Source organism: Equus asinus, chromosome 20 (genome assembly GCF_041296235.1).
Source record: "Equus asinus isolate D_3611 breed Donkey chromosome 20, EquAss-T2T_v2, whole genome shotgun sequence".
In the NCBI taxonomy this organism is placed as follows: Eukaryota; Metazoa; Chordata; class Mammalia; order Perissodactyla; family Equidae; genus Equus; species Equus asinus.
In genome coordinates this window covers 70,435,382-70,579,560 of record NC_091809.1, presented here as the reverse complement: position 1 = coordinate 70,579,560, position 144,179 = coordinate 70,435,382, and the positions used below count along the sequence as shown (strand labels likewise).

At 38.2% G+C, this 144,179-nt stretch overlaps 2 protein-coding genes across 3 annotated transcripts; both read left to right on the top strand.

Annotated features, from left to right (window-relative positions):
• The first annotated feature begins 74,577 nt into the window (after nucleotides 1-74,577).
• FOLH1 (folate hydrolase 1) lies at nucleotides 74,578-127,205 on the top strand. 2 transcript variants are annotated; one of them, XM_014827956.3, is made up of 19 exons: nucleotides 74,578-74,909; nucleotides 77,182-77,290; nucleotides 81,562-81,748; nucleotides 86,731-86,832; nucleotides 93,452-93,577; nucleotides 94,364-94,550; nucleotides 98,523-98,616; nucleotides 101,403-101,501; nucleotides 102,363-102,448; nucleotides 103,996-104,115; nucleotides 106,265-106,347; nucleotides 107,761-107,824; nucleotides 111,553-111,620; nucleotides 114,735-114,826; nucleotides 116,740-116,830; nucleotides 119,696-119,960; nucleotides 120,232-120,313; nucleotides 124,079-124,171; nucleotides 125,725-127,205. In XM_014827956.3, the coding sequence occupies exons 1-19, from the start codon at nucleotides 74,792-74,794 to the stop codon at nucleotides 125,912-125,914; spliced, it is 2,256 nt and encodes a 751-aa protein (XP_014683442.3). In that variant the 5' UTR covers nucleotides 74,578-74,791; the 3' UTR covers nucleotides 125,915-127,205. The 2 variants fall into 2 exon arrangements, with proteins under 2 accessions (XP_014683442.3, XP_070346566.1); XM_070490465.1 differs by lacking the exon at nucleotides 74,578-74,909 and adding an exon at nucleotides 74,970-74,988.
• A 5,393-nt stretch (nucleotides 127,206-132,598) lies between these two features.
• LOC106822675 (tripartite motif-containing protein 64-like) lies at nucleotides 132,599-137,949 on the top strand. Its single transcript, XM_044753817.2, has 6 exons — nucleotides 132,599-133,009; nucleotides 133,583-133,678; nucleotides 134,364-134,594; nucleotides 135,358-135,380; nucleotides 136,328-136,425; nucleotides 137,468-137,949. Exons 1-6 carry the CDS (start codon nucleotides 132,599-132,601, stop codon nucleotides 137,947-137,949), a joined length of 1,341 nt encoding a protein of 446 aa, XP_044609752.1.
• Nucleotides 137,950-144,179: the final 6,230 nt, after the last annotated feature.

The following is a 144,179-nucleotide window of genomic DNA, read 5'->3' as shown; positions in this document are numbered from 1 at the left end:
ACAATCTTTGGGACTCAATAAATAGTTTGCATGCTAGAAACCTTTGTGGAGGTAACTGCCATGCACTAAATACACAGACTATTTGATCAAGAACGGAATAGTCCACAAACATCTATGCCTCTTATCAACTAATCATTGCCTTGCGTACCTGAGACCCAGCATAGTAAACATACCATAAACAAATATCAACTGAATAAACAAAATGATCAAGTGAATGAATAAGAATGATCATAGCCCTAAGCCAAAAGAGGTCTTGGAAGAAGGCATAGGAAAGGAGGGCAGAGAGGGGACAGAAAAGAAAAGAAAGCTACATTTTCAACAACAATAGCAGCATTACAAGTTCAGGGGGCTTTGAAAGATGACATCCTAGTATGGAGGGAAGCAAGATAAAGAAGCTAATTAAAACCATTCACTAGAAAAAATTGGGTTCAGGGAGAGAGTAATTGGTAGGATTAACAGTATGGATATATAGTCAGCTCTCAATCCATATGCTGAGCTTTGAATACAGCTCAACTTCCATCTGAGACAGATCAATAACAAATGCAGTGAACTCTAACAAGCTTGGCTCTGAAATATGAAATCCCTTGGCATTATTATGGGACAGTGGGGGTGGGGTGAGAACCAAACCCAGTACAGTGCTCTGGGCAGAAGTTCATGCAAATGTGCATGATATTTTAATAAAGATGTGAGGTTCCCAATGCTAACTTCACACGTGCAGTCATATTACCATGACAACCGGTAGCTCTTGAGAGTTCAGATATGGAGTAATGACTTGCTTATGCCTGAACATTTAACTTAACAGTTTTTCATGCTGCTAACAAAGATTAAATTGAAAAAGAACCCTGAGCCAAATCTGACAGATAAGGGAAAAATTCATTTCTGAAAACAAATGTTTAAAATAATTGCTGGCTACATGTGCTTCCTAATTCGGATGATAAATCCCAAGATCCCAAGGTGTGTGGCAATACAAGAGCCTAGCCTGTGAATTTTTCGGTGGTGAATGCTAGAATTCTTAAGTGAAGATGACTTTGCACCATGAACTTGAATAACAATTACAGCCAGGGCAGTGCAGGAAGCACTTCACTGACAACTACTTCTCTGGGAAAGGAGAGACCAAGCCAGGTCAATTAATTACATCTCTAAAGAAATCTTTTCTCCTGGAAGACTTCTTGTTTTTAATTCATGCCACATCACTGGCACATCGCTGAGTAGTAAATCATATCCTTTAAACACTTATCATGTTCTCTGGTCCCCTGCCTGCCTTCTGTTGACTCTTCAAACATAAACAACTGCCAGGTACTGACAATTTAAGGAACAGAGAAAAACAGGTTTTACTCATTTGTTTTTTACAGCTGGGACTGATCAGGTCTATTGGCATGTGAAGAAAGGTAGCTGTATTTTGTGCTCCTTGAAGTTGGTGTCCCTCAGCATCTATCCACGATACCCTTGAAAGGAAAATACACTTTGGGAGTAATTACTTGGGGGAGTCCTACATGAGAGCAGGATATATGGCTCTCAATTAGCCAATTCAGGTTCTGAAGCAGAGACTCCTGTAGGGGAAGAGGGTTGACCTTTCTGTCTCTAAGGGTAAGGAAATCCTACTGGATAATGGCCTGGGGGAGAGAGGAGAGGGACAAAAGGGAGGAGAGACTGTCAGGGGTGGGAACTGATATTTGTGACAGCTTTTTATGTTTCAGACAGAGCTGGGTGTTTTCATATATGATCTTGTTTAATCTTTACCTCAACCCCAGGACCATAATGAATGGTTGTGCAGTTTACTCCCTGTATTTGGGGGCAAGTGGTCTTGTACCCTGACTATGACCGTTAGAAGAAGAGATACATTTTTGTTTACACAAAAGGGCCACCTCCTTGCCAAGCCACTAGCTAGAGGAGCTGCATCAGCTCAGAGAAAGCACCCTTTACCAATTCACACAAAACTTCCTTAAGGGTTAGCAGTGGCTCTGCTACCTCATGAGATTTGTCCTGTTATTCTCATTTAAGAGATAAGGAAGCCAAATTGTAGAGAGATTGAGTAAATTGCTGAAGGTCACGTAGTAAACGGAGAGTTAATTTTAATATCTTAGGGTTTCTACTTTCAACACCCTGCTCTTTCCATTCTATCATGCCTTCTGTCTGAGTCTTGCCCTTTGGTAACTAAGTGTGGGTTGGAATGAATTGCTCTCTAACTACAGGTGATACTGCCTACAAGTAGGTACTTAGTTATAGCCCGGGAGCCAGCAATAATGCCTACTTGCCCTTCTGTCTCTACATTATCACCTAGGTTCAATAGTACCCCAGAGCACCTCAGGTATGTTGACCTATCCTTTCAGAGTAGGCATTTATTGTTCGAATGCGTATGGCGAGCCCATCTTCATTACATGCAGCTCTTTACATTGAGGTCACCCAAGGATTCCCTGGGATGCATGGCAAATACTTATTGATGCCATAGTCTAATTTGCGTTCCTTTCTTCAATTTCTGGATTCTAATGATTAGAATAAATTTACTGCATTCTAGGAACATCTCCCTAGGTATACATCATAAACATCTCTCTTTACTTCAGTTGTCCCATGCCTCTGATTGGAATATGCATGCTTACCATCACAAAGGACAAGCAGTGCAAGGTAACAGACGACAGAGATACCAGGGGATTTACTCTTTCGGTTTTGACATAAACTTTATTAAATTAAACATCTTAGCAAATAACATGAAATTCAATACCTTGTGGTCATGCCTTAACTTTTCCTCATCACCAAACCCAATCTATTATCTCATCATTTTGGTCTTCCAGTCATTCCTGAGATGCATCATAAATATTTAACAAATGTCTGTTAAGTGCCTGTTAAATGCCAAATGCTGTATTTCTGTGCTGGAGATAAGCAACAACAAAAAAGTCATAGTTCCTGCACTCAAGAAACAAAATTTTGCAAGAGAAACAGACATTCAACATATATATGTGTGTATGTGTGTGTACATATGCACATACAAATATATGCATATGTATATATACTCCCAACACCCACAATTACAAAAATTACAAAGTATCAGTCCTATGAGGAATAGAAAAGGAACCAAGAGAAAGAGACTAAGAAAGAGAGAATAATGGGAGGAAGTGGTCTTATTTAAATGAGTGCTGTGGAAAGCCAGTCTAAGGAAATAAAGATGAGTCCCAGAATAAGTAAAGGACTTAACCAGTGGTATCTGGTAAGTGTTTAACAGCTGGTTTTCCATGGGAAAAAAAGCCCTGATTTGTAGTGTTAACTGCTTTCTGTGGTGTGAACACCACCACTGTAGCTGGTTTCAAACTACCAAGTTTATGTCACTGAATATGGACTTAGGAAGAGATATGAAACCATTATTTTGTATTTCCACTATGCAGATATAATAGATGTAAATAATGTAAAGAACACATACACAGATCATAGTCAAATGTAGCAAAATCATTAGGAAATGATCAGTTTTGAGAATTTATTAGCTCTGTTTTAAATTTAGTTTTAAGTTTATATAATTTAATTTTTAATAATCGCTGTTTTGAGCAACTGGCTCCTGAAAATGCAGCAAGTGGTTCTCACGAGCCGGTGAGAACTGGCTGCAGCACAGCACTGGAACACGGGCAAAGAGTGGGCAGAAAAACAATGCAGACAAAGGAGACAGCACATGGGAAGGCTCTGAATTGAGAAAGAACTGGATGATTTAAACCCATTATTAGCAATTCTATCATGCTGATGTTTTCCATCTGTTATGGGTTGAATCGTGTCCCCTAAAAATATGTTGAAGTCCCAACTCCTGGTATCAGTGCATATGACCTTATTCGGGAGTAGCATCTTTGCATGTAATCAAATTAAGACAGGGTCTATTAGGGAGGGCCCTAATCCAATACGACTATTGTCCTTATAAAATAAGGGAAATTTGGACACAGGCACACACCGAGAGAAGACAGCAGCCTCATGAGAAGACGACAGCCACATGAAGACAAAAACACACAGTGAGAGTGTCATGTGATGACAGAGATAGAAACTCGAATAACACAGTTGCCAGCTAAGAAACGTCAAGGACAATCCTTGACCATCATCAGTATTGAAGCTAGGAAGAGACAAAGAAGGACTCTCTCCTACAGGTTTAGAGGAGAACAGCCTTCCCGACACCTTGATTTTGGACCTTTGATTTAGACTATGTGATTTCTATCCTCCAGAACTGTGAGGCGATAGACTTCCGTTGTTTTCAGCCACCCAGTTTGTGGTACTTTGTTTCAGTAGCCCTAGGAAATGAATACCCTACCTGTCTTTCAAAGTTTTTTTTAGTGTACTCTCAATATCTCTTATGGCCATTTCATAAAGGATTAAAAAGCGTCTAATCAACAGGCAAAGATGCAATGATATTCTGCGCTTCTTCAGTATGCACACAGAAGGTGGAAGAAAGCAACAGGACACAGGCAGACAGAGGGCAACCCAGCAGGTAAATAGCTAGGAAATATGGATTCTGTCCAAATATAACAAATCACTATTTTGTCAGAAAGCCGTTCTTCCAGCCATTAGCTCGCGGAGCTTGAGCAATCTATGTAACTTTCCAGGATATTAATCTTGCAGTGTTACTGTGATGGTTGGAGCTAACATAGATGTTAAAACGTAGATTCTTAAAAATAGAATTAAAATAATGACAGCAATAACAATACTTGTTAATGTTAGCTGTGTTATATTCATCAAGTTGATTAATTTCTCTAGACTTCAGTTTCTTCATATGGAATTCTTTTCTCTATAATTTATAGGAATATTCTTTATTCATTCACTCGATAAATACCTACCAAGCATCTACGTTGTACCAGACACTGTCCTTGCCGCTAGGGACACACAGCAGTGAACAAAACAAATTCTTGTCCTGATGGTGCTTACATTCTAGTGGGAGAGACTGATCACAAACAGATAAGTAAATATATAGAATGTGAAATGGTGATAAGTGCTATGTAGAAAAACAGAGTAGGTCAAAGCTGGATTGGCAGTGAGCAGTGGCCTTTGCTATTTTATATGGAGTGGTCAGGAGGAAAGTGATTTTGAAGATTGTGAAGGAATGAAGCATGTGGATGTTTGAGGGAAGCACATTCCAGGCAGAAAGAACAAATACTCTGAACTGAGGCAGTGCCTGTTTTGTTAGAGAAAAAACAACAGGATGAGTGTGATTGAGATAAAAGAGTTACTTCCAAAAATATCTAGGCATTGGGACACCCTCATCCAAGTCATTAATTAATAAGCGCTATATTCCCTTGGTCCATGCTAAGTATTCTTAATATTTAAATATTCCTCTTTATAAGGTCTGATGAAAATGGTAGCAATGCAGATGTAAGTGCACGTGAGACAAATAACTGAAAAATGAGAAAACAATTGCAGCTTGGGGGACGTGAAAAAGAGTCAAAGGAAAGGATAGGACCCTAGGAAAAATTTCCTCTTGTCTAAATTCCGCAGAAGCTTTCACGTAGGAAATAAAACATAAAATTCCATTGGCTGAAGAGGAGAACTTGGAAAGTTGTCTATAGGAATAGTCCAACAAGATCTTGGAGTAATGAAAGGCTGTCACAGGCTGTCAACCCCTCTTCCCCAGCCTTCTCCTTCTCTACCCATGCCAGCACTCACCAATATCAACCAACAAATCCTAAGAGTTTCAATGAAACTCTTGAATCCATCCATCCTTTCCTCTCCTCCCCTCCCCTTCTCCCTTTCCCTTTTTCATTATCACTAGCCAAGTTCAGGAGCTTATGATTTTACTGACCTCACACCTAAATCATTAAAATCAATAAAACCATGACCTCATAAATCATTAACAGCCTCATTTCCTTCTCTCCGAACTCTCCCTTACTCCACCACTGTCTACACTGTCCCGGGCATTCATCATTTGTAGAAATGAGCAATGCAAAGTGATAGCATGCAGGACATTTAATCTCCCGAAAAGAAGTAGTAGTGTGGTAGAAAGCAGTGTGCTTTTACGGAAGCAGGAATGGAGCTTCTCCAGCCTCCAGCATCACAAGTGCTAAGTGACAGTGGCAGCAGGGTTTGGTTAAAGAAACCCCTGGATGAGAATGAGCACTGTTTCTTCCTCTTCCACAAACATGTTCTGTATTTTCTTTCCTGTGCCATTTCTCAGTGAATTCCCCTATTGATAAAAGAGTAGATAAGAAAAAGGATTCGGGCCAGTGATCTTCAATTTGTTTTAGTTCTTTGGGGCTAATAAAGATATCTCAAGACAGCTTTGGAGCCAGGAGTATGCTGGCTTTGGTAGACGATTGTTTGATATTTAGTAAAGACTCTTTGAAAGTTCCAGATTCTCTCAGCTGTTGTAAAGGAAACTAATGGAAAGGGTTTTTGTCTGTGTCTGGGCCAAGGAATTAACAACAGAGAAGCCAGCATGGTGGTAGCAGCATAACCGAAGTAAGACAATTCCAAGTAGAAGATGATCCTTCTATCTAGTACTCACCTGCAGGGATTCTGATTACTTTCCTTTACAGCTAACCTTCCGTCCATGGAGGGCAAGGAGAGACCGAAGAAAGAGGCAGACCGCTCCAGATTGGTAGGTGGCAGGTTTAGTAAGCAAGAGAACTTACATACAAGGCTTGTCCTGGGTGGCGGCAAAACAAAGAAATGTCTACACTCACCCACCAGAATCTTAAAGTTTACATAGTGGCCTCAACTGGGTTCAGGCACCTATACAGTCCAGATGGTCTCAATCACACATTGCTCTCTCAAGGCTGTGTCCTTGAAAATGGCGGCTCCCACTGCGGGAATGGTGGGCAGAACATACATTCCAAAGACAGAGCAGGGGGTGACAAGTCTCAGATTGTCTGGATTCAGCTCCAAGGTCACGTCCTCTTGATTGCCTCCCTCACCAGCTTCACCAATGGGTTTCGGTACCACAGTTTGTGAGGCTCCTATATCAAGGAGTCCTAAAAATTTCTCTTTTCCAGCCCCTGACCATTTTACCCACTCTCGCATTAGATCCCCAGTCAATCTTGACCTTGATTAGTCAGCCTACTACTGCTTAGGACTGCTGGTCAGGTTTCTCATTATAATCTCTGCCTTTTGGCTTTTCACACTTCACTAAAGTGGGGTAAATAAAACAACTTGTTTGGGTCCCTTTAATGTTGGGGGACCAGCAGGGGGCCCCTTTGGTCCACCCAACTTCTAGTAGTGCTGTATTAAAACCTTTGTTTTAACCCCACCAATGTCCATTTTATTCATCCCATTTCTTAATAATACCCTAAAGATCTCCACCCAGGGGAGATGAGCCTCATGACTCACCCCTTTCTGTTTCCTCTTTGCTTCATTGCTATCGAAATTTACTTTATTCCCTTTATTTCTTAATAACCGTATAAAAATTTCCACCTTGTTAGGCAGAGTCCCTTGACTCTCCCCTTCGTCTCTCCCCATTCTCTTGTTAATTAACCTGTTTTTATTAGCATTTTTAAGACTCATGAGGGGAGGCTGAGATAGCAAATTCCATAAGGCTTCCGGAACTATTTTTAGGTTTTACAACAAGGTTATATGGGGTGCCCGTGTGAAGGGGGCCCTTTTAACCACAACATTTACCACGACCTGAGTAAGTGGCATTTTCAGTGGGTGAATATCTCAGTTATCATTTTTAAAACCAGTCCAACGTGGCTTGCACACGAAGCATCTGAGCTGCTTCATCGGGGGTGCTCCCCCTGGCATTCACGGGGGAGATGGACAGTCCCCCTTCTCAGGGTAAACAGATCCTGAGAAACAGACTGTATTTTCATCCTCCATTTTCTTTGACCATTTTTTGGAGCCAAAAGCAGTATAATTAAGAATCAGTCTACCAGTTTCCACAAAAAAAGGCATGCTGGGGCATTTTGAATGAGACCTGTCCAGCGAACCTAAAGATCAATTTGAGGAGAATTGATGTCTTATAATATTGAATCTCCCTATCCATGAACATACATACTATTACTTTTATTTAAGTCGTCTTTAACTGTAAAATCGTAAAAAAGATCTCTCTCAATAATGGTTTGTAGTATTCTGTGTTGAGATTCTTAAAGGCTATTTTTAGACTTTTTTGGGTATGTGATATATCAATGCCTTTATTAATATTATATTTAAAATTTTTATCTTTAATTGTGTATTGCTGATTTATAGAAATAAAACCAATTTTGGTATATTACCTTGTGGCAATATCCTTCCTAACTTTTTAATAATCCTGATAATTAATCTATAGACTCATTGGCTATTTCAGACATGTAATCAAATCATCTACAACTAATGAGGGGCTTTATTTCTTCCTTTGCAATCCTTGTAACATATTTTTTTCCTTGCCTTAATGTTTTAGCTAGGATGTGTAGTAAAATTTGGAAGAGAAATAAATAACAATGGGCGTTTGTTGTGTGTTCCTTATCTCAATGGAAAATATTTTAACATTTTATAACAATGTTTGCTATAAGTTTTTTGCTAAAGCTTCTATTAGAATAAAAGAGTTTCCACCTATTTGTACTAATATAAGAGTACTTTTCATAAATGGTTGTTGAATTTTATCAAGACTTTCTCTGTATCTGATTTTCCTGCTTTATTCTGATAAGGAAGTAAATTACATTAATTGATTTTCTATTGTTAAACCTCCATTTCTAGAATAGACGCAATATAGTTGATTGCACTTTTTATATATTGCTGGATTTGTGTATTAATAATTTAAGATAGTTGCTTCTCTCTGTACGAAGGAAATTAACCTATTATTTTCCTTCCATCTGATGTTCTTCATTGGTTTTGGCATTAAGTTTATGCTGGCCTCTTAAAATAAGTTGGAAGGTATTTACAATTTTTCTATTCTCTAGAAGAGTTTGTATAAGATTTCTCTTATTTCTTACTTAAGTATTTGGTGGGTTTTATCAGTGAAGTCATCTGAATTTCTTTCTTTCTTTCTTTGTGGGAAGATATACACAAAAAGAATACACATACAGTGTTTCTGGTTTGGCACGTAAGGCGCTTGGAAGTCACCATTCCATCCTAATCACGACTAAAAAGCTGAACAGATTGAAAAATCAATAACTCTTGTTGGATCCATAAGGGAGGATAGGACACAGGGCAAGTTGCTGCCTCTAAGATTAGAGAGACAGACAGGCGAATACAGGGAGTAATAATGGCTTTGTGGAGCAGACTCAGCAGAAACCACAGTGGGAACCAGTGCTGGAGTAGGAAAACTTGGACTGTTACTGATGAATTGTGAGAGGCTTACTGTGGACAAGTCTGAGAGTTAAAAATTCCAGGGAGCCTTCTCCTGGGGAGAGAGAGGCACAATATTGTAAGATTTACCTACAGGAGTTTGGCCAGATTCCCACAGTAAATATGGCAGAAGAATCCCCTTGTGCTTCCAGCAGGGGGTGGAGGAGAGGAATTATTTTGAAATATGCCAGAGCACTTTGATCTTAACAAGGCCTGCTCTCAGGAGAAATTAAATAAACAGAGCCTAACCAGCCAGGTAGTATCAGAGCCTAACTGACCTGGGGAAGGGAAATACCCACCTCCCGTCAACTCTAGCCTTGCATATGAGAGAAGGGAAGTATCTAAGTGCAATCCACTCTGGCTATCCTGTCCCATTGAAGAGGGGAGAAAAACAGTGAGAAACACTTGTGAAGTTTCAGTCCAGAGGCACAGGCTCACCAGAAGACTGAGACCTAATCATAGGACTACTGTATGTTTCCCCATCACACACACCCCTCACCACCATGTTACAAAAGACCTATCTATAGCAGTTCCTTTCACCCTGTGCACCACGTCTGACTATCAAGAAAAAATTACAAGGCATATGAAAAAGTGGCAAACCCGATTTGAAGAAAGAAATCAAGCATCAGAACCAGACATAGCAAGGATGTTGGAATTATCAGGCTTGGAATTTAAAACAACTATGACTAATATGCTAAGAGCTCTAAAGGATGAAGTAGGCAACATGCAAGAACAAATGACAATGTAAGTAGAGAGATGGGAACTCTAGGACAATAACTACAAAAAGTGAAAAAGAAAGAAGTATAACCGTTATGCTATGAAATCATGAAATGTTGAATTAAAACCATGAAAAGCAGAAAAAGAGTGGAAGACAAAAGAGTGGAATAAAGAAATAGGAACAAAGAAGAAGAGCAACAAATAAAAAACAGCAACAAACATTCCTAGATAAGATAGGAGAAATCCAGATGACCTTGGGTATGGTGATGACTTTTTAGATACAACAAAGTTGCCAAAGGCAAGATCCATGAAAGCAATAATTCATAAGCCGGACTTCATTAAACTGAAAAACTTCTGCTCTGAAAAAGACAATGTCAGGAGAACCAAAAGTCAAGCCACAAACAGGGGAAGAAATTTGCAGAAGACACATCTGATAAAGGACTGTTATCAAAATATACAAAGAACTCTTAAAACTCAACAGTGAGAAAAAAAACCACCTGATTAAAACATGGGCCAAACACCTTAACAGATAACTAACCGAAGAAGACATGCAAATGTCAAATAAGCATATAAACAGATGCTCGACATCATAGGTCATCAAGGAAATGCAAATTAAAACAATAATGAGATACCACAACACACTTCTTACAATGGCCAAAATCTGGAGCGCTGTCAGCACCAAATGCTCACCAGGATGTGGAGCAACAGGAACTCTCATTCATTGTTGGTGGGAAGGCAAAATTATACAGTCACTTTTCAAGACAGTTTGGTAGTTTCTTACAAAATTAAACATACTCTTATCATAAGATCCAGCAATCATGCTCCTTGTTATTTAACCAAAAGAACTGAAATTTTATGTCTACACAAAAACCTGTGCATGGATATTCATAGTACCTTTATTCATAATTGCAAACCTTGGAAGCAACTAAGATGTCCTTCAGTAGGTGAATGGACAAACAAACTATGGAACATCCAGACAATGGAATATCAGTACTAAAGTGAAATGAGCTATCAAGTCAAGAAAAGACATGGAGGAAACTTAAATGCATATTACTAAGTGAAAGAAGGCAATCTGAAAAGGCTACGTACTGTATGATTCCAACTATGACATTCTTGAAAAGGCAAGACTATGGGGACGGTAGAAAGATCAGTGGCTGCCAGGGGTTGGAGAGGAGAGAGGAGGAGGGATGAGAACAGAGGATTTTTAGGGCAGTGAAATATTCTGCATGATGCTATTCATGATGGATATATGTCATTATACAATTGTCCAAACCCATCAAACGCACCACACCAACGGTGAACTGTAACGTAAACTGTGGACTTTGGATGATTATGATGCGTCAATGTGGGTTCATCAGTTGTCACAAATGTACCAATGTATCTGATGGGGGATGTTGATAATGGGGGAGGCAATGCACCTGTGGGGGTAGGAGGTATATGGGAAGTCACTGTATCTTCCTCTTAATTTTGCTGTGAACCTAAAACTATTTTAAAAATTATGTAAAGTATTAGAAAATATACAAGTACAAAAAGTTCAGCTCCGTGTGTGTAGCTCGATACTCCGTCCAGGCAAAACCTCACGTGAGAGGGGATGGGTGTGGAGAGTTAATCCCTGTCCTGACCTCTAAAACCATAGATTAAATTTGCTTAATTTTAGACTCATACACTTTAGTCACAGATTTTGTACTCTTTTTTTTTGTCCAGCATCGTTGCTTAGTTATGCTCGTGAGATGAATCCAGATTTTTGAATGTTTATTCTCACTGCTGAAGAGTATTCAGTTTAGCCATTCTGGTAGGTGTGGAGTATTATCTCCTGGTGGTTTTAATTTCATTTCTGTAGTGACTAAGGAGATTAAGCATCTTTTCATATTTTTCATATTTTCATATTTGAAAAGTTCATTTTTTCACATTTTTAAATTGCCATTTGGATCTTGTCTTAGTCTCCTTCGGCTGCTATAACAAAATACATAGCTTATAAACAATAGAAATTTGTTTCTCACTTTCTGGAAGCCAGAAGTCCAAGATCAGGGTGCCGGCACGGTCAGGCGTAGGCTTTCTTCTGGGTCGCAGACGTCTGGTTGTATCCTCACGTGTTGGAAGGGCCTGGGGATCTCTGTGGAATCTCTTTTATACAAGCTCTAATCGCGTTCACAAGGGATCCACTTTTACGACCTAATTGGCTCCCAAATGCCCCACTTCATAATATCATCACATAAAGCATTAGGATTTCAACATGAATTTTGGGGGGACGCAAAAATTAAGACCATAGCTATCGCCTCTTTTGTAAAATGTTTCAGTCTTTTGCCTATTTTTCTGTTGGGCTGCCTATCTTTTTCTTGTTTATTCTAGGAGTTCCTTATGTATTCTTGGTATAAGTAATTGGATATTCTCCCATTCTATGGGGTGCTTTTTCACTTGATCTTTTTTTTGAGGAAGATTAGCCCTAAGCTAACATCTATAGCCAATCCTCCTCTTTTCTGCTGAGGAAGACTGGCCCTGAGCTATCATCTGTGCCCACCTTCCTCTATTTTATATGTGGGACACCTGCCACAGCATGGCTTGCCAAGCAGTACGTAGGTCCACCCCAGGATCCAAACCAGCAAACCTTGGGCCACCAAAGCAGAATGCATGAACTTAACCACTGGGCCACCAGGCCAGCCCCTCACTTGACGTACTTTTGATAAACAGTAGTTGTAAGGTTTTTTGTTTGGTTTGTTTCATTTTGTTTGTGAGGAAGATTGGCCCTGAGCTAACATCTGTGGCAATCTTCCTCTATTTTATGTGGGATGCCTCCACAGTGTGGCTTGACAAGTGGTGCTATGTCTGTGCCTGGGGTCCAAACCTGCAAACCCCAGGCTGCCGAAGCGGAGTGCAGGAACTTAACCGCTATGTCACCGGGCGGCCCCAATTCTAAGTTTTAATATAGTCAAATTTATTGTTTTTGTCTTTTGTGATTAATACTTTTTAAAACAGAAATTCCTGCCTACTCCAGTGTCAGTCAGATGTTCCCGTATGTTTTCCTTCAAAAGATATATGGTTTACCTTCACATTTAGGTCTTTGATCTACCTGGAAATAATCTTTTCATACGGCATGAGATAGGCCCAAGATAAATGTATTTTGTCCAAACTGCTATCCAACTGATCCAGGATCATTTATTTTAAAGACTGTCTTTTCCCATTACAATGCAGTGTTAATTTTTTCAAAATCCAGGTGACACTATATTTCTGGACTCCCTGTTCTGTTCCACTTTCAGTTTGCCCTCACACTGAGATATGGGAAGGTAATTTAATTATGGATTGGATTGCTTTAATAAATATAAAACCATGAGGATTTTCTCATTTTTTTCTTGTGTCAGTTTGCTATGCTGTATCTTTTAAAAAAATTTTGTCATTTCATCTAAATTTTGAAATATATTTCCATAAAGTAGTTCAAAAATCTTCCTTTATCTTTTTAGGCCTGCAAAATAGTATTAATGTCCACTTTTCATTCTTAATTTCGAATATTTGGGCTTTTTATTTTTTCCTTGATCAGTCTTACTTAGAGTTTATCAATGTAAATATTGTTTGTAAAGAACTATGTTTTAGTTTCATTTTCTCTCTTACATATTTTTCTTCCATGTCATTAATTTCTGATCTTGTCTTTATTATTATCTACTTTTCTTTTTCATCTTTTGTTTTATTTTTTGGATCCTTTTCTAACTTAATCAGGAGGAATGATCACCTCATTGACTTATGTGTTTTCTATTTCTAACATATGCTCTTAAAGCTATAAAATTGTCTATAGGCACTGCTTTAGCTATGTGCCACAACTCCAATTTATTGTAGTTTCATTGTAATGCAATTCAAAAATATTTTTTTGTTTCTATTGTGGTTTATTTTCAGTGCCATGAGTTACTTAGAAGCATATTGCTTAATTTCTGTATATATGGGGATTTCTTTCGGATTTTTTTTCTTTTTTTTGCCTATTTTGGATTTTTTTTGCTATGCATCTGTAGCTCAAGTGCGTTGTGGCCAGAAAACATATTCTGTCTGATTTCAGTCCTTTGAATTTGATGAGTATGCTTTATGACCAGTATGTGGTTAATTGCTATTACACGTTCCTTGTGGGAATAAAAATAATGTGCCTTCTGCACAACTGCATTCTGCAAGTGTTATTTTTTGTTATGTTCTGTATATGTCAGTTAAGTCAAGCATTTTCATATCTTTTCCCCATCTTTTCCATTCAACATTTACAGGGTTTTTTTGTGTGTGTTTTTGTTTTTACATATATCTCTTTTAAACAGCGTAAAATTGAGTTTGGTTTTTTGTCCAGGCACATAACAATTCTCTCTTATTTAGAGTACTTAGTCTATTTACATGCAATAATTTTCATATTTGGGTTAGATCTATGATCTTGGTCTGCATTTTCTAATCGTCCTATCCAGTCTTATACCTTTTTGTCTCTTTTCTTGCCTTCTTCTGGATTAAGATTATTTTTATTTTCTATTTTCCCCCAAATTAACTCTAGTTATACCTCTTTTACTATACTTTAGTAGTTTTCCTGATATTATAACATGAACTTGAGTTAATTGATTGTTTCTTCTCAGACAATGCAAGCACCTTAGAACACCTCTCCCTTCAATTTATATGCATTTTTTCATTTACTTTAATTATGTACATACTTTTAAGCCCCATGAGACAATATATTATTGTTTTATACAGGCAATATTCACTTAGATTAACCTGCATATTTTACCACTTCTGTTGCTTTAATCCAATTTCAGGAGCTGAAATTTTCTTGGCCACCCAAACAAACTAAGCTAATTTACTCCCGATGCATCCTTATACCTTAAGTACATCCCCTCTGGTTCCAACCCCAGTCACAGGGGATTTGCCACGGCCACCCTATGTAGTAACACTGGCTTCCAAATTCTCCATAGACCCAGCAAACTTCCCAAAGCAAAAGGAAAATACAATATATAAATAGCACTATCTCGAAGGTCCATGTGTTTAGAGGTAAGCCAGAACTTAGTGTTTCTATGGTGATGTCTTAATAATTCAAGTAATTACCTGGTATATTAAGGAGTCACTAAAGATATTACCAGCAAGAGCTGAAATTTACATTTCCAATGAAGCTTACTGCCTGTTAAGAAATTGAGATGCATTATAATGGTGTTAAATTTCACATTGACTTTCAAACTAGGAAGAACCAAATAATAGTTTCCTTTTTGTGATGGCACCAAAAATCTGGTCCACTCAAGAACCAGTTTTATGAACAGCAGCCTACAGGTCTGTATCAAGATAAAAGGGAAGATGAGTGAAAGTTAAAATGGAAAAGCACATCTATTGAAAAACTAAGAAAAATTGAGTTAAAAAATGACAATTTAAACCAAATGGAAACATTTATTGATTCTACTTGTTATACATACCACATAAGGCATTCTTCATTGCCTGTAGGTGCAGGTGGGTATAAATGGCAAGTATGGCATTTCTTCCCAACACCCAGCCACTTATAATACAATCGCTTCTCCATCTCCTTCCATCAATATGACTACAGTGGCAGCTGCTCTTTCCTTTCCCCATTTCAACCTTCCTTCCACTTTTCCTTCCTTCCTTCCTTCTTTCCCTTCTCATCCTCCTCCCCTCCTTGTCTTCTTTTCCATTTCCTTCCTCTTCAACTATTTTCATTGTCGCTTTAATACTTTTAAGTATCAGAAAACTGCTGGATCCTTATTCCAATCTGGGTTTTGTCACTTGGGCAAATCTCTGAACATTTGTTGCCACAACTGACTAATCTATAAAATAAAGTCATTAGAAAGGTAATATTTAATATATCTTGTAGTTGCAACAGTCTATAAGCCTATGAATTCTCCATGTTCCTACACAGCTCTCTCTCTCTGGCCACAATTGTTGGTCCAGTTTTGGTTGCATGACCCAAGCTGAACAAATTCCCATTACTGAAACATTCCCTTTACCGAAATGTTTGGACTTAGAACCAGACATAGCAGCCGTTAGTAACTCTTTCTAGAAGTCATATCATAAGATGTAAAGCTTAGCAACTACTTTTAGTAAACTTTGCTGCCAAGAGCAGAAACTTTGACTGAAGAGAAAGGGAAACAGAAATAATTTAAATTTAAATAATATAAATTTAAATAATATAAAAACAATTATGCACATCTCACAACTAGAAGGACCTGCAACTAAGATATACGCTGTGTACAGGAGGGATTTGGGGAGATAAAGCAGAAAAAAAAATTATGCAGTTTTGACAATCAATTCTTATTTATGTCATTCATGTTGATGCTATTTAAGATATATTTAGATTTAGAAGATTAAGTCACAAGATATACAAGAAAACTTGACTTTTAAAAGATCTATTGTATGAGCCAATTTTCTTAAGTCACTTACATATCTTGCTGAAAAATAGAATGCTAGAAAGGGCTCAGATAAAGGATTTAGATAGAGAGATCCAAACAAGTGTTACCATTTGAAGATCATTTATTACAAAACAGGAACTTTACAAATATTACTTGCTATTCATAAAATAACTCAGAAAGATAAGAATTATTATCTCAATTTTACAGAGGAGGAAATTGAGACTCGGAAAGATTAAATCAGTTGCCAAATTTATAAGCTCAGTAAATCACTGAGCTGAGATTCAGCTCCAGCTCGTTATGAATACAGAGCTCAGAGTTTTCCATTCTGTAACACAGAACTGCCTCTCAAGATGTCACTACGTAAGTCTTAACCTCTGCAATTAGCTTATGATCTGTTTGCAAGGTCAGGAATGAAATAATTTAGAAATATATTAACAAAATACTTAAAAACAAATCCAGGAAAATTTACTTCTCTAAGCATTATGCAATGCTCTGAGGAGTGTGTATGATTTTGTAATCTGTAAATTGCACATTTCTGGTGGAAACTGAGTTTGAAATTATGTATTAATGCACATCCGTCAATTTTGTGGGAGTTTGCTTGGTGATATTTGGTTGTCTTAATTACACAATCCCATATGTTTTCTTGGGGGTCTGGGGATGAGTTTTTATGGCCCACATTGATTTTTAGCGTTGGATGGCCCAAGCCTGCTCTTTTTGAAGAATATGCTAGGAATTTTTATATGTGCCTCATATTCCAGGTTATTACTTAAATTATCACCAATAAATATAGCCACCATTTACTACCATTAGTACTCTCAACAACCCTGAAATATAGGTAGTGTTATTGGCATTTTACACATAGGTAAACTAACATGGAAAAGTTATCTTACACAAGATCATACAGCTTGTAAATGGTACACTCAACTAACAAACCCAAAGCTGTCTGACTCTCAGGCGAAGACGCCACAGCTTCAAATAACCTCAGTCAATGTTGGATCCATAGACTTATTGAGGTCAACAGAGAAAAATTTTTAAAAAGGTGTAAACACATTAAATCAAATTCAATAATTATTTCTGGGAGTATGATCTCAAAATTGTATATATTACATGTTGATGTAAATGTGTATTTCAAAGATTCCTTTAAAAACAATGCAGTGAAAACTTATGTCCACACAAAAACCTGCACAAAAGTGTTTCTAGCAGCTTTATTTACAGTTGCCAAAACTTGGAAGCAACCAAAATGTCCTTCATAGGTGAATAAACGAACTGTCGTACTTACATGCCATGGAATATTATTCAGCAATAAAAAGAAATGAGCTGTTAAGCCGTGAAAAAAACTATAGAAGAAGGTTACATGCATATTTCTAAGTGAAATAAGCCAATCTGAAAAGGCTATACACTCTATGATTCCAACTATGTGACATTCTGGAAAAGACAAAATTATGGAGAGAGGAAAAAAGATCAGAGGTTGCCAGGGGTTCAGGGATGGGAGGAGAAGAAGGGAGGGCTGAATAAATGGACCACAGGGGATTTTTAGGGCAGTGGAACTATTCTGAATGATACTATAATTGTACGCCCATGTCGTTATACATTTGTCAAAAATCCACAGTATGTACAAGATTAGAGTGAACCCAAAGATAAACTATGGACTTTAGATAATAATAGCTCATCAATAGTAGCTCATCAACTGTAACAAATGTAACCCCCGAATGCCACATATTAATAATAGGGGAAACTGGAGGGAGTGAGCGGGGGATATGGGAACTCTGCACTTTCTGCTCAATTTTTCTATTAATGTGAAACTATTCAAAAAATAGGCTACTAATTTTAAAATTATAGTAAATGTTTATGTTGTGGAGATTATGAGTATATACACACAGATTAAATGGAAAAAAGTTTGGAATATATGCAAATGCATTCTGCTGTTTGAAATAAAATTCCTAGAGACTATAAGAATCACATACTCAAAAAGTTCCTAGATTGCGGTTAAGTTGATATATCCTGGAATGTGATGATGATGATTGTAAATGTAAAAGATGAAGATGTCCACGACGGGGTTTCATGTAATACTTTGAGTAATTTTTTTCATGTAATATGAAAGGGAAAATGTGCTATTTCTTATTTATTATATTGTTTGAAAAAATATGTGATTTAAATATGTAAGTGTAACTAGTTTCATATATGAAGTAAAACAACTAGCTATTAGACTACCTCATACACATATCACTGATAAGTACATGTATATTCTTCTAGAGTAAATCCTTTTATTGGGAACATAGAGGCTTACTCTATTTGGGGGATTACATTATATTCAGGAAAAAATAGGTGATTTAAATGCGTAAGTGTATGCATAATTTCATATATGAAGTATTTTTGAGTGCTTAACTTACATTAGGCTGTGGGTTAGGCACTGTGACGCAGATAAAAAATAATCGAGACACCAAGATATGGTTCCCTCTCTGTCTCCCTAAATACGGTCCAACGAAAAGGTTGAATGGAGATAATGCGAGTATAACTCTAGTCAGTGCTCAATGTTTATAAGGAGTAAGTGTGAAACATGGAATTTATTATGCTAGTCTAAATAAAGGAAAAATTGCCTTTGTCTGGAGAATTCAGAGAAATCCCCATGGAGAAGGCAACATTTTTGATGGACTTAAATGAATTTGAAAGATGGAAAAGGAAACAGTGGAAATTCCAGGTGGAAAGAGTTTCCACACAAAGGGGGGTCCAAAAACTAGTGAATCATCTCTAAGGGCTGACAGTTATTTCAGTTTGGTTAGATCACAAGAATCTGAATACAAAGTGGAGAGGAGAATTTCTATGGAAATTGTGGATAAAGGTTAGTCGTGTGGTTGCAAAGACTAGCAAGGTAAATGTTAGTCTTTCATTTAGTTAGAAATTGATGGGGGACATGTTGAAGATATTGAGAGTTTCTGAGAAAGAAGGTATGCTTTAGAAAATGCATCTGTTCTGTGATAATAAAATTTCTTACTGCATTCTGCTTTTTCATGTTTATTTGCCCTCTAGACTGTGAGATCCTCAGGGGCAGATGTCGTATTTATTTGTATTCTTATTTCCAGCACTTGATACATAACAAGTACACAGTATAAGCTTTATAAATGCTGACTAAGGAATAATTGGAACTGTACTTTTCTTAAACAATTTTAAGAATCCTAGAAGTATTGGTTTTAGAATACTCAAATCTGAGCTAATGGGACTAACCCTTGATTTACCTCCGACTGGGCTCTTCCTCTAACCCCCTCTGTGGGACAGCAGGAATTGATAGGAAATGGCAACAGAAGGGATGAAAAGCTCATGGTCCAAAGACAGACTAACCCTCTAATAAATTAACTGCTGCTTTTCTTTAAATGCAGTGTCCTCCCGATATACTGGACCTGGCAACCATACACTTGGATTGTTCCTTGCGCCTGAAAAGTCTTTGTCATTTGTCTCAGAGCCCAGCTCCTCTGAGCCTGTGGGCTGACTTGCTCCTCCAGGGTCCCTCTTGGAAGTTAGAGTTCAACCTTGAAACTCAGACCAATACCTGGAATCCAGCAAGCTTCCTGCCGACAGATGTTCCTCAGGCGGTTCTCCTGGACATCAAAATATTGCAACTTAAAGATTTTGCTCCTGTGTTCTCCCCACCCCACTGTCAGGGCACTTTGCTGAATGCTACATTCTGTCCTCTAGGCTGCCCTTCCTCTCAGCACCTGTCACTCAGTTTCCGTACTCAGGGCCTGTGCCTCCTCTATAGGAAGATTTCATTCTAGGTCTGGTCCCAGACGCCTATAAATAACTGAGCCATACACAAGCAGGTCGCAGTATGCCAAGAATGCAACATTAAAATAATCTATATTTTTAAATGTAAAAATATACAAGGAATACAACACTCCTTTTTATTCTGCCTTCTCAAGCTAGCATAGCAATAGGATTTATCTTTTTAAATTAGAAGTTAATTGGCTTAAAAATGATCAGAAAATGTGTACTTAAGCTAATTTCTTTTTAAAATATGATAAAAGATCTTAGGGAGGTCAGAGATATTTCTCATACTACATATTCTGACGTCTGAGAAAAGTTATCCTCAGCATTGCACAAACTCAGGTGAAACTTAATATTGTTTATTTTTAACATTTCCAATGGTTACTAACTAACAGACTGTCCGTGTTGGAAGAGACTTCAGAGGTCAGCAGGAATTTCCTTTTTGACTGGGATAAGCGCAGTAACCTTTAACCTTTTAAAAAGAAAACTGATTAGCTAAACTAATTCCTTTTCCACACTAAGCTACCATCAATGTATTTGCAAATCTTTAGTGCCTCTATGCCTGTTGCAGCAAACAAAGTTTTTCTTGCCATCATTTTCTGGTAGCCTTTTTTACTACCGAAGCTTTCTCTTAAAAGGAACATCTAATATTTTCCAATAAATAATACTATTGTAATGAATTTCCTATAATAAATTGTCTCTTCCGCAGTGAAGACTGTCCTCTGAGTAATCCTGATGACTTTTATATCAACACTCTGTTCTGACAATACCCCAGGAATTGTTTTGGTCCCTATGTCATCTGTCTCTCCCCCTGAGCGAGCATTCTGACAGTTGTATTTTTGTTTACCCGGAATCTGCTACTCTGCTTTGCACACAACAGTATTTCAATAAGTACTAAAAAAAGAAAAAATATGATAAAGGAATGAATGACAAATAGATGAATAAACAACTACTTGTATCAATACACAACTGAACGTATATCTGAAATTGAGTATAAGTTCAAAATCAGCAAGGCCTTTGCAAAATACCCTGACTTTCCTAGTCTTCCTTTCCTTCTGGTATTTTTAGTAGAAGCAATGTCAGCCAAACACTGCCTCTCCTCTTGGATAGTAAATTCCTACTCATTCTCCTTAGGACAAAGAGGTGACATTTTTTGTGAGGCCTCTCTCTCATTCCTTCAGACAGCACTTTATTCCTCTTCCTATTATTACTTATCACATTGTATTGTCATTTTCTCCTCTGGCATTATCTAGGCCCTAGGTGAAAATTAAATATGAATCTTTATGCATCATTCCAAGGTTATTCACTATGTTTTTATAACTTTGGATTTAAATTTGCTGCCATTGACACATTCTTTAAGCCCATAGATATATTTGATGGCTATACATTTATTTTTCAGTATTATCAGTTTCACAGCATAGGTAATTAAACTTTTAAACTGACATGTTACTTTTTACTCCACCACATCAACAAATACTATTACAATGTAATAACAGAGGTCTGAAGCCTGTGGTAAATAAGTATATTTGGAAGTATATAGCACGGATAATAAATATACTGCTGATTTTTGATAATCGAGTTTACATGAGGTCCAATGGTTTGAATACCAGTTAACAACGGACAGTCTTAAGCCAACTGAGGCAACCATTTATAGGGAAGCAATGAGTATTTTATATTTGAAAGAGTGCATTTGTGTTTTCATTTGTTCTTCGTAGCACTGCCAATAAACTCAGCAGTTTAAATGTCCAAAACAAAGTTGTTTACCTAAAAATACATGACTAAAGGTAGATACATAGAGACAAAGATAACGTATATAAATAGATATACAATTCTATCTACCTATCTATCTCTAGAATACTATACTGTGAAATGAAGTGGAATCTTATTCGTATCCAATGAGTTTTTTCACTTTTGGTTTGCGCTCTAGTAATCCTTGGGACACTCATGACCTTGTGGCCTAATAGTTTTTAAGTTCTATTTGGTAGAAACACTTCTATTTATCTTCTCATGTCCCCAGGGTAGTGATCTCAACCAGACCTTCTGCATTATTGGTCAGCCAAATATTGCACTGTCAAGTTTCTGGCATCACCTGACGCTTCAGCCTACACTAGCAGTGATGGAAACTCACACCAACATTTCTTTTCAGAATCTCAAGGCCATAAAATCCCATTAGGCCTCTTTAGCCATGTTTAGAAATCCTGAGTCATTATCCCAAAGATAAGCCTCTCAGTTTGACCATCTTCCGGGGGACCTTCATGGTCATGTTGCTTAGTGTTTCTTCTCCATGACCCACCCAGTTTCTCTGCTTCCCATCTTCCTTCTCAAAATGGTTATGATGCCTTTTGAAACTTGCTATCTGAGGCAAGCATTCTCCACTCCTTACTCTCAACTACACACCAAACGGTTCTGCAATTCCTTGCATAAATTGAATCCCTGCCTACATTAGAAGATGCTACTTTGCCTGCCTCCTTCTAGAGTAAAGGATGGCAAACTTTCTCTGTAAAGGGCCACACAGTAAACATGTTAAGCTTTGTGGGCCATACAGTTTCTGTTACAATTACTCAACTCTGCTGTTGTAACACAAAAACAGCCATAAACAATATATAAATGAATGAGTATAGCTGTGTTTCAGTGAAGCCTTATTTACAAAAACAGGTGGCAGATCAGATTTGGGGGCTATAGTATATCAACTGCTACTCCAGTATAGATGGTTCTCCTCCCACACCCCTTGCTTCACAAAATCAAACAGCTGAGTCAGGAATTTTCTAACTTTCCACTTCATTGATCTCCCATCCTTGTGTCAATAATCTTTTACCCCATCCTTATCACTATCCTCTACCAATTTCTTGGTCATTCCTGAACATATTTGAAGAATCTGGCAATTAATTCACACTATTCCTTTTAACCAAAGGCCTATCTGATGTCTGAAATTTTCCTGGCAACAATTTAATATCCAAATTTCCAAAGGCAACAATTTAATATTGTAACACTTAATTCTTTATCTCAACTCTGATTATTTTTGCTTACAATCCAGTTCATCTACCCTTACTTGTGACCACATCTTGGATGTTTTCATCACATTGAAATGCTCTATGGCAGACTATTAAACTATGACATTCCACTCTCACTTCAACTTCCTTTTCTTCCAATTCCCTCCCTCTTTGATTGCTACCAAAACTTCCATTCAATCCCAAAGCATTACATTTCATTGGTCTTTCTTTCCTATTCATCTTAAATCCTATAATAGTAGCTAGGCACCATTTATTGAGTACTTATTAAGTGTCAGACACTGCACTGAATATTTTACATGCGTTATTTATTGTCAGTTGTCACAATTCTGATCATTATCTTCAGGTGAGGGAAATGTGATTGTGAGAAATTAAATAATTGACGTCACACAACTAAGTGTCAGAGGAGATTTGAACATAGCCCTTTCAAATTCCAAAGCACATTATGCAAGAGAATGCAATTAACTCATTTAAGATAAGTCTAGTCAGAGCTCTTTCACCAGGCTTGCACCGGGCATTATTTTTGGCCCTGGGAATACAAAGTTTAATAAAAAGTGGACTCTTTCCTCAAGAAACTAAAGTTTAGTGGTTGAGGACTGCATGCAATCAAATAAATACAGTGCAACATAGTGTAATAATAAAGGAACGTGCAAGGTAATATGGCAGCAAATGGGAGAGAATTATTAACTTTCTTAAAAGGAATCCTTATAGTTGGATATTAAAGAAAAATTTGAAATTGTCTAGGTGGAAAAAAATTTTAAAGGACGTTCCGGGAAGAAGATACACCATGTGGAAAGGTGTGGAGACACACCTCAGCCCGCAAGGAAGCTGGAAGATGACACTGTCAATTAGGGAGGGGGCAGATCTTCAAGAATCTTGAATGACTTCTATGTAATTTGGATATTTTTCTGTAGGAAATGGAGATACGTTATAGGGTTTAATGATTTGGTATGCATTTTAGAAAGAGAAAGCTCCTAGGATGCTGGAAATGGCAAAGTTTGGGAGCAAGGAGACAAAGGAGGCATCAGAATAGTTGAGGAAAGAGACTGAATGAATGCCTGAACTCATATGGAGTCAGAGAAGAAAGAATGAATTCAAGAAAAATATTCGAGGTTGAATTATGAGAATTTAGAAATATACGCAGGAGTGTGGAAAAGAAAGGAAGAGAAGCATCTTGATGACTCGGATTCCTGTCTGACAAGACTGTTACTGTGGTGATGCCTCCATAGAGGTAAAGGAATTAAGGAGAAGGAACCCATTTTTGTGAGAATTTTGTGCTCAATTTTGGAATGATTAGTTCCAGATAGTAAAGAGAGGGTTTCGAGAGATGGAAGATTCTGAGACTTGAGAGTTAAAATGAGTTTACTGGTGGGAATGAGTGGTCTGAAGACAGATGCCTGGAGCACAAATTGGGAAGAGAAAGCAACAGCAAAAGAGACTGTAAAGGATCCAGATAGAGGAGATCAAAGAGTTGGAAAACAAACGTCACAGAGGTGTCCTCTAAGTCTGGGGAGGAGAACATTTTAAGAGGGATGGAAAAGGAAAAGAAAAAGTTTCAAAAAGAGGAAGAACCAATCGAGCCATTGGATTTGTGGCTTAGGAACAACTTCACTGGAGTTTTGGAGACAGAAATCAATTAACGATTTAGTTGAACAGTTAAAACTATTTTTATTTGTACAACTTTGATAATCAAGTATTAAAATATGTTTATATTGATTTATATCAAAATATCTCTATATATGTAGATCAATGTAAATAATTCTCCTTTTGAGTTTTTTTTTTGGATGTGCACTATTTTTAGACTTTGAAGACACTCAAGAACAGATGGTTGCATGTTTAATATGTATTATGATGATTTTTGGTATCAAAATATAATCGAGTGGCTTTATTTTTCTCATTGCAACACTTGTCTTCCAATTTATGAAAAAACAAACAAATGCTTTCCTTATTATTTCTTGTATCTTCTCTCATGCTTCCTATTCCTCTCATATGATTCTACACGCTTATAATTAGTTATTTTCTCAGTAGTGATTAAATACTCATTTGCTCTTACTTTACTCTGCCAAACATATGTCACTAAATTTAGCAAAAAAATCCCATATTTAAAATCTTGTTAAAATTCAAAGAACTGAGTTTAAACTTTTATTGCTTGACTTTTCTGCTTCAAATATATTTATGTTCATAGCAAAAACTAAGAAATGTTAATTAAGGAGTAAATGCTACTTAATTGTCAATTATTAGGGAAAAGTAGTAATTTTACGCTAATAGTAGCCCAAAGTTTTTATTTTTTTAACTTGGCTTTCAGAAAATGGTATAAAAAACCAGAAGCATCTAGAAATACATTTCAGAAATCATGCACTTTATACTAAAATTGTTTCCAATTCGAAAATGGTGGAAACATTGATGATTATGCCCATTTTAAGTCTCAACAGGTCATAAGGTTCCTTTGCAACCATGCAATAATAAATTACTAATTAATAATGAGAACTTGCTTCTTCAGCAAGTGCTTGCCTGTCTCTGAGATAGGTCAATGCGGAATGAAACTTTTCACCTGGTGTATGGAGCAGGTTTCTGCATTGAGAATACTAACTAAAAGGTTGTTACTTGAAATGACTAAACAGTGATCTCTGGGAAATAAAATGGTTGGCTGATTTCATGCTGTTTCCTTTTGCTTAGGAGGTCACCTAAGGGTGAGAGAGAGATCTCTCTTGAGCAGCATTTATTTTTACAAAAGTCTGAACAAGTTGAATCTGTGGGCAAGTCAACAACATTTATTGAGAATGAAGAATAAACACAGTGCTGTGGAAAAAAGAGGGAGGATTCCTACCTACATAGAATAAAAATTATAGTACCAACGGCAAAATATATACCCATGAAATTAACTAAAAAGATTTAGTTGCAGAAGGGTCCTGTATCAGTAATATTAGGAATATCATTACATCTCAACACTCTAGTGAAATCTGATCGACCAATAAATGGTTAAGGAACAAGTTTAATTAACGGACAATATGTTAAACTAATTTTGTAGCTGCAGCCTGAGAATGGAACCTATGAGAAACTCTCTGTAAATGTCCACCTATCTTATTCCCAGTCACTAGAGAATTTTCTTTTCCTATCTCCATCTGGAGTCTCAGTCTTGGAATCCAAGTACACACTTTCAGCATTCTAAGGTCTCTGGGGAGAGCTTTGCTTTTGATACTCACCTCTTCACCCTTCTCATCCTCCACCTCCATTTCACCACAGCAAGTAAGTGGCAGTTGATTAAAAATGGCCCAAATCCCTGCCAGTTCTTCTTTGAGAGGTGGAGTTTCTTCCTCTACCCCTTTAGTTTGGGCTGGTCCAAAACAGACCAATAGAATATGCAGTAGAAACCCTGTGTAAACATTGACTGAATCTTACAAGATCTTCAGCTTATATTTTTGAGCACTTGGACACTCCCTCTTAGAATCCAGCTACCATGCTGTGAGAAGCCCAACCCATGTGGAGAGGCTATGTGAAAGAGAAGCATGACACTCTGGTCAGCAGCCCCATCTCCAGCTGAGTTACAAGACGACAGCCAGCACCAACTGCAGCCATTTGAGTGAACTGTCTTGGAAATTCTAGTTCAGCAGAGCCTCCAGGTGACTGCAGAACCAGCTAACATCTGGTCTAGTGTGGCAGAAGAACCATCCAGCTGAGCCCATTTCAGAATAATGGAAAGCAATGAAAAGTCATTATTTTAAGCCACTAAGTATTGGGTGGTGTGTAACACAGCAATACGTAACTGAAACACTAATTGAATTATTATCTGAATATTTTGCTTATTAAATTTCCTAAGGATGCTTGTTCACTAAAATTTTGAATTGTTGTTTATTTATTTACAAGATTCATTTGATGAGAACGGATGGACTTAGAAATCAATGAGATCTACTTTAAATGAAGACTTTATTCCTTTGGAACTGTATGACTTTGGGCCAGGTATTAAACTTCCCTAAACCTCAGCTTCCCCTCTGCAAAAAAATGATAAATAATATCTCCTTCTTATAGTTGTTGTAAGGACTAAGTACAATGTGTACAAAAAAAAAAATCTTATCATAGTGCATGATCCACAGTAGGCACTTAAAAATATCAGTTTTCTTCTCATTTACCCCATCCACATTATAGCCATACATTTATTTATTTTTCTTACTCCTACTCCTAGCTGTACATATGCCCACCTTCTTACCTCTCAAAAGACTGCAAAAGGCAAACATCAAAAACAAACTAATAGCCAAACTAATAAACAAATGATTCTGCTTGATATTTGGAAGTTGCCAGGCTATTCTTCCAAGTTCTAGTTCAGACTGTGGCTCTTGCAACAATTAGTGCAGGTATGCATGAATTCCACTAGAATAAACCTGAACTGCCAATCTTTTCTTAGCACCAAGTGGCTCCCAGAAGGAAGGGATAGTGTGGCTGCCAACTACACTTTTCACCTTCCTCAATGCTAAGAGCTATTCGTTCCTTATTTTCCCCTGTGCTCCATGCCCAATTCATGACTTCACTAGCTATTGAAAATTTCCTTGGTCATTTGATAATCCAAATTATGGTTCTTGATAGTTTCTCCTTTCAAGACTGTATTGATCCTCTGTTCGCCACAATTCCTCTCCTCACAAAACATTCTGCCATACTGCATTTTTTGAAATCCAGTGTAATTATTCATCTCCTTTAGGAAGCTTTCTAAATAAAGTCCATTTCATCATCATCTCTTCCTTTTTTGAATTAAAAAAATTTAGATTTCACAAACTGGGTAGGGGCAGTTAATAAAGGACTGTCTTGTGACATGTCTTCTGTTCTCATGTTATTTATGTAACTATTTCATGAATACTGTTATTTATTTATTTATTTTTGGGGGAAGATTAGCCCTGAGCTAACATCCGCCACTAATCCTCCTCTTTTTGCTGAGGAAGCCTGGCCCTGAGCTAACATCCATGCCCATCTTCCTCTACTTTATATGTGGGACGCCTGCCACAGCATGGCTTGATAAATGGTGTGTAGGTCTGCATCGGTACTTGAACTGGCAAACCCCAGGCCGCTGAAGCAGAGCACATGAATTTAACTGCTATGCCAAGCCAGCCCCCAAATAGTGTTATTCATTCAGCCAGATTGAAAGCTTCCTGAGAGCAAAGTCTAACACTTACCGAATGTGTGATATTGAGCAAGTTACTTAATTTCTTAAACCCTGGAAACTGGGGATTATAAATCCTTTCTCTCCAGGTTATTGAAATGAGACAAACATCTAAAATATGTAATTTAGCACATAATTATGTTCATATAAGCCAGTTAATTTTTATGTGAGGTTTTTGAATATGATGTCTCACAAATGTCTGCCAGGGAATGCATTGAAAGACATGATGTTTGACCGAGTCTTCGATGTGCTCATAATGTGAATTAGAAAATACTGTTACACAGGGCTGACCTGATGCATAGGAAAAGTAAGCAACTGCTATATAGATGATACATGGAATAACAACATCCATCCTTGGTTCAGTGATTGTTTCTTTCAGGAATTTCCTGAAAAAATCACATGCCCCTTGGAGCTGTAAGCTTCAGGTATTAAAAACTTAATTCTGGGGGCTGACCCCGTGGCCAAGTGTTTATGTTCGTGCACTCTGCTTCAGTTTCACTGGTTCGGATCCTGGGCACGGACGTGACACCATTCATCAGGCCATGTTGAGGCAGTGTCCCGCATAGCACAGCCAGAAGGACCCACAACTAGAATATGCAACTATGTACTGGGGTGCTTTGGGGAGAAGAAGGAAAAAAGATTGGCAACAGATGTTAGCTCAGGTGCCAATCTTTAAAAAAAAAAATTCTGATTGTTTCAGTGCTAGCACGGGAAATAAAATGACATGAATGAGAATGATGTTTAGTTCTTGGATACAGGCTTACAATAAGGAGCCCAGGAAAATGAGGACAACATGCATGCACTAAAAACATCAACGAGCAGTGGTAAAGAGTAGCAATATAGAACCAATGTGAGAAGAGCGGCAAAATGATGGGCTGACTAGTCATTAAAGTCAAAGTTTACCTACTTCACAATTTTTATGACCTCAAGTAGATTTGAGTTTGGAAAGGACCTGACAGTCATGTGGTCCAATCACCCAGTTCATGACGGAGGAGATGTTATTTATATGGAAAAGGATAGATATTCACAGCAAGAGTGTTTTATGTGCTGGTCAAAGCAACTTGTCAGCTGCTCGCATAGCTACTCAGAGCCCCCCTTTATGTAGCCTCTCCACATTTGTGCTCAGTTCCAACCTTGGGAGCACACTATAAGAAAAAGGAAACCAGAATCTAGTGCTTGCTTGTTGAGAGCACATGAGCACATAATTCTCTTTTATGACTCTGTTTTATAGTTTCTGTAGAACCAGGACCATTACTCAAAAATAAAGGAGTTGGCCACCACCTGGTTTTGATTGGACTCACTCAAAAATATGGAGTTCGAACAAGAATAAGTCCCTGGTCTTTACCTCTTTTCGGTTACCTTTCCCTTAACTAATAGGGTGGGACTAAATGTTATATCCCTAGTTACAAAGATTTAAATTCTAGGAGCAAAGAGCACAGTGTGGGTACCATGATGCCATGATGGTTGATGAGGAAAGCAATGCCACTGTGTGTGAGTGATCCAAGGCCCATGTAAAGATCACCAGGGATACCTGTGGATCACACAAGCTAAGTTTACTAAACTTGCTGAGCAAGGGACAGCACAACGTTGACAAGAATATTCACAGGTCTCAAAAGGGAAAATTTAGGGGAAGGTACTTGTAGGATTTTGGGCAGGAAGGATGTAGACACAGTGGTTTTAGAGCAGTTAGTAAGGATGGTCTGGGGCAGAATTTCTAAACAAGTGGGACAGTCAGTGGTCTTCCTTTTGAAACAGATGTAGCAAAAACACCACAATACCAGGGAATCTCCTAATTCTCTAACAAAGAACTAAGCAGGAAACACAGGGATTCAATTTGCAATCAAACCATTATAAATCTCTCTGAGGAAACTTGGCTGTGAAAATGTTCCCAGCTTTGTTATCACAATTGAGTTAAAGAAAAATAACGTCCCAGTCTATTCAAAAAACATTGCTCAGGTAGAAGTGAATTTTTTTCCTAATTAAGTACATTTGGCCATAGGCACTTGAATAAACATAATACTTGCTGATTTCATAAACTAGTAAAAAAAAAGAACAGTGGTTAGAACTAAGCCCAACACAGACGTAACTGAAATCAGTTACAATTCCAATTCATAGCAGAGGCAAAAATCTATAGTTTATTTCATGAAGATCATAACTTCCCACCATTTGGAGAGAATAATTATTTTTTTTCTCCACGGCCAAATGAACTTGTGTTAAAAGTGCAATAATGACTCAGGTACTCTTTAGGGTTTACAATTCATTCTTGCATGTATTTTTAAAGAGTTGATTCTCACAATAGCCCTGTGGGAAGATGAGATGACCTCTGTGTTAATCAGGAATATTTTAATTTAAAAAAAGTGAACTCAAGCTACTTTAAGAAAAAGAAAAGATAGTTGGTTCACATAACTAGGAAGTTCAGGAGTGGTAGTTGCTTCAGGCATGGCTGAATCCAGGAACTTATAGGGATATAACTCTCTTTCCTTCCCTGCACAGTGCTTTTTTTTTGTGTTTTGCCTTCATGTTTACTCTCCACTGGGTAAGAGTGGCCACTGCAGCAGCCCTTAGCCTATATTGCTGTTTGCATCCAAAAGGTAGAGAACCATTTTTCTCCGACACACACATATCAAATTTCATAGTAAGTCTCTGAGTGGCCTTGCTTGGGTCAGGTTCTCAACTCTGAATCAGTCACTATGGCCAAAGACATGAGACAGTTTGCTTGTCATGTGGTTATGCCTGTAGCTGGGGGGAGGGAGTGGTGGTAACTAACACTGCTGCTGCATAGGGAAGGACTGATTTTCCAAAGAAAGACGTACTGAGCAAACAAATAATGTGTGTCCAATACAACCTCCAATGTACAAATGAGGAAATTTAGCGCCAGGGAAATTAAGGAAACTAGCAACACACAACTAGACACCCACAGCCTAAAATTTAATCTCCTTTAGTTGAATTAGAAGGTTCTTCAGAATCTAGCTCCAGATGGTCCCTCCAAGTTACCTGCTTTACTCCATTAGACACACCCTTCAAACAATGAATGTCTTTCAGTTTCTTAAGACCCCACAACTTCCCTCATCTCCAGGCTTTCCACCTCTTTCCTCTTGGTGTACCCTTCTTCATCTCAATTTTAACTTCAACAGGAAGCCTTTATGCCTTTCCTCTAACGTCTTTCACTGTTAGCTGCTACTGCCACAGGTTCTTGGAGTTTCTTTTACTTCCAGAAACATAGCTTTTATGCTATATGTGTTAATTATGAGTCTATCTGGTTGTTAGCCTGGTAGACCGTAAGCTCCATGAGGGTAGGTGTTTTCCGTCACTATACCCTATGATCAGCAGTTCCTGGCACACAGTAAGTGCCCCATAAATATCTATTTCACAAGACAGTCATGAGAAGCCAGGTTTTTATTCCTGTACCAGAACTCATTAAATCACACCACACAATTTTACTAAAGTGCAGCAGAGATGAAAAGAATTAAAAGACACAATTGTCAAGATAAATTCACAACCACAGACAGTGCAGGGGTAGCAAAATTCAGCAGTTTCACCCTTGCTATGGATCTCAGTTCCTGGCTGTGCAATGCCCCTACTAAACCTTTGATGATCTCAAGTGTTTCCTTCACATTCCCTAGTAACAAATGACATTCCCCAAGAATAGAGAGAAAAGAAGTGTTTGAGTTCATTGTTGGAATATTTGTAATGCTAAGAAATTCTCTGCTACTCTCTGAGTTTTAAGGAAGCCCAAACTTAAGCAAATGAGGTAGAACCCAATAGTAACCATTTTATGCTGACTGTTATGAAAATCGTGGGTACAGTCCAAGTTAGAAGGAAATAACTTTCCTTTCCTGTAAGAAACTATTTTGTAGCTTTGGAGTCTCCTCTGCTGTAACTCTGCCTCCCATTTTCTTGTCTTCTTTTATAGAAGGGAAAAGGATCCTTCATTCCTTATTGCCTGGGAATGCTCAGTCTTTCTTCCTCTTCGTGGGACAGAAATTCTCTCTCATTCAGGTCATTCTATCTTCTTCCCCTCTGTCTTTCTCAACATATTTCCACTCCTCCAATATGTCCTAAATACACATTTTTTTTTCTATTTCTTCTTTTTAACTAATTACATTCTTTAAAATATGTATTTTGCTGAACTTCACAAATATCTAGGAATCTTCATGGAAACAGCTTCTTTCTACCCTTGTTCTCAATGACAGATAAAGCAAACATTTGACACCTTCTCACTTATATGTAAATCAATACCCTCCCTCAATGCTCCCTGCCACCTCCCCTTACAGCTCTTTTCTTCGTCATTGGTGCACCCCTTACCAAACTGTATTTGTGGTGGACATTGTTGGTGTTTTCTGAGTAGCGTCTCTCTTGCAACTGCTTGTCACCCATCTACATGTTTTTATTGCTTTTTAAAAAGTCAGCTTTACAGGGATATAATTTATATACAATAAAATTTACTAATTTTAAGAGTATAATTCAAAGCGTTTTGAAAAATCTGTAAAATTGTGTAACCACCACCCAAATCACAATATTGAACATTTCCATCACTCCAAAAAGTTAATTCATGCTCCTTTGCATTCAATCTCCTCCTTCCATCTCTGGCAACCATTTATTTTCTTTTTCTCATTACAGTTTTGTCTTTTTAAAAATTTCATATAAAGGAAATGATATAATATATAGTTTCTTTGGTCTAGCTTCTTTCACTTACCATAATCTTTTTGAGATTCATGTGTGTCGGAATTCCTTCCTTTCACATGGTTTTAATAGCCTTGATTTTACATGACTTTGTGACCTAAAAACTGATTGATTGGTCCAGGTATGGGTGGGTCACTGGGCCAAGACCAACCAGAAAGAGTTTCAGTACAGTCTCTCTGATGCCTAAAGTCAGGAAACGTAGAACTCATAAACTGAAGACAGCAATATATCCTTCCGCAGAGAAAGCTTTCCTAAAATGAAAGAACAGGTACAAGGGACAAGAAGACTCCTGGCAACATCTGAGTCTCTAGTTCTAGGTCTTTCCAAAGACTAGCTATATCCCTGTCCTTCTTGCAGCTTGGTTGTTTAACATTTGTTTGGATTCCATAAGTCAAGAAAGCAATTTCCCTTTTTTTCATAAGTCAGTTGGAGTTGGCCTTTTTGTCACATAGAATTCAATTATGGCTGATGGTTTTTCGATTATGATAGCCTCTAACATATGCACTCCTTGAAGATAAGGGCCATGACTTATTCATGTTTGCAATTCCCTCACCTGGCCACAGGCATCTAGTTCATTTGTTAAAAAGTTTAGCTAACCTGAGTCAAGCCATATATGGTCATCATTATTTGTTGAGCACATACAAAGTGTGTGACACTGAGTTTAGTGTTAGGGTAGAGATGCCATGTCTGTCTCTCATCTACCTCTCCAATCTCGTCTGAAAACAGTTATACTCTTCTCCAGTCACATTGGCTACTTCTATCAGTGGGTTGTTCAGAGGCTGGGCTATTCTTCCCAACCTTTCTGCCTCTTAACTCACTCTTTCAGAGAAGGCTTCCCTTGCCTTGGAATTGAGACTCAGTCAAATCTCCTATATATAGATCCTCAGAGGACCACGCACTGGTATCTTTAAATAGCATTGGGTACAACTATAGTCGGACATTTATGACTGTGATTGTTTAACTTCTCTCCCCTCCAGTAGTTTAAAAGCTTGAAGAGTGTAGCACTCCTGTTTATTTTCACACATCATTGTATCTCCAAAGCCTAATAAAGTGCCAGGGACAATAGAGACGCAATATATATCGCTGAATGTATGAGTGTTTGAATAAAGTTGGGACTTGCTTTAAGGAGCTTATAATCAAGTTAGGCTATAGACATTTTTTAAATGCATTAAGTACTCTAATTTTATTTGCTAAATCTGGAAAGTATAGATGAGTCATGGAGACACTTAGCAAATGAGACAATAGAAGAACTGAATCTTATTTGAAAGGTATCAACAAGAATATTAATCTACTTTTGTTGTAGTAGCAAATGTTCTCATTATCTCAGTGGTTTAGAATAGCTAATATTTATTTCGTACTCACATTACGTGAGGACTATGATACAACCGTAATTCTAATGAACTGCGTGCAGCTTGTCTTGGCTCAGCTCTGTTCAGCACCACCTGTTTTCTCATTCTGGAATGCAGGTAAAAGGAGTAACCACTATCTGGGATATACTATTTTAATGGTGGAGGGGTGAAGCTAGAGACACTGAACATATTGTGCATAGACATTCTACTCAATTCCATTTGCCAAGGCAAGTCACGTGGTCAAAACCAAAGTCCATGAGAAAGATAACAGATACGTACTCTCCTACCATAAGCATGGGAAGGGGAATTGTAAGAACTAGTAAGAAAAAAAGGATAAATGTGAGAATGCTCTTGTCAACAAATGTTTTGGGGGACTTCAACTTATTTTTTATTAAACTTTCCATTTTGGAATAGTTTTAGATTTATAAAAAAGTAATGAAAATGGTACAAAGAGTTCTTCTACTTCCACATCCAGGATCCCCTACTGTTAACATCTTACATTCACGTGGTACATGTGTCATAACTCATTAGTTATGACCAATATTACATCATTATTAGCTAAAGCCCATACTTTATTCAGATTTCTTTAGATTTTACCCATTATTCATTTTATGTTCCAGCATCTCACCCAGGACGTCATGTAACATTTAGTCATTGTGTCTCCCTAGGCTCATTTAGGCTGTGACAGTTTCTCAGACTTTTCTTGTTTGTGATGACCTTGACAACTTTGAGGAATACCGGTCAGGTATTTTTTATATAACGTCAGTCGATATTTTACTGATGTTTTCATCGTGAGTAGAATAGAGTTATGGGTTTTGAAGAAGAAGATCACAGAAGTGAAGTGCCATTTTCATCACATCACATCAAGGATACATACTATAAATATAACTAATCACTGTTGATGTTGACCTTGATCACCTGTCTGAGGCAGTATTCGTCATATTTTCTCTTTGTAAAGTTCCTCTTTTTTTTCCCTTTTCCATACTGTACTTTTTGAAAAAATATCACTATGCATAGCCCATACCTAAGAAATAGGGAGTTTTGCTCTATCTCCTTGAGAGTGGAGTATCTACATAAATTATTTGGAATTCTTCATGAGAAATTTGTCTATTTTCCCCCACTTATTTATTTGTTTAATCGTTTATCTGTATCACTATGAACTCATGGATATTTATTTTATAAACAGAGTTTTATGAAGAAGCTAGACTCTTAGCTTATTTAGACCAAATGATTCAATCAATATATCAATCAATAAATAAAATGATATTTCTGGATGTACTAATCTTTTGTTTGTTTTATTTTCCTCTTTGTTTGTAAGGAAGGCTGCCTAATAGCATATGAACTTTGAAAGGCCACTGAGTGCTATCCAGGTAGATAGAAAGAACTTAACTAACAATGATTTTTAAAATGCAGGTATATATTTTTCACCTGGTGATGCAGATTTAGCGGCTGGATGTAGGAACCAGTTGTGACTGACTGGAGCAGCAAGAAATAGGAAGATCCTTCTCTCCAACTCTTGCCTTCCAATCTTTCTCTGGTGCTGGAACATGAGTCTCTGAAATGTGGTTTGTGGAGTCTCTTCTCCACCCCAGCATCACAGAGTTGAGTATAGAAGCAAGGATTTGGAGCTGAGAATCCACAGACGAACGACTGACACTTCTCTCTCCTGAGCCCCTCTATCCTCCTGCTCTCTGGGCCTGCTGCACAGATGCCATCTTGGAACTTCCCTTTGCACTTCCATGGTTGCACTCCTTGTTTCTTGGGTCAAAAATTTTCCCCCTTTGGAATTAGTCCCTCTTTTTTTGCCAGAACACATCATTCTATAGTTTAGGAGACTATTCCAAAATACCAGATGTTATTACTAGAACGCCAACCTCCAAAGTTCCCTTTCTTCTCTGAGCTCACATGACACCTTGCAGTCTTGGGTCTAGGGCTTCTCTCTTAGGCCTTTGCTACCTCTTCTTCCACATTCATATTACCTCCCATAATCTACCACAGAAAAAAGACCTTAGGAACAACAATTTAAAAAAAGAGGAAAAAAAAAAAAGGAAGATAGTTATTTTCAAATGTTCAAAGAATTGTCATATGAAAAGGGCCTTAAAACCATGATATATTGCTTCAGAGACCAGTGGATAAAATTATGAGGTCAAATTGGCTCAACATAAAGAAAACCTTTAAACAATTTGCTCAATGCATTCATTCAATAAACAAATATTTATTGAACAACTATTATGTGGTAAGCATTCTTCCTGAATTAGAGATACAACACTGAACAATATGGAAAAGGTTCCTTTCCTTATAGATGTTACATTTCAGATGGAAAAACTAAACAATTAACTAAAGGAAGATAATTTCAGAGACTATTAAGTGCTCTGAAAAGAATAAACAGGTTTCTATGGTCAAGGAAATTGGTAGAGAAGGTGGAAAGGCCATTAGGGAAAGCAAAATTTCTAAAAAATAATAAAAACCACCTTATCAAGTAGTGAGCACTCTGCCATCATAAACAGTCACACTGTGTAATATCATTAACGTTAATTGAGAACTTTCTACCTGCCCAGCATTCTCCTAAGTATTTTACTCATTTAATCCTCAAACAGCAACAATAAAAACAATAAACACAACAATAAACAATAAAACAATAAACAATAAAAACAACAATGAAAAAATAGTATCTTGTGGATACAACTATTGTCCTGATTTCACAGATGAAGAATAAAAGAACAGAAAAGTTAATGAACTTGTCTAAGTTTGCAAGCTAAGAAGCAACAGAGCCAAACTTTGAACTTAGATGGTCAGACTCTAGAGTATGTCTTAATCATGACACTCAGTGGCCACTAAGTCTGTTGACCATAAGTCTGCATGCTGTTCATTCGTTCAACATTCAACATCCTTATCCAACGCCCACTTTGAACCAGCCACAGTGCAAGGCACTGGAAGTAGAGTCCCAAACAAAGCAGCCAAGAGTCCTAGCTCTCACAGAGCTTACAGTCTAAGCTTTAAGGGATGCTACTGGCTGAGTCTTCTGCGAAGCAGACATTGAGATAGAGGTATAAGTTAAAGTTTCATAGAGGTGTAGCACCTGTGCAAGGAAAAAGGCGAAAGCAGGGAGAGCCCAATGCAATGCCAAACTAACAAAACCTCTACCATCCCCACAGGGAATTGTGGAGCAACTATTCCCTATCAGAAGTGTTCTGTGTTCAACAGAAACTTCTAGGTTCTTGTATCACAGCCCATTCACTGACCAAGGGCCACCCTAAGAATGGCGTGACTTACACTCAAAGCTGAGGCTACCCTGATAATGCTAGCAATAGAAGTTGTCAGTTAATCTCACTTTCTGCAAATTCATTCTGGAAGGGAAATTTAAGCTGCACATCTGCATGTCTGCACAGAGGCCTCTCCTGTATTAGGCAAACACCAACCAGATCAGTGTGTCCTAAATGGCAGGAAGTACACTCACTCTCTCCACCAGCTGACGCTTGAGTCTTCTTCCTAAGGGACATTGGTGGCAGCACAGCAGCTCCTCTCTTCCCTTGCGTCTTCCTCCTCTCCCTCACTCCTGGAGTGAGAGTACAGAATTTCAGATCGTGGTCACTTCTGTCTTATAATTTGAATTAAAAACATAAGCGATCTGCAAAGTTCTTTCCAATATTTCTCTGATTCTACGTTAGTAAAAGTTTCTTAATTGATCTTATCTCTATAAAATATCTTAAGATATAAACCCAGAGGAAGTTTCCCTGGACAAAATAAAAGAGTAAAAAGAGCTTCTTTTTTAAAATGAAGTCCAAACTGTGATCTCACTGTCTCAGCCTAGCTCCTGAAAAGATTGATTTATAACTGTTGATTTCTTAGTGTGTGCATGCATCCGGAGTCTACTGAAATAACAGAGATGCGGTCTTATACCTTTTGTGGACATCTGAATGACACACGTTCTAGAAAATCAATGACTGAGTTACTAAGGGACTAGATCTAAAGAGAAATGCTGAATATACATATCCTCTTCCACTCCTATATTAATGACATATACATGAAAAACTGCAGATAAAAATAAAGAAGTCTTGGAAGTATAAGAAAAAAACGCAAAAGATTAGCTTAGTGAGGGGCTGTCACATTTTACATGTCATGCTACAGAGTAAATATGAGGTACTGTAGCTGTCAGATTTTTGTCCAAGGAAGAGATCTTGGGTTTCCAACTGATTGTAGAGAAAGTAAATGGGCTTAGGATAAAATGTAAGGAGAAAAGTCTAAAGTAAACATACAGAGAAACTATAGTACTCTCATTTTCTAAACGAAAATTGGGATGGGGATTCTTATGTGGTTTGAAAACAGGACAGATTATTAGAAATTTGTCTGGTTTGTGAAGATGCAGATTGTTGATATAGCCAATATTTACTGAATAGACTAAGTGTTAGGTGTGGTTATAAATATTCATTTACTATCACAACAGCCTATACGATAGCTTTTATCATCTCCATTTCTCACATAAGGGAGAGAGACAAAAAAAATTAAGTAATTTGCACAGTAAGCAACAGAGCCAGGTCTCTAAATCTGGTGCGGGAGTCAATGCTATAATCCCTACTTTGTATTGCCTCTCCTATAGGACACTGTTAGCACATGCATGATGGACACAGAGATGAACCATCCAGACCTCCTTCAAGGAAGGACGTGTGCCCTTCTTTCCGGAAGTGCTGTCTGCAGACAGTCTCCTACAAAGGGGCTGTCAGCACAGTCATATCCTTCTAACTCCCTAGCACAGTCATACAGTCATATCCTTTCTGGGGCAACCCACATCCAATGACTATCCGAGGTGGGGCTGTAACGGCACAACTGTTTTGGCCCAGTAGGGAGCAACTTTGATAGGTCATTTTAGCTCTTGGGCTGCCTGTGGGTTTTGTCAGGGATGTTACCACGTCTGCATCGCAGTTGGACTCCCCGGTGCAGTCCTGCTTCCTCTTCTTTCCTACCCCAGGACTTGATCATAAGGGCACTTCCTAATAAAATGCTATCCGCTAAACTCTGTCTCAAAGTCAGCTTCCTGGATACCAACCTATGACAATACGCCTACATGTGAAAGGCTATGGAAAATGAAGGAAATTTTCTCTATTTCCAGATGCCCCATCTACATTAATAGAAAGGAAATAATAATGATTAACATGTCAATAGCTATATGTGCCAGACATTATTCTAAACACTTCCTATATTTTAAATAAGGGTATTTTCCCAGAAAATATGTGAGAGTGGTACTAACAGTATCCCCATTTTACAAAGAGGAAACCAGGTCACACAGAAATTGAGTAACTTGGCTATGGTGGCAGGAACAGATGTAGTCTGGTGAATGGAGATAGGTCTGCTCTATTCTACACAGAACTATGATTTGCTCCCAAAGCTAATTAGAGACAGAGCTGAGGCCAGCCTGGCCCAGAGCTTTTTCCCTTTTCCCAGACTCTTTCAGATCCACAATGCAATGCCATGGGGGTTGTTGAGATGCCCTAGCTCACACATAAAAATGCACTTTGAAGAACAAATTTCAACATCATTTCCCCTTTCTTTTGCCTTCTTAGATTGAAAGATACAAATATTTCATATAAATATACATGTGAAATATACATATATATATAAATGTTACCAACTTTTAAGTTAATAACCAACAGACCTACAACCAAAAGAGAGATAAACTCATCTTCTAACCTGACAATTATCTACACCCTCAAATAAATTCTCAAATGAGAAGTCAGTAAGTTTAAAAGAAAAGAATAAAGACAGTCTTTCCCTATCTGCTCCTGAGTAATGCTCTCATACTGAGGCGTTTACTGAAGGTGGCAAATAAGGCCAGAAATTACCATTTGGGAGATGGTACTGACAGGGCAAAGGAAAATTTCACCAAAGTTCTAAGAAACAGTCTGAGAGCGACCTGAACATACTAATTATCACAGGGTTGGGATGTATGGTGATAAATGATATCAACCAAATGTTTTCATAACATTAAAATCATTTATTTAATCATGTAACAAGCATTTATTTAGTAACTACTATAAAGCCACTAAAGCCATCTTCTCCGGATTGTGCAGACATAGCCTCTTACTGGCTATGTCTCTAGCTCCCATTAGACTATAAGCCCTTTGATGCCAAAATCTGTGCTTTATTCACTGTGTATCCTCAGCGCCTTTTGCAAAGTGTCATGCAAAGTAGGCAACAAAATCAATATTCGTATAGTAAATGAATTAACGGATGAGCCTTCCTGAGGATATTGAAAACAAGCAAATATTTTCATTGAAGTACTCTACATTTCAGGCCAACAAGGACCAGAGTGATGACCATAATTAGGCTCAAGGGTACCACTTGCATTGTCCCACAGGCAGCCATATCTTTAAAAAAGAAAGAAAAAAAGAAAATCTTTCCCATAAAAAACAACTGGAAAGCCTTAGGTTAAGTTTTAAAATGCAGACTGCAACTCTCCAGAGAGAAACTATTGCCAAGAAATTAAATTTTAATAAAAACTTAGTTTGCCTTATATTGTATTTGATGTGCCATACACTTTGATTTCTTACACATTGACACTTTAATCAGCTAATCACAAAGATGCTGCACTTCCTTTTATAGTCATATTTTCCGTTTTTCAGTGAGGGTAAGTTTGAAAGAAGCACCACTTCAGATTCAAACAAGATTAAAGACAACGCCTAAATTATCAGTTCAAATAGAACATGATGCACGTTGGTGAGAACAAATCTAATTCCTTCAAAGTCAAAACAGAAATATAATGCTCCTGGTGGGTTCAGGAAGAGTCAGAATTGGTAATTAATATTTGCGCAGTGGACTTCATTTTAATTACGGTCTTATTCTACCCAAATGCAGGTGCTGAGAGTGAAGTGGGAATTCCTTCTAGACTCCTACTGGGCGAGGACACTATCCTCTGTTTTCAGGGCCTAGCAATGTCCTGGAAAGCTAAGAGAGGAATAACCACAGCTACACACAGGTATACTCCGCAAATCTCCTGGCACAGCTGATCAGCATTTCTGCTAGAAGGTTCTCACACATAGAACAGGTAGGTGACGGTGGGCTGCCCTGCCCAACAGTGCTGAGAAAAGCTAACATGGAACCTCAGAGAGATGAAGTGCAGTATCTTTGCAAATGGCCACAAGTCTAGGGCTGCAGCCTTCCTCTGGCTCCACACAGCTTCCTAGCATTGGTAACACATATGTCCTTGGCAGTCTCTTGATAATTCTGCTTCTCTCCTCATACTTCTCCTCTGTAAGTCCTTCTTTGGCCCCTATGACCTTCTCCAAGGTCACTTTCCATCCGGATCTCCTCCCTGCTCTACCCTACCTTTCAGTTTGTGAATTTCATCTAGTCTCTCCCAAGAGTCGTGCTAGACTGAGACTTAACGTAAAGGAGAGACTTTAGCAAACAGGTTTTTCCCACTATCAATCAGAATTTGACTCCATGAAGAAACTTTTTGAGTGTTAGCTATCTACACTTGGATTAGTTTCACTCTCAGACTGGTCTCCTATTTGATGTCCTATGGACTCATATTTTTACTAGGAAGTGGTGAGGAAGTAGGAAGTGTAAGTAAAAAACTAAAAGAGCTGTTTCACTATAAACTTTGTAAATTATTGATGCAAACATAAATGTTTTATACTCATGTGGAGTAGAGCCATACTAAAATTGGGAGAGAGATCGTCTCTCCACTGTGCCACGAAGAAATGCAGCCCAGCTTCAAGTCATTGGCTTTGAAGATTCTAGTGAGTGCCAATTTTGTGTCTCCAGGATGCCAGCATATCGGCAGCACCTGTCCTCAATAGTGAGCGCCTGTTGCCTCCAATTTATCCATGGAAAGGGAGCTGGAGCATAAAGAGTTGGGGTAGAATTTGATGGAAGCAATAAGGCAGCTGACCAAATTGATCCATGGCATTTTGAAGTAAAGTATTTGGATGTTATCAGGAGATGGGCTGAGAGCAGGTAAGAATAACATATATTAGGCCACATAAAGGTGACTAGGAGAGATGAGCAAAAAACAATTTAAAGAATCTTAAGTTTGCAGATAACTGAGAGAATAGCAAACAAACAGAATGCAAGCAGGCATTAAATCACAGTGCAAGTCTGGCCAAAGTGGCTGTGTCCAGGGGTGAAGTGGGATTAAGAACACAAGCCTGAGTCTGATTGCTTGCGCTTGGCTGCTGTTGAGATACGTCTTTTGTAGAATGGACTTGCCAAAGATAAGATGAAATGACAGATAAAATTTAGTCGCCTGGGATATGCTGCCAACAGGAAGAAACAGAGGTACCTTTAGGATGCTCTCCTGATGACTTATGGTCCCACCTGTGCTTGGACATTGGAAATACAGAGGCAACAACTCTGCCCGTGAAGATGGACCTTTTGTAGAAGTATAGGACAAGACATTAGAAGGTTAGCAGGCAACTTCAATTCTCCAGGAAATGTGCATTCACTGCAAAACAACTATTATGGGATGTATTCTGTTCAAAGGGCAAGACGTCTGCATGCATCATAGGAAGCTGAGTGTTGAGGATTTAAATGTGGACTTTGACTTGAGGTCTGAGGATTCTATCTCCTGATTGTACAAAGGGACAAGTGCTCATGGCTGCATCAAAGACATATTATGTTAAGTTCCTCTTCACCGACTCTAAGCCTATCACCTCCTCCAATGCTAGCTTGGAGTTCTTAGAGTTAAAAATATTACTATGCTTAGTGCTTCTAATTTTTGTGGCATAAAACCGTGGTAAAAGTAGATAAGACGAATACCAGCAGAAACTGAATGTAATAAAAACCTAATGCTGAACTGTAATACTCCTGGGGAAAACTTATATAAATATCTAATAAAGTTGTACTATAGGAAAGAGAGGCTCCTAAGAGTTAGTGAGAAGAAATGTTCCAAAGAAAATTGAAGGAGACTCCCTCGGTTAAAAATAAAAAGCAGTAGAGGGAAAAGGAAAGGAGATTACAACAACGAGCATAAAAGAAGCCATTTTCTCAAGCTGTGACACTTGAGAGGGTTTTGTCTCTGGACCATAAATTTTGAGAGTGCATAAGGTTAGTGGAAAATAGCTGAAGGCTACCTAGTGGCCAGTGAATTCCCACAAGGCGGGAGGTACAGAGATGATAGAACAAGCCCACGAAGCCAGGAGGGGAGAGAGCTCAGTATGAGTACCAGGAAGATTTCAGTGAGTCCAACAAGATGGATGGGGGCATGGGGGGGAGGGGTTGGGGAAGAACCTCTGAAGGGCCTCCCTTTGTTCCAGCAGTCCTGACTAAGTTACTCCCTCACAGGCCAGGAACATGGCGGCAGGGCTGCCGAGGCAGGGAGAAAAACAGGCGGAGGGTATTTATCACCTTTCTATGTAATCCTCTCAGTTAATCATACAATTTGTGGGTTTTGTTTCAACGTGCTGATGTACCTCTACCATGCAGGGCCTGATACATGCATTGTATGAGGGTACTGCCTAGTTTATTCTATTACACCCTACTTTATTATATTACACACTCACTATTAAAACACTAACCAAAGGGAGATTATTTACAAAATTTGCCATCTACATCCCTCAAATTCTTAAAATGAGGGATAGAAACTACAAGCACAATTCAAATAGTCTCTCTGTGCACTTTAGAAATTTGTGACAAGGAGCTAATATTTTACCCAAATTAATAGGTAAAAGAAACTTCATGCAGTACTGTATTCAGATACGATAACCAACCAAAGATATTGGCAGGATGTCACAGGTTGGGTTCTCTGGGAAGCAGATTCTGAGGAAAAGGTTAGTTTCCAAACACCTATTAGGAAGTGCCCTTGGGATCCACACCTGTGCATCTGTGGAAGGAAGGAGATGGAAATGGGGTGGGGTAGGGAGAAGTGGATCTGCAAAGTAAACTCAACAGCAGCCTCAGTTGACCCCATGGGGAGCTCTGTAGCTACAAGAACCCTTCAGCGTTGACCCAACTTAGGTCAACATAGCCAGGCCTTTATAGCCCGATGAGGATTAATCATTTCACGTGGGCCATTCTGGGAAGAGCGTGTGTTTGGGCAAGGTGTGTATGTGGCTGGGACGATCTCCGAAGGGGCTGAGAGTTGAAGGTTGTGACTGACGGCACTCTCAGCTGTGGGGGCGTTGAGTCCTTCACTGATGGGGGATCTGCAAAGCACGTCAAATGTCCATGCCCTGGGATGTTTATGTTTATCCAACACTATGCCAGATAATACGGAGAAGACAGATAAAAAAATATTTAAGATATGGTTCTCTCCCTTCAGTAAAAGCGACTATGTAATGCGCACATTCAAATGGAAGTAGAGCATATTTGGGAGTCAGTTCTAACACCTGCAAGTTGTGTGAGCTCAACTCTTCTATGGCTCAAATTTTTATTTGGAAATTATAGATAACAACCGTATTAGTTTTCCATAGCTGCTGTAACAAATTGCTACAAACTTAGCAACAGAAAAGAATACAAATTTACGATCCCACACTTTTGTAGGTCAAAAATCTGGGTGAGCTTGGCTGGTTTCTGGGCTTTGGATCCCGCCAGCTGGAAATCAAAGTGTCAGCAGGGCTGCATTTCTTTCTGGATGTTCTAGGGAAGAATCCATTTCCTTGCTTATTCAGGCTATTGGCAGAATTCAGTTTCTTAAGTTGTAGGACTGGGGTCCCCATTTCTTTGCTGACTGTCAGCTGAGAACCACTCCCATCTTCTAGAAGCCTTCTATGTTCCTTGGCTTGTGGCCCCCTCTTTCTCCATCTTCAAAGCCAATAATGTTGGGTGAAGATGCTTTCAGGCTTTGGATCTCTCCTGTGTCTTCTTCTCTCACATCTCTGACTGACTTTCCTGTCTTCCTCTTCCACTTTTAAGGGCTCATGTGTTTAGATTGGACCCACCCAAATAATCCAGGATAATACCCCTATTTTAAGGTCCAGAACTTTAATTTGAAAAATTCCTTTTGCCATATAACTTCTTCACAGATTCCAGGGATCAGGGTGTAAACATCTTTGGGTGCCACTACTCTGTCTATCACAACAACTCCTAGTGTTGTGTGAGGAGATAATGTTAAATTCCTATTTATCAGACACAGAGTAAACTCTCAATAAACAAAGCCCACACCAGGAGTTTAGAAAAGGCACTGACTAATAAGCACTGGAGTCATCTGTAAAGGCTTCTTGGAGAAGAGGGACTGAGTCTTGAAGGATAGAACTAATTTGGATAAAGGAAAGGACAGAAGAAAAGGCTATCATGCCATGAGAATAATATGAGCAAAAGAATAAATGCATCAAGTTCTCATAGCCAGACGCAGGCTCTGAAATGAATAGACCTGAATACAAAGGCTTACTGTGCTTGTAATGAAGTCCGTTATCCTAAGTAATTGAATAAACCTCTCTGGACCTCAGTTTTCCTTTTTTCTTTTTGATTATCTATTGAATGTCTATTTTCTAGGAGAAAAGCAACGCAAGGCATTTTAGTATCCTTTCTTTGCACTTTCAGTTTCCCCAGTCTGGGGAAACCCACATTGTCTTTACCACATTTTCTAGCTATTCCAAGAGGCTAAGCAAATTCGTCTCTAATCTACTTGCGTCATTCCAAAATACTGGAGTGAATAACTCCACAAGGTTCATAAGCATACGAAGAGAAGGTCTAGAGCAGTTGTCTCCAACCTTCATTGATGCTTCATTGATGCTTCAACGCATAAGCGAAAATTTTGGAGTATGTACTCCCAATATATGAATAATAAGTATGTATATATGTATATGTTCATTATTCATATATAAATTCATTGTTCATATATTGGAAGTACATATTAACATATTAATGTACAGGGGCCGGCCCCATGGCCGAGTGGTTAAGTTCGCGTGCTCCACTGCTGTGGCCCAGGGTTTGGATCCTGGGCGCATACATGGCACTACTCGTTAGGTCACATTGAGGTGGCGACCCACATGCCACAACTAGAAGGACCCACAACTAAGATATACAACTATGTATGGCGGTGGGGAGGTTTGGGGAGATAAAGCAGAAAAAAAAAAAGATTGGCAACAGGTGCCAATCTTTAAAAAAAAGTACATATATGTTAATATATTATATTAAATATTAGTAAACCTAAATTACATTTTAATTATTTTAATTTTAGATAAAAACAATCATTCACAGAAGTGTTAATATATTCCTTTTACATTCCAGTTGATTGTCTTGCATATACCCTAAGGTGCCTTTGGAGCAGAGATCTTAAGTTTAGTTAGGAATGCCAGAGTGTGTACATTCTAACAAATCTGTCCCTGTCACGCTTGCACTGTGTTCATAGCCTCAGATGTCATTCCTCTCTTCTGAATAGTTCAAAGAATTATTCCAACACGTACCTAAAAAGGATATATTTAGTCTCACGGTAAAAGATTGAACTGGGATGCCTTTTACTTGACGAGGCATTAAGAAGTGTGCAGATCAAGAGAACCTTTTCAAACAGCCCAAAGCTGCCGCTCATCAAGCATTCGGTAAAACTCTGGAGATTAAGAAGTCAGGGAAAGTCTGCATTCTACCTGCGGCAATCTCATCTGACTGGAGCAGCTGGGTCCCGGTCGCGAGGAACTGCCAGGTGGCCCAGGCACTTTAGGGAGAAGAGCCCTTGGCAGTCTCCACCTGTGCCTTTTTCCTCTCAAGGAATGTTCTGATAGCTCAAGCTTCTTATCTGAGGAAAAGACTGCATCCTGCCTCCATCGCTCCTGATTCCTCTTTGTCCTCATGGGTTATACCTCTGACTTCAACATTAGTATTGGACCCCCTATGTGAACCCCCCAAGAAGTTCTTACCCTCCCCAGCTTAAAATTTAAAAATTGCCTCATACATGTCTTTCCCCTCCATCACAATACTGGGGTTAGATTTTGTAGAACGTTGTTAGAGAAGTTTAGATTTAATATTTCTTTAAAAAACAAATCATTGAGGATTTTGTTCTGAGAGCTTACAAGACTTTAGGAAGATGGTTTTGTCCGCTGGATTTCAGGAGCACAGAATATGGTGGCCAGGAGGGACTGGAAGTGGGGAGAAGGGCTCAGAACCACACTAGCCAATAATCCAGCCATGGTATGGTGAGATGCTCACATGGTCTCCCCACCCATGTCCTTGTTTGCAATGAGAATAGAGAAAGTTGTATCAGTGGTTTATTTTTATTCTACTTATTTATTTATGGTAGTTACTGCAACGCACATTGGATGAACAAACCGTTAGATGCTATTTAAAAAAGGAAGACTGAGAACCTGATCATGAATACGTTATTTCAGAACTTCTGCTTTTTTGTCATATAATCTATCTGGGGGGTTACAAAGGAGAATTTAAGGTGAAATTAAATTATTAAGTAATACATTATTAAGGAAGTCAGATATTGGCGGGGATTCTGGCACACAGTTGAAAAATAGTATATGTTCTGGTTTTGGTGCTGCTACCAATTGCTGTGTGATTTTTGGCTAAACACTTAGATCAGTAGCTTCCCCAGTTATATATAAAAGAAAGCTATTCAATGATATAAACTTCAAGAATCCTCTTAATCTAGAATTCTATATTGTAAAGAATAAATAATGCCTGAATTTTGGGAAAATTCCTTCTCTTTTTTCAAGCATCACCCATCATTCTTCAATTACTGTTGATTTCTTGTATGTACTTACATCTTATTAATGTGCTGCATGTGTGACCCCACCTCCAAGTCTTTTTAAGAGGAAGCAACATGTAATTAAATAATAGGATTTGGTGTTTTAACAGTAACTCAATACAAATAGAATCAACATTTAATAATAATGGTTATTTCTTCATAAAAACACAAAATGATTTCTTTTCCCCTGGAGTTGTAATGTTGCAGTATCATGAAGGAACTAAGAGTTTTCCAAAATAAGCAAGCAAAGTTAGGTGCCATGCCAATAATTAGAGGCAGTCCACGCACATGACACATAGAGGAGCCCTTGATCATCCGCTCTGCTGGAGAGAGGCGTTAATACAGAGAGTTTTGAACAATTATGTTATGTCTGACTCTGAACGAAGCTCACAAAATTAGGCATAAGCATGACTGTGTCTAATGTCCTAAGGATTAACAATGATTCAGATTACATAATGAAATTCCAATTCAGGAGACACAGCAAGGGGCCAGTTTCACCAAACAAACGGTGCTTTGAAGAGAATGAAAATGATCACCTCTGCTTCCAAGGAAAGAAATGGCTTAAAACTGACCAACCTATTTCTTTTCTTAAAGTTATTTTATCGAGGTCACATCGGCTTGTAACATTGCGTAAACATCAGCAGCACATTATTATATATCGGTGTCTGCATAGACTGCATCGTGTTCCCCACCAACAGTCTAGTTTGTACCGGCCACCATACGCATGTGTCCCTTCACTCCCGTCGCCCTCCCTGACTAACCTATCTCTTCAAGTTTATTTTCTCTAGGCAACTAATACTTTGACTTAAATAACGCTTTTGGTGGATTGGAGTAAGCTTGGACTTTAAATACTGGCACCTCCTTTTACTAGCTATGTGACTTTGAGCAAGGCCACAAACTCTTTGAAACTCAATGTGATCATTTGGGACGTTACACTAATAACAGAGTTATATTACCTTGTGTTCTTTTATTTTTTTTATTTTTTTTATTTTTGAGGAAGATTAGCTCTGAGCTAACTGCTGCCAGTCCTTCTCTTTTTGCTGAGGAAGCTGGCCCTGAGCTAACATCGTGCCCATCTTCCTCTACTTTAGATGTGGGATGCCTACCACAGCATGGTGTGCCAAGCGGTGCCACGTCCACACCGGAATCCGAACCGGCGAACCCCGGGCCGCCGAGAAGCGGAACACGAGAACTTAACTGCTGCACCACCAGGTTGGACCCAAACCCTGTGTTCTTCAAATGAATATGGATATGATACAATAAAATGATTATTGTGGAGTTACTTTGAAAGTATTTAAGTTTATAATGATTTGATAAATTATTACAGATAAAACAAAATTTAACAATACAAATAAACAAGTAATATTTACAGCATTGACTTCATATTTTAAGTAAATGTGAAATAAACCAAACTTTTTTAAAAAATGACTCTACTTTCAAGGATAATATGATCTATCTGAGCAGACACATAAGGAAGAAGACTTAACATTCTTCCACTAACACCATAGGAGCTTGCGTAAATTTCTAAGACTCTCTGGAGTCCAGTTTCCTCAGCCGTAAGGAGTAGATATTGGCTTAGTGGCGTCCATGTTTTCTGGAAGCCCTAAAGTATGATTTGAGAAAATGATTCGGAAAGTTGACATTTGAAAGTGAGATTAGGTATTAATAAAAGAAAACGTTGCTAGCACATCTTGCAGATACAAGAAGCAAAGTGAACAGTATCTTTAAATCATATCAGTTTCTAAGAATAGTAGATAGAATGATTGGCTAAATAATCTGCAGATAAATAACACTCATAGTGACTTGGAAGTTTATGACAATCATGACAACCAAACTCCATATCAGCAATCTAATATGATTTTCTTTTAAAATGTAAAGTACTGTGAGACACCACACAGGACTGCTAAGCTTTCAATTAGACTCTCAACTTTGGTATGTGCGCCTCCAGAAACCCATGAAATGGGCACTGTACTTTGCACGGTGCCACGTGATGCTGTTTTCAGCAACCAGAGCACTAAAATTCTGCAAGTAGATCAGTCCTAGGCTGTCAGGCAGAACAAGGCACAGGTGCTCAATCTCGGGAGCCCAGAATCCTGTGTTTTTCAAAGCAGAACTGTAATAAAAATGATTTCTTAGATGGTATATTGTTTTACAGACATTATCACATGTGATGCTGCCAAGTAGATACAGTAGGCAGAATTCTCCATTGTAGAGATGAGAAAAAGGATGTCAGCGAGGTCACATAGTAAGTGAATAATGAAGCTAGAACTAGACAGACCTCAGATTCTCTACCCTCCAGTCCAGTCTTGTTGTTTTCTCCGTTCTAGATTTGTCAATAATAATCATGGCTGTCACTTACCAAGCACTTACTAGGCGTCAAGCACCGTGCTGAGCTCTTTAGATACTCCATTTCGTTTAATCAACCCAAAACCCCCGAGAGAAGGAGCAGCTATTATCTGCATTGCCCAGGTAAGGAAACTGAAGCTTAGGGAGAAGTGGAAGACCTTGCTCAAGATCACCTAGCTACGAAGCAGTGGAGCCAAGACCCACAGCTGTCTGCCTGGCTTCAGCCTCTTCTAACCTTCCCCCAAGGCAGCTTATGGATCTCTGGCAGTTACCACTGCAGACGCTTCCCCTTCAAGGAGTGTGCCTTGAACCAAGAAGCAGTTTGACAAAAATCTTAAGGCAGCACAATGAAAAAACCTGCATTATTGCCTTTTTAGGGGTCTCTCTTGGTATCGAATAGCAGAATGTGACAGTATTTTATATGATCCACACATGCTGAGTTTACATTTCATGCCCAGTATTTTGGAGCTGAGCTCCCTCTCAGGCTGTTTTTCCCAATTTCTACTTCACAAATACACTCAAGAAGCATGTATATGGTTATATATATCTGTCCTGGGGCTTCCTCTTGTTTCATATCCTTGAGAGAGTCCTGGACAATGACAAATATTATAAAACCTTCATGCAATTCAGATTGCTCAGCTATATTATCAAGATTTATAGATGTTTTTCAGAATCTAACATACTCTTGAAAAATATTAATTCCATCTTCTACTACCAACATTCATTCTGCTCCTCCTTGCTTTTATCCTCCTTCCTACCTTCTTTCCTTCCTCCCTCTGTTCTTTTCTTCTTTCCTTCCTTCTATCCTCCATATAATAATAATTTAGTGTGAGTGCTCAGTACAAACACGACCCGGGGAACTCACTGTCCAGCTGAAGCAAGAGCTCCTATATATGTTAAACAGTTAACATATAAGTAAAGAGCAACAATGTGTCACAGACTATACATAACATAGATTTTATGTAAATTAACAAAGATCATGATGAACAATTCCCTAAAAAACACCTGAACTGACCCATGAATAGTACCAAAATACATAAAGAGGAAGGGAGAGGCTAAAGAACATTGTAAATTTCAAAGAGAAATCAATGGGTAATATTAATTCAGTCTCATTTCCCAGCAAATCACCCCTCTCACTTACTAACCAGTAAACCCAGACCATGCACGTGCGGTTCTCCAGTTTCCTCTGCAATCTTGTACCCCTGTTTCTTTGCCTCTGCTGCCCCCTCTGCCTGGAATAGTCTCCCAACGTTCCATCCAAACCTCCTGACTTTCTCTAAAAGTCAGCTCAAGGGTAAGTCTGTAAATCCTTCATGAAGCCTTCCTTGTTTCCTCCAGACAGGTTAGGCTTGCCTTGCTCTGCCCCCTCACCACACGCTGGACATAACACCATTGTAGCCATCATCACTTTGCTGTGTCAGTGCCTACTCATGCTGTGTCCACTCCACACTGTGTGCTATTTGTTGTCTAAATCCCAGAACATGAACAGCGTGGAGCGCTGACTAAATCCTCAATATATATTCCAGGAATGAATAAGTTCTGTAAGAACATTTGTGAACTTGGTCTATATAATTCGAGTACAAGAATAGTGGCTCTAAGTGTTAAGAACTCCATCTAATTCAGGTTGTTCTCAAAAATACTCTGTGGCTTAACACTGAGTAAAAGAATTACAAAGGAATGATATGAGAATGCGAGAACCCTCGCCATGGAATGAATTATATGCAATGTAAATATCTAACCGATGGGTAAATATGCACAGAAAGAGATAAACGACGCGTCCATACAGCAACAGTGTCTGAGTCTTCTACAAGTGGTTTATGAATGCAGGCCTCCGAGGAACACCATGAATAAAAGATTAAGCTGTCTGTGTTATAGGTAGGTGGATGGGTGGGCAGTACAGAGAACTGGTAACAAAGACGGAGAATATTCCGATTAGGTATTCAGAAATACCTAAGATGAATAATTCATTTCCCAGTCAGAGTGAACCCCCAAAATGACTGTTGCTAAAGGTGTCATATTTACATGGCATCTTAAACAAATTTTGTGTAATGTTTTTATAACAAAAATGGAGAATTCTCTGGATGGAAAAGGGAGCTCACACAACCTGCCAACCAGCATCTGGAGATTGTGTGGAAGTGAGAAAGAACAAAAAGGTTTTCCAGTTTCACAGTAGGTCACAATCCAGGGGAGCCTGCATTTATAAAATTGAATGTGTAATGGGTGCCCAGAATTCTCACATGAGCTGATTTTCCCAGTCTCCCCTGGAGGTGAAAAGCCTCTTGCTACTCTCTAAGGAGTTAGCAAGAAGAGGGAAAAGGATCATCAGAAGTTAGAGTTGAAGGTTTACGGGGATCATCTTCTTTTGCTGCCCTTATTTTCAGATGAAGAAACCTCTCAGAGTCCAGAAAGGTGAAGAAACTCACCAGGTAGTCAAAGAACTAGAAAATGTCAGAGTTGGAGCTAAAACTCAAGATTTCTGATGCCCAGTCAGGTGCTCTTTCTTCTACACTAGGCTATGTCCAAATCAGGTCAGAAATAAAATACTAAAGCTACAAGGCTTAACACACAGAACAGTTTCTACAAGGGAATAGATTTTGCTCCATGTGTCAATGTCAAGTCTTTGTTTCCTTCTTGTTTACGGGAAGGTAGACACGGACCACAGTCTTCTAGTGACATCTGGTGTCAAAATCAGGGTAATACAAAAATGTAGAAATTATAAAAATAAAGCTCTTTTGCATTTTTGTTTATTAACATTTTTCTAGGGTAATTAAATCCACAACTTGGAGAATATGTTATAAATGTCAGAGGTAGTCTTTCATAGTTCCCTTCCTCATTAATATGTCTACAAACAAGGCTGAGTATGATAGTAATTCTGTTTTTGTAATAACAGTGAATTATTGCCAATCTTGTGCCACCTGAGCCTAAATTACATAATTGATTCAACAAAGATTTATGAGAACCTACTATGGGACAGAAACAGTTCTAGAGACTGGGGATGCAAAGACAGATATCTACTTTCTCTTTCTTCAGGAACCTCACTGCCTACCCGGGGAAATAAACTCATTACAGGGAACTATAATACAATGGGATAAGGGCTAAAATTAAGATAGGCATAAAATACGCTGAGGGGGGAGTGACTGACTGGGAAGTCAGGAAGGTTTCAGAGAAAATGACACTTTTCTAACTTAATTTTGAAAGAGGTTTAGGAGTCCACCTGACTTAAAAAGCAAAAGATCTCAATTTGTTCTCTCAAACATAACAAAAAGCATCTAGCATCTAAATACATTTTTATTAAATTTCACTCCATGTATAGGGCTGTCACTGATATTTCTTCAGTGTTGATCAACTTGGTCCTTGTAGAGAAAAAGAGTATGCCACCGGTCCTGGTCAATAACACAGGGGTGTTCCTAACATTTTCAATATTTCTTATTTCTACATCTGGTAAGTAGGGGGGACAGACAGAGTTGTCTGACTTTGAAGTATTCGTGTTACTTTTTGAGTGCATACTATGTGTCAGATATTCTTCATGGTGCTAGAGACAAAACAGTGAACAAAGTCCACGCCCTCATTGAAATTACATTCTAGGGGACAGGACGGTCAACAAATAAATAGATAAAATGTATAGTAAGTTAGATGGCTATAGATATTATTAGGAAGAATTGATCAGGGATGGGGGATAGATAGTGCTGTGCTGCAGGAGATCATAGCAGCTTTCTTGCTAGGCTTTAAGCCCAGGGAAAAGTAAATTCCAAATGGGTGACTGAAGGGATACATGATCTGCTGATTCTCATAATCATTATATCAGCTTGCTCGTGCTTTAGACTCTCAGGCCTGAGGGGAATATATTATCGGGCATGAAGGCAAGGGGCTTAGGAATGTGGGGCCCTTGCAGGAACAGAACGCCGCCTGCATACCTTGCTGATTGTCCTTAAGCTACTCCCCAAGGGAATGACCTGGGCTGGACTCACGTGCTTTGGGGGATGAAGAATAGAACCTTTGGACTCTGGCCTGCGTGTCCCTGCAGGCATGAGTTTCTGCTATTGTAATTGCTTGTGATTCTTTACCCGCGAATAAATATGTGGCGATCCGAGGGACCTCACCTCAGTCCTTGAGGCTGGTGGTCCCCTGTCCCATTGAATGATATAGATTGTGTTCTGTCTATTAATTCTGTCTGCCCCTACTGCTGGCTGCCTAGCTAGTCTCAGCAGCAGTGCTGGGAGAGGTAGTTTTAAATATGATAGTCAAGGGGTGCCTCCCTGAGAAACTGACATTTTAGTGAAGGCCTGAAGGAAGTAATAGGGGGAGACATGGAGGTATTTGGGGAAGATTGCTCCAAGCAGAGGGAACAGTAAGAGTAAAGGCTCTGTGTTGGGAGCATGTGTGGAGTGCAAGAACAACGAGGAGGACAGTGCAACTAATGAATGAGGCCTGGGAAGCGTAGAAGAAATTAGGTCTGAAAAAAGAACAAAAGGGGGCCAGGTCATGCAGGGCATATTGGCTATTGTAAGGAGGATGGTGAGCAACAGCTGTAGAGTGTAGGGTACAGGGGTGACGTTACCCAACCTGACCTAGCTGCCAAGTTCAGAACGGACCATAGGAGGGAGGGAAGTGCTGAATCAGAGAGACCAAAAGTAGAGTATCATATTTATCTGGGAAACACATGATGGCCACCTGGAGAAGAGTTAGAAGTGGGAGAGGAATAACCAGATTACTTATACATTTTGAAGGTATTATTAACAGGATTGATCAATGGATCAAATATGTATGAAAAAAAGAAAAATGTCACTTGGGGAGTGACTTTAAGTTGCTTAAGCAATTGGTAAAAGAAGGTGACATTAAATAAGGTAAGGAAATGTGCAGGAAGATTAACTTTGGAGGAGCTGAATATCGAGTCCAACTTAACAATATATTGAATTTGAGATGTCTATTAACTGCACAAGTGAGGATGTCCAGTAGCAATTGAATAGAATCCCAAGTTCAGGGGAAAGAACGCTTGAGCAGCATCCACAGACAGATAATATTTGAAGTCATGAGATTGGCTTTTTTCCCCCTCTTTCTTATATTTAGACAAGTTCAAAGTGATATTCATAGCATCTTCTAAATTTTGGCCAAGAGTCAAAAAAACGAATTTAAACTTTGGAACCTGCCATAGACAGGAAGCTGACCCAAACAGCAATTTGGGCAAATACTCGAGAAGCAAAGGGCTGGGAAGGTCAGGAGGAGCTGAATGCATTCTTCAGCCAGTTTATGAACTTGGTACAGTGGGACCTCCAGGCTGACACATTTACAACAGAGATGCACCTGTCCCTCCCATTACTTCGTGAGACTGCTTCTGTACCATGCAGCAATATGCCACCAAGTGGAATAACTTTTCAATTTCTAGGGCACAATGAGTGAGTGTTGATAGGGAAGAGAAGAGATCGAAGGAGAACCCTAGTGAACTCTAGTGGAGAGATGAGAAGGATCAGTAAAGGGAGCTACAGGAAGCAATCAAGGGGAATAGGAGAACTGAGAGAGAAGCTTCCACAAGCCAAGTGAAGAAAGTATTTCAGAGAGTCATCCGCAGCCTTAAAGTTGCTGAGAGGTTAATGAAGACGAAGACTGAGAGTTTCCCTTTGAATTTAGCACTACAGAAGGCATGGGTAACCTTGAAAAGAGCTAGATTTTTTTTTTTAGTGTTGAGATCTTTCAGAGTAGATTCAAGTGAGAACAGAAAGAGAGAAAGGGGACAGAGTGGATACAAGAAATCTCTTTCAAGGAATTTTGATGTATAGGGAAGCAGAGACATCAGATGATAGGTGGAGAATATTTTAAAGAAGGGGGTTATTTTAAAAGAGCAGATATTACAGTATATTAGCAGGCTTATGGGAATGATCTGGTTGAGATGGAAAAATATTGTTTAAGGAAGAGAAAGTCTAATTGCTGAAGTGAAAGAGAGTAAGATCCAGTGCATAAATGTTACCAGATAGGATCATGGCCAGTTCATCCGTAGTAACACGAAGGAAGAGAGAATATACATGTACAGATTGGACAAGGCAGTGGATGTGGTGGTGGCGGGACAGAGCGGTTATCTACTAATTGCTCTGGGGTACAACCAAGGACTTGGGTAGCTGAAGTAGAATGGATGTTCTCTGAAAGAGAGGTCAAGGATTCTGGAATTTTAACCCATTGACATTTGCCTAGATTTACGACAGGAGTGTTGTAAAGACTGACATTAGTACACACATGATAAAATCTTGAAGCAATAAGGAAGAGTAATAAGCAGCATAACCTGATGATATGAACATCACGCTGGGGGAATTTTAAGGAGGACAGAGGGAAAATGATCTGGAAGTGTAACCTAGGAGAAAGAAGAACAACCTCTCTACATCTAGGTCCAGTGAGAGCAGAGGTCTGGGAAACAAACCAGCAACCCCTTGAGAGCACACGTTCCCTAACTTTGTTATTGCTCTTTTTGTTCAACAGATATTTATTGGAATGTCAACTATATTCAGGTCGATAAATGAGGACTGCTTAAATAAGATCTCCAGCATTGTTTGATGCTGACGTTTATTTTAATAGGTTTCACCCCATTCACATCTAGGCATCCGGCATGTTCTGGAGACGACGGGCGTTTACATCTCTGTGTTCTAGCCAATTTCCAATTCAGAAAACCATATTGTGCTTCCCTATGTGTCCTTCTGCTATTTCAATGGAAAAAGTTATTCTCGGCTTCCTCTCTAAGGCATTGGGCAGAAAGAACAGTGTCTGCAGGTTTCCACAGTGGGAGGCTCTAATCAAGTGCTGCTTTATATTGTCTCCTAATGGTGACACAGTCTCTTCAAAGTGCTTTCAGAGTCTATAGAGGAAAAGTACCCAACAGATATAAGACCTGCTAGGAACTTAATCATGTACCCTAAGCAGCAGATCACTCAAATATAGTTGGCTGGAGACTTCATTTTAATCTTTTCTTTTATTGGTCACATGTCCCTATCCCTGTGCCCTATGTGTTCTCTCTCCCAGACTCACAAATTGTGTTTTCTTGAATTTGTTCTCGTTTTCAACGCACACAATCCTAGCGATTCTTCTTTGAAAAGAGTCTTTCACTCTGACAGTTGAATTCAATTCATCCTCATGCTTATTATGAGAAAGATCTTGGGTCCTTGGGGGAAACAGAATGAAAAGATGAATGAATTCTGGTCCCTGCAGGCCAAAATCTGGCTGTGAAGAAGGAAGTTTGGTTCACATTGCCTCCTTAATCCTTTGGCTGGGCGAGAACAGAATATTGTGTCAAGCTTCCTCGCATTAGCAATCCCCTGGGGTGGTGCCTGGAAATAGGAATTACTAACAGCCACCTCAGATGCTTCTCATGCACACCAAGCTATCCTCATAAGACACCTATATTTCTCCTCTGGATCTCCCCTTTACTAAGTGTTACTGCATATTTCTTCCTGCTTTAGTGTTTTAGCATGCATATACTAAAACATTTCAGGGCATGCTACTACTTTGCAGAAGTTCTATTTCTCTCTTTGTTTACTATAAAGTCCATTTTACAGTCTTTAACTAGGAATATAAAGTATTCTAAAACCTGCCTGCAACCTATCTTATGACTCTGCATTTTAGGAGACAGTCCTCTTTTGTGGAAAAACAGAGCTTAAGGAGTCAGAGACCTTACTCCAAATCAAGCTATCCTGGTGACTAAGTCTTGGTGGTGTGTAGTATGGAGTAACAACATGAGTTGAAAGCAATGGTTGAACAAACTTCAGCATCTTCTTCAGTAAATTAGGACAACTACAGGCCACTTCAAAAAATGTGAAGGTAAATCTTTATTCCAGTCCCTGACGCTTAGTGAGCATTAAAAATAATAATAGCTATCATTGCTATGTCATTCTATTTATTCTATTTCTCTATGCTCCAGACAAATGGATCACTAGTGACCCAGAGGTTCTTGCTTATTCCCATCTTGACAAGTGTCAATGGGCTCTCTCCCTACCCTCTATCAAAATCAACTGCTCTTTGTAAGCTGAGCTCAAATGCCCTCCCTTGGAGGCCTTCCCAGATCATCCCACTGCCAAGGGTGATCATTGCTCGCCCTTTATACACAGCTGTTTCTTTCCTACTTGGCAATTATCAAATATTTGTATGCACTGAAATTACTGTTATAAAAATAGTGTGCCTTCTTTTCCTTCACACTATTTATCATAACATGCAATTATTTTCTCTTTGTGTATGTTCTTAATGCTCCACCCCATTGCTGTCTTTCAGACTATCTGCTCCATGAGAGTAGGGACCATCGTCTCCTGTGTTCACCACTGTATGACCCGTATCCTGACTGCCTCTTACATGATTATATCAGGCACTCAATAAATATTTGATAAATAAATTTTGGATTTTAAGGCAGGAATCATGTGTCACATTTTGTATCTGTTTCAAAACTACCACAGGGGCCGGCCCGGTGGCACAGCAGTTAAGTTTGCATGTTCCACTTCTTGGTGGCCCAGGGTTCGCTGGTTCGGATCCCAGGTACGGACATGGCACCGCTTGGCAAAAGCCGTGCTGTGGTAGGCATCCCACGTATAAAGTAGAGGAAGATGGGCATGGATATTAGCTCGGGGCCAGTCTTCCTCAGCAAAAAGAGGAGGATTGGCAGTAGTTAGCCCCGGGGCTAATCTTCCTCCAAAAAAAAAAAAAACTACCACAGAATAAAGTATGTAACAGGCAAGATTATTTTTCTTGATGAATACATACTCCAGTATGGACTACAAATGCCAAATAAAAAACTCTGCAGTTAACAACATAATTGCTTTAATAGAGGCACTGTAGTAGTTTTCTAGGGTTGTTATAACAAAATGCTATAATTGGGTGCCTTAAACAATAGAAATTTATTGTCTCACAGTTCTGGAGGCTAAAAGTCCAAAAGCAAGGTATTGGCAGTGTCAGGTCCTTCTGAGGGCTGTGAGAAAAGGATCTGTGCCATGCCCATTCTAGCTTCTGGTGGTTTGCTGGCAATCGTTGGCATTCCTTGGCATGTAGAAGCATCACCTTGATCTCCACCTTCTTTACAAGGCATTCTCCCTTGTTGAATGTCTATGTCCAAATTTCCCCTTTTTGTAAGGACACGAGTCATATTGGATTGGGATCCACTCTAATTTTAACTTGATTTTCTCTGTAAAGACTCTCTATCCAAATAAGGTCACATTTTGAGGTACTGGGGCTTAGGAGTTCAATATATAAATTTGGGGGGAACACATTGACCTATATCAGACACATATAAATTTGGCTGGAGTATAGAAGTGACACATTTCTAGACTTAGTCCAAAAAAATTTGAGGTGGCTTACAAAAATTCACAAAGTACAAAAGAATGAAAAATAAATAAGAATATAGGAAGATGTATAAAATTAGCATGTTTCCCAACATGTTATGGGGCATGAAATGTGTTACCAATAATAATTCTAAATTGTTTCAGTCAAAGGAAGATATTAAATGTAGGTATATGGGAAGTTCCAGGTCATCCTCAATTCTACCAATGGGAGGAATTTTTCGTTTAAGATCTCCATGAATAATACACTCTTCTTGTGAAGAGAACCACGTGTGAAATGGCTCAGGCAGAACAGTGATCAACACACACACAGGGAGAAACAGAGAGGGGAAACAAGTACACTGCATATGTACACCTGGGTATGTACAGTGAATTCTGAAAATTGTGGATGTACATATCTATAGGTAATTTCTTTCTAGTACAAAGAAACATCTGAATGCAGAACAGTGTGGTACAAGAACACAATATGAAGACATGCAGAAGAAGATTTGCAGAATTTAGGCCAAGCAACAAAGAATTCAACCAAACCAGAATAAAGATGAATCTCATATTGCTTACCAAAACAGAATTAAACATTTCCACTAGGCCAGGGCCCCAGGGTGAATGATGTTAGGGTGCACAATCCACATTAAATACCATGTGTGCCCCAAGGGGAGCTGAACAATGCCTGGCTGTGACAGAACCCCATTGTTTGTCACTGGTAATATATTGCCCATAATGACATTTAATTTAATGGTGTTAAAAAGTACATAGCTTTTATTCTTTGCCTTAAAGGGAAGGACTTCTTTAGTGAGTCTTTTAAAAAGTCTTCAATTGTGTTTCAAAGTTCTGAGTTATAGAACTTTTGCATATTTAGGGCTGTAACAACCTTACTTTACTTTTGCTGTCAAAAATCCAGTACCTAGAACAAACTCAAAGTAAGCTATAACAATAACAACAACAACAATAATAATAATAGGGGTGTCCCACCTGTTGAAATATGAGCTAGCACAAATATCTATCCTGCTTGCATATCAACCCCAATTCTTCTTCTGTGCAGCGTTTTAATTGAATGATAAAGTTTATCCAAGACGACACAGTCCAGAAAGGGGTCTTTCTGTCAACAACTTACTCCAGCTTTACGTAAAGTCAATAATGAAAATGGAGAGGGAAAAGAAATGTTTGTGACCCCAATTTTCTTCAGTTGAAGAGAAGTAAAAAAGTAACTTAAAAAATGGGGAAACTAGTCTGCGCTTCTAAGAACCTTGGAAGAAAATCAGTAAAGCCACAAATATGTGGAGATTAAACAAAACGCTGCCAAACAATGGTTGGATCAACAAAGAAATCAAAGGAGAAGTAAAAAGATACCTGGAGACAAATCAAAATCAAAATACTACATGCCAAAATCTATGGGATACAGCAAAAGCAGTTCTAAGAGGGAAGTTTATAGCCATACACGCCGACCCCAACAAACAAGAAAAATCTCAAATAAACAATCTAACAGTGCACCTAAAGGAACTGGAAAAAGAAGAACAAAACCGAAAACCTGCAGAAGGAAGGAAATAATAAAAATCAGAGCAGAAATAAATGAACTAGAGACTAAAAAAAAAAAAATAGAAAAAATCAATGAAACTAAGAGCCAGTTCTTTGAAAAGATAAACAAATTGGCAAAAAAAAAAAAAAAAGAGAGAGAGAGAAAGCTCAAATAAATAAAATCAGAAATGAAAAAGGAGAAATTACAATGGACACCTCAGAAATACAAAAGATCATAAGAGTACGAAAAGCTATACACCAACAAATTGGATAATTTGAAAGAAAAGGATAAAGTCTTAGAATTATACAGCCTTCCAAAACTGAATCAAGAAGAAATAGAGCATTTGAATAAACCAATCGCCAGCAAGAAATCAAAACAGTAATCAAAAACCTCCCCAAAGATAAAACTCCAGGACCAGATGGCTTCCCTGGTGAATTCTACCAAACATTCAAAGAAGACTTAATACCTATCCTTCTCAACTCTTTCAAAAAATGAAGAGGAGGGGAGGCTTCCTAACTCATTCTATGAAGCCAACATTACCCTGATACCAAAACCAGACAACGATAACACAAAAAAAAGAAAACTACAGGCCAATATGACTGATGAACATTGATGCAAAAATCCTCAAAAGAACACTAGCAAATCGAATACAGCAATACGTTTAAAAGATCATAAACCATGATCAAGTGGGATTCATTCCAGGGAAGCAGGGATGGTCCAACATCTGCAAATCAATCAACGTGATACACCACATTAACAAAATGAAGAATAAAGACCCCGGGGCTTCTGAATGAAGGACATAATGCCCAGGCTGTGGGTACTGCTTTCCAGTGGAAGTAAGATATCCAGCTACCTAGGCCTGACAAAAAATAGCAATAATAAGGGCAGGTTTCTTTTTTGTTGTGTTACTTGGCTTAACTGTAAAAATTGCAACATTTGCCTGAAATCCTCCCCACTTACGCCTAAGGACAAAGCACACTAATGGTTGCATGTACACCATAGAGAATTTTATTTTATACTTTATTCTGCAACAAAACTAAACTTTGTCATGTATATCTAGCCTCATAGTTTGTTGCTCACTTAACATTTCACTTATTTTCAACTGTCCATGTAAACCGTTTATCACAGTCCCAGATGCATAGCAAATAAGAAATGTTAGTTATTATTACATTATTACTTCTTTTAAATGTATAAAACCACAGCTCTTGATTCCTGGTCTAATGTTCTTTCCATTAAGCAACAAAAATCAGTTCAATAATACATGAGTAATATATGATCACAAGAAAATAATAAGTGCCAAATATCCAGATAGAAAACCAAATGGAATTGGGCAGCTTTCCCAAGAAACAGGAAGAAGAGTATATGAGAGAAAGGAATGCATGCTCTAAGCAGAAGCTAAGCTGTAACAGGATACCTTGGCAATCCATGGTATTTTCTTCTGGAATCTGAAACTATGTTGCAGCTCTCACTTTGTACTTGTCCAGAGACTGTATCTGTTCGCTGTAATTAGCAGTAGCTGGGAAATACTTAGAATATCTCAAGGACTAAGTCCTTTTTGTGTGTGTGTGAGGAAGATTGGCCCTGAGCGAACATCTGTTACCAATCTTCCTCTCTTTGCTTGAGGAAGATGGTCCCTGAGCTATCATTTGTGTCAATTTTCCTCTACTTTGTATACAGGATGCCACCACAGCATGGTTTGATAAGCGGTGTGTAGGTCTGCACCTGGGATCCAAATCTGCAAACCCTAGGCCGCTGAATCAGAGTGTGGAAACTTAACCACTATGCCACCAGGCCGGCCCCATAAATCCTTTTTTTAATGCACAGAAGGGGAAAGGATTATTTTGCAGAGAAACTACTGGTTTTGATTTCATATCAACTTTCTTGTTTTTGGGCTTTCCAAAGAGGGCCCTCCCCAGTGGCTTGCCTCCCGAGGGATAAGCTGTTCCCCTATTTATTTAGGTCTGAGATCTGGAAACATCATGTCCACTCAGCGAAGACAATACTGGAGTTTTTCTACCTAATTTGTACTAAAAAACATTTTTAAAGGAAAAAATTTTTTAAAATTCACACAAAAAGACACATAATAAAAAAAAAACCTAGTCTAAATTTACCCCCAAAATGTGTTTTGACTGGTTAGCATAATTTTTCAGTCTTTCTGAATGTCACCTTGAAACTCACTCTCAGGTCTTCGTCACCCTGCCCCCAACAACTCCCTCCTCTCCTTTTGCTTGCTTGCTTTGAAGGGGAGGAGCTAGAACAGAAGAATCGACCAAGTTCTTAGGAGATAGGGCAGGAAGCAGTCAACTATAGTATAAAGCCTACATCAGCGTCATCCCAAACGATCCTGTCAGAGCCACAGGTGGGTAGGCCAGTCTTGAGAAAGAGGGTGATTTTCCCACCACTTCTGAAGGGTAAAGAGGTCTTTCTCCCACAGAGCTGTCCTAACTAGTAACCTCATACCCTGAAATGAAAGGATTATTTTTTCTCCTCTACAGTTTCTGGTGACCAGGATGGGACCGGCTGGGACACCCTGCTTTTTCCAGAGCCTGCAGACGGGATCCTGGGAAAACTGGCAGAAGCCTGCAGAGGGTGAGAATTCTTACCAAAGTCAGCTTTCTGAGCTCTCTATCTGTGGTGCCTGGTCAAGAGGAGAAGGTAGTGCTTCACATTGTCCCTTCCTTTGCAAATTTAGATTGTGACAAATAGACATGGCAAGCAGTAGGATATATTGGAGTATATGAGGAAGCCATTCGGTATAAACCTAATTCGGCCTAATCTTGTTTTTCCAAAAGGGGCTGACATGGCCTTTGAGGATGCATTGTAATCTGCTTAAATATTTGCTATGTCCCAACGACAAGAACAAATGCCTTTAAAATAAAGGTACAACTTCCCCCCACACGGGCATTTCCTTAAGGATAAGTATCTTTCCTTAGGCTAGGAACTGATTTCTGTGCTCACCTGTGACCACCCAGCTCAAGACAACAGAACTGCCAGCCTGCTGTGATCACCAAGACAGCAGACCTACTACCTGCTGTGTCCATCAATTGCTGTGCCGACAGAGCAGTCTCATGACTGTTGTAAAAGAGACATTTCAATCATATGTGAAACATCCTCTTTGAGGGTGTATAACCACTCTGTATACCCCACTTCTTTGGTGCCCTTTCTTTCTTCGGGAAGAAGGGCCCCTGGCCATGGTCCTCACATTTTGGCTCAGAATAAACTCACCCAAATTTTCATTTATAGATTGGTTATGGATTATTTTCATAGACAATTGGCAGGCAAAAAAAAAAAAATAAGAATTAAGTCTTTGAATTGTGACTTGTGAATTTGCTTTTGAGTACCCATTGGTTGTCGATCCTTTCTCTCCCAGGACTATCCATTGCCTTCTTGTTTGTTTCATTTTGTGTCCTGAGAACTTGGTTTGGTAACTGTCAGGTTGGGGGAGTCCTTAAAATACGGCTAGACAGAAACGTGAGTGGCACCCCATTCATGGCTGGATATGTTTGGATGGAACTGTAGTTTGTACACCATTTGCCACTAGGGTCCTACCACTGTTGCCAGCTCTCAGGGGAATTGTCTTAGGACTTTTTTTTCTTTGGGCTATCTTTGAGAGTGACTGGATTTGGGGAACATAGTATCTTTTGCACCTCTTTGGGGATGCTTCTTGCACCCATAGGGCTGTTCACTACGGCCAGGAATATTTACTGTTTGTCCCAGCTGAAACCTGACAAGATATTTGAAAGGACTTATTTTTAAATTTTATTGAGGTCATAATAATTTATAACGTTGTGAAATTTCAGTTGTACATTATTACTCATCAGCCACCACATAAATGTGCCCCTTTACCCCTTATGCCCACCCCCAACCCCCTTCCCCTCTGGTAAGCACTAATCTGTTCCCTTTGTCCATGTGTTTATCTTCCACATATGAGTGAAATCATATGGTGTTTGTCTTTCTCTGCCTGGCTTATTTTGCTTAACATAATACCCTCAAGGTCCATCCATGTTGTTGCAAATGGGATGGTTTTGTCTTTTATCATGACTGAGAAGTATTTCATTGTATATATACACCACATCATCCATTCATCAGTCAATAGGCCCCTGGGTTGCTTCCACATCTTGGCTATTGTGAGTAATGCTACAATGAACATAGGGGTGCATAAGTTTCTTTGAATTTTTAGTCTCAAGTTCTTTGTATAAATACCCAGTAGTGGGACAGCTAGGTCATATGGTATTTCTATTTTTAACTTTTTGAGAAATCTTCCTACTGTTTTCCATAGTGGCTGCACCAGTTTGCATTCCTACCAGCAGCGTATGAGCACTCTCTTTTCTCCACAGCCTCTCCAAGACTTGTTCTGTTTTCTTTTTTTTTTTTTTTTTTGAGGAAGATCAGCCCTGAGCTAACATCCACTGCCAATCCTCCTCTTTCTTGCTGCTAGGCCACCAGGCTGGCCCCCAACACTTCTTGTTTTTTGTCTTGGCAATTATAGCGATTCTAACAAGTGTCAGGTGATACCTCACTATAATTTTGATTTGCATTTCCCTAATGATTAGAGACGTTGAACCTCTTTTCATGTGCCTATTGGCCATCCGTATATCTTCTTTGGAAAATGTCTGTTCATATCCGCTGCCCATTTTTTGATCAGGTTGTTTGCTTTTTTGTTGAGTTGTATGAGTTCTTTATATATTTTGGATATTAACCCCTTGTTGGATATATGATTTGCAAATACTTTCTCCCAGTTAGTAGGTTGTCTTTTTGTTTTGTTCCTGGTTTCCCTTGCCTTGCAGAAGCTCTTTAGTCTGACGAAGCCCCATTTGTTTATTTTTTTCTTTTGTTTCTCTTGCCTGAGTAGACGTGATATTAGAAAAATCCTTCTAAGACTGACATCAAAGAGTGTACTGCCTATATTTTCTTTTAGGAGTTTTATGGTTTCACATCTTACGTTCAAGTCTTTAATCTATTTTGGCTTAATTTTTGTGTATGGTGAAAGATAATGGTCTACTTTCATTCTTTTGCATGTGGCTGTCCAGTTTTCCCAACACCATTTATTGAAGAGACTTTCCTTTCTCCATTGTATGTTCTTAGCTCTGAAATGCCTTTTTTAAAAGTTGCTCTGTTGTCAGAAGTTGGCCAAATTGGAAACTGACATTGAGAGCCTGACAAGAACTTTTTTTAAAGCCTTCTCCACTAAGCTAAATAAAATTATGTACCCAGAGGGAAAGAAAAACATGCCGGAGACAAACAGTGCTACATCTAGAACACAGGAATCTTTGATTTCCATCTTAGTTGAAGATCTTCTCCCTGATACAAAGAAGCAAACGGAAGGTAATGTAGTTGGACGGATGGGTCAGCCTTCATAGCATCTAGGTTGCAACCCCATTCTCTGAGCAATTAAAAACAACTGCATTTGCCTTACAAACTGAGTCTTTACAAGAACAGAATTGTGGATCTAGAAACAATTCAAAGCCCACCTATCCTTTTTACCAAGCCCAAACGCTCCTCTATTCATCTCAGAAGACTTGTGGTTATTGTAAAATTCTGAATTTAGGATCAAAAGTCCTTCTCGGAGGGACTTGCTTTCTTTCCTTCTACCTGTGAGACATAAATGTTCTACCTGGTCTTCTCTAGGATCTGAGGGCCATCTTGAAATGCAGACTTCAGGGAGGTAATTCTTACCAGAAGGAAAAAGAAAAAATGGGGAAAGCCTATTTGGAAATAGCTCCAACTGTTCTTTCATAAACTAATGAGTTTTGTATTATGGTGCCTAATTTATGTCTAAAATCTTAGAACTGTACCTATAAGGTCTCTGTCTGTGTCTGTCTGTATCTTTATGTACATGTATGTATGTATGTTATAAATGTGTGATATTTTTTCCTGCCTCCAGGTGGCATTACCAAAATTAATTTATAAAGAGCTTTACTTAACTGGCTTAAGACAAAACATTTATATAAATCAAGTATACTCTTAGAAATATAGACACTAACCTAAATGTGTTTTAGAACTGCAGATAATTCCTAACCTTGAGTCAGTCTAATGTGGAAGAAAAGCTGTCAACAGTGATTTCATGCCCCTCGTGCTGTAACAGATGTATAGATGGAGTACTATGGCGACACAAAAGATGGAATGAAAACTCTTCTTGTGGAAGTCCAGAAAGAGAGAACTGCAGTGGTGATATTTGAGAGGAACCTTAACATGTGACTAGAGCACTTCCAGAAAGTTAATTGATAATGGGCACTTGAGGCACATGAGACAGATTTCACAAAAGCCTGATGCCAGAAAACAGACAGGAAGGTTCCAGAAACCATTTGAAGTTCAATGTAACAAGTTTTTGTGATCAATGATGGCAGCAGGGAATGGGGGAGTAGTGCTGAATGGGAGGTGAGTCTGGAAAGCTTAATTATTCAGGATTCTGTGTGGCAAGTATAAAAGAAACTAACTCTAATTAGTTTAAGCAAAAAGGAGGGTCGGCAAGAGAGTCAGGCATTTATTACAAAGACACAAGAGTGTCTCACAGAACCCAAAGGTAGGAATCACACTGGGTCTCAAGAAAACACTGAAACCAAGGATCTTGAAGGTCAGGAATTAAGGGAGTACATAGTCCATTTCTAACACTATCTCTGCTCCTCTCTGGACACTTGCTTTATTCTGCTTCCTGATTAATCCTACTTTCTCTGTTACTGTATCCATGTGGTAGGCAGAAACTGATGGGCTACCTATGTAACACTTCCAGCCACTTCAACCTCCAACTCAACACCTCAGCAAAAAGACTTTCCTCTGAGCTGAATCGGGTATCTATTCTGCATTAACTGTGCCCAGGGACCTTAGGTTTTCAAGGTAGACGTCCACTACAACAGTAGATTTGTATAAGGTTTTGGGAAAATGTGCACATGTTGATGAAGAATTTAAACATTATTTTGTAGGGAAAAAAAGAGTAAAGGCAAAGATTTTCAAGCAAGAGACGGATATGATTGTACTTATTTTTTAGGAAGACACTAGTGGTAGTTGGATATGAGTAAAAGAGAGAACAGAAACCAGGTCTACTTTGTTTCTATTGCATCTGCTGCAACTGGCAGAGTTCCTGATGCATAGGAGACACTCAATAAATATTTCATAAGTGAATGGATAAAGAATGACTTAGGTTTTCATCCTGAACAGCAATGGAGAATGGTGTCATTTATTCAGATAGGACAGATAGAGAAGTCTGGCAGGAGGTGGGGGTGGTGATGCAGAGATGGAGAGTAAATTTGTTGGGGGGTGATGTGTTGGCTAATCTTGTGTGTCAACTTGACTGGGCTAAGGATGCCCAGATAGCAGGTAAAACATTATTTCTGGATATGTCGGTGTCTCTGGAAGAGATTAGCATATGATTCAGTAGACTGAGTAAAGAGATCAACCCTCACCAATGTGATTGGGGCCTTAATAGAACAAAAAGATGAAGGAAAAAATGAACTCTGTCTCTCTCTTCTTGAGCTGGGACGTTCACCTTTTCCTGTCTCTGACATCGGAGCAGCTGGTTCTCTGGCCTTCTGACATGGGGACTGACACCAGAGCCATCCCTCACATGCCCCTTCTCAGGCCTTCAAACTTGGAGTGAATTATATCACCAGCTTGCCTGGTTCTCCAACTTGCAGACAGCAAATTGTGGGACTTCTTGGACTCCATTACCATGTGAATCAATTGCTATAATTAATCTCCTCTTATAGATATCTCTACATATTCTATTGGTTCTGTTTCTCTGCAGAACCTTGACTAATACAGTTGGGTATTAACCCAACTTCTCTTTGACCATGTGAAGTGGGAGCAGCCTAATAAACTTTCAGGTGGAGATCTCAATTAAGCCATTAGATATTTAATTGTGGATCTCAGAAGTGAAGTCTAGGTTGACAACAAATATGAAAAAATGGAGAATTCCATCAAGGTAAGTGATATTTGGTGACACTAGCTTGTGTAACAAATAAATCTACTGGGTTAAAAAAAATAAAAGTTCGTTTTTCACTTCTATAAAGTCCAATTGGGCATTCTTGATTGCTGGTCTCTCCACCAAGCAATGATTGAGTCAATGTTCTTTCCATCTTGAGGCTATACTATCCCCCAGGGCCTCTGATTCCTCTGCTAGAGCACGCGCATTCAGCCAAATGATTAAGGTGAAGAGAGAGAGAGTGGAGGATGGTGTAGGAGGCTTTTAAGAGCTAGGCTTGGCAATAACACACATCACTCACTCTCATATTTTATTAGCTTTTTCACAGTATTGCTCTTTCATTACTCAGCTTCAAGGGAGACTGAAATCTGTAGTCTAGCTATGTGGTAGGAAACAGGGAAATGTGTTTGGTGAGACTCTAGCCAGTTTCTGCCAGAGTATAGATGGTACTTAGAGTTTGAAATCACTTCAATAGATACTATAGAAAGAAGAGAGCACAGGGCCAAGGCAGAGCCTTGAGACACTCCAACATTTATAGGGCTGGTCAAAGAGGAACTGATAGAGGAGACTGAGGAGGAATGCCAGTCAGTTTGAGAGGAGTGGTGACGTCTAGAAGAGGAAGTGTTAATTGTAGAATTAGCAGTTAACTTTGCTGAATTCTCTGAGTATCTACACTGTGACCCCTTTTTAAAAAAATGTCCCTAAGGGCAGGTTTTACATAGAAAAGACCACTGAGATGTTTACTCTGATTTTTATAATCAATATTTGGTTGATTGAAATTAGAAATTTAAAAAAACTTCGTTCTTCCTTAGCTTAATTTCAGTATATATCTCTTATTCTATTTGTAAATCTAATAAATTTTAACAATAATTATGGGACCTTTTATAATTTTAGTTTTATTTCACGTACTTAGTTAACTAAATACTGTTAAACATTTTAAATAGAATTTATATATTTAATGTATTCTATTAACTTTTATGCACTTCATTTTTCTGTCTAACAAATCTTCTCAAGTACTTTAAATTAATTCTTCTAAGTCTAGTAAATTTAATTTATAATTATGGGGAATCAACTTTTTTTTACATATTCCAGTAAAACTGCATATAACTATAGAAAGTAATTTCAATTTAAAATCCAAAAGATGAACTCAATTACTCAATTATACAGCTTATATTAGAATCAAGGCTAATCAAATAGGCCAAATTCTCTCAAATATTACACATGAGATTTTTGAAATACTAAATATGCCTGAATTTCTTATAATTAATGGGTTCAATTGCCTATACATTTCTATGTTTAAATCTAAACACTCTAGAGGTAAAAATATACTTCTCACAAAGGAAATATTGGTGTCATCACAAAGTCTTCAAGGATATTCTCTTAGAGGTTTGGAATTTACATATTTAAATGAGATACTGACTAGGGATACTGACATCTGCACCTATGAGGTCCTATTTACAGTCACTATAACAGCCCACTAAATGGACTTGTGAACATCTTAACCTACATAGGTTACATGTTTGGGTTTGGATTTTACCTAATTCTTCTCACAAGATTCTGCAATGCCACTCAGGTGGTTATATCACCAAATTTAATTTTCTTTCGTTCTTATGTTATTTAAGATATCTTCCTACATAGGTTTAAATATCTCTGATCTCACTGGAAATCTACAATTTTGTCACGTTTTTCCTATTTCGTAGAAACAAATGTCCTTGGAAAACTTAACTGACAGCAGTGTTCTATTTGAGCTCTCAAGTTTTCTTCCATCTGAGTTAACGGAAATTCCAAGATTTCTTGGTGAAGACTGTTTTAAATCATTTCAGCCTAACAAGTTGAGATTACATACACTCTCTCCAATGCTGGTTAGCCAACAGAATAAATATTTTTTCTGATTTAGATATAGTCAATTCTAGCCAGGCACAGGTGAGGATCATAATGGCTATTATCTAGTAAGCATCTGCTTTGTACCATGACATTACAGTTCCAAGAGTCAGAAATCTCAGTTTAAGCAAAAAAAGATATTATTTTGGTGTTTCTGTGACCCAGCCCAGTACCTGGTCCGTGGTGATAATTTTAAGAAATGCTTTTCAAACTGCATGAAAAACTTAGATGAATACGTATTCGTAAAGGACAAAAGTGCTTTCTCCCATTACTGAATTAAAGTTAAATACTTTTGTACCTTATTGTTCTATTGTTTAAAAGTTTTGGAGCTAGGTCATAATTATTCATCACCTAATAGTTGCTATGAAATTTGTTCATTTAAAAGTAATTATTATATAACTCTTATGTGCCAAGTGCTCTGTGAGGCGCAACCCTTCCTCTCTGGGAGCATTTAGTCTAGTGATTCTTTAAGAGCTGATGGCCAGTGGCGGTGTATTACCTCTCCTTGATTTAATATTTCTATTCTGAATCTATTATTTCCTGCACTGAGAGAGGAAGTGGAAAGTCATGTCACACTTTAACTAATCTACTGACCCACAAAGTAGTGCTACCCATTTTTTGTGTATGGATGGGCATATGGCACTGTGAAATATTTCAGGGTGCTCTCCAAACAAGAGCTACTGAGGTTAATGTGAATCATTAGATATGGACAAGGGGCCCACAATGCTCTCCTGAACACAAGCTGTTGTATTCTTTTGCGCTCACAATCTCTGCTTTCTGGTATTGTTATTTATATTTCTATTTAGGCCCTGTCTTCCCAATTGGATTAAAGTTCTTCAATAACAGTAATCATCTCTTATACCTCATAATTGCTTCATTACTTAGTGTAATACCATTCATTCATTCAAAAGGATGTTTCTATATGCTAGGCACTGTGGTAACTCTAGAAAATAGACGGGAACAAGATATGGTCCCTAGTGCCATGGAGCTTAAAAACTGGAAGGAGATAAAATAGTAAAATGTGTAACAAAAGGCTAACAAAATTAAATTAGAGATCAGTGTATTAGTACCAAATGTCTATGAATATCAAGAAGACTTCTCAACATAGGTATTTTTAAGCAGAATCTTTAAAGAAAGAGAACAAATTCTGCATATGAAAGTGGAAATTGGATATCCCCCTAGAGGAGTACATTTGCCTTTGGATACTTCCAAACAAAGCATTATTAAACAAGTGTTATCTTCATTTTTCATTTGGAGTTTATAAATCATGATGAATGTGTCAAGGAAGCGAGAGGTGCAGGGTTGGGGAGAATGCTGTATGAAACCAATGTTCTTGAAATCTCAAACAGGCACCCAGGCAAGGGCCAGGTGTGTCAGAGTTTTCATTTTTCACTAGGTGACATGATGCATAGTGCATTGCCAAGCAAATAGCTTTCCTTTTCAACATCAAAGTTGGTTTTCAGTTCATTCATTCATTAATATTTATCAAATAGTTATTCTATGCCAGGAATTATGGGTAAAATATGTGTAAAATAAAGTCCCTGACCTCAAAAAAGATCATAATATCTGGGAAGATACACAAGTGAACACAGTTACCAGATAGTATGATAAATGTTATAATCAAGAGAAACAAAAGAGTGTCCAACTGGGTTTGGCATTCTTCTTCTTCAAGTCCTTATGTGAAGAGTCACCTGCAATCTGTCCTCAATAAAGAAGGAAGGATAGTATGGTCTAGTGCTTGTTAAAGCAAACACATGCTAATTTTTGGGGGGGAAGTTAATCAGCTTCACTAAACCTTAGTTTCCTCAGCTATAAACGGGAAATAATAACAAAAGTGACAACAGAAAAATTTGGTCTGGCTTGTATAATCACCTGTTGGAGATTTTAAATGCTTTTGAGGGAAATCCTGTTAATTAAATGAAATAATTCATGTAAAGCACATAGCAGTGTCTACCACGTATGATGTGCTCATAATATTAGTTATTGTTAATTAGTTATTAATTACTTATAAAGGTATGTCTTCCCCACTAAATCATAAGCTTCACGAGTGGAGGAGGAATCCTTTCTCTAAGATCTGACAGACGTTCATTCATTCTCTGATCATTGTTAGATAGTTCTAATATTGTTCAAAAATCCCTTCTTGTGCTTAAGAAATATAATTTGTCTCATTTATGCTCACATCTGACTTTCAAAACATCTCCATTAATGGAAGGTACTTAATAATGTCATTAGATGATCCTATATTTTACAAACAAGCAGATGTATTCAAGTAGGTTGAATACTTGACTCCCAAGGGTACACAGTTTAGACAGGACCAAAGTTGAAGTCCAAGACTTCTGACCCCAGGCCCAGGACTCCTCCCAACACTACCGGCAAAAGCCCTGAGCAGACACACCCCGTGATCAGTAACCCCAGGCAGTACAGAGGTTGAGAGGAAGGCAGACCCTGGATGATGTCTGAGCTTTGTGATTCTAGGGGTTTACTTCACTGAATTCAATTTCAGTTTTCCTATGTGTAAAACAGGAAGAGTGTTGGTACCAGCCATGAAAGGTTCCAGTGATGTTTAAATGAGTTAACGTAGATAAAGTGCCTCATTTATAATAAGTGCTCAATAAATATTATTCTTTTGCCATACCTGGTTAGACTTGACAGTAGGAACATTAGGAGACATTTAATAAATATAGGATATTGTTAGAAAGGGATTAGGAAGCTCCCTCCTTTCCTGTCCTGGGTCGCCAAGGGGTTGGTTCACGGTTGACAGATTGATTTTCCCACACCTCTTCACTTTGCTCAGAAATTCTTTATCCAAGTACCCATGAGTCTCTACAGCCTAGCCCCATCTCTCCTTACTCTCTCCCTGTTCTTTCTCTTTCCCAAAACAAACTATATACTATTCCTTGAACATACCCTAGTTTTCTGTCTTTGTCTACACCTTTGGCTCTCCCACAATTTATTCTCATCTCCACTGGTTCATGGTTCTGTTAAATACAACGTTTCCATGAGGCACTCCTGGCGGAGTCCGTGCACCAAGTCTCACTCGTGGATTGCAAGAACACAGTTGATTTTATAAAGCATGTGGTTATTCTCTCCTTCTAGACATTATTGTTCTTTTTTTTAAGAGTTTATAACAGGGATAAAATGATGTGCAATTGACTCTTCAGGTTAATTCAACATAGACTCATTTCATGCTTACCAAGTGCAGCTGCGATATGCAAGTGGACAAACTCTCTGCCTTCAGCAAGTTCCAATATTATTTCTTTAAAAATGGTTTTGTTATGTAAAGGAGAGAATAACTCCCTAAAAGTTTACTCATATCCATGATGTTAAGACAAAGAACACGGGTGGCAATTCACATGGACGACAGCCGCTCCTTGACCATCTGAAACAGTGCCAGAACTGACCACCACGTTTTTCTACTCGACTCACTATAGTGCTACAAAGTTTTTATCTCATAGGATTTCCGAGGTGAAAAAAACTCTCGAGAGATGACCTAGTCTAGTCTACCAACTAGCCTGGAGCCAGGCCCATGTGGCTTTTCCTAGGCAGACAAAAGAGGAGCGTTCTATTGAATTACACGGGAAAGCCTTAGTTTTCTTTCTGCTTATCAGATTTTGGTCAGGGATTGGAGAAAGGAGAGTAGCTGCCTCCTTCCTTTTTCTCCCCTTCCTTCCTCTTTCCTTCCTTCCTTTTTTTCTTTTCATTTTTAAATAAGCAAGAGCTAGACATTTTCAACATAAACTTTTTCTTAAGCGCCTCCCCCAAGGGGCCGGGTTTTCTTCGGGCGACTGCCTTTGCCTCCCTCTCGCCGGGATTGGCTCAGAGTAAGCTAGAAATGCTTTCGTGGGGAGAAACTAGACCCGGGGCTGGAGTGGATCCCAGCCTGCAGTAGCGATCAGCGCGGCGGGTGGGAGGAAGCCTTGGCCCGGCTGCGGGGCCGCAGCGGAGGCGCAGGTCCGGGAGGCCCCGGCGGCCCCGCGCCGACATGTGGAACCCCCTCCACGAGCCCGACTCGACCTTTGTCGCTTGGCGCCGCCCGCGCTGGCTGTGCGCCTGGGCGCTGCTGCTGGCCGCCGGCCTCTTCATCTTCGGCTTCCTCTTCGGTAGGGGCGCGCTCGCTGCACACAGCCGGAGCCCACCCCGCAGTTTCGCGGATCGCGGGACTCGCGGGCCGCCTGCCGTGTGGGCTCTTGTTACTTGTCTCCCCCGGGGGCGGTGACTTGGTGGAGGCATACCAGGATGAGCCCCCGCGTGTTAGGCGGAGGGTCCTGGGGGCAGTGCACAGTTGGGTTCTGGAAAAGCTATTGTAGGACAGGCTCACCTAGGGTAGGGAGTAGAACCGAGCGAGAGACGCTGAAACTGAACTTGAGAGGTTCCACTCGCTGAAGCCCTGCGAGAAATCGGTACGCTTTAGGACGAGGGCCTATATCTGGGGCCGTTGAACCAGGTGGTCCAAGGAGCTTTGCAGGAAGTGACTCTTAGCTGTTTGGAGGCTTTAATCCTGTGCCTGAGGCTGCTTCATGTATACAGGAGGTAGAAGTCAGGGCGTCGTTGCCTGGGAGCCCTTTTCTCTCCTGGTTCTTTCGTCTTTGGGAGTAAGTAATAGAGGAACGTTTGGGAACTGGCTGATATTGTCAGCGCTCTAAACAGATCTTCCCCAGCAGCTCTTTTGCGTTGTCTCCTGTGTCCTCATTTGCAGACCCAACCCAACTCTGAAAAACCAGGGAGCAGCACAGGCAAGCTCAGACTCTTTTAAATTCTAATTTTGACTCTACCACTTCTTCATGGCCTTGAACGAGTTACTGAATCTCTCTTAGCCTGTTTCCCAATCTTTACGATGACAGTATCTGCAATTTATTGGAAATAGTAAATGAAATAGCATCTAAAGCTCCTAGCACGGTATTTGGGTATCGACACGTTTCTTTATTCCTTCTTGGTGAGGAGATGCTCTTCATTGGACCTTAAAGCACAGGACTAGCCTAAGATATTGCCACTTGGTTCACCCCTGCTCTGAATTCTGGGTCCCCTTTCTGGTATTTAGAAGAACAGGGCAGAGCCAGCTGGGTTGACTCGAATTCAGTCTCTTGCTGTGTGACCTTGGGATCATTAAAAAACTTTTGAGCCACTCTCTGCTCATAACTGACATGATATTAGTACCTATCTAAGGTTGTTGTGGGGCTTAAACGAGATAAGTGCTCAATAAGGACACATTTCAAATTGAATTTCAATTTTCTCAACTGTAAAAATGGGGAATAGACTTGGCAAGGCTGGCACAGGGATTAAAATCTTCTGTGTCTCTTAAAGGCATTTAAGTGGCCGACACAGAATAGGTTCTTTATTAATGGTGGCTTGTTTTTTTTCCCCAGGATTCTCTAATCTCCCCTCCCCAACAGGCCTCCTACCTCTTCCTCCTGTTCACTTCTCAGATCTCAATTCAAGTATCTCAGCCTCAGTGGGTCCTTGCCTGATCCCACAGTCTAATCCAAGTCCCTTTGTCTTATGTGCAGGTGGAACTGTATTTCCACTTGTTTTCAATCATTTATTTCACTATGCCTGTGTGTATGTGATTAATAACTAGAAGACTCCATGAATGCTAGCTGGGTGTGGATTTGGGCAACCATTTTATGTCTAGATTATATCATTTCTCTAAATAAACCCTCTAAATAAATGATGCCCCATTTCCTTCAGATTAAAAACCAACTACAAGGGCTAATGGTGCCATGTGATCTGGCTACCCATTGCCTCTGGCTTCTATGGGTGCTGGATGTCTTGCAGAGATGTTGGGTGAATTGCAGTTTCACTGTAGCTTTCCAAGGTTGAACTTCCCAAGCCTGCTCCAACTGGAAACAAAATCTCGGCACATTTTGTTTTGGTTTCAGAACCAGAACAAATTAGAAATCTGCATTTCCTTTAAGTCTTTGGAATAATTTGTGTACTTGAAATATATTCATAATTTATTCATTATAAACATTTACTGAACACTTATTGTGGGTCAGCAGAGGAGCAGACACTGGGGATAGAAGCTTTAAGGGGAAAGAAGGTAGATCTCCTTTTTGCCTTCACCTTCAAGAGATCTTGTTTATCCCCATTAGTTGAAACAGATTTAATTTTAGTGCTGATGTCCTCATAAAACATTTCTTAGAATAACAGCAATTGGCTTTTTAAAAATGTTGTAATTGATTTGTAATTTAATAGTCTGTTTGCATGACTTTTTCCCAGTGGAAGTAGGCATGAGAAATTACACTTCAGAAAATCTCAGTTAATGCTGGAACTCGTTGATAATTTGTGTTTTATATATGATAGATACAATAATAAGAAAATAAGGTTCTGTCTATGAGCTTATATCTCATTTCTATATTTGTATGTATTTTTCAGGATGGTTTATAAAGTCCCCCAATGAAGCTACTAACGTTGTTCCACAACATAATGTGAAGAAGGCATTTTTGGATGAGTTGAAAGCTGAGAACATCAAGAAGTTCTTATAGTAAGCATATACCTGAGAGTTTATATGGACAATTTGTCGGAAAATTTTGTTATTCTGTTTAGATGTTTTGACCTAATATTTTATCCATAGGCACTGCCTCTATTTTTTAGAAAAAAAAGTTATTTGTTGAAGATCTATCGCATTTCATCTGGCGAGAATTATACTTCAGCTGAACTTCACCACTATAGATGTTTTCGAGAAGGGGTCAGCAAATTTTTTCAGCCTGTGTAGGCCAGCGGATCTCTCTCACAACTACTCAGCTTGGCTATAGTAGCACAACAGAAGCCATAGAAAATACATAAGAGAATAAGTGTGTCAGTGCAGATAAAACTGGCTTTATGGGCACTGAAATTTGAATGTCATATACTTGATCTGTCACAAAATATTATTCTTTTGTTTTTTTCCACCTATTTAAATGTAACAACCGTTTTTAATTGGGCTGTACAAAAACAGGACATGAGCTAGACTTGGTCTGTGGAATGTAGTTTGCGAATTCCTGTTTCGGAGGAAGCCAGTATATCTTAGTCAAAAGAAGAGATTTGGACTTTGAAGTCGAGACAGATGAGTTTAAATTCCATCTTTGCCCGCTGATGGTAAAGTAACTCTGAGTGAATGCTTAATCTTCCTGAGCTCTCATTTCCACATCTATACGATGGGGATGATGATATTGTGATGAGGACAAAATTAGAAAGCATATATGACACAGTTTAAAAACAAGCTCCCTATTTCCTGAAATAGCCTTCTGTAGTGTAGAGCAAAAGAGGTAAATGAGTAAATTTAAAAAGTATTTGCAAAGCAACTAAAAGCAAAACGCTTGTTGAGAATTATTATATACAGTTGATTAGAATACTTAGCTTTTTCAAAGCATCAAGTCCCTTTTCTGTTTTTTTTTAACAAATTGGCTTAGTGTATGTGTCCAAAAATACTTGAAGTCCCTGATGGTGATTGAAAGATTCCTTAGTGAATACAAGCTATAATTTTATGTAAAAGACAGTTATAGATAGATACATAAATAGACACACACATAATCACACACATATTCCTATATTAATTGCAATAGAATTAAAACTATGAATAAAAATTTGCTAGGGAACCTCCCCATCTTTGGAAATGCCGTTTCAAGTGAGAGACCCTGAAGTTTAAACTTTGTGGAAATCTCTGCCTCTTGCACTTATTTCACTATAATTAAGTATAATAGATATAATAAAAGTGGAGATCTGGCAAGATAGAATCCTCATTCCTAGACAGAGCTGTTTTCCTTGCTTTCTTCTTCCTTTCCCAGCTGTAACTTGGACTATCAACCAAGGAGAACAATGAATGCCTTCCTTTATTTCTCTTTCTGGACCCTTGAGCAAGATTGAAACAGTCAGCTTCTTGCTTATTCTCCATGGTTCTGACCAAGCTCCTCTAACTGTTCAGAACTCAAGGATGTTCACCGTTACGACGTGAAACAGAGATTAAGAGAAGCCTCACTCACCTCTCCAAGGACCACAGAATGTCTAGAAGCCTCCTGGACTCTCCAGATTTCCAATTTGCTATTTGTTCATCAGAGAGCTTTCAATCTAAATATACCCATGGGTCAGGGGTCATTAAATCCTTGGATCTTCCGTATTGTCCCCTTCATCACCCTTTGCTCTGCTACTAAAGATCCTCAATGCTTCTAAGCCACCTGCCTCTCAGTAGTGGACGGGAGGATTAAGGAGGGGCTGCCTTTGCTGTCTTCCTTGGGATGTGGGGTCCACCTATGTTTCCCTTTCTGTTTTGGAAACACCTAGTTGAATTCTCAGATCTGTTCACTATTTTGCAACTTTTTAGAAAGATTTTACTTCTCCACTCTGTTCTGAAAGACAGGATTATTTCAGAAGAGTGTTTTAGACCTCTGGTCTCAGAATTTCACTGATCTGGATTTGAATGCCAGTCCACTTTTTGCCAGCTGCCTTTAAGTCACCTAACTCCTGCAAGCATTGTTCCACCCTTTGTAAACCAGAGGCAATGTGTTAAAACAGGAACACTAATAACTCCCTTTATTAATTGAGACAATGTGATGATATTTGGAACATATTTTAACTTTTCTTGCCAAGTTTTTAATACAAGTTATTGACTATTTTGGATAATTTGTAAATTTTTCTTTTTCTAATTTGACATTCTTGTAGGATCAACAAATTACTTGTGACACACTTCTTTTTTTTTTTTGAGGAAGATTAGCCCTGAGCTAACTACTGCCAATCCTCCTCTTTTTGCTGAGGGATACTGGCCCTGAGTTAACATCCATGCCGGTCTTCCTCCACGCTATATGTGGGATGCCTACTACAGCATGGCGTGCCAAGTGGTGCCATGTCTGCACCCAGGATCTGAACCCTCGAGCCCCGGGCCCCCGAAGCAGAATGTGGGCACTTAATTGCTGTGCCGCCGGCTGGCCCCTGTGACACACTTCTTAACTGATTAAAACACAACAAATTAAGAACTGCTGTTAATATCAGTTATCTAATAGAGCCTCAAATCTTTGCGAAGTAGTGAGATAGCAATATTCTCCCTGTGTACAGAAGAGAAATTTAAGACATGACCAGGATTACACAACAAGTTAGTGGCAAAACCTGTAACATACCACCTATGTGATTTTAGGCCAGTTAATTTATTTATCCTTGGAAACAGATCTTTTTTCCTACTCATCTTTTTCAGGATCAGCTTTGCTGCAAATGAGTGAGTCCTAGCCCTGATCATGGCACTCTGTTACATCCTAGTTAATGACAAAACTGTTAAAAGGAATTTCACTTATAATAACAGAGTCTGATAATGATCTCCTTTTTTTCCTTTCTTTGGCGAGCAGGTTCAAGACTCCCATAGCAACTCTTTTTGTGTGTAGGGACAGAGATATAGCTGTTATTTCAGGAAATATGCGTTATCTACACCCACTTTACTGTGTTACAGTTTGTGATCTGTGTAATATGGAAGAAAATGGTAACATGTTGGCTATTTTTCTGTTTTCTCTGCAGGTATGCATTGATGAAAGGATAGATAGACTGCTTAGCTGCCTCTTAAAATTGTGTTCTTTTTGTTACTGTATTTTGCAAATACACATTAAAAATCTTATATAAGATGTTAAGCCCCTAAAAATGTACTGAATAAGGATTTTAATGCTATCTTTGTAAATACAATTTAAATAATTTTAACATAATTATAAAATTAAATTAATCACAGGAATTTCATTTTTTAAAAAAATTGAGTTATTTTCTTTGGTAGGTAGTTTTCCAAATCAAAAATTAGATACACAATAAAATTAAACATTTAAAATTGGGATCATCTTAGTCATGTTGCCTGTTAGTTTTCCTAAAATCAATGTAAGGATGGAAGTGTGTTGATTTTAGAAAAACCTATGTATTTAGAATCAGAAATTCATGAAATTCAAGAAGTTTATGAGCTGGAAATAAATAATTGTCTTCTCATGGTACATGCTCCTCTGTCAGGTGAGTCATTTTTCTTTAAGGAGTTTAAATTGAAAATAACCAATGAGCTGAATCTTCAGGGAAAAAACAAATTTTCAGAACAAAGAAATTTAAAACAAACAAACAAAAGAACAGTGTCTACATACTAAATGAGAAATTACTCTACTCATGAAAATATTTCTGGTAGCCAAAATTTTGGCACATAGTTTATTTGTTAAAGATGGTCCTGGTCAGACTATTTCTCATCGATTCGAAGTGTATCACTATGCATGAAGGTTGGAGTACAAGAGATCCAGTCTGAACTTGTATAAATATGTTCAGATTATTCCTTAATGAAGATACTTTATGAATGATTGCTAATCAAAAGGTTTCTCGCTTGGCTATAACTTTCAGTACTTAAAAATGGATGCAATTATTATTCTTGACATGTTGCTGCTTGGTCATTTGAATGAAAATATTTTTCATCTCAAATATATTTTACACAGTGAAATAAACAGATAATTCCATGAAAGTTCCAAGATGCATGGGTCTTAGAAAAGAATATGACACTTTCCTCATCTGCTATATAGGGAGACATGCACAAGATTGCACATAACAATTCTCCAGAAAAAGATCAGTTTTTCTCTTGACTGAGTACAAATTAGAGCATGAAAACTTCAAAAAACGCTTTGAAAATCTGTTTGATGCAATAAGAGTACCACTTGGCTCTTTTGTGTATCACATCTCAAAGTATTTTTTATAGTGTAAATCTGCCTTAATTGGTTGTTGATTTAGGATAAAGTCTGACTAAACATGAATTTCTAACCACTTTCAATTTTTGTCCACCAGTAATTTTACACGGATACCACATTTAGCAGGAACAGAACAAAACTTTCAGCTTGCGAAGCAAATTCAGTCCCAGTGGAAAGAATTTGGCCTGGATTCTGTTGAGTTAGCCCATTATGACGTCCTGTTGTCCTATCCAAATGAGACTCATCCCAACTACGTATCAATAATTGATGAAGAAGGAAATGAGGTAAAAAAGATAAGAAAATAAACTCCTCTCATCTGTTCTTTTCAAATATCTTCTATGAAAGAAGGCCCTGTACCATCTTCAATTATTGATAAAATGACTATTGAAACTTGTGAATGATGCTTTTAATTTCTCATTATCAGTATCAACTACTTTCTTATGATGTTCGAATTTAAGGTGATGTTGGAAAGATTCTGAAAAATTAATGTTTGATGACAGTTGCTATTTTCTATTTTTTAGTACTGCACTCATATAAAGTATATTAGTAAACTTCCAAGCAACTAAAATGCTTTTTTTTAATAGGTAATAGTAACCAGTGTTTACTAAGCATCTTGTAGGTACTTGAAATGGTGCTAAATGCCATCATATTATCTTTTTTTTTAATTGAAGTAACATTGGTTTATAACATTACATAGGTTTCAGATGTACAGCATTATAACTTAATATCTGTGTATACTACAACCTGCTCACCACCAAAAGTGTAGTTTCCATGCATCGTCATATGTTTGAATCCTCTCACTCATTTCGCCTGCTCCCCCTCCCCCTTCCCTGCTGATAACCACCAATCTGTCGTCTGCTTCTAAAGTTTCTTTTCTGTTTTGCTTGTTCATTTGTTTTGTTTTGTTTTGTTTTTTATATTCCACATATGAGTGAAATCATAAGGTATTTGTCTTTCTCCATCTTAGTTCATTTAGCATAATACAGTCTAGGTCTATAAAATAGATACATTTTTGATAGGTTAAGATCATAAAAGGTACTGCATAGGTTTGAAATTTCTAGGAAATTCAGAGACACGGTGTGCAGTTTGAGCAAGCAGGTTTTTATTGGTACTTAATGCTTATGCCTTATGTGATCGTGGGTTCAGCTCTGTGCTCAGAACTGGAATGTGGGCATTTGGAGGGGAAGAGAGTTTGGAGAGAAAGTTTATGGAATGATATCTAGCCTGAAGAATTTGCAATCTTGTTTGCAAGTTAGGGCACTTGAGAAAGAGAAGATAATACAAGTAATTGAGACATTTCCTATCGTGATATATATTCAGTATAAAAGCTCATAAAATATAACTCAAATATTCATCCCTATTTAGCATATATTACTTTTAGAGCTATTATATCTGACTAAAATAGCCCCTTTCAATCTAGATAGCTTCTTCAGTCCTCTTGTTAGTTGGGCCTCTGAATTGTGTACAAGTTCAAATATGTCTGGCTTGATCAGTGAACTAACAATGTCAGGTGACTTAAATATATATAGATTTAAAAAAATTTTCAGAGTATGTCAATGACCTCCTTATTGACTAATGAATCGGTCTCTTCTTAGTAGTTAATATGTTTTACAGTCAGTGATGTAATAAATACTTTTTAAAAAGGTATGAGACATGTCAGTATACAGCATATGGTCCCATAACATTGATTAAATAAGTGGTAGCATATCTATATCATTAAGTACTAAGGAGTCTTTAAAAGGATGTTTAGAAGAATTATTTAATGACATAATAAAATATCGATTATATTAAAAATATACATATGCTTAAACCTCTGTTTTGATCTGTCAGATTTGGGGAATGTCTATGTACAATGAGGAAAATAACAAGCTTTCACTTCTTTTTTCTGTCTTCACCTCCCAATTTTGACTGTACCCTTACTTTTATTATTCCTTTTCATTATTTGTTTTTGCTATTATAGGCATTTATTAAATTCTTAAAGTCTGTCACATAATATAAATATATCATGATATAAATATATCACGCTTCATTTTGGAGATTTCCCTGAATGATTTTAGCTGCCTCTTTTGGGTTCCTAGACCAATTTCCAATGTGTGTGTTTTCCCCACACATCTAACAAGCAGTTCTTGGACACCAGCTGGGTGTCCTACAATTCGACTCAGTTCTGACACTGTTTACCCAGAGATAGTGCCAGATTCCACAGGTTGAGTGCTCAGTTCCACAAGACTACACCGCCCCCTTCAGATGCCAGTCCCAAGCCCGGGTTTATTACCTGTACTCTGACCAACTGGCTATAAATCAGAGGTTCCCACAGCCCCTTCCTTGCGTTTGATTAATTTGCTAGAGTTGCTCACAGAACTCAGAAATATTTTACTTACTAGATTGTCAGTTTATTACAGAGGATACTAAAAGATACGAATCAACAGCCAAATGAAGCGATACACAGGGCAAGGTATGTGGGAAGGGGCAAGAAGCTTCCAGATGTACCACTCTCCCTGTATCTCCACGTGTTCACCCACCTGGAAGCTCTCTGAACCCTGTTCTTTTAGGTTTTTATGGAGGCTTCATTACGTAGGCACGATTGATTAAATTATTGGCCGTTGGCACTTGATTCAACCTCCAGCCCCTCTCCCCTCCCCAGGGTGGGACTGAAAGTTCCAACCCTCTAATCACACAGTTGGTTCTCTTGGCAACCAGCCCCCATCCTTAGGTCCAAAAGTCACCTTATTAACATAACAAGAAACACCTTTATTCTCCTCACTTAGGAAATTCCAAGTCTTTTAGGAGCTCAGTGCCAGAAGTGGGGACAAAGACCAAATATGTAAAGAAATCATAATATCGTAATATTAATAATAAATCATAATAGCACACCGCCTAAAGCTTTTTAATGTTTTTGAAGTTATATCATTAGTTCATTTTCATATTTATTTTTATCCAAGTTATACCTGCACACGAAGACTCACCTAGTTCTCCAAAATGCCTTGATTCCTCCCTATTTCCCCCTTCCTTGAGGCAAGCACTATTGAACCATGAGTTGATTCTTTTGATATTTACCTCTTTCTTTAAGTAATGTGCTTATATTGCTTGTGTTTCAGATTCAGACATTATCTTTTGACATGGTGACAATTCAGCTCCATTTTCATCCCTCCATGACAACTTACAGATGCTCTCTTACTGTCTCCCCAACTCTCAGTGTAGTATAATTATTGTGACTAAGTATTCACTAACTATTCACAGCTGAGCTATGTGGTTGAGCGTAAACTTTTAGTCTCCTGCACAATACAGACAAGTTCCTTCTCCCACAGGCAACAAGTATGGTTAGTGTTTTGTAGATTCTACCAGAAATATTTTAAATATATAAAGACATGATACTTTATCTTTGTTTATGTAAAGATAACATACCATATGGATTGAACTATACATTGCCTTTTTATGTCACAAAAACTTGTCAGTGCAAGTAATCAATAATCAATCTATAAGTCAAAATTGGAGTGAGTTTCTTATATGAACCAATTTGAGGACCGTGGCCTGGGAGAGCAACCTCCACTAGGGAAGGAAGCACTCCAAAGAAGTGAGGTGTACGGCGTTGTTATATTCTGTTTGGAATGAGAAACATACATCACATATGACAAGGGTATCTTTTTTTACTACAGTCACAAGATCTTTTGCTAGCACAGCAAGTCAGTGGTCACGAGATGTACACAGGAGGTCAATTTGACGCTTAGTTTCTGGGAAGAAATGCTTATCTTTAAAGAAATGCTGGTATGGGAGGAGGCATACATTCCCATCTTTAAAGGCAGCATTCTTTGCTGTGGGACACTTTGTAAATGTTTAATGCATGCCTGACAGGCCATGTCAGGCCATCCTGGAGAAGCAAGGTCATGGCTTCCTCAAATACCTCAATATATTTAACCTTTCTTATCGCTTTTCATTTATTCATCAAAGTAAATAGAAATTTGCAAACCGAAATTTTCTTAGTTATACTCAGAATACATAATTTGAGGCTGTATTAGTGAAGCTTGGAAAGTGAGCAACGTTTAGTGATATATAGTCTACCTTTGATAAAGTCACCCCAAAAAGTCATTTCTTTGACCTTAAAAAACTTTTCCGAGTGTTAGAATAACTCATAAACTTGCTGTAAAATCCACTTGCTCAGTGGTGCTGTAACATTGAAGATTACCGTAAAGGCAAATCAAGTGAGACCAGCTTCAGTACTCCCTTGGCTGGAAGACTTGCTGATGTACTGACTTTGTTTCTAGAAGGATTTTTATTGCACTTTAGTATAGTTTCTCTTATAATCTTCCCCAGTGATTCAGATGCGTTTGTATCCTGCGTGCATCACAGAAAAATTATGGGGAATATGGACGATGTGGGGATTTTTGGAGGCTAGGAGATTTGGTTTCATTTTATCAGCCTCAGGACAGGTAGAATATTGGGGCTCTAGTGAGTACAGTTTAGTGTCAGCCCAGATGCACTCCCCATCTCCCATCACCTTTGTTCTACTGCACCGGCCAGGACCTGTAGCATAAGGTTGCAAAGAAGTGGTAATAGCAAGTATCCTTAACTCAGAGGGAATTTTTTTTTCTTGAGGAAGACTAGCCCTGAGCTAACATCTGCCAATCCTCCTCTTTTTGCTGAGGAAGACTGGCCCTGAGCTAACATCTGTGCCCATCTTCCTCTACTTTATATTTGGGATGCCTGCCACAGCATGGCTTTTGCCAAGCGGTGCCATGTCCCTACCTGGGATCCAAACTGGTGAACCCTGGGGCGCCAAAGCGGAACATGCGCACTTAACCTCTGCACCACTGGGCTGGCCCCAAGATATTATCTGTGATTCGGTGTTTTTAGGTCTTTTCAGTGTGAATGTTATTGAGTGTATCTAGCTACTGTCAGATACAGATTCCCCCCAAAATGTGATTTTTTACTGAAGTGAATTTCATATTTAATTTGTTTCTAAGTAAATGATCTTAACATTGTTATAAGTGACTAAGATTACTGTACAAGGTTACTTCTTATTTGGGGATTAAAATTTTCCTCCTAAATCAAAAGCTGGTGCTTATACCTCTCACGGCCTATAGTTTATTCATCTCACGAAGTCCTCACAGCTTGCGACACAGTGCTGGCTATGCGATATGTCTTCTCAGAGTACTGAGGGATTGATTAACCCTCGACTGACAAAAGAGATAATACTCATTTTCCCTTGTTTGGTTGTAGTAATCAAACTTTACCTGGGTTTACTTTTGATTATTGTATTTTGTGTCTCTAGATTTCCAACACCTCCCTGTTTGAACCGCCTCCTCCAGGATATGAAAATATTTCAGATGTTGTGCCACCTTTCAGTGCTTTCTCGCCACAAGGAATGCCTGAGGTAAAAATGCAGTAAAGAAAGGAATACTTATTCTTTTTTGTTCACAGTGTTTTTTAAGATAAAATTTACTACAGTGAGATGCACAAATCCAAAATATACGTTTAACGGCGTTTGACAAATGAATATACCCATGGAATCCAGCCCCCTTCAATGTAGAGAATATTACCATTACTTTGGAAAGTTCCCGTGTGTCCTTTCTCAGTCAACTCCACACGCCCCCGAGGCAATCATTCTTCTGATTTTTTTGCCGCCATGGTTCAGTTTTTTCCTATTCTAGAGATTCATATAAATGGAATTAATAGCACATAATCGTTTGTGTCTGACTTCTTTTACTCAGCATAGACTCTGTGAGATTCACAGGTAGCATTTATCAGTTGCTTATTCCTTTTTATTGCCAGATAATTTCTATTGTATGAAAATACTAAATATTTTACTACCCTTGTATAGCACTGATGAATTTCCAAAGAGTTTGAATAACAGTATTCATTGCCCTTTTCGTATGAAGAGCTTGAGTGTCATTCTAGAAAACTTTCTGCGGTTTACTCAGTAAAGCAGTGTGCACAATTATCATCAGAAATTTTATGACTGATCCCCAGCTTCCTGCACAGTACTTTGCTTTTTATAAGAAAGCTAAGTTTGAAAGAGCTGGATATAATTTATTAGTATCTTTTTAAAAATTCTCTCTTCTAGTGTGATGGTGAACATTAAGTACACTCAGTTTTGGACTTGTTCAGTTTGAAGTGCCTGGGATATATTCACAAGAAGTTGCTAGTTGACAGTTGGGTATAACGCTCAACAGAGAGTTCAGGGTTTGGGCTGTCATTGGAAACATCCTAAGTAAAATATTTGCATGTAGCATTGAATTGATATTTAAAAATCCATCTTCACTAGTCAGTTAGGATTTATTATAAGATCATAAGGATGATTTAATATTAGGCAATGCCATATTTTTAATAAGTAAGGTAAAAATCATACTATTTCAGCGATTTTCAAATTTATTTGATTCATTAACTTATTTATAAATTAAAAACTCTCACAAACTTAGAATAGAAGAATATTTTCCATTGGTTGTATTAAATTTACTCCAAATGAACACTTTGACATCTTAATGATATAATATTGGATATATAATATTGGAAATGATATAATGTTGGAAAAATCTCCCTAAAAATTGGCACATAAAAAGAATGCTTGCAATCATTGTAATTATTTCATAATTGTCATGAAATAGGAATAAGGGATATAAGAACTGAAAATGAAGAGATGTTATATTTTACATCTCAGGTGTGCTGAGGTCACTTAAACTTGTTCCTCAGGTTCAGGCACACTGCCATATGGGTCCCTGTGAGGTCCCTCATTTATTTTCTTTTCCCTTCATCTCTTATCTCTATTCTTCAGTCTCATTCCTTTTTTCTATCCCTCTCCCATCCCACACCCACCCTAATGTATTTACATCCTCAGCAATGTATGTATTGAAAATACATGGCTTTGTTTAGTGTTCGATATATTTTAAATTCACATAAATAGTATACTTTAGGTCTTACTTGATTTCTTATTATTTTCAATTAATGGTCTTTTAAAAATCTATCCATGTTGCTTTATGTCAGGATAGTTCATTACTTTTCATTCTTGCATATTATTCTGTCTTATGTGCACACACATGTAGCTCTTAGTGGCAAACATATGGTTTGTCTCTAACACTCTACAGTGTTGGAGTGCGTATGTCCATACATGCCCCCATAGGGGCTTACAAGGTGTTTTTTGTGTGCAATAAACCATGTACGGGATTGCTGCATTGTAGGGCATACTTAATTTTGCAAGGTCCAGCGTGTAGCATACTCCCACCAACGACACATGAATGTTCCTTTCTCCTCATATTTTCATCAACACTTGAAATGACATCACTTTATAAGTTTTGCCCACTTAATTGTTTCATTGTTGTTCTGATTCACCCTTCTCTGATGACATATGAGGTTGCTCATCTCTAAATATATTCATTAGCTACTCTGATTTTTCACTCTGTGAAATCGTTAACTGTAGGCTTTTTCTTTTCTTGTTGAATTTCCATCCTTTTCTTAAGCTGTAAGGGTTTCTTAAATATTTTGGTTATTCATTCAACATCAGTTTTAGATATTACAAATAGCTTCTCCTAATTTTTCACCTATTTTTTCATATTATCTATGCTGCCCTTTATTTAAAAAAATCTTAAATTTTGATACTGTCCAATTGTTGTTTTTATGTTTTTTCACTTTGGGTCTTCAAATTAACTTCCTCCTTCTTCATTATTGATAGTGATATGTCTGTATAACCAGAATATACAAAAAAGCTAATTAGTAAATTTTATTTTTAAAAATAGCATTAATATTACCAGATTAGAATTAAGTAAATTTGGACAAATAGTATATAAAAGCAGAAAATATAACAAAGAAATTTAATTTAAAATATCCGTAAAATATAAAATACACTTTAAAAATCTTAAAAGTTAAATAAGTGTGAACTAGTTGAAGAACCCTATGAAATTTATTGAACAGGGAAGATATTGTGTATAAAGAAGCAGATTATGTTTCTGGATGGGAAGACAGAATGTTATAAGGAGAAAATTATACCCAGATTAATTTGTGAGTTTATTGTATAATCAGTTAAAGTCCCCCAAATAATTTTTGGACTTTGACAAAATTATTCTACTCATAAGAGAATCATAGAGATTATTAACTCATTTCTTTCAAGTAGACTTCAACTCTTGCAGATTAATGGAAAGATGGAAGGAGCATGTGATTCTGCATGGGGTCACTGTTTGTGTTCAAATATTGGATGAGTTTGCTGGCTAGTGTGCTTCACTGGATCACCTGTAACCCAACCAGTGAAGTGTTAATTCTTTTTAAAATTATGAATGTCTGTATGTGTGTTTAGGATATTTCACGATAAGTAATCTTTGGATCTACGTCTGAATCCTCTTGAGCGTAAAATACTGGGCTCTGGTTTAGGCTATTTGAAATTAGCAGTTTGACAGTGTCCTTAAAATATAGTCTAACTTAGTGGTTCTCAGAGTTCAGCATGCATCACAGTAATCTAGAGGGTTGTAAAACACAGATTCTGGTTCCCGCCCCCTGAGTTTCAGTAGGTCGTGGGTGAAGCCTGAGAATTTGTTTCCAATAAGGTCTTAGGTGATGTTGGTTCTGAGGGCTGAAGAACTGTGCTTTGAGAACCACTGGCATAACACCTCCCAATTGTGTCTCTATTAACAAGAGCAAGAAGATGGAAGCTTGAAAGAAACAGAAAATTCTAGGCTAACAGTGCAAGATTGTATTTATTCCCAGTCATAGAACAATGGTACAGTGTAGATTTTACAAGAAGGTCATTGTCTGAAAACAAAGCTTTTCTCTAACTAACAGTGACAACTTGCATTTGTGAAGTGCCAAGAGGGCCTATCTATCACACTTGTTTTCATTTTCAAAGTTTGCTGTCATTTTTTAAACTGATGTCTTCTCCAATCCCTTCTCCATCATAGTTGTTTTGTGTTGATTGTAGATTTATCAAAAGATAGCCACAGTTTACAGACATTTAAAGAAGTAGTCTCCGCAAAGTGGTGATATTCAATAGGGATAAATTTCAAATGGGACGCTTACACTAAAACAAAATTCACCGAAATCCAATTGATTAATGACTCTCTATTCACAGTTAGAATAAGAGTGAGCTCCAGAGAAGGCTAATAGTTGTAAATCAGACATATGGTGCTATCACTAATGTTGCATTAATATTGCGTTGGTTTTAGGAAGAAATACAAGAGCTAAGAGGAATCCTTTTAATGAAGCAAAGATTCAAAGGTCACTTTCTCAATAGACTTTCCTCTTTTTATTTAAAATTGCACCCACCTGAGTACTAGTTCACTGTTTGCCTGCTCTATTTAAACTTTTTTTGAATTTTTGTACAGCACAAGTTAATATGCTATACAGTTTACTCAGTTATTAGTTTATTGTTTATTATCTTATCTCTTGGCTCTCCATGTGAATGTAACTTCCTTCAAGGACAGTGACTTGCTGTGTGCCTAATGCCTGGAACACTGCTGAGCACATAATGATACATCTTCAACAAGTTTGTCAAGTGAATCTTAGAGTCAACTTGGAAACAACTTGATTTTAGCATCTGTTGTAAATTCGTTGTGCACATGCTATGAGAAACGTAGTCAAAGAGGAAAACAATGGCAAAATAAAATTGTAGGATATTAGAAATCGTGCAGGACAGGGGTTTCAAACTAGGGTGTGGACCGACTTTTCAAAGGCAAACATGGGATTGTTAAAGAAATCAGTTGCATCATCAATTTCTCAGTGTACTTTTTTCATGGAATTGAGAACTAGCCTGTGGTGAGGTCTTGCTGATACTCCGTCCCCACCTCCTATTTATGGTCATTTTTCTCATATTTTATGACTCAAAGGCACCTCCTACCTATCCTAAAACAATATGAAACATATCTCAGAGTTGTAGAAAATCTCTAGAGCTCCAAACAAAGAGATGATACTGAAAGATTCTAATAGCTGGGTCACAAATGATTTGGCGAGTCAAATGGTTTGCAATTGAACAAAATTAAAGATGAGGCTAATTGAGTTTCCAACTGATATCATTAGAATTAACTTGGATAATAAGTCAGTGTGTGATTTTGGGGGTTGTAACTTGGAAGAAGTTTAAATAATTTGGTGAAAATTCCATAATAAAACTTCTTTCGTTCCCTTCCCATGTTTTCTCAGAACTTATGTCCACGAATAAGACGTGAATAGAACTGATGCTGAATCCTGGCTCATTCTAGCAATAACTTATTCATCCACAGATTCATGACCTAATGTTTTAACATCCCATGACACTCAAAGATGTATTTCAAGTAAAATTTTATGCTTAGGTATTATTTATAAAAATTTGTAATGATGTTGTTAGACTCAATTTGATACTACAAATAATTATAATAATAACTTACTCCTGAAGAATTTTTGTAACACATACAGCCTGTTACAGGAAATAAATATTTTTAAAAATTCAATTTATATAGAGTGTATTCTTAATTAAGGGAAGTTTGGCAGTGATTAATAAAAGACTTTCAAGCATACCCAGATTCTAGGTAACAGAAACTGAAATGGGATTTAGTGTGCTAGATGTTAATTAAGGAGTGTTCTCCTGGGATCAATATCTGTGGCAGGGAGGGGAAGGAAGCTGGATAACGCAGAGAGAGAAGTCACCCTCACTGCCAGCTTAAGGACAGCCTCAGCCGACCCAGTGGGCAGCTCTGGAGTGAGGATAGTCCTTCAGAGTTGTCCTGGTGTGAACTAAGATGTTCAGATCTTTCTACTCCCACATCGATCAGTCACTGAGTGTGTGGCATCCTAAGAGGCATGACCTTGAGCAAGGTGGCTGTCTGTAGCTGACCTTGAGCAAGGGGACTGAAAGCTGTCTGCAGAAAGCCTTCCCTACAGCTGGAGCAAGAACACCTTCGTTGAAGGGGAATCTAAGGGGACTCTGGGCAGCATATCCCAGTGTCCAGTACGAATATATTTTACTTTAGAGTAAAATGCTTTGGGGGAAGGGATATAAAGTACAAGTTCAAGGAGGAAAAAGAATGATAAAATTCTGACTGAAGAAAAGAGAGTGTTCCTATACTTTTTAAATGGATGGTGTTGAAATGTATACCAGTGTAGTATTTAAATTCCTTGGGTACATATAAAAAGTGAGATGAGGGCCAGCCCCGGTGGCCTAGTGATTAAGTTAGCTCTCTCTGCTTCGGCAGCCTGGGTTCGGTTCCCGGGCACAGACCTGCACCACTCATCTGTCACTGGTCATGCTGTGGTGGCAGCTCACATTACAAAAAGAGGAAGATTGGCTGCAGATGTTAGCTCAGGGTGAATTTTCCTCAGCAAAAAAAAAAAAAAAAGTGAGGTCAAATTGCTTCTAAAATTGTTGCTGTTTAAATTGCATTCTTTGCTGCTACTTAAGGTATGATAAACAATTTTAGATGTCAGGTTAAAAATATATGAGGGGGTATGTTGCTTTTCAAAATTAATTTAGGGAGAAAGTGAGCAAAAAATATGTTTGAAGAACACTGATCTAACCTAACAGGCCATTTTACAAATGAGAATATTGAGACTCAGAGGTGTTGTAAGACTTGCACATAATCATACAAATTATATGAAACCAGACCCATAAAGCAGTGATATTATGTGACCTTCCTTACGTGGTGCTTGTCAAGACTGAATAAGCTACTGTTTGTGAATGTCCTTTGAAGAGAATAAGGCTCCTATCTGGGGCTTCTTAACCTAGGGTGCCTGAACCCCTTCCAATTGTATGCAGCAATGTGTATATTTACATGCAGTTTCTGGGGAACACTTCTGTAGTCTTACAGCCATTCTAGAGGAGACAAATGTGAACAAAACTTACTATGTATGTAATTCATGTTTCAAACCCAGCTAATTGCCTTCACAATTCACGTTCATTTCTTCCTTGAATCTCTTATCTGAAGCTCATGCACTTCTGACCATCTTGCTTACTCTGCCTCTTCCCTCTTTCAAAGATGTGGAACAGACCAGAGAAATCTCTGTGTTAAATCTTGCTTGTACTAAATCATTCCTGATCTCAACAGGGTGATCTAGTGTATGTTAACTATGCCCGAACTGAAGACTTCTTTAAACTGGAGCGGGACATGAAAATCAATTGCTCTGGAAAGATTGTGATTGCCAGATACGGGAAAATTTTCCGTGGAAATAAGGTAAAACTCATCTCTTTTTCCTTGTCCCCGAATAGCAAAAGTTGTAGTGTATCTTCCATGTGTAGAGCCAGATCCTTAAAGCTTTCTGAGGACGTGATTCTCTCATATTCTGTAACGTGCCTACCTTCTGGGGAGAGCACATTGACTAGCGTATAGACGGGGGTTCCAAATTGGATCGCTGGAATTCAGCCAGTGTAGAAGTTCAGGGAGAACAGAGATTTTTTCTATACCTACAAATTATGCTATGGTCTACAAAAAAGCATGCCTTGGATTTGTTGTTAACCTTCAGTGTCTTTGTTTTGAATATTATCTTTGAAAATAATTCCTAAATTAAATTTTAATGTGAATTATTATAGATAAGAGGAACCAATTTATAGACAGCAATTTTTAAAGTTACTATCACTTGATTGTTAATTTTTTTTTCTTCTTTGGTGGGAAATTAAATTTCAAATATATTTCCTTTCAGCCAAAGAAGAAATGGGAATCTGGCCTGTAAAATCTACTTCCTTATTGTGCTTCTAGATAAGCAAATTCTCGCTGATACTAATGTGAACATTTTCCAAATCTGCTGCTCTGCGGGCTGACCCAGCCCTGGAAATTCCTTTTTAGAGCTTGTAGTAGGAAAGAGAAAAAGCCAGTTCTGTGTGAGATGTCCTTTGTTGTAGGTCTAATGATAAAAGATTGAAGATAAAAACTTTGGTTACTTATTTAAATGTAATTTTGAAAATTGATATTATAAAATTTTTAACAACCACCTTGAAATAAGAAAAACATTGTGTTTTCTAGGTTAAGAATGCCCAGCTGGCAGGAGCCAAAGGAGTCATTCTGTACTCAGACCCTGCTGATTACTTTGCACCTGGAGTCAAGTCCTATCCAGACGGTTGGAATCTTCCTGGCGGCGGTGTCCAGCGTGGAAATATCTTAAATCTTAATGGTGCAGGGGATCCTCTCACACCTGGTTACCCAGCAAATGGTGAGTGGCCTTAATCATCAGAGGAAACTTAACAACATCTGTAAGTGATTTTATTAAAGGATTTCCTTTGATATAACAAGCTATGTCTTTTTCTTATTCTCTTTGCATCTAAGAAGTAAATTAAGAAGTTTCAAACTTTGAAAATTGTTGGTTCAGGTCTCTTATCCCTTATTTGGAATCCTTGGGCCTGATGGGTTTTGGAATTCAGACATTTTCAGATATTTAAGAGTAATATGGTGCATTTACCCTATATTGCATAACACTCACATAGGAGGCTGGGACAATACATAATACAGGAAGCAAGTATATAAATATTTTTGCAGCAAAATGTGTGAATAGAGGCTGACCCTGTGGCGTGGTGGTTAAGTTTGGTGCACTCTGCTTTGGAGGCCTGGGTTCGTGGGTTCAGATCCCAGGCACAGACATACACTACTTGTTAGCCATGCTGTGGGGGCGACCCACATATAAAGTGGAGTATTGGCACAGATGTTAGCTCAGGGCTAATCTTCCTCAAGCAAAAAAAGAGGATTGGCAACAGATGTTAGCTCAGGGCTAATCTTCCTCAGCAAAAACAAAAACAAACAAAATGTATGAATAATTATACTAAGCAGAGGTAAATAAGTATAAATAGCCTTGTGTCTGTTCAAGTCAGATTTTGCTCTCAGATGAGTTTATATCAGATCAGGTTTTGTTGCCAAGTAAATTCTCCCCAATTTATGGTTTTCACAGTTTTTGGATTTCTCAGTTGTCGATAAGGGATAGTAGGACAGAAGTTCTGTAAAAGCCCCTGAAATGACACATTTCGGAAATAGAGTCTAGAAAATGCTTAGTGCATCATTGCTATATAAAGACAATAGTGATAACTTTCAAGGAGTTTTTCCTAAATGCTAGCTTTTTACATGTATTAACAACTCTATAAGCTTCATAGAATTATTATCTCTATTTAACAGAGGAAGAAAGCAGGACTAGAAGTCAGCAATCTCCTTAAGATCATCACACCACTAAATGAAGAGTTGGGATCCAAATTCAGACAGTCTGGTTCCAGAGTCCTCATGCTTGTCTTATGCTGAAATGCCCCCCGTAAAACAGTAGATCATTAACGAAGGGAGCTAATTTATTTTGAATGTAGTTGGCTATTTGGTGACATTTACAAAAATCTATGATCATTTAGTTTGTGTGGTTTAAAACTAACTAAGGTGTATAACTTGGCTAGAATAGGTTGCCAAAGTATCTGTGGCATTTCCAGATTTATTCTTCATTTGGTTTTTCTATCAAATTTTAGACTGCTCTAAAGCTTATGTATTTTGGCTTTGTAAGTCTTCTTGGAACATAGTATGTTGTCATAGATTGTTACTTTTTTTGGAGGAAGATCAGCCCTGAGCTAACATCTGCTGCCAGTCCTCCTCTTTTTGCTGTGGAATATCATCCCTGAGCTAGATCTATACCCATTGTCCTCTGTTTTGTATGTGGGAGACCTGCCACAGCTTGATAAGTGGTGCGTAGGTCTGCGCCTGGGATGTGAACCTGCGAACCCTGGACTGCTGAAGTGGAGCATGCGGACCTAACTGCCGCACCACCTGGCCGGCCCCTGTCATAGATTATTCTTTTTTTTTTTTTTTAAGATTTCATTTTTTCCTTTTTCTCCCCAAAGCCCCCCGGTACATAGTTGTATATTCTTCGTTGTGGGTCCTTCTAGTTGTGGCATGTGGGATGCTGCCTCAGCATGGTTTGATGAGCAGTGCCATGTCCACACCCAGGATTTGAACCAATAAAACACTGGGCCGCCTGCAGCGGAGCTGCGAACTTAACCACTCGGCCACAGAGCCAGCCCCCATAGATTATTCTTTTAAGCAATATATATTATCCTATAATAAAATCTCATAAATCTACCTGAACTTTACTTACTGTACCTTTTTATTTCCAAGTTTTAAAAAAAATGCAACTTTTCCCAAGCTCTGTTAGTTATAAAAAGTTAAAAATATGTACATAAATTGAGATTAACTGGAATATTTCTGTTGATTATCCTCAGATTGAGTGATGGCATTTTAGCGGAGAAAGTCATGTTATCCCAATGGGGCTCACATTTATTGAATTTCATTTTGTGGCCTATTCTTTTTCTTTTCCTTTTAATTTTCCTTTGTATTAGTTCTAACATACAAAAATAGAGATAATTATCTGCATTCTGTCACTCTCGTTTCATCTCTTCATCCTCCCTTTTTTGGTTATTACTCTAGAGAATTTTAAAACAAATCCTACACAACATATCATTATGTCATTTTACCCATAAGAGGAATAAACTTTATGGGCTGGCCCAGTGGCACAGCGGTTAAGTATGCATGTTCCACTTCGGCTGCCCAGGGTTCACCGGGTGCGGACATGGCACCGCTTGGCAAGCCATGCTGTGGTAGGCGTCCCACATACAAAGTAGAGGAAGATGGGCGTGGATGTTAGCTCAGGGCCAGTCTTCATCAGCAAAAAGAGGAGGATTGGCAGCAGTTAGCTCAGGGCTAATCTTCCTCAAAAGAAAAGAAGAACAAACTTTTGCAGTCACCTAAAGTTCCTATTAGATAATTTAAAAATTTGGAGAAAAAGTGGAAAAATGCTCCTATTTTTCTTAAATCTGAAGAAATTGCAGAATATGTTTTTATTTTGAGGTAGAGTTTACATGTATCTCATGTACACGTAAAATGCACAGATCTTAAGAGTTCAGTTCAGTCATTTTTTTTTTTCTATAGATTGGCACCTGAGCTAACATCTGTTGCCAATCTTCTTTTGTTTTTCTTTCTTCTTCTATTCCCCATAGTACCCCAGTACGTAGTGGTATATTCTAGTCATAGGTCCCTTTGATTGTGCTATGTGGGATGCTGCCTCAAGATGGCTTGATGGCGGTGCCATGTCTGTGCCTAGGATCCAAACTGGTGAAACCCTGGGCCACCGAAGTAGAGCACGCAAACTTAACCACTCAGCCACGGGGCTGGCCCCAATATATTTTCTAAATTGTATACTTCTTTGTCACTCAAAATAAGATATAGGGCATTTCCGTGACTCCAGAATGCTCTCTTGTGCCCTTTTCTGGTCAATTTTCACTGCAGCCCCCAGAAGCAACCATTTTCTGATATCTGTCACCATTGACTAGTTTGCCTGTTTTCAAATTTCCTATAAAGAGAATCAGACGTATATATTATTTTGTGCCTTGTTGCTTTTACTTGGTACAATGATTTGAGATTTATCCATGCTATTGTGTGTATTGGTAGTTTGTTCTTTTATCTTTAAAAAAATTTTTTTTGAGGAAAATTAGCCCTGAGCTAACATCTGCTTTCAATCCTCCTCTTTTTGCTGAGGAAGACTGGCCCTGAGCTAACATATGTGCCCATCTTCCTCTATTTTATATGTGGGATGCCTGCTACGGCAGCATGGCTTGACGAGTGGTACACTGGTCCGCACCCGGGATCCGAACTGGCAAACCCCTGGTCGCTGAAGCAGAACATGCAAACTTACCCGCTGCGCCACCGGGCCCACCCGAGTAGTTTCTTCTTTTTAATTGCTGAATATAATTCTACTGTGGGACTATGCCACAGATTCTTTGGTCTCCTGTTGACACACACCTGGACCATGGCCACTGTTTGGCTACCCGAATTCAGCTGCTGTGAGCAATTTTGTAGGGTCTTTTTGTGGGCATATGTTACCGTCTTTCTTGGGTCGATACCTGGGAGTGAGATTGCTGTGCTCTAGTGCATAATTCTGTCTAACGTTACTTTTCAAAAAGGTCATCCAGTGACTGTATAATTTTACACTCTCATAAGGAATGTATGTGAGTTTCAGTTGCTGCACATTCTTGCCAACATTTCAAATTGTCTGTGTTTTTTATTTTAATAGTTCTGGTAGATGCAATATTAAGAATGTGTTTAATGTGATTTTCAGAGAACCTTTGAAAGGGACTGAATTTTTATTAGTACATTCAACTTTTTTCAGAATATGCTTATAGACGTGGAATCGCAGAGGCTGTTGGTCTTCCAAGTATTCCTGTTCATCCAATTGGATACGATGACGCACAGAAGCTCCTGGAGTAAGTTTGTAAGAAACAAACAGATGGCTCCTTGGGTAATTCTCCTTATTGGCAATCTTCACCTTTTACGCTTTTGTCTCTATTATTTGATACTGAAATTCTCTGAGATGGGTGGAGGATATAATTTTATCACCATTTTATAGAACAGCGGTTCTATCCCGGAATTTACTTTATGTATTAGTATCCAGTGTGTAACAGCCATGAAAACGAGCCTTTCAGATCTCCAACTGCAGGGAGCGTAATTGATCAATTGCTTCAGCCACTGGGCTTTAAAATCCATCACTGTGTGTGTGTCAAGGCCATGCTTCCCACAGATGCTCCCAGTCGGCGACTGAGTGCAGCAGGGTCCATTACTGGGAGGCACAGGACTCCTCTGATGGGAGACTTTGGCTCAGGACTCCCTGACAGCCTTGCTCAACTAGATGCTGCCACCTGACACTCTTTTCTTCCTTCCTTTTCTTCTTTACCCCGTATCAGACCTGCATGGCAGTCTCATGGCTTTCCCAGCCTTCCCTGCCTCTCTTGTTCTTTCCTTCACAGACCTTTCTCCCAGTAAATCACTTACTCTTCTAGTCCTCTTATTGTCTGCTTCTTGGAGGACCTGGAATAACACTGTGAGCGCAACTCCCATTTCATTTTCATCTCTATTCCCCTTGCCCCTCTGCTTTCCTTATTGAAAGAGTTGTTATTGTTTAACCTGACATTGGAACTCTTTCTCCTCTCCTGCCCACTTTCTCCCCTCTACATGTCCCTTCTTCTCCATTATCCTTCAGGAGGAGAGAGCACGGGCTTCTCTGAAAGTGGAATTGCTAGAGACGAAAGCATCTGGCCAGTTAGTCCCTTTTCTTCTTTGAGTTCAAGGCATTCTTAATTGTTTTATTCTAGTATTGATAAGAAAACTTCTTAGGATGGGCAGTGCTCTCATTTTTACAGGTGAAGAGATTGACATCCAAGTTGGAGCGATCTGTCCAATTTAAGGACAGATTAAGGAATAGCACCCGGTCTTTTTTTCTTCAGGCTCTCAACTTTACCATATGGGCTAAAATTCAAGATCAGGCACAACTTTTGAGGGTGCCATGGACTACGCATTTGTCTAAACATACTTATAAAAGTAACTTCTAAAGATTCGTGATATTTAAGGGATGAAAGTGATTTTAGCGATGTTTGTAATAGTGGAAAACTATAAACAACACAAATCTTCAATAATTGATAAGTAGTCAAGTATATTACCAGCTATGATAGGCATGAAGCCATTAAAATATATGTTGTACAAGAATATTTAATGATGTGGATATGTGCTTATGCTATACTGTTAAGTGAAAAGGGCAGATTTTAAAATAGTGCATAAAGTATATTCCCAATGATGTAAAAAGAAATACATTTACACAGTTCAAAATTCAAAGGTGTATACAATAAAAAGTTTCCCTCTTACCCATTTCCACCCCAGAGACAATCAATATTATTAGTTTACAATATAGTATTGTAGAAATATTTTATGTATAATCAAGCATATGTATGTTCTTCTTTACTTGCCTTCACAACTTTTTTTTGCGAAAAAAATGTTTTACTTTTTTGTAAGTTTGCATACTTAATACTCTGCTATTTTGACTATTGGTTACACTTTTTTACCAATGTAAAAGGTCCCTTAATGTTACTTGATGCTTCTTATGTGAAATTTTATTGTAAATAGATAAATAAATTTTATAATATCTTACTTGAGATGTTTATTAGCCAAACTCCCTAGTGAGGTAGGAAAAAAGAAAGTAAGCATGTACTCTCTGATAGAGCATTTTGAAACAGAAGATTATATTTAGTTTCCCACGAGAAGATAATCTTAGTGATTGCTTCAGTATTGGGTGTGCGGTACATTCTAGGTCAAGTTGAGCTGCTCTCGTGTCCTCACGTAGGTAGGCAGGGAACAAGCTCCTATGTGCGGGCACAGAGAGAAGGAAGAGATTGCAGAGCATGCTCCACTGCAAAGCCTAGGGTGCATGGGGCGCGTGAGCCGAAAGAGAGCCGTAAAAGACACATCAATGTTTTCCACTCTCTTAAGTTCATCTGGAACCACCTTCTTCTATCTGCTGCTATTTAGCAAAGGTACATTTGCTTTCCATGCTCAAATCAAGAAAAAGTCCATCCATGCTCTATCATCCATAAACAGTATCATCTATCTTCTCAGTCACCTGGTGAGAGAACCAGGGCTACTGGCATGCACTCGCTGATCCACCTGCATCTTTCTACCTTTCTGAATTGAAAAAATATAGCATGAAGTTTTTAGGGGCTGCTGGTTGAAGTGAAGACCGTTTCCTTGCTCTTCCTCTCTCCCTAAGAGATGTGTGTGAAAGTACTTTGCAAGGATGACTATATACATATTTTGAGTGTCTTTGTCAGGGGGAGAAATCACATAAGGGAATATCCCGAAGAGTTTGACGTCAAGCTGTATCTTCAGAGCATCCTCTGGAGAGCACTTTATACAGGGTTCACTACTGTCAACTGGTAACACAGAGTCTGAGATTTTATCAGATATTTGAAGCTGCATGACCATGGGCATTTGCCTAATCTCTTGAAGCCTCATGCTCTTCATCTGTGAAGTGGGGAGACTTCTGGAGCCAACTTCCTAAGAGTTGTGGTAAGGATTAAATGGCACATCATATGCAAAGCACTTTGCATTGTCTCTGACTCAGAGAAGTCGTTAGGAACAGACACTCAAGAAAACGAGTTCATTGATGTTTTAACTTGTAACTTCACAGTTTTCCTTCAGCTAATAATACTTTTTGTGTTCACAGAAAAATGGGTGGATCAGCACCACCGGAGAGCAGCTGGAAGGGAAGTCTCCCGGTGCCCTACAATGTTGGACCTGGCTTTATTGGAAACTTCTCTACACGGTTAAGAGACTGTTTTTATTGTAACTTGTTTTGGGGGAAGGAAATCTTTAAAAAAAAAACAAAACAATTACAGGGGCCGGCTCCGTGGCCGACTGGTTAAGTTTGCGCGCTCCGCTGCGGCCGCCCAGGGTTCGGATCCTGGGCACGGACATGGCATCGCTCGTCAGGCCACGTTGAGGCGGCGTCCCACATCCCACAACTAGAAGGACATGCAACTAAGATATACAACTGTGTACAGGCGGGGTTGGGGGAAATAAAGCAGAAAAAAAAAAAAGATTGGCAATAGTTGTTAGCCCAGGGGCCAATCTTTGAAAAAAAAAAAAAAGGAAGATTGGCAACAGTTGTTAGCCCAGGTGCCAATCTTTAAAAAAAAAATTACAGAGAATGACTGAAAGAAGTAAAATCTATCTAGTACCAGCAGGAAAGGAACCCACAGGTTGAACTTACATCATTACCGTTGGACAGTTGGCCCATGTAATTTTTGCCAGTGTACATTTAGAAATCTTTTAAACAATGATGTAAGATTTAAAATTGCAGGTAGTAGGGGCTGGCCCAGTGGTGCAGCAGTTAAGTTTGCACGTTCCAATTTGGCAGCCTGGGGTTCCCCGGTTCGGATCCCGGGTGCAGACACGGCACCGCTTGGCAAGCCATGCTGTGGTAGGTGTCCCACATATAAAGTAGAGGAAGATGGGCACAGATGTTAGCTCAGGGCCAGTCTTCCTCAGCAAAAAGAGGAGGAGGATTGGCCGCAGATGTTAGCTCAGGGCTAATCTTCCTCAAAAAACAAATAAACAAACAAAAATTGTCGGTAGTAATCTGTTAACCAGTATTTTTAGAATATGTCCTTTATTTTTGCATTAGGAAAGTCAAGATGCACATCCATTCCAACAATAAAGTGACAAGAATTTACAATGTGATTGGCACTCTCAGAGGAGCAGTGGAACCAGGTAAATCAATCGTTTGCTCAGCAAGTATTGACAGAGCAAGTCTTCTGTGCCAAGAACTGCTCTGAGCTCTGGGAATGTAGGGTGAACTGAGCAAAGCAACTCTTTGCCCTAATGGAACGTACATACACAAAATACATAAATATGAAGTAATTTTGTATTGTGGTGCTTGTTGTGGAGAAAAGTGAATGTTGGAGTTAGTGATAGACCGTATGTGCTTCAGTTAAAGGATCATGGGAGGAAGGGCAGAGGGATTGTTTTTGAGGTGTTTTCTCTGAGTTTTCCAGATTTGTTCACCACATATTTCGCATGGGGAAATATCTTCATGATAACTACAAACATCTCTGTGAAAGATAGCACTCTTATGATGTACGCCTGAAACTAAGAAGATATTGTATGCCAAAGATTCTTCAATAAAAAAATAAAAGATAGGACCAGTCCCAGTGGCCTAGTGGTTGAGTCTGGCTCATTCTACTTTGGCAGCCTGGATTTGGTTCCCCGGCCTGCGCCACTTGTCTGTGGCCATGCTGTGGTGGTGGCTCACATACAAAAAGAGGAAGATTGGCAGCAGATGTTAGCTCTGGGTGAATCTTCCTCAGCAATAAATAAATAAATAAATAAAAATAAAAGTGCTCAGAAAATTAAAGTAATAAATCTTTACACGGTTTTGTTTTCCACTGAAGTTGATGAAATATATAAACACATGATTTCCACAGGATTTCAGATGACCTGCTGATTCATACATATTATAATTGGTCTTCACTATGTTCCATTTCCTTAGGAATTATGTAGTTATATGTTTCTTACCTAAACAGATAGAATTAAATTGCATATTTTTCTTACAAGCAGTCAGTGATTTTTTTCAGGGACCAAGAATGTTGCTATGCTTCCAGTGACTACTCAATGATATATAACTGGCTATTGAATCTTACAGAGTACCTATTTTGTGCCAGCTCTCTCCTAGGCATTGGGGATGAAGGGATAAAAAGACACGGACCTGGGACAAAGAGGGCACAGTGTGGGAAGGGAGCCATACATTTAAGTGTGGTAGGTGCTTTATCAGATATGAAAAGATGGCCCTGAGAGTTGGGTAGGGGAGCAATGCCCTCCCTCTCTGGAAAATAAGAAAGGTTCATAGAAGGGAAAAATCTTTGAGCTGTACCTTGAAAATTGAATAGAAGGAGTAGAAAGTGGAGAACTTAGCACGTGGCCACTGTGTTCTCTTGGAAAAAACTGGAAACAAAGTTGTAAGTAGGTAACAAGAATACTAGAGAATTATATAAAGAGGTGAAGAGGATAATTTTATACTTACTTATCATTACATCTATACTTATTACTATAATACATTGATGTGTACATGTGCTTGTCACATTGATATCTTCTTCATATGTCAAAATCAGAGCAAAATAATTTGTTTACTCAAGTCTTTGGGAGCCTTGCTATCTTTCTTTGAGTGATGAGAGCTCTGTGTTTAGATGCTATCAAGTCATTTGCAACTTACCCTGTTATTGACCTGAAATGACAAATAATTTTGCAATGATGCTTTTTAGACAGATATGTCATTCTTGGAGGTCACCGTGACGCATGGGTGTTTGGTGGCATTGACCCTCAGAGTGGAGCAGCTGTTGTTCATGAAATTGTGAGGAGTTTTGGAACACTGAAAAAAGAAGGTAATATCACCAAAATGTAAAAAAGACCGACTTCTCTGAGTCCCAGTATAGTCCTCTGTGAAGTACCACCTTCTCATGGGTTTGTGTGAAAAGTCCACTGAGAGGATTCATGCAAACCTTATCATCTTAGTAGCAAAGAGTACTCGGGGGTACTTAACACAGAGTGGCTTTCAGTAAATAGTAGCTATGTTACTTATTTTGATAAGTCAATTGTGTTGTTTATTTTTGCATTTATTTATGTAATAATGTTTAATTATTGATATTTATATAGAAAATTATAATCTGAAATAAAGGAATTATACTGTTAGTGATTTTTCTTGGCAACTGAGAAGATGGAGATGGGTTTCTTCACCGGAGAGGACACACCAAAATTAGGTCAGAAACCAAAGCATCCTGGCCAAACTACGAGCAGAGGTTCCTTAGGCTCTTCCAGCCTCGCTCCTCAGGTCACGTGTCCTGAGTAAGTGAGGAGATCGAAGCTTACTCAGGACAATGCTGGTCTTGCTTCCTGGTAGGATTCTATCAAAAGTTTGATGTCTGCGTTCTCACACCCCGAGTCTTGGTTTGCCCTCGCAGAATTTAGGTTTGTACTCTTAGCACCATTGCTTGTCATTTTAGAATCTTCATATGAAAACCAAGACAAAATTTAGTTCAAATGGTTGCTTTTTAAAATAATCCTTACACATTGAGAGCAAAAGTTCCTTTCTGTTAACTGACCCTGCAAGCAAGGTGTCTGGGGGCTGTAAATGTGACCCACATTTTTTTAGCAACAATAAAAATGATGGTAAAAATATGTTAAGTTTTCATGGTACTCATTTTCTCATCGAAACGATATTTTCACTTGTGTTCTCTATTTTAAACTCATAGCAACCAGGGAGAAGCTTACCTAGTTCTTTCTGTTCTCATTTTACAAATAAGTTATCCAAGGTTTCTAGAATCAAATAATTCACCCAAGATTATATAGCTAGTGTGTAGCAGAGTCAGAGAACCACAGCTTAAAAATCAAATTTCTGGCTACCAGGCCACAAAACTGTGACGTCTCTCTTTAAAATAAAAGGTAAAGGTGGTATTCTTTTTTCCACACAGCTGTCTTATATTTTAAGAAAACAGAACTATGGAGACCTGAATTTACATAGCTCATGAATTAGGTAGTGCTTAAGATTATTGCAAAAAATTTCATGATTTTGCAAGAAGATTCCCTGTGGGAAATACAAAGATCACAGAAACAATGATAGAATATGCCGAAAGAATGCAATGATGAGGAATGACAATAGGAAATCTGACAAAAATAGAACGCTGGACTCAGCTGTAGGCATGCACATTCTTGATAAGCACAAATGAAATACCTACTAAAATAATGGCTCCTTACAATTTTTGGAGCACATTTTAAGTGCTGTATTTGTAAATATTATTCCATTTAATCCTCCCAACAATCGAGTTGGTATCTTCATCACCTCTGGGATTCCTGGTGTACAGATGAAGAAAAGGAAGCTTAGTTAGTCTCAATAACTTTCTCTCAGTCATGCTGCTAGTAAGTGAAAGAACCCTGATTTGAAATAAGATCTTTCTTTAACTCCAGGGTCCGTGTTTATAACGCCAAGCCATATCACCTCCCTATTGAATTATGTGGTTTTCAGCAGCGACAGACATTGCTCTTGCTAACTGAGCTTCTGTTGACTAATGCCGGCAGAGAATGGAGTGAAATCACACAAGCAGCTGACACTGGACAATCGTTCGTGTGATGCCCCAACAACACGGAAGTGTTGTAAAGGCTGTTCTCTCAGTTGTGTCTGCTCTCAGAACACAGACCGCATCCAGCACTTGTTTCTTTCACTCTTGGCAGCTGCAGAGCATAGCCGGCTTCCTGCACATGTCCAATCATTATAAACCTATTAGAATATTTTACGGTCTCACGGAATTCTTACTTTGTCTACATTTTTCCTTTTTACAACACAAATGTGCTATTTTGTATTGACAAATCAGTTTTAAAATCTTGCAAAAGGGAATGATGTAACTAAAGATTCTCACCACAATTCACCCTTCCTGAACAGTCAATGACATTTTTGTTTTATTTTTCTGTTGGGCTTGGCCATGTCTTGGATGTGTTACGCGTTTTCCCAGCGTTTATCTGTACGCACATTTGTTTTAGGGTGGAGGCCTAGGAGGACAATTCTGTTTGCAAGCTGGGATGCGGAAGAGTTTGGTCTTCTTGGTTCTACTGAGTGGGCAGAGGTTAGTTAATAAGTTGCTACAATATGGATTTTCATAATAATAAAGCAATTAGGACTTAATTGTAAAAATAACAAATGAATCCAGTGACAAAATATTCAGATTGTTTTCCAGAAAATCTGAAACAACGTCTTCTTGTTCAAAAATCAACAATAAAAATCTTTGTCACTAAAGAACTATTTTGTTTGAACTTTAAAAGCCACTTCATATCAATTATCAAAATAACTTATCTTCACTTTCTGGGAGGTGATAGTAGTAAATAAGTAAATTCACTAGAAACCAAACATCAAAATAAGTATCGTGTTCCTGTTCCCCTTTTGAAATTAGGTCCCAAAGCTACCCACATTGCAATACCCCCTTGAACGTGTACAGTGAGCTATACTTTTCACGTGTATCTTCCTTATATCATAATGCCCTACTCTCAACTAAATCACGTGAAAGTGAGGTAGAAAGTCCCACCACAGAATATTTCATAGACTCCTTGGAGAGTAACTTTACCTGCATGTATTTATTGTTGGCTTTGTGGAATAGGAGCATTAGCTGTGAAGTAAATATATGCAAAGTTAACATTTACTCCTTTAACTTCCAGTCATGCTGTACATATTTATTTGGCTCCTTTTATATACTTCAAGAACTATGAGAAGCCCTGGAAACTTCACTTTTCTTTGAAAAAAAAATAGTAGTGCTCCTATAGACGAGAAAGATTTATGTTAGTGTCAGAGCCTAAATATTTTGAGAGTGTGGTTTCTCTCAAATTATTTTTGTCACAGAAAGTTGCATGTTTTTTTCCTTTTTCTTTCTTACAGTCAGGATTCTTAGAAAATTGCATGTTTTGGAGACTCAGAATCCACTTGATGTCTCAAAACAACTTGGCTATTCTGTTTTAAAATTGTGCAATGATCAATCTTGACCAGTAGGTGGTGGCATAACACAGGAAAACAACTTCATGTTTAAGGGCATAGAGACATGACTTGACTTCACATATTTTTAATCCATAAATTTGAAATAGCTCATTCCCTGTGAATCAGGCAAGGTTTGCTCCTTAAATAATGAGATGTTCCCTGGAAGACTTCCACCAAAAGGGTCTCAGATCATTCACATTTGCTAAGAGACTTTCTTGAAAGATAAACTATAGTATGTTTAAGAAATCAACTCCTTTTCCGTTTACCATATTAAGAATGTGGACAGTTTCATCTTGAATTTTAGTCTTAAAAATGTTTTGCTTGTTATTTCTTACCAAAAATCCTCGTTGCAATTCTTTTAAACAAACTCTTTTTTGAGAATCTTATATATCAAATTTGTGGTGGACTTAGGCCGGCTTAATTCAGAAATCGGCATACAGTAAGTGTAGATGTGCATTTTTTTTAGGGGGAAGTTATGGCTCTCTGTTTATGGTTTCCTTTCTTTTTTAAATAGGAGAATTCCAGACTCCTTCAAGAGCGTGGCGTGGCCTATATTAATGCTGATTCTTCTATAGAAGGTGACTATCATTGGTCTCAAAGGAAAAGATGTGCTGGGGGAGCAGCAGCAGTTAATACATCACGTACTGACAAGGAAGGCAGATCCATTCCCATGTGGTTAGGGACTCTGCTGCTGGTTTGTCGGTGCTGCCCTGACTCACGGCAGCTGTGAGCCCTAGAGTGCTAATTTGGGAGAGCAGCGCTCCTTGACTTGTTTCATCTGACAGATTACCTTGTCTATGGTAGGAATTTAGTAAATATTTGTTAAATGAATAAGTAAATTATAGAACTAAGGATTTGTATGATTTTAGAATAGGGTAGCAAAACAAGCATTATTTAAATTTAACCCAGTTTCATCATAATATCATGCATACAAATTTTGAAAAAATGCTGATGTCCAAGATTTCATCTTTCACTGAGTATTTTTCTTCTTAAATTTTGTTATTCAATTCAGCAACTATGTACTGAGCACCTCTCTCTGCAGTGTACTTTCCAGTATTTCAAAGGAATCAGCAGTTAGTAAAGAACAGGCTGGTACTCGAGACTTCATGGCTCAGTATAGATGATAAAATATATCTGTTTAGGATTCTGATATATGCAGGGACTGTAAGGGTGTAATCGGATGGTCTGGGAGTTCAGAGGAGAGAATGACAGCAACTTCAGGAAAGCCTTGAGAAGTGCGATAGACATTTGAGACAGGTCTTTAAGAATGGATTTGCTTTCAATAAGCAGAGATTCGAACTAAAGGACATTCCCAGGTCTATTTCCAAGATCAAACAGTCCATTGCCACTATACTCCAGACCCACTATTCTATTCTTGACCATATGCAACTTCCCAGCCATTGCAACTGCTGTTCTCTGCGCTCAGATTGCTGTGCCACACGCTGTCTGTTCCCTTCCTATACTTACAGTCTCCCCTGAAATGGGACTTTTTTCAGGGAAGCCATATCTTTGTAGCACTCATGTTTGCCGTTATTAAGTTATTTGTTTTACAAACTGCCTCGTACCAGATGATATTCTTCAGCAAGGAACAGACAGGATCTTGCTTGATAACTCCTTAATTCCTAATGCCTCATTAAATAAATATTTGCTGCATGCATGCAACAAATCAATGAATAAATGAGTGAAGGGTAGGCTTCTAGAATCTTTTCTTTAGTGTATTAGTAAATTTGCCACATCAACAGTAATCGACACATTTCATTTTAATGGAGACGCGGTGGCATTTACATTTTCTTTTGTGCACGTGTCTGACCTACGTTGTCCCCTAAGTTAGTCCCACAGTACATTTCAATCCTTGACTCCGTCTCTCAGATTCATGGCTAAGGGCCTGGCCTCCTGATTCCCAGCACTGCCACTTCCTAGTTGTGACCTCAGGTTGTTACTTAGTTTCTATGTCTCAATTTTCTCACCTCTAAGTAGAGTTACTAGGAACTCATATCTCAGAGGTTCTCGTAAGGGCAAAAGAGGTTCATATTTGCAACCATCCCAGACCTCTGCCTGGCACGGAGTAAATGTTTGAAAATGTTAGCTTGGGTTATTATCACCCTTATTTAAAAACACGTTAAATGAAAGACCTTTGCCACACACAATAAATACTCCAGACATTCTTTGAAACCAGAATAATGTTCTCTTTATTGCTAGTTTTTTTTTAAGATTTGATTTTTAATGTATGTTTTTAAATCATTGGATTTTGCTGATCATGTCATCCCCCGCCTTAAAATGCTGCCTTGTCTCCCCATCATTTCAGAATCAACAGCAAATGACACACACGTTACTCTATCATTGGGACACCACTTATCTCAATCTGTTTTATACTTAAAATTTTATTAAATGTTCATTTCTCAAGTAATTCCATCAACGATCTCTTGGCTTTCTCATGTTAAAATGCAAAATTTACAAATAAAGTACCAACAGTGTAGCAGGTGCTGTCTTAAGTGCTTTACATGTAAAAATTTATTTAACACTCACAATGACTCTGTGAGGTGAGTACTTTTATTATATCTGTTGTATAAAGATGGAAATTGAGATTCAGAGGGATAACGTAACTTTCTCAAGGTCACACGCCTGGTAAAGGATTGAGCTGAGAGTCAGATCAAGCTGCTCTGTTCCCACGTTCTCCTTCTAACCACCACGTTCTATTGCCTCTCACTGCGTTATACAGGTTTTTGATATCATATTATAGCTAAATGGTTCTGCAACTTGCTTTTTTCATTCAGCAGCACATTAGATCTACTTCACTTGAAACTAAGACTTCTACAATGTATTCAGTAGAGCAAGTTATATATCAGTTCTCGAGCTGATGGTCAGATTGCTTCAGTTTGTTACAGTAAATATCCTTTCTATTTCCATGCCTTTTTCTTTATAATGTGAAGGTGGAGTAGTAAGCTACAAGAATCATTGTTTGGTCAGGGGATATGTGCCTTAAATTGTAATAGATGCTGCCAAATGACCTCCCCTGCCCCTCTAATTTACACTCCTACCAGCACTTCCATTTTAAAAATTGCGTTGGCTATTTGTGCGTATTTATTCTTCCAGATGAGTTTTAGAATCAGTTTTTCAAGTTCCATGAACACTTCTGCTGCGGTGTGTACTTATTTTTTTATTTATTTATTTTTTTGGTGAGGAGGATTGACCCTGAGCTAACATCTGTGCCAATCCTCCTCTATTATGTATGTGGGATGCCACCACAGAGTGGCTTGGTGAGTGGTGCACAGGTCTGTGCCTGGGATCCAAACTCGTGAACGCTGAGCCGCCAAAGCAGAGCATGCAAACCCAATCACTACGCCACCGGGCCAGCCTGTGTACTTATTTTTAAAGCCTTAACTTTTGCTGTTCCCAGTCATGGATTTCAAGCTTTGGGATAAGAGCTGCTTGCCATTCTCTGAGTGCATCATGTACTTTTACATGTCTGGGCATTTCTACAAGCTACTCCTTAATGAAGTTGCTTTAACCTCCCCTCCCCAGGCCCACATCCTGATTTAGCCTCCCCTCCCTCTGCTCCCACAGCTTCCCAAGGGCCCTGTCCTGGCTGGTTCACTTGACTCCCAAACTCATCAAGCAGAGAGTTCCTGAGGAATGCAGACACCATCTCTGCTCTCTATTCAGGACTAGCCAGAGAGTGCCTGGCTTACAAATTCATTTTTACAACAAATGTTTTTTGGGCGAATGCTACATGCCTGAGCAGTTCTAAGCCCAGAGGATAGGGCAGCAAATAAAAGAGAACACCTGTTAGCATGGAACTTATAGTCTAGAAGAAGGATGGACAATAAAAAACCCAAATATTTAACATGTTACATAAGTAAGTAACAAGGGAGAAATAAACCAAGGTTGAGAGAAAAAGAGATTGGCCCGAGTAGAGGGGGAGACTGTGCTCTTTTAGGTGTTAGGGAAAAACCCAGAAAACATGACATGAGTCCAGAGGTCTAAGGGAAGTGGGAGAATAAGTCATGCGGAAATAATGCAGAACACTGTTCCAGGCTGAGGGAACAGAACGTGCAAAGACCTGAGAAGGAGTCTGCTTCAGCAAAGTGGGAGGTGAAGATTTGGAGAGATGAACCAGGGTTGTTTCATGTATGACGCTGAAAGCCACAGTGAGGATGACGGATTTTATTTAGTGATGAGTTGGAGAGTTTTGATCAGACTTAGGTTTTAAAAGGATCATCCTGGCTAAGGAGTTAGAAATGGTCTTTGAATGAAAGCATCAAATAAAGAAATGAAATAAACAATCTATCCTCTCCTTATCTTTCAGGAAACTACACTCTGAGAGTTGATTGTACCCCACTGCTGTACAGCTTGGTATACAACCTGACAAAAGAGGTAAAAAGAATTAAATATAATTTAAGAAAATCTAAGTTCTACAAATGATGCTTTCTTGAGGTACCATTGTTATGTTAAACATCTGTGTTGTTTTATAACTCGTCTCTTTTTACACAGCAAATGTCCACTGCAAAAACATTATATCTGATGAACTGTTTACACACATTACTGATTTTGCACACCACTCTGACCCAGCCTTTGGGTGGCAATGTGTCTACCATCCCCATTTTGAGAACCGGGAAACTGAGCTCAGAAAACGTTAGCCGCCAAAGTCACACAACTTGTACAATAGCTGAACAAGGACTTCGTCCTGTGGTTTAACTCCTTAAAATTGTTTTTGTTTTTGAGGAAAATTAGCCCTGAGCTAACTACTGCCAATCCTCCTCTTTTTGCCGAGGAAGACTGGCCCTGAGCTCACGTCCATGTCCATCTTCCTCCACTTTATATGTGGGACTCCTGCCACAGCATGGCTTGACAAGTGGTGCGTAGGTCTGCACCCGAATCCAAACCAGGGAACCCCAGGCCGTCAAAGCGGAACTTGCACACTTAACCTCTGTGACACTGGACCAGCCCCTTAACTCCTTAATTTTAAAACTGATTTATAGTCTTTAATATAATGGTATCAACTACTTCAGGATACAGGAAGAGTTAAAGTTTCTAATTGAGAAAGAAGATGTGTAAAAACACCAGGGCTGACTCCTGGGGGTGAATCAATTTAGGGCAGAGGCTAGATGAGACCATGTCCCCCACTTCCCGACTTCCTGCCTTGGGCTCCAATCCACTGAGCCCCACTGGGCCGGGCTGACAGCTAAAGTCATCTTAATTCTGACAGCAGCACAAGATACTGAACCTGTCAGAGAGGTGGTGCCTGAATTCTTATAGGACTGACAGGCAGCTATTTAGTTCTTCTGTCCCAGAAATCCACTGTCCTAAAGTTAGTCCTGATGAAGGAGTTTTCCTGTGCCAGACTTTTGTTGTTTACTGCTAATTAACTGATTTGAACTGGAAAGGACAAAAAGACTTGCCTATTTAATATGATTACCAATTGAAATGTAGTTACCAAGAAAAATACAACCATTTCCCTCAGATATAGATATTTTAAATAAAACCTAAATATCAGTAAGCTTTGGTTTCAAAAGCATGGAATTTAATTTTATTTATTTTTTATTTTATTTTATTTTTTTTGAGGAAGATTAGCCCTGAGCTAACATCTGCTGCCAATCCTCCTCTTTTTGTTGAGGGAGACTGGCCCTGAGCTAACATCTCTGCCCATCTTCCTCTACTTTATATGTGGGATGCCTGCCACAGCATGGTGTGCCAAGCAGTGCCATGTCCACACTCGGGATCCGAATTGGAGAACCCTGGGCTGCCAAAGTGGAACGTGTGCACTTAACCATTGTGCCACCGGGTCAGCCCTGAATTTAATTTTATAACTTAACTTCTCCAATAGTAATAAAAAAAATTAATTTGAAAAAAATTTATCCATGTCGCTACTTAAGGGCTCCATCATTTGCCTGCAATGTTATCAATTTCTATGAAATGTATAATAATTTAAATATCTGATGCAGGGTGTTTCAGAGAGTTCCCACCACTCATGTAATTTAAGGTAAATGCTAAGGAAGCTTGGTGATTATATTTGCTTACTAGCTGTGTTGGTGGCATCATGGGACAGTTGCAATAACACTGCTCTCTAGGTCAGGTTTGAAACTATGTGATGCTTGACAATTTTCGGTTTTGTTTTATTCTGTTTGGGGAGAATGATTTGCAGCTTTTCAAATTTTATTGAGAAACTGAGAATTCAGCAATATATTTCTACGTTATTCCAAATTTGCATTCGTTAGAATAAATGAGTGATGTGGTCCCTTTTATCAAAATTTGGTGTAGATTTATAGCTTGATTGAAATTATTTTGTTGCTTTATTTATTCATATTGTACAAGTTGAGGTGTCGACATAACTTCTGACCCTCTCCTTGCACTTATGCAGATTCATTTGTGTTCCCATGGACCTTTGCACATGCCCCTATTATAGCACCTACCCCACTGAATTCCACATTTGTAGTCACAGTTCCCGCTTACTGAACTTTGTATCCCTGACATCTACAAAAAGCCTTAAACAGTGTAGGTACTCTATGAACTTTTTTGAACTGAATTCATTGAAAAATAGAACATAGGTCTTTTATTAAATATAAAATGAAAACGTTGTATACCAAATAGTGTTCAGTTACCTATGAGTTGGAACATTAATTAAAGTTTAGTTTGCTAAATGTCTTTTTTTTTGCTTGAGGAAGATTAGCCCTGAGCTAACATCTGTGCCAATTTTCCTCTATTTTGTGTGTTGGTCACCACCACAGCATGGCTGACGAGTGGTGTAGGTCTGTGCCCGGGATCCAAACCTGTGAAATCAGGAAACCAGGCCACAGAAGTGGACCATGCCAAACTCAACCACTGTGCCACAGGGCCAGCCCCTTGCTAAATGTTTTTGGCATAACATCTAATGCTCTGAGTCTAGAATTCAATAATAGATCATATTTTACTCTCTTAGTTTTCTCATTTGTAAAACCAGAAAATATATTGAAAACCCAGTGTTTAGCACAATTACAATAAATACACAACTAATTAAGTAAAATATTAATGCATTTTTTATTATGTATTATTTAATGACTTTGGCAACCTTACTGGCAAGAAGCAATATTAAAAGAAATATCTTCCCTTAACCAGCTTGCTTCTCTTCATTTTGTTTTTTATGAGAGGAGGAGAAATATATGTTTTTGACAGTAGCTTCCCTCAATTTAGAAAAAAAGGCCAAAAAAATCTTATTATATGACCCATTCATCTGAATACGACATCTTGGTGGTAATTTGGTGTAGCCTTCTTTTCTCTACACTCCATGTATTTTTAATAATAGCTACACTTATACATAATAACATGAGCATTTTCCTGTGTTGTCAGAAACATTATTGTAATTCTTACTGACTGCTAATGTGTGAGTTGCATCCCTTGGTTTGCTGAATATAGTTTAGCTATTCATTTCCTGGTTAATGGACATTTTCATTTAAAGATATCTGATTTATAAGTATTCTCTCTCTCTCTCTCGTTTTTTTTTAACTTGTGTAGCTCCAAAGCCCTGATGACGGCTTTGAAGGCAAATCTCTTTATGAGAGCTGGAATGAGAAAAGTCCTTCACCGGAGCTCAGCAGCGTGCCCAGGTAAATGGACAAATGAAACTTTCTGCTGAATTCAGTATGGGATTGTGTTGAAAATAAAAGGGTATTTTCTTTCAATCATTAATAATAAGCATTTAATTTCTCAAAACTCTCTAACATCTGATAAAGGAAAGGCAATGTATTACTATATGCTTTGAAGTTAAATGTGTAGGCCATCAAAAAATGGTTCTCTTTTGGGGCCAGCCCTGTGGCTGAGTGGTTAAAGTTCTCCGTGCTCTGCTTTGGCGGCCCACGTTCATGGGTTCAGATCCTGGGTGCGGATCTGCTCCACTCACCTGCCATCCTGTGGAGGTGTTGCACCTACAAAGTGGAGGAATATTGGCATGGATGTTAGCTGAGGGCTAATCTTCCTCAAGCAAAAAAAAAAAAAAAAACAAGAGGAGGATTAGTAACAAATGTTAGCTCAGGGTGAATCTTCCTCATGAAAAAAAAGTTCTCTTTTGAATAGGAAATAAATGCACATGGTACATAAGTCAAAGGTTATAATGGTGGAAAGTAATTCCCCCTCACATTTCTGACCCTAGTCACTATATAAATTTTCTTTTTTTCTGAACATCATACAGTTAACAAATATTTTGCTTACTTAAGAAAAATATAGACATCATTTCAGTATTGGTTTTACCTTCGCAAGCTAGGGAAGAGAAATAAATATCTCGGTAATCTGAGATTATAGGTGTCAACAGTATGAATAATTTAAATTTTTAAGGATAAGATTTGCCTCTGAATTATGTGAAAAAGTTTTGCTTCTTTTAACTTTCTTGTGTACAACAAATATAGATGAGAAAGTAAGTTAATGAAAGGAAAATATTTTCCAGCTTCATGAATCTTTTAAAAAAGGTCACATATAATTGTGATATTGTGATTTATAATAAGAAATATATATTTCATCTCCATCCCCATTTCTGGCATGGAGCCTCTAAAATTCTTGGAATTTTCCAGAGTGAGGAGAACAGTAAAGGTGTTTCTTGCTTTGTGAATGAGGTGACTTTTGGATGCACCTAAGGATGGGAGCTGGTTGCCAGGACAACCAACCAGGTGATTAGAGGGGTGGAACTTTCAGTCCCACCCTGAACCTCCAGGGAGGGGAGAAGGCCTGAGGGTTGAATCAGTTGCCAATGGCCACTGATTTAATTGATCAAAACTCTGTAATGACACCTCCATAAAAACCCAAAAGGACAGGGTTCAGAGAGCTTCCAGGTTGGCGAACACATGGAGAGGCAGGGAGAGCAGCTGGCACGCCTGGAGTGAGCATGGAAGCTCTGTTCCCTTTCCCCATACCTTGCCCTGTGCATCTCTTCCATCGGGCTGTTCCTTAGTTATATCCTTGTATAATGAACCAGTGGCCTAGTAAGGAAAATATCCCTCTGAGTTCTGTGAACTGCTCCAGCAGGTTAATCAAACCCAAGGAGGGGGTTGTGAAAACCTCTGCTTTATAACCAGTTGGTCAGAAGCACAGATGACACTCTTGTGATTGGCTTCTGGTGGTAAGGGTGGCAGTCTTGTAGGATTGGACCCTTGACCTGTCAAATTTGACACTGTCTCCAGGTAAATAGTGTCAGAATTGAGTTGAACTGTAGGACATGCAACTGGTGTTCCAGAGAACTGCTTGTTGTTATTGTGGGGAAATACCTCCCAACCCACCCCACCCCACCCCAGAATGTTGCATTTGGGTCCAGGAACCCAAAGAACAATGGTCACCTCTACCCAAAATAATCTTAAGGAAGTAGATATTTTGTGATCAGAATTGATATTCCTTCAATTTTTTTTTGCTGCTTGTCTAAGATGATACATCTAAAAATTAAATATTTATAGTAGTAAGAATGGAGTTTAGTTTATCTTTAATCTGTACTCAGTGAAGAAATTACTCAAATAATCCTCTATTTTATCCCTAAAAGGATTAGCAAATTGGGATCCGGTAATGATTTTGAGGTGTTCTTCCAAAGGCTTGGAATTGCTTCAGGCAGAGCACGGTATACCAAAAATTGGGTAAGTCTATCAGTAAGTTCGTCAAGATTATTTATAAATATATTTTAGCTGAACAAATAATTTTGAATAAAAAAATGTGGCTTCAGCAGTAGAGGAATGCAGGAATTTGAAACAGAAGGGAGAAGTCTCAAGGGGTGAGGTGGTGCTGCTACGACATGGGAGGGTTCCTGCATCTGGAGTCCTGAGCCTGATAACTTGAATTTCCGTGTATTCCCTTAAACTTATTTTCTGTTCCATTTGGTGACATTGCATTCACCCAGTTACTTAAACTAGAAATGTAAGAATTGTCTTGACTCCTCTCTACCCATTGTCATTCAAAATTAATCAATATCAAGACCTGCAAATGTTTGGATTTTTCTCTCATTATATCTCCAGTCGTTAGATATGAAAGTTATAATAACAGATGACACAACAAACAATGGACACCTACACAGGTCGTGATTCTTTTCCTCTTGTTGTTGCTGATGGTGATAATGACAATTTTATGGTTTTTATTTTTATCAAAGTAACATAGGTACATGGTTCATAAAATTCATGTGGTTCTGTTTATAGTGAAAAACAGTGGTCCCTTTTCCCACTTCTATGCTTGTCCCACCCCTGATTCTGTTCAGCAGATTAAAATTCTTTCAACTTGTAATTGGTTTCTTCTGATATCTGTCTGCCTGTTTATAAATAATATGCTTATGCTGCTATTTCTTTGTTTTTCATTTTTATGTCGTATCCATCTACTTCTTACCAGGGAAGAGGCATTCGGTTCTGTTAAATAGCTTCTCCCAACTCTCAAATACCTTCCCTCATGGCATTTTCTCAGTATGTGGTTGTTCTACGCTTGTTGATTAGAACACCTTTTGTTTTCCTCCGTGTATATGTAACTAATTCACCCCAAACTCTTAGTATACTCAAACACATCAGGTGATCTGGCAGATTTCATTTTCCCCTTTATGGGGTGTCTGGATTCTCTGGTTGTTCTCTCTGCCTGTGGCACAGCTCTTGCCTGTGAAGTTTGCCTTCACTGAGAAATCTGAGCCAAGCTTCATTTCTCTCCTGTTTGGGATCTTCTGTTTTCTGAATTTTGTGTCTTCCTTTTTCTTGTTTACTCTCTACTTTTTTGGGGCTGCATCCTTCAGGAACTTCTTGAGAAGAATGAAGGAAAGCTAAAGACTTTGCATGTCTGAAAATGTCATTTGCACTACACACAATGCTCTGATAGTTTGGTGAGGCACAAAATTGTGGTTGAAAATCTTGTACCTTCAGAATTTTGAACTCATTACTTTGTTATCTTTCAGCTTTCAGTATTGCTGTTGAGAAATTTAATTCCTGATCCCTTGTCTCTTTTTTTTTAAAGAAAGATTTTAGTATCTTCTCTTTATGACCATGTTGTCCCTGGTGTACACTTGAGCCTTAGCCATTTTTTCATACATGACTGGCCACAAAGTAGGCCCTTTGTTCTGGAAACCTGTATTATGCAGTTGGAAGAAATATTTTTTCTTGATTTCTTCCCTCGTTCCTCCTTTTTGAACTATTACTAGTTTGTTTAGCATCTGGGGCTTATTTTCTGATGTGTTTCTCTTTTGTTTTAATCTATGTCTTTTTCTACTTTCTGGAATGTTTTTTCTCAGCTCTGTCATTCTTTTTTCATTAATTGAAATCTTTTTTAAGTTTTCCTCCATTTCCCTGCAGTACCTCCTTACCCTGGGTTGATTTTGTTTTAGTTTGTGTGCTTTGTCTGTGTGTTTCAAGTTAAAGCCTTTCTTGCGATGCCTGGTCATCTTTGGCAATCTGTTCTATTTAGGAATGAGACCATAAAAAGTTGACTGAAGCCCTGTATGCATGGGTGGCACATGTTATATGGGAAGCTTCATGGGATAGTGATCAAGAATGCCTGTTCTAGTTGCTTCATTGGGAGGCAACCAACATTAAGAATCTGTAGGTCTTTTCTCTTGGACTAATTATTCTCCCCAGACAGGAAATCTTCAATCTCCTACCATTGGGGCAGGAAGTTAGGCAGGATCAGATGGGGGTGGTGATGAGGGTAGATGTTAATATTATCTACATTTTACTTATGAGAAAACTACAGCAAAGAAAAGTTAATAACCTTTGGGTTAATAACCACCTAAAGTTATTTTGTGATAAATCTGGAAGCCTGGATTCAAACTCTGGCAGCTAATTCCAGAGGCCCAGTCTCTTCAACATACCACTATGTAAAGTGTTCTTTTATATCAATAAAAAAAATAAGCAGCTAAAAGAATGGGCAAAAGGCGTAAATCAGCAATTTATAAGTTTGAAAAGTCCTTCATTCATGCGTTTTTGGGTTTATTCTTGGTTTCTTATATCTGAGCATTCCTTCTCTTTCCTTTGTGAGATTTTGGATCACTACTGAGCCCCTCTCTGCTCAGACTCTTCACTCTTGAGCACACTGCATGTCAGAAAATTATTCATTCATGGAATTTCAGTCGTTAAACGATTTGCAGCATCGCCCTATGTAACATTGTATAATGTTTATTTATTTGCCTCTAACAATTTTCTGTCTTATATTGTTTTTACTCAAATGCAACCTTATCTTGCCTCTGTTTCAGAAACATTTCCACATCTTCTGTATTCTTAAAGGCAAGACTCTTAAGTCTTTCCAAGATAATTTTTGTGATATCATTTAGGTTATATACTCATATTTTTTAATTAGTAAAAATCTTGGTGGGTTTTAATATTATAGTATTAACCCTTTAGTAAGTGGTTTATTGAGGTACTTAAATACTTCCCTGTATTCACTACTGACGAAAACAGTCTTACTAATATTAACAGTAAATACCATACTATGCATTTTATTATAAGCTATGTTATAAGAGATATATTTTATTTCTTTTCTAGGCAACAAACACATTCAGCAGCTATCCGCTGTATCACAGTGTCTATGAAACATATGAATTGGTGGAAAAGTTTTATGATCCCACTTTTAAGTATCACCTTGCTGTGGCCCAGGTTCGAGGAGGGATGGTATTAGAACTAGCCAATTCCATAGTGCTCCCTTTTGACTGTCGAGATTATGCTGTAGTTTTAAGAAAGTATGCTGACAAAATCTACAATATTTCAATGAAGCATCCACAAGAAATGAAAACATACAGTGTGTCTTTTGGTATGCTGCACTTCTTTCAAAATTAATTATCTGTGTGTTTCTATTGATCTCTAAAATGTAATGACCTACCTTAGGTCCATTTATTATTTATTGCTATTCCATATGATCAAATATTTTGCTTACCTCTGTAGATGCATTTTCCATTTCGTTGATGCTGATCTTGTAATATACAAAATATATATACCGTGTAAAATACAAAAGAGATCATCTGCTTATATTGTTCCCTTTGCTTAAACTATAGAATGATGCCATTACATCATTTCTATTTCAGATTCACTTTTTTCTGCAGTGGAGAATTTTACAGAAATTGCTTCTGAGTTCAGTGAGAGACTCCAAGACTTGGACAAAAACAAGTATGTTCTACATATATAAGTTATGCATACAATAGATAGAATGAAAAAGAAATACTAGTTGACAACTTGGTTGCTGAAATATCTTTGGAAAGTTTTTGCTGCTTTCCGTCTCCACTCTATCACATCCTCTACAGGGCTGCCATAGCTCATTATTTCTGACATTCTGAGTGGCAGCTGTGCTGCTGAGAAATGCCGGTGCCTCCTTTACTACCAACTGATTAGTTAGAAAATGCCCACCTCAGCACTGAAGGTCCTCCGCTGTGTGACCCCAGCTTTTTCCAGTTTTATCTCTTGTTTGTTCAGTATCTGTACATCATACTTCAATGAGACTCTCTTATTCCAGAACGCACCTTCTTTCTCTCTCATTTTAATGTCATTACTCCCCAAAAAGTTCCACATTTCCACTCCCACCTGGCAGAATTCTATTTATCCAGAAAAGAAATATTGTAAAGTCATTATTTTTTTCAAATCTTAAGCCTTTAAGATTAATTCTGTGTGAAATCACAAAAGTAAAGCATAATTTGAACAAAATTTTTTTTTTTTTTTTTTTTTTAAAGATTTTATTTTTTCCTTTTTCTCCCCAAAGCCCCCCGGTACATAGTTGTATATTCTTCGTTGTGGGTTCTTCTGGTTGTGGTATGTGGGACGCTGCCTCAGCGTGGTTTGATGAGCAGTGCCATGTCCGCGCCCAGGATTGGAACCAACGAAACACTGGGCCGCCTGCAGCGGAGCGCGCGAACTTAACCACTCGGCCACGGGGCCAGCCCCTGAACAAAATTTTAAGATAGGAAAAAATAATGTGAGAATATTAGAGAAAATTTTTTAAAAAATAGAATTTTAGGATGAACATGTGCTGTATATTGAACATTATGAAGATAAAATATCAAAACCTTGGGGACTATTAAAAAGAAAACCACAGGCCCAAAATGGCATCACTTGTGCTAAAGCTCATGAGTCCAAACCTAGACTTAATACCTGATCTCACGGCAGTTTCAACTTCTAGAAATGTCTCAATGGACCAGTCTGGAATTTTCTGGTCAAGCACCAGTAAGGTGATCTGTCACATGGGCCCTCTCCATGCCCCGGAAGAAGAAAAACAGTCTGCATGATAAAGACCCCTACCTTTCTAGGAGAAGTCCTGGCCTAAAAATAATCCTTTCTCTTCTAATAGCTCCCTTGCCCCACCCTTCTTCCTATAAAAACCTTCCATCATCAGTAGAGGCCCTTCTACTTGCTCGATGGGATGTTGCCTAATTCAGGAGATAGGGATGTATTCGTAATGATGGATACATCAAAAATCAATGAGGAGGGGGCCGGCCCCATGGCCAAGTGGTTAAGTTCGCATGCTCCCTTTCAGCGGCCCAGGGGTTCTTCGAATCCTGGGTCTAGACATGGCACAGCTCTTCAAGCCATGCTGAGGAGGCATCCCACATGCTACAACTAGAAGGACCCATAACTGAAAATACGCAACTATGTACCTGGGGGCTTTGGGGTGAAAAAGGAAAAATAAAATCTTTAAAAAAAAAATCAATGGGGAAAAAAAGGTATTCAACAATAATATTGTAGAAGCTCTTTTAGCAACTGATAAAATGAATTCAGAATCTCACTTCACATTATATGCAAATGTAAGCAACAAGTGTGGAAGAATTCTTCAATAAAAAAATTGGAATCTCTTGGAAGTGAGATTCCAAGTTTAGAAGCAACAGGGAAATGATAATGCAATCATTATGAGAGTATTAAAGTTGTTAATAATATGCAAACTAATAATCAAAACCAAAGATTAAAGACTGGGAAACATCTTTTCCAGAAAAATATGGGCAAGTGGTAATATAAACATTATAGAAATATTTTTTGAAAATTGATGAGAAAATCCAAAAGAACGAAGTTGGAAATATTGGCAGTGGACAAGATAAAGAATTCAAAAGGAAGATACCACCTGTACAGAAAGAGATAGAAAAAACATTCAGATTCACTAATTCAAAACTACAAATGAAAATAATGTTAAAGTATTTTCATACTGGTAAATAAGTGAAAAGCAATAAGGTATATTGGAGTATACATGGTGAAGCCATTTGGTTTAAAACTAATTCAGCCTGACCTTGTTTTTCTAAAAGGGCCTGTCCTGGCCTGTTGAGCAAGATTGTACATCTGCTTTAACATTTACAATGTCCCAACCACAAGAATTATGCCTTTAAAGGTAGGGATGTAACTTCCGCCCATGTCAGCATTTCTTTAAGGATAAACATGCCTTCCTGGAAATTAAGGATTAATTACCAGCCTGCTGTGCTTACCTTGTGACCACTGACCTGCTGCCCACTGATCTGCTGTGCCAGCTAAGCATCTTGTGACAGTTGTACAAGGGACATTCCAATCAGATGTGATGTATGCGCCTTGTTCCAAGACCATATGTAACCACTCTGTACACCCCACTTCTTTGGTGCCCTTCCTTCCTCGGAGAAGGAAGGCCCCAGGCTAGTCCTCAGGTTTGGCTCATAATAAACTCACCCCGATTTTGATTCATAGATTGATTATGGATTATTTGTGTCAACAATATCAAGTTAGTAATGATTTAAAACCTGGTTGTACACGTTGCTGCAGGCAGTACACTGAAGTAGATGGTCTCATGTTTTTCTGATGGCATTGTGAATTGTTTTAACCTTTTGAAAAGCATAAATACATATTGCTCAAGTTTTCAAAAGCCATCTGAGTTCTTACACTTTGCCATAGTATTTCCATTTCTTGAATTTTTTTCTTCATGAAAGAGTCTCAAGTTTGGAAGGAAAAAAAAAGGCTTTTCAGAGAAAGATATGAATTATATCAAATAATTCAAAACAATCTTAATACCTCTGAAGAGAAAAATTACTAAAATAGTTGATAGCCACAAATTTGAACACTTTTAAGCATTAAAATTGATGATTATAAAGAAAATATAGTATCTACAATAAAATGTGAAGTAAACAAAAAGGATATAAAATTGTAAATATAGTTTGATTACATTTTATTGAACATAGAATAGAGAAAAACTTACAATAAACCAGTTAGCATAATAATTAGGTTATCCTGAGGTGAATATGGAGATTTCTTTTCTTACACGTTACAATCCTTTCCAAACTTTTTAAGTGGGTAAAAAAATTCAACAGCAATAAATAAATTTTAAGGAGATCCCAAACACCATATAATCTATGAAGCTGATTTTCTATCCTTAAAAAAATGATGTTTCCTCCCTCTGGCAAACTGCCTCATGGCTTGGTGTGGTTTTCTAGGACACTGGGCTTTCACTTCCTTGAGTCTTTCCGTATTTGTCATATCCTCTCTAAATGATAGTTAAGGTACAGTTTGTGTCTCTAAATTATGTTTTCAAATCCCAAAACACCTAGAACAGCACATTGCACATGATAATGGTAAATTCTAGCTAACGTAAATTAAACTGGATGATGAATTTCTCAACCAAAACTTTGAAATCTGAGGAAGAGATACTTTTTTTAAAAAATTTTTTATTTTTCCTTCTTCTCCCCAAATCCCCCAGTACATAGTTGTGTATTTTAGTTGTGGGTCCTTCTAGTTGTGGCATGTGGGACGCTGCCTCAACATGGCCTAATGAGCGGTGCCATGTCCACGCCCAGGATCCGAACCCTGGGCCACCGAAGCAGAGCTCGTGGACTTAACCACTTGACCATGGGGCCGGCCCCCTGTGCTGAATTTTTAATTTGCTGAGTAGTGTACATGTTTTCATGAAGTGACAACTGTATTCATTTCCTTTTTTAGCCCAATGTTATTGAGAATTATGAATGATCAACTGATGTTTCTGGAACGAGCATTTATTGATCCTCTAGGATTACCAGACAGGCCTTTCTATAGGTAAGGAAAAAAATAGGACTCTTTATTATAATATCATTTTTTTAAATTTTTTGTACTGTGGAAAAAATATACTTGGGTTTTAGCAAGCAGATAGAAAATTTCAAAATATACGTAGTAAATGATAAATATATTATTTCTTCCTATAATGTAATATGACTGCTGCCTATCTTTCTTTTTAGTATCTTTTTTTAATTTCTGATTATAAGAGAATACATGTTCCTTGTAGGAAATTTAGAAGAGCCAGGAAGTCACAAGTAGAAAATAAAAATCTTCCCCAATTCTATCAGTCAGATATAAAATCACGTTTATATTTTGGTATATATAATTTTAGCCCCTCTTTCATGTTAAATATATTGGTGTTTATGTATATACATAAGACATAATAAATATATGTATATTAAATACAATATGTATAATATATAATAATATTTATTTACTCATTCCACTACTGTTAACATTTAGGTTTTCTTCTAATTTTTGACAATTGTAATTATTTCTGATAAACACCAGCTGTTCCCAGGTTGAGCTTACTAAGAACTGCAGAATGAAATAGATCATTGACCAGCCAGCAGTGGCTCCATCTTTCTATTTGGGGATTATCAAAGGATGGGAATTGGGAGTGAGGGCATCATCCAAACCGTGACTGATTTGCTCATGGCAGCATGACTGTCCTCTTTCTTTATCTCTTTACTTTGCACCTGTCCTTTCCTTCCAGGGCTATTACATGAACAGGTTTAGAACTTTCAATAAAACAGCACCTTCTGCCTGGGGCATGCTGAACATCACAAAATTGTTTTTAATGATTCTTTATGCTTTAAGCTAGGCATTCTAACATGACTTCTTTTGGTTTTTTTTGCTGAGGGGGATTCGCCCTGAGCTAACATCTGTGCCAATCTTCCTCCATTTTGTACTTGGGTCCTGGCCACTGACAAGTGGTGTAGGTCCTTGATGGGGAACTGAACCCAGGCCACCAAAGTGGAACACATCAAACTTAACCATTAGGCCACGAGGCCAGTCCCATGACTTCTTTTTTAAATAGGAGAAAAAACACAATAGTAGGTTGGCTGGTGACAAACAGGACTTTAATAGTCACAGTTGTGCTGCATCCCCAGGGATAGTGGTATATTGAAAAGTCAGCACTTCTTCGCCATGTGCATTCAGACTGATCACTGAATCTCCCAGGCCTCTATTCCCTCCTCCTTGAAATGCTAATATCAACTGTGTAGAGTTTACTTTTAAGGATTAGAAAATTTACACTTGCATTCTTTAATACCAAGCATGATCCCTAGTGGCGACAAGTTGTTGTGGCTATTGTTATTTTTGTTGCTCTGAATCACTTTAAGTCATCCGTTTAAAGTCAAAATATAATCACTTGACACATATTTCATAGAGTAGTTTTTGAAGATGATTGAACTTGGGAGTTTAGTTGACAAGTGGCTTATTCAAATCATAAAATTAGACTTATGCAATCCAAGAACTGTAGAGTGCTCCTGTTTTTCTTTTGTATATATCATTTGGGCAACTAATAGACAGCAAACTATCTTTATCAACAGGCATATCATCTATGCTCCAAGCAGCCACAACAAGTATGCAGGGGAGTCATTCCCAGGGATCTATGATGCTCTGTTTGATATTGAAAGCAAATTGGATCCTTCCAAGGCCTGGGAAGAAGTGAAGAGACAGATTTCGATTGCAGCCTTCACCGTGCAGGCTGCAGCAGGGACTCTGAGAGAAGTAGCCTAACCGAGTTCTTCCAAGACCTTGTATTGAATTGGTGTGGTATATCACTCAGAAAGAATCGTGATGGATGTATTGATAAGCTAAAAAATAAAGTTGTATGTATGTATATGTATATCTTAGCATTCTTTTTTCTTCTTATGAATCAAAAAAGACAGACGGATGATTTTTATTCTCTTATTATAGAAGCTTATTCTGAAGTTAAACTCAGTGTTAAAATTAAGGAGACCAGCCTAATATTTTAAAATTCTTATGTGGCATTGTAAGAGAATCAAGTCTAATTCAGCACTACCCCAAAACATGTCATGCACACATGAAAACGTTAGTTTGTTATAGAACACACGGGAAAATGCACAGGGCTGCTCCTAACTAGAGGCCTTAGGCCCTACCTAGCGACCCAGGGCTGACAGGATCACTATCTTAGCACACTAGTTGGCCAATTCTGGTCTAATCACACTGCAAGTAAATGTAGTCACTCTCTACCATAAGAAATAATTACTCTTAAAAATTAGCAAATATTTCATTTATACCAAAAGATATATATAACATATATGTACAGTGAAAAATATAGTTCTACCTAGACTTATATTGGGATTATGTTCTGATAATCCCATCGTAAATTGAAAATATCGTTGAGTGAAAAATGCATTTAATACACCTAAGCTACCGAACATTTTAGCTTAGCCTTGCCTACCTGAAATATGCTCAGAACACTTACATTAGCCTACAGTTGGGCAAAATCATCTAACACAAAGCCTGTTAATGAAGTGTTGAATATCTCATGTAATTTATTGAATACTGTACTGAAAGTGACAAACAGAATGATTGGGAGTGTATCAGTCATTTACCCTTGTGAGCTGTGGCTGACTGGGCTCACTGCCACTGTCCAGCACACGAGAGAGTATCGGACCACAGATCACTAGGCTGGGAAAAGATCAAAATTCAAAATTTGAAATATAGTTTCTATTGGATCCATATTGCTTTCACACCATCATAAAGTTGAAAAATTGTAAGTTGAATTATCGTAAGTCGGGGACCATCTGTAATAAAGAAATGAACATTTGTAACCCTCCCCCAATAACCAGATTAATAAAGGATCTTTACCGGTATCTTTGGGTCCCCCATGTAATGCTGACCATGTGTCTTCCTCTTCTTCCAGAAATCCTCACTGTCTTGAATTTTATGGTAATTTTTTCTGTTATTTATAATTTTACCACCCATGGCTTATCCCTGAAATGTTTTTGGCTTTGTGTATTTTTCGAAATTTTTGTAAATAAAATTATACCATGTGTATTTTTCTAGGACTTGATTTTTCCACTCCCCTTTGAAGGTCTGTCTGTGTATCATTAAAATCTAATTTATGTTGAATACAAAAATATATTTGTTTTAATCAAATAAATATAAAATATTTATAATGTAATCAAATAATTTCAATTCAATTCAATTTCTGTTCAACCCAAAATATATTTAAATGCCAAAATAAATTCCAGATGAAATGAAGAGTGGAATATGAAGAATACAACCATAAAATCAGAAGGCAATGAGGGTGTGGTTTAATAAGTCCAGATAAATTAGGACCTACTAAACCTAAAAATTAGAAAAATCACAAAGTAAATGATCTACAAACAAAATGAAAACAGTGTACTGGAAAAAATATTTACAATGAATGCAACAAAGTGTTTTCATAACTAACTTAGAGGTTCTTTTAAATGAATAAGTTGAAAATTAATAATTGATCTCCACCTACCTCACTTGTGTGTGTGTGTGCGTTCAGGTTAGGGAAAAAAAAAACAAAAGCAATAAGGATAAGGACACAAAAACGAAAACAAGCCACAAAGAAGTACATTACGAAAATTCCTACTGTTAAAACCTTTACCCTTCTTGAAGTTCAGCCGCAGTCTTAAGATAAAAATAAATCTATTGCTCAGGAAAAGCACAAAAACAGAGCAATATAGTGGCAAGTTTAGATGCAGAGGTGAAAAGATTGTTAAATGAGAGTAAATTATGAGGATGTGAGGAGCAGATCACAGAGAAAAGTTAATCTCTATAATGTATGGAGCCAGAGTTGAAAGGACCCCTATGCTAAGTAGATGCCTCTCAGTCTGACTCATCAGTTTTGAAAGGTTCTTGGTGGTTCTTGCGTTTCATAGTTATAGGAGGGTTAGACAGTGCTTTCGAGAAGTTCGTTAACCCCCTACAAACTTTAGACCTATAAATTCACTGTGCTTGGTGATTTGGGATTTTTTTCTAAGTCACCATGATTAATTTGTGCTTTAGAATACTGACCTAGTGATACGAAGCCTTTTTACGGTTTTGTACCCATAACTCAGTGCATCGTCTTTCAAACTCTTCTTTGTTTTGTGAAATATTTTTAACTTTAAAAAAGTTCACAAACAGAAAAAGCAGTTCTTTATAATAAAACATATACAAACCAAGTGTTTATAAACTTCTCAATCTAAAGCACAATTTTCTGACAGAATTCAGTTTTTTGTTTACATCAGAAAATATTTTTCATTGCCTTATAAAAAAAAGTTCTCCACTTAAAAAAATATTCATGATCAGTGACAAATAAAAACGGCAAGCAATAGGATATATTGGAGAATATGAGGAAGCCTTTTGGTATAAACCTAATTCAGCCTGACCTTGTCTTTCCAAAAGGGCCTGACCATGGCCCTTGAGCATGCATTGTATATCTGCTTTAGAGATTCCCTATGGCAAGAGCAAAGGCCCTTGAGATAAAGGTGCAACTTCCCTCCCCCTCCCAACGTTGGCGTCTCCTTAAGGATTAAGCATCTTTCCTTAGGCTAGAAACTGATTGCTGCGCTCACCTGTGACCACCCAGCTCGAGACAATAGACTTGCCTCCTGCTACACCCACCAAGATAGCAGACCCACTGCGTGCTGTGTCCATCAAGCAGTGTGCAGACAGGGCAATCTTGTGACTATTGTGGGAAGGACATTTCAATCATATGTGAAACACCTTGTTTGGGGGTATATAACCACTCTGTGCACCCCACTTCTTCAGTGCCCTTTCTTCCTTCAGGAAGAAAGGCCCCGGGCCGTGGTCCTCAGGCTCAGAATAAACTCACCCAAATTTTCATTTACAGATTGGTTATGGATTATTTTCATCAACAATCAGCATAGAGTATTCAGGTGGAACACAGAGGATTTTTAGGGCAGTGAAACTACTCTGTATGGTACTTATCTGTATGATTATAATGATAAATACATTTCATTATAAATTTATCCAAATCACAGAATGTACAACACCAAGAGTAAACTCTAAGGTAAACTATGGACTCTGGGTGATAATGTGTCATTGTAGGTTCAACAATTATAACAAATATACCTCTCTGGTTGGGAAGTTGATACAGGGGTAGGCTACGCATGCATGGGGACAGGGGTATGCTGGAAATCTCTGTAACTTCCCCTTAATTTTGCTGTGAACATCAAACTGCTCTAAAAAGTAAAGTGTATTTTAAAAAACACTCATGCAAAATGTCCTATTGTAGTTAATATATTTAAGGTTTAGAATGAAGGGTCATTGAAAGGAAAACATGAAGTCACCTTGTGTGGGCTAACCTCAGATAATGGCCTTAGACAAACTGATCTAATTAACTATGGCCAGCAGGTAGTCACAGGTGGTTCCTTAAACAGATTAGGCAATTATGTAAATCCAATCTAAATGATTTGAACTTGTGTTTACAGCTATGCTAATCTAATCTTCTGTTAAGAGTGTAGTACAGTATCTTAAGAAAAGTGTCTGGTCTTTGGAAATTCTACAAAAGAGCTGAAAAGTAAAACACAGTCCTCCACGTTATCCAGAAAATAAAGACCCTCACTGGTGGTCATTAGGATGCCAGTTTACAGCCGTCAGTGAGTCCTGTCTTATAGAGCAATTAGCCTGGCTAACTTCGACAACTTTTCCACTAAAAGTGTCATCATGATGATTCGGGCTTGGTGAGTCAAGGAGTTGAAAGAAAGATTTCTTGGACTCTCAAGATCTAGCAGTAGTGCTCTTTTATTCAGAGAATAGCATGGGGACAGGACCCATGGGCAGTAAAGAGCTGCAGGCATGGTTTAAGGGTAGGGCTGAATTTATTTATTTATTTATTTATTTCTTGAGGAAGATTAGCCCTGAGCTAACTGCTGCCAATCCTCCTTATTTTGCTGAGGAAAACTGGCCCTACCCTTACACTGTATCATATTAACATAAATACATACATTGATATATATTTTATATGTGTACACATATATATATAAAGTATTTGGTTTAAAATTATTCCCCAAGATATATGAGTCTAAAAAACAGACTTTATTTTTACATAAAGAAGACATTACAAAAGTCATAAAATATTGAAGGCAAGAAAAAAACTAGCATTGGTTATTTCACCATTTGTTATATATACAATTGTTTAAAAACACAATTGAGTGTCTAGGTGCACATTTTTTAGTGAGAAAGTTACACGGTGCAGATTCATTGGGTATTCCATTTAATGTTTTATTTTTGGACATTACCAGATAAACAATGGCTAGAGACTTAATTAGCAATTATAAATTTAAAAAGTAGAATAAGAAAAGAAATTTTAAAAATTGTTAGATTAATGCTTGTAGAATGAAAAACATTTAAAAAACTAATTGCTTCAGGGGCCGGCCCAGTGGCACAGCAGTTAAGTTTGCATGTTTGGCTTCTCAGCAGCTGGGGTTCGCCAGTTCGGATCCTGGGTGCGGACATGTCACCACTTGGCAAGCCGTGCTGTGGTAGGTGTCCCACGTATAAAGAAGAGGAAGATGGGCATGGATGCTAGCTCAGGGCCAGTCTTCCTCAACAAAAAGAGGAGGATTGGCAGTAGTTAGCTCAGGGCTAATCTTCCTCAAAAAACAAAAATAAACAAACAAACAAACAAATAGTAATTGCTTCAGTTAAAATGTCTTTTTGATTAACTTGTGCAAGGTCTACTTTCCTGCATCTTACCCCAAAACAAGTCTAAGTTCTGTCAGAGTGTGACCCCCAAGTGTTTTCTATACGCTATAAACCTAATCAGCCATTTTTATACCTTTCTGTGTAACCTAATCAGCCATTTCCTCTTCCTTTTGGAGATAGTAGCCAATCGCAAGAAGGAGGTGTGGCCTTAGGTGAGTCTAATCATTTAAAAAAGCTCATTTGTCCAGGGACTACTTCTTCTCCAGGGTAGACTGAATTTGTAGCTGCCAGGCTTCAGAGGGCACAGAATTCCCACTGACTCTGAGATCCACAGATCTTCCAGTCCTTCCAGAGGTGTGACCACTCATAGAAGACTCCAGTGAGTATGGAATTATAGCAAATATCTTCATGCCTACCTTCTCTTATACACTTTACCCCTTGGCCTGCTTGGGCCTCATCCAAGCAAACAAGTAGCTTTCCTGGTAATTTAAAACGACATCAATATTTAAAATATCTGTAACTAGAATATTTGTAATATATTGATATTTATTACATTACGTCATTTGATTATTATTATTCTGTCACCTTATGTGTAACTAGGTCTTTTAGGTCTTAAAAGAGATTTCTGCAGTTTTATGCAATTGTGGAACCAAGACAGCACCTAAAATGTTCAACATAATGTATTCATGTGATAGTCTCTATACACATCAACAAAGAAGTTAAATGTGTTAATTAATTAGAAAAACCTTGTTGTAAAGATCCTATTTGCTATCTCTTTAAAAAAGCCTTCAGTCTGCAGGTCAGATTTGAAAAGTGTTCAAAATAGATCCAACCAACTGGTAAAGATGCCCAAGAATGGCATTGGTCATCATGGGGAAATATCAGAAGTAAAGATGAATCAGTTATGCTCCCATTAACTGCATCCTTTGCTTTTCCAGTGTAGACAGGAAGTCCCAGTGTATATTCTCATTTTTTTTGTTTTAATAAACAACTGATTAATTGTTGCTAATTATCACTGTAGCGTGAGCATTCACTAGCTCAAAGTGTGAAGCTGTTCTCATGGTCTGAACTGTCTCTGGAAAAAATCATTTTCCTGAACTAGGAATAACAAAAAATTTTTACATTTTATTTCATTAAAGCAGGAGTTTTGTTATTAACCATAGAAGCAGAAATTCAACTGTTTAAAGTTGCAGGAGTTCAAAGTTTAAGCCAATACTGATTAAGTTAAACAAGCTTAGATTAAACCTAATCAATTTTATTTGTCTTTAGAATTAAGTACCTCTGTCAGTTTGGAGTCAGGATGCCCAGACCGTTACCATAGAGACCAAGTATATGCATGTGTGTGTTACAGGCATGGAGTCACGGAGAGAGAGAGAGATTGAGATTCTGTATGGGCTTCTGGACCAATCAGCTAATAAAAGAATAAAAAGAAACTCTAGAATTGTCTTAACTTTTAACCTCTGCTCCAGCCTTTAAGCTTGTCCAAGTAATTTAGATATGATTGACAAAATTGTTTATTTTAAACAAAAAGGATGGCGATGAATCTCTTGTCTCATTTTCTCCTACCTTTGTACCGTAGCATAAACCCAACCTGTCTATATTCACCATGTCTAGGTTTGTACCCGGGGTAAGTGAACAAGGAGACTAGCTGGGGTTCAAGCAGACAAGACTTTGTCCAAAGGTGCTTTTTTCTTTTCCTCTTTAGGGCAGAAGAATGACTTTCTCTCTCTTCTTTTTTAATTAATTTAATTTTCAATTTTTAGAAACATGGATTCAGACACCTTGCAAGCCTTCCAGAATGAACTCATCTGCTCCATCTGTTTGAACTACTTCGTAGACCCCGTCACCATAGACTGTGGGCACAGCTTTTGCAGTCCCTGCTTGTGCCTCTGCTGGGAGGAAGCCCAAACTCCACTGTGCTGCCCTGAGTGCAGGGGAATATCAGAGATGCCAGAGTTCAGAACCAATATTGTACTCAAGAGGCTGGCTTCCCTTGCCAGACAGTCCCAAGCTGCCCACGTCAACAGCTCTGAGGAGCAGATATGTGTGGCGCACAGAGAAGCAAAGGGGCTCTTCTGTGAGGTTGACAAGAACCTGCTCTGTGGGTCGTGCTCTGAAGCCCCAGAGCATGAGCCTCACAGCCACAGTCCAGTACAATGGGCTGCTGAGGAATACAGGGTAGGTGATGCCTCTAAAGTAATTTGGAATCTAGAGGCTTCTAAATTAGAGAGAAAGATGAAGATGATGATAATGAAATTGATGCCAACAGAGATGGTGGAGGTGGTGATTTTTCACTGTAAATCCCAAGACATAAGTATATCCTTTCAATGTTGTTTACCAGTTTTGACACTATAATGATAGCTGTGCTGAGCCTTTACCAAGGGAGTTTCCGTAGGAACATTGTCGAAATGTGTGGAATTGGTGCAATTGTGAGGCAAGTGGCTAGCACCAGGAACATTGGCTTCTGATGCAAGCTTGACACCTTCAGTCAGGTTATGTAAAAATCTGAATGCCAATTTCTCAGGAAGTGGAATATATTATGTGTAGTGTAACACCAACTCTCTATTGTATGTTTCTGTTACCTCTGATATGCCAAATATTAGAATCAAATTAGATTAAGGTGAAAAAACCTGACCATCCCATTCTAACTCAAGATTGTTGTTTTGTCAGCTGCTACCTTTTTCTGTAAATAAAGAGATGAAGTGTTCAATGTCATCATCTATGTTGCTAAAGCTCACGGTTATTTTGCAGGAGAAACTTCTAAAGAGAATGGGCTCTTTATGGAAAATGACTCAAGAAATGCAAAACAATCTGAATCAAGAAGCTAGCAAAACCCAGATATTAGAGGTAAGAATGAAAATGTTCTGTTTTCATGCCGATTGACACAATGGTGGCTTAGACTTTTAGCTAAGTTCAAGTTACCAGTTAAAGGATAGTGGTTTCTTCCCAGGAAAAAATAGTGATTTTAAATGATATGTCAGTAATCACAAATATACCGGTCAATACAAGCTGGTACAAAGAATGCTAATATATCAGCTATCCAGGGTATGAAAGTCTTAATCCAACTTTGAAGGTTTGGATAAACCTTCTCAGATACTGAGTGTGAGACAACACTGCACTAAGTTTGGCTGTGAAGGAGAGGAGAGGAATAGAGTGTACCTAGAGGAAAGATAGAAAACTTAAAAAAATTTGTATAATATGGTGTACACCTAAATATTTTTAAATATGTAGAAAAATCAGGCAAAGGAGCAAGAGAGAAAGAAGATTCAGGTAAGAGAGGAAATAGTTGATGGAGCATGACAAGGAGAGAGTCTGAGACCCTTTAGAGGGCTTGATTTAAACAGGCAAAGAGGTTGGGTACATAGAGAAAGGACGGGCAGAAAGGACTAGCAGATATTCAAGAAGCTTTGAGGTGTGAGGCAGAAAGTTTACCAAGTACTTTCCTGATGATGCTAAGGAAATAATATTTGAAGTTTGAAGATTTCTGTTGAGAGTGTGGATATGTAATCTTTTTAATCCGCTATCTCTGCAGGTCTATGTAGCCTTAAGGAAAGCGATGATCAAAGTTCAATATCATAAGATGCATCTATTTCTCCATGAGGAGGAGCAACTCCATCTGGACACACTGGAGAAAGAAGCAGAGGAGATTTTCCAGCAACTCAAGGAAAGTGAACTCAGAATAACCCAAGAGAAAGAACGCCTGAAAGAAATGTACAGAGACCTGACTGAGACGTGCCACAAGCCTAACGTGGAGCTGCTCCAGGTGAGAAGGAAGGATCCATCCTCAGAGACAGGAATCCTTTTCTGGACAATGTTGCCGTGACATTGAAATGTTACCTGCATACACCATTCCCCTCAGCTAAGTGATAATGCTCCTTGACTCCTATCATTACGTTTGTCCAATCACTTATTTCCTCATATGTTGGTAATCTCTGGGAGACTTTTACTTTTTGGTAGCTAGCATAGGACAAAATTATTTCAGTATAATCAGGAGTACAATCCACACAGACAGATTATCCCAAATCAGCAAAACTCTGTGACCAGAGGAAGGTTAACTTTGTTGGGGTAATTCTCAATTTGTGTTCTCCTCATCCATTGCCATTCTGAGTTATCTCAAACAAAATCAACTTGCTGACGATGCTGAGGTTTTGCACCTTGCCCAGGCAAAATTTGTAGAATCTGGTAATCAATTTGCATGTACGCTATAGTTATTTTTTCATACAGTTCTCTGTTTTGCTTTAATTGTTATCATAAATGGTCAGATCTCTCCTTGGGAATAAGACTGGGCAATGAGTGACATTGGAAGCCTAGATCTTGTTGCATCGCTACACAGCCTCTTCCTGCTCTCCTTTCTTCCTTGATGCATTCTGTTTTAGTTTAGGTTCTGTTATTAAGATAGCCTCTGATTGTTCCTTAGAGGGGAATAAGAAAAAGGATATTATTAAAAAACAAACAAGAATACTGGAGAAGATGCAAAAGTTCAGAACTATCACCATTAATATTATCTTTATGTTTTTTCCTTGCAGGACGTAGGAAATGTACTGGAAAGGTGAGTTTACAGTAACGATTTCTGATTTCTGAGAAAGTTGTTCTCTTGTTGGTGAAGTGAACGTATGTTTTGAGATATTAACATCATCATCCTCTGTGGCTATTTTCAATTTTGTTTCAAAAGAGGCCCCAAGGCCTTCTCATCTTTGGTCTCAGAAGCTTCCTTCTTATGTGGCTGGATTCAAATATACCATCTGACATTCTGGGTTTTGTTTCACCCACTCCCTCCTGTCCCCTCTAGTCTCACCACAAATAAACCTTACTGAAGGGGTTTTTCTAAGGTATCACAGAGGAGGCATCTACCTGGAGAGTTATAAGGTGTAAAAGATGAGAAAGAGGGAGATTCAGTAAAAATGGGAAAAGTGAGATGTGATTTTGTTCCCAGGAGTAGCCATAACACAGCCTGTTCCATCATGGCATGCCCCAACTCTAGGCAGGACCTCAGAAGGAATGGCTTCCTGGTGACTGCTGGGAAGTTAGACCCCCAGGAGCAGGGCTGCCAGGCTAGAATTGAATTCTCTTGCTTGGCAGAAAAGAGCAAAGCTATCTGGTTCAGTGGACTCTTCCTTTTTAGACACTGAGTGTATCATTAGTGACTGTTGCGGACTGAAGTCCCAAAGGTTTTGCCTGAATTTTCTGCTCTCTCTAAGATACCAAGGATCTTTGCATTACCTGAAGTGGAGTAGAGGGAGGGAATGATCCTTAATAATTTTAGTGATGGAATAATATTTGAGAAGAATGGGAAGTTGGAATTTGATATTATTTAAATTCAGGAAAAAAGTAAGGTAACATTTCTTATATCCCCAAGACTGTAGAACATAATGTATACCCAATTAACCAAAAATGGGAGAATTCTGATCAAATACCTTGAATTAAAAACCGCCTCTTTTGTAACGGTTGTGTGATTAATCTTTGGCCTGGAAGTGTAACTGATGCCATTCTTTGTAGGACTGAATTGGCGCAGATGCAAAAGCCTCAACCCGTGAACCCAGAACTCACTTCATTGCGCATCACTGGAATCCTAGACATGCTGAACAGCTTCAGAGGTGAGAGTCAGCCCTGTGGCAATCAGGCCTCAATTTCTTAAGTGGTTCTTGAGAATCAGACTTCTTCCACTTTAATCTTTTTTTTCTGACATGAAAGTAGTACATGACTTTCCATTTTTCTCCCTGTAGAGTCATATTACAATGATCAAGACTGAACTTCGCCACTTAGAGTTTACTGAAAATGCAAAGTAAGATACGTATTTTTAGTTACATCTGACTCAGGCAGAGCAAGAGAAGAGCAATCAGGTTGGTCTGGTGCTTCTGAAGAGACAGAATCTTTAGTTGTCAGAGCAGTAATCAATATTGTATGTTTATTCAGTTTACTCCACTTTGGAAAGTTTATTACAAGTACGTTTAGAATATTTATTTTAAAAAATCAGAAAGTTTTGACAAAAAAGACCAAAATTGTCATAAGCAGAATGATTTTAAGGCTATTAGATCAATCTCAAAACAACTGAAAGGCAAGGATTTGTGAACATGGCCCAATCACATTAGGCCCATACTGGAGAGAGAGTCTAGACAGGAAAGGGCTGAAACTGGGATTAGACTGAATCTGGGATCTGAACAGATAATATAAAGCCGGAACAGTCTTTTAAGAAACTTCTAAACTATGCATATGAGGATTTCCATCAAATTTTTTGACATTTGAAAATGTAACAGGTACAGCTTATAAGCCAATAAATACGCAAATAATAGCCAAGTGCTGTCTATTTATTAAGACAAACAACATGAGAAAAGTCTTCTACATTAAAGAAAAGTTTTAGGCAGGTCTTGAAATAAACTATCCAGAGATTGACATGAAATCACTGCTTTAAACAGTTCATGATATGTTTGGATTTTTTTTTCTTTTTCTGTATGATTTGAAGGAATTTTGTGTGCTGTTGGGGTTAGTAATAACCCTTGCACTTCAGAGATGAGGCAGTATGAACTCTTTTTAACTTTATTGGAGGAGGGGCAAATAAAGACTCATTGTGTAGATAGCCTCTGCCTCTCTGGACAAGGAAATCCCATTCGCTCACCTGATTTTTGCCTCTTTCTGTAGTGGACAACGTTCTGAATCAGGAAAGGACCAGTCACTATATGAGCCTTTCTGAGGATGCGATTTTTGGAGACGACCATCATGGCGGGTCCAGAGAGCCCCAGAGGGCGGAGAGTTTTGCGGCATGGGGAGCTCAGGCCTTCACCTCTGGGAGGCATTACTGGGAGGTGGATGTGACACACTCCTCAAGTTGGATTCTGGGAGTCTGTAAAGATTCCTTGACAAGCGATAGCAATATTATTGACGCTGAGGAAACATTTCTTCTATTTTCTTTCAAGATGAACAATCATTACAGTCTCTCTACCAACTCACCGCTGTTAATTCAGTATGTGAAAAGGCCTCTGGGTAGGATTGGAGTGTTTCTGGATTATGACAATGGCACTGTGAGTTTCTATGATGTTTGCAACGGTTCCCTCATATATAGCTTCCTCCCTTCCTCCTTCTCTTCCCCTCTGAAGCCTTTCCTTTGCTTTGGTTCCCACTAAGTCAGATTTCACGACCATTTATCTGATGAACTTGTATGTGTGAGGAAACTCCTGTCCTGAAACCTTTTCACATGAGGCAACCAGACCGTTTTGGAGTACATTGTAACTTAAGGGAACATAATTATTGTATGTTTATGAAATGATGTAACCATGTTGAATGTATAAATTTGTTTACTAAACTTTCTTTTAATAAAAATTGTTTATTATGGAGCATTTCCTAGAATATAATGAATGGCTTTTTCTTCTTTTTTTAGTAACAATTTTATTAAGAAAGAAGGTACATACCATAAAAGTCACCTCTTTAAAGTATATCATTCGGTGGTTTTTAGTAAGATCCAAAGAGTTGTGCATATCATAACTATTGAATTCCAGTATACTTCCATTACCACCCCCAAGAAACCAATACCCATTAACATTTACTCCCCATTCACGCTCCCCTATCCCTAACTCTTAATCTTTCAGTCTTTATGGATTTATCTTAGTTATTATTATATACATTTCATATAAATGGAATCACACAATGTGTGGGTTTTTGTGTCTGTTTTTTTTTTTCCACTTAGCATAATGTTCACTCACTTTGTAAGCGATGCATTTGACTTGCATATTTGACCCAGACTGTGGGTAGAATAAAGTGGTGTATATCTCAGCTTAGTTAAATGACAGAAATGGTGCTTAGCTTTCTTTTCAAGTCTGACCTAGGTGGGTAGATCCAAGTGTCTGACAGATTTATCATTTCTCTGAACCCTAGTCATTCATCACATCTCAGCCCAAACAACAGTTTTTCATGGAACTCTTCCCTGACTCCATAGACCAGGTTAGTTCCTCTGATTACACATTCTCTGTACGTATTGTACTATCTCATCATAATATTCAACAAACTTTCATCAAATTGGTAGATACTTATTACTACTAGACTGAAAATTATAAGAGAGTAAGGACTGTATTTGTCTTATTTACTGCTATATTCCCACTTCTCCAATGCAGTCCTTAGAACAAAATAGACAATAAATATAAAGTGAATGAATGAATAAATAAATGAAAGAGTTAATATAAACAATTATTCCAGCATTGATAAAGTTTCCCCAAATGCACCTAACATAACAAGACAGAAAATATTAATGGATGATGTCAACAAAAGACAAGAAATAGATTGATTTCCAGATTCACAGCCTAAGAAAATTTCATCACTTTGACATTTAAAATAACTATAGTATAATTTTATTTTATAGTGTTGATTTTGAGATTTCCCTAGAAAGGGAAAGATGGAAGATGAAAATCCTACATCAAGTGATAGGAAAACGGGAAACAAGACTTCAAGTGATGGAGAGTATCAGAATTTAAACTGATATATATATTAAATTACTTACTAAGCATAAAAGCGTATCAACTTCCTTATGCAGTGGAAAGAACAAAATCAATTTAAATTTGAAAGAATAATTCAGATGATAGAGAATACAGAATTCTATAATACAATGCGATACTTATGTTTCCTAAAAAATTCTTTTTTTTTTTAATTTTTATTTTTTTCGGATGTATGTCATATTTCAAATTCTGGATACATTACATCACATCATGTTCACCACCCGAACACTAATTATAGTGCATCCCCTCACATGTGACCCTAATCACCCCTTTTGCCCTCCCCCTTCCCCCCTTCTCCAATGGTAACCACCAGTCCAATCTCCAATGCTACGTGTTTTGTTTTGTTTTGTTTTTTGTCGTTTCTGTCTTCTACTTATGAGTGAGATTATATGGTATTTTAAAAAAGTTCTTAAGAAAGAAAAACTACTTTGGGATATAGTCATGGGATAAATGATGACTGAAATGTGAACAATTGCATAATCTGTAATGTGCTCAATTCCATGAAACTGGGGGTTCATTTCTCATGGGCACTTAGTGCAAGAGACAACCTCTCATGGAACCAGTTAGGGTACAAGCAAATCTGCTCTAACAAAGACCCCCAAATTTAAATGAGTTGGAAGATGTGTTCCTCTCATGTCTGTCCTTACATGGGAGGTGGTCAAGAGGAAAACTGACATATTCAACAACTGGCTTTTACCCATGTGTGTATGAAATTAAAATTTGTTGCCATGTCCCATGCAGTAGGAAAGCTGAAAAAAATATCTGGGGCAAGGGGAACTGTCTTTAAGGAAATGACTTGGTGTTCTCTGCAGCAGTTCTCTTATGTTCTTAGTGGTTCAAGCTTAGGCATATGGCACACTACGCTGAGATATATATCTTGGAATTCTGGATACACAGGAAAAGAAGATTTATTTTTATTATTTGGTTCAGAAAAAAAACATGAAATGACTGGCACAATAGAAGAAACCCCAAGAAGTTGTAATCAATGAAAAATGAGACCCTTAACAAAAGAGATGCTGTTGCTCAAGGTTAGGACTATGTCTCAGTATTCAAGAATGAGTAAACTCTGCTTTTCGTCATTGTCATGGTGCCAAGTGTTTACCTGTTCAAGGCCTGGCTAACTGCTGGTTATGTGGCAAGGAGTATCTTAATTGTTTTTTAATCTCTTAAATGGATGACAAAGACAGAAAACATTCTCCAAATTTTCACAAGACTTATCAGAAATGTTCCATCATTCTTTCACTGTGTACCACACGGATTCTGTAGTTGACTTTCTCTCTTCCTCCCACATATTTCCTGTGACACTTTATTAACTAAGACAGAACATTTATCACTGGCTTCTTTCTGACTTGCTGCCTCTTTCCAAGAGATCTCAGATTGAATAGTTTTATCCACTGAGGCTTCAATCCAGTCCTCCTTTCCATTTTTGCCTGTGGTTCCTGATCTTTTCTACTGATGTGAAATTTTTTCTAAGTAACAGCAAATATACCCTAAGTTCGATAATTTTATTTTTTCTTCTTTTTCAAAGAAAATTTTATGGCTAGCATTCTTGTTAATTACCTTAGATTTACTTGTACATACAAGCAGAATTAGCTACTTTAAGGACTTTCAGTATTTGCCTTTGATTTTGGAAGATGGGGAGAGTTTGTGTGTTTATTTGGTAAATTTTCTCACCATTACATCAAGAGTATCTTGTTCTAATGATACTCCTGGAGATAGTTATTGCATTCACTCTCTCCACCTTTCAGGTTTGATTACTTATATTAGAGTTAATATCATCTGGGACTTACTTGTAATTGCAATAAAATCAAGGTGGGGCTGTGAGGAACCTTCTTAATCATTACATTCAAAATCTGCTACTTCCCTGGTTCTCATCCTTAAAATAAGTTATTTACTCATTTACCTGGTCGCTTTTTTTTTTCAGTATTGCAAGAAGTTTTATTCGTTCATAGAATAAAAAGTAAAAATTGACATGAAAGACAACCTGGAAAGAAAATGATCTTACAAAATGGAGACACACAGCATTAACTAACATTTCCTGTATTTCTCTGCTGGTTTTAGGAGGCATGTGGGAAGGTCATTTTGTTCTTGGATTCAAGATTGGGACAGAGATCAGATTGTTTTTTGCTGAATTAAGAGAATTCTAATGAAACATCTCTCTTGGGAGACTTGGCTAAAAATTGTGATGTAGGGGCCGGCCCAGTGGAGCAGCGGTTAAGTGCACATGTTCGGTTTCTTGGTAGCCCCCGGTTCGTCGGATGGGATCCCAGGTGCAGACATGGCACCGCTTGGCACATCATGCTGAGGTAGGCATCCCACATATAAAGTAGACGAAGATGGGCACGGATGTTAGCTCAGGGCCAGGCTTCCTCAGCAAAAAGAGGACGACTGGCAGTAGTTAGCTCAGGGCTAATCTTCCTCAAAAAAAAAAAAAAATGTGATGTAGCCTTTTTTCTTTAAAATTGTAATAGTGCAACTGTATCTTCCACAATTAACAGATGAGTTGGTGCTGCTGCTCATGCCCAGGCTAGATTCGTCAGGCAGAGCTTGTTCTCTTGTTCCTATATTTCTGGAAAAGAGAAAGACAATTATGACTAGGATCTAAGAACTTTTTATGGGGGGAGGTAATTCTGAACTTTCAGGTTATAATTCTTGAGACTTGATTGCTTTTCCCTCCCAGTGGTAGATATCATTCTGGAACTAATTAGTCCAAACACTTAACATTACCTGAGATTTTAAGAAACATGAAGTTCATAGGAGCCATAAAACTTTGTGCTTTAAAATCTGCAGGGGCTCAAGGATTATGTTGTTTGGGAGATCAGGTGTTCAACTGCAGCAGGCGTCATGGAGTGGAGCATGTGAGACTTAGCATTAGGTTGTAGTAGTCTGTTAACAGGTCTGGACAAGGAATCATGTCAGTCCAGATGGTTCTGACGAAGGCTCTCTACTTGTTATGTGAAGGAGGATAATCATTACAGACTCTAGACAAGCTCCTGACCGTCATTCGATCATATGCAAATGCCTCAGAAGAGATTAAGAATGGTCCTGGGTTATGAATCCTCAGCTGCCTCTTTCTCCATGCTGCTGAAGGTTCTCTCATAAATTACTTTCTTACCTATTTCTCTTCTGAAACAATCAGACTCTTCTTTTTCACTCATAAACCACATTGAAGGCCAAATTTAAGTCTCCTGGCAATGTTTCCAATAAACTTTTTCAGAACTAGCACAGAAAATGAACAGTTAACTCACAGGAACTCATATAGTGAGACAAAATATTTATTTAGCATTTTGTAATGCTTTCTGTAAGTTCTTTCTGTAAGTGGTCCTACATATTGAACCTGTGATAATGGCATACAGCCTGATGTCTTTGTCTCCTCAGTGATGATAGTCTTGGCCATGAGATTGTAAATCTATAACCCTTTTACCAAAATTTCTTCTTGAGTATTGTAATGGACACTTCTAAAATTCGCCATTTTCTGTAGGCACAGAAAAATACCCACCTTTGTAGACATGAGAAAAAAGTGTTTGGAAACACAATGGGCAAATAATAGTAGGTAGAAAGGAATATAATGCAAATCAATAGATAAATACTAATTCCTATTAAAAAAATACAGGCAAACTTGATGAGGGGATTCATAAGGGAATAATCCCAAGGTCGATCCACAATCACACGAGTAATGGAAAATGCAATTGAAGGCACTTGCGGTGTTTCCATTTTCGCCTGTTCATTGGCTAAATAAAAATATTTAAGTATTACATGTAAATAAAAAATGTTGATAATGTCTAGGGTTAACTACAGTGTGAAATAAAGAGCATTCTCATACACTGTTGGTGATGGCATCAATTGGCATGCCACTTTTGAATGTAACTTGACACATCTCCTGTGCAGCAGTTCTCACTGCCTTTTAAACTATTTTTAATAAACACTAAATAACACAAGGAAGCATATAAAACATATTCACTAAAGCATTTTTTATAATTTCCAATTATTGGAAATCCTATGAAAGTCTGTTAAATATCTTCCTTATTGAGGAATTATTCACCTAGCACCATATCCGTTTTCCTTGAACCCATAATTAAATCATCCAGGACAACAGATGTTTGACCTTGTACCTTTCATTCTCCCACACCACCGACAATAATCATTCATATTTTGATCTCAGAAAAGAGTGGGTAGGATTTGATCAAGATAAAGAGATTTAAATGGCTGTCCTGAGGGTAAGATGATAGTAGAGTCTAGGCTATTATGATGAAAGGGCAGAAATTATCAAGGGAATGAAGGATGTATTCTAATATAGTCAGATGTGGGGGAAAAAATGAGAGAGCCCTTGAAACTCAGACATGAATTTGTCATGTGGGCATTATTTGTGTAAAAATCAATTACAAGACTGAACCAGCACTAGGAGGTGTTTGTAGGGGGTATTTCTTGAGATTAGGAAGGGAGTTAATCTAACCAGATCTAGGAAGGTACATACTTCTACTGGTCCTCCTTACTGCAGAATCCTAATCAAGTCGGAGCTTTAAGCATCTTGATATAAAGTCGTTTTCCAAATCAAGTTTGTTCTATTCAGAAGCATTTGGAGTTGGCTGGACTGTGGAGACCTGGAAATTTCAGCTTCTGTCCTGAGAACCCAGAGAACACAGAACCACTTCCTCCGAGTGTTGATGAGACCAGGTATAGAAACCTCAAGCAAGTACAGAGTGCAAGAAAATGAATTCATATTTCTTTAACTTAGAAATTTTGAAAAGAGAATTAGCTCAACCATCAGCTGTCTTGCTTTTTTTGCAACCCAAATGGTAATACGTTTAAACAATTAAAAAATATTCAATTACTTTGTTTTCTCTTAAACTATATAAATAACATTAATC

Bases quoted from the DNA above. Each gene is read 5' to 3' on its own strand.
- FOLH1 (XM_014827956.3), top strand. From the start codon at position 74,792: ATGTGGAACCCCCTCCACGAGCCCGACTCGACCTTTGTCGCTTGGCGC. The intron at 86,833-93,451 runs GTAAAAATGCAG...TGATCTCAACAG, and splicing joins CGCCACAAGGAATGCCTGAG to GGTGATCTAGTGTATGTTAA. The intron at 116,831-119,695 runs GTAAGTCTATCA...TTTCTTTTCTAG, and splicing joins CACGGTATACCAAAAATTGG to GCAACAAACACATTCAGCAG.
- LOC106822675 (XM_044753817.2), top strand. From the start codon at position 132,599: ATGGATTCAGACACCTTGCAAGCCTTCCAGAATGAACTCATCTGCTCC. The intron at 135,381-136,327 runs GTGAGTTTACAG...CATTCTTTGTAG, and splicing joins GTAGGAAATGTACTGGAAAG to GACTGAATTGGCGCAGATGC. The intron at 136,426-137,467 runs GTGAGAGTCAGC...CTCTTTCTGTAG, and splicing joins CATGCTGAACAGCTTCAGAG to TGGACAACGTTCTGAATCAG.